General features: G+C 38.5%; 1 protein-coding gene across 1 annotated transcript; it reads left to right on the forward strand.

Moving 5' to 3' along the window:
- Positions 1 to 63,453: 63,453 nt before the first annotated feature.
- Positions 63,454 to 119,841, forward strand: EXOC2 (exocyst complex component 2; the record flags this gene model as incomplete). The annotated part of the gene is made up of 15 exons (XM_088537709.1): positions 63,454 to 63,586; positions 68,034 to 68,210; positions 69,544 to 69,670; positions 79,570 to 79,683; positions 83,692 to 83,816; positions 92,740 to 92,820; positions 96,368 to 96,513; positions 96,607 to 96,688; positions 97,190 to 97,292; positions 100,031 to 100,149; positions 110,480 to 110,605; positions 113,055 to 113,179; positions 116,906 to 116,974; positions 117,313 to 117,470; positions 119,672 to 119,841. Coding segments are annotated over exons 1-15 (1,840 nt in total), but the record flags the coding sequence as incomplete, so codon positions are not given.
- Between the last annotated feature and the right edge of the window lie 2,976 nt (positions 119,842 to 122,817).

A 122,817-nucleotide genomic window follows, 5' to 3' on the forward strand; every position in this document is an offset into this window, starting at 1 on the left:
AAATGCTAGAAAGCTGCCTGATACAGATGATTTGGGATATAGTTAGGTGGTTGGTATTTCCATAAGGAGTGTTCCATAGAAACAAAGAACATTAATGGAAAAACTTGGGAAGCCTGAAGTATACACTAATCTATTCTAACAATTTATAAGGGAATAAAAGAAGAGAAAGTTTGGGTCTCAACTAACAATTTTAGTTTCAAAGAATTCGCTCTTTGTAGCTTGAAATCAAGTGAATCTAACTGCTAATGACACAGGCCTTGTTTGGCCCAACTCAGTGTGTAAATATCAGTTATATTTTTTATTAATTTTATTATGTTTCAAATTTACTTTTTTTTTAATATTAATTGTTATGAATTAATTTAACATTAACGTCTTTCATAGAAAGGGCCACACATTGTAAAGGACATTAAGGATTAAAACCGGTCTAAATGTTTGCTATTACAATTTACATCTGTAGAAAATATCAATCAAAAAATGTATTTTCCTCTCAGAGAAAATCTACAGGAGAATTAATTTGTCTCCAAAATGTCTTAGAGCAATTTTTAAATGAGAAGGAAAATGACAAAGAATTTCCAGGTTTGTTTTTTCTTTCTCAGCGTGAACACTTGAGCAGGTAGAAAGAGTTTGCATGTTGCGAAAAGATCTTGCAAGGCTGTCTGATACAGCAGGCTTGTCCTGTCTTTTTACTTTTTAATCTGGTCAATGCTAAATGTCATAAATGTGGTGTGCTGGAGGAGGAAAAGAAAAAGCATGTAGGCTTTTTGGATTCAATAATGCAAAAGGTTCTTTGTTCTGTAGTGCAGTTCAAGGTAAACATTATTTTTACACTGCATTTAAGTACTGAGGTGTTCTAAACTGTCTACCACAAGCTACTACATTTCCTACAAAAAATATGGAGTGAAATAGCATTTCTATTTTGCAGAAAGACAGAGTAGCTGATCATAGGGTTGTTTTCTGACCACAAAATTTCAAAATCTTGAATGGTTTCAGCCTGACTAGTACAACTTAGACATTTGTACTCATTTCTCTAACGTGGCCTTTTTGTAAGTAAGTGGTGAATTCATGTGTAGGATAGGAGCTAGGTTAGTTTAGGGGGCCATTCTGTGATTGCAACATTTTAGTCTGCTATTATGTACTTTTACATTAAGCCCAGATGTTATGTAGGAGATGTAATATAAATAAATGTGTTTCAGCTTGTCTAGTATTGGATTCTCTAAACTCTGCAAAGATGCCGATACATAAAGAGCGAAATCTTTTTCATGGACACAATGAATGGGATTTTGAGAGCTTAACCTTAGCTTAGCCTTATCCTGCTGACTCTGAAGCCCACAAAAGGTTCTCATCAGCTTCAGGGAAAGCAGAAAGGGTTTCTGATAGGCGGGTCTCAAAGCGGGAGCAAGTGTTTGTGTGATGGGTCTTCCTTTTCTGCCTTGGGTCAGAACTGCTTGTCATACTGTGTGGAGTCTAATGGCAGATTACTTGTGGGGTATTCCATGACACTCTGAAATAAAAAGTGCCATATCAACTCCATTGCTTTGCTTCTGTATCGTTAAACAGAAGCTCTGTAGCAATGATTACTGCATATCTTCCTGGAAGTATTGCCCACTTTTACAGTTTGTTTTTAACCATGCACCCATCCATTCATCCTGGTGCCTCTGTGGGCATGTTGTGAATTTGGGTACTTCCCAAGTGTTTGAAAGTAGGAACAAAAGCAGTATTTCTTTAGGTTGTCCCCAGACAGATCCCCTTCATCAGACAGCATAGGTATACACAAAGCCGAACTGTTCAGTTGGTAATATACATACTCAAACTTTCCTCTGAATTAGAATGGATGGAAAAAGAGGTCCATGTTGGAATTCAAACATCATGAAATTGCAGTGTTAGTAACTCTCCTGAATAGCAGATTCCAATACTTGCACTCTCCCACAGTAAGCAGAGTCAGACTTCAGTGATGATTCTTTTTCTTCAAAAAGCAAAGAAAAAAATATTTAGAAAGTATGAATAAAATAGAAGATATGTCTTGAACACAATCAGAAGGAATCCCCCAAATCAGGTCTCCATCCTGCAGGGAGGGTGAAGGCATTTTTATCAGTACTGTTGATATCTGCAAAGTGGAATGTGTCAAAACTATTCCTGACTATTTATGCTGGGTGCCCTCTACTTGACTGCAGAGTGGCTCTCTTAACTCCCTGCTGAGTTGGTTTTTTGAAAGTTGCAGTCTAGCCTACTTGTACAATATGTGGCTATTTTGTGGGCCAAGTGCATCTTGCCCACAGTGTTTTCCAAGCACAGATTATGGAGGCCAAAACGTTTTTAGGTTAAAGGCAAACATACGTTCCAGAGTTTATTAGACACCATATTGTGTAGTCAGTCTATTCAGATTCTTTTATTATGTAAAAACATCAGAAGGACCATCAAGTCTAGAGACACATCTTTGAAAACTTTGGCCGCCTTTATTTTTTTTCTCCCCTCTCTCCTTTAACTTTGTAATATTTTTGATGTCTCTGAAGGGCATTCCTTCCTCTTGCCACTTAGGTTTTCCTTGAAACTTGTATGAGTCAGAAAAGTAATACTGGAAAGTCTGGAAATGTAATCAAAATCTGGAAGAATGGCTATATAAAGCATTCTGCTAGGTTAAGTAATATACTGTTATAAGGGGGGATGCATTCATGATCTCCACCCCATTCAAGTCTATATTGATGAAATATAGATGATATATGACATTTTCTAGTACAGCACTTTGCCACTTCAACAAGGGAGCCTTAGCAGAATAGGCATCTCTTCATGAAACACCAGCATTTTATCCTGAGAAACCACCCTAGAAGATATGGTGTTCTATAAAAACCTAGCAGTTCAAGAGCTGTAATAACATTTTTTTTTTTAAGGACAGCAGGTCAAAGCATATTTTCACAATTTCTATGTGTTGCTATGAAATGCAGCCACCTCAGCATCCGTTAAGGACTCTTACTTCACCATGAGCAGTGATAAAGAATGCCTAATCTCACAAAATACGAGGTACTGACTCTCTAGATGTTCATGGAAAAGAACTTAGTCATATTGTTAGCACTACTTTTCTGTACTGTAGTAAAGAAAGCTACAGCCAAGCAGTGTCTTTACTTTGTACTTGTGACTCTCTAAAATGATGTTTAATGCTTATGCCTCATCTCATTTCAGTTCTTACAAAACAATTTTAACTAAGCAGGCCATTTCAATTAATGCAAACTGTTCTGAGTGCAATTAAAATAAAATCCTGACTTTTTTTCCACTCTGACTTTTTTTATTATTATATACAATCCTATTTGTTAAAGTAAATGCCAAATTAAACTGTTACAGGAAGAAATAATTCTACTCAGTTTTTGTTCTGGAGAGCTCCTTGCAGTGCCAGTGGCAGGTTCTGCTTTCCCATTTTCCCAGGGGATGACCAGGCATTGGCTTCACACAGTTTAAAATGAACTTGACTTGAGACTCTTGTTTCCCTCCTGCCACTTCATCTTTCCCCCACAAATGTGTGGTTGCTCCTTGTCACCTCACCATAGTTTGCAGGTAGATATGTATTTATATATTCTGTCGATATGAACTGTTGAACTCTGTGTCATAATTTCCCAGCTGTATGAGGGGAGTTGACATGCCAACACACCAGAGTTCACTCCTGTTGCTGGTAATAAACTTTTTCAGCTATTTAGCACAGTTGCAGATGCCTATTGAAAGTGCAAAGAGGGCTTTCTGCTAAATTTTGTCTGGGTTTATTTGGCTCTTTGTAACTTTTGGGTGGGAGAAAAAAAAAGTCTTTTTGCAAGTTCAGTGGTCTTTGCAAAGCCAGTCAGCAATCTAGGCTGGAAATCCAGACCGTGGCCACTCAGGAGAATCTTGGAGTTCAACTTAGGCTTTCATCATCAAAGCACTCTTACATGTACTTGGCATTAGGTTCATCCAATTCCCAGCATATGTTGAAGCACATGGGTGAACAGGGAAAAATTATTAACATTTCAGATGTGGTTAAAGATTTTGTTCAATAAGATTGTTGATTTTTCTCTTCCCTTTTTAAGGAGGATCATGTAGGTGCCGCCTACTTTCCTTAGCTTGAGACCAAGAGCCTTTAAGAACTACTCCTTTTTGCAGGTAGGTTAAGTAAGAACAGCAAATACAAATCACTTTCAAAAATCAGACGTTTTCCAGTCAACAGCCAAAAAAAAAAAAAAGAGAGTTGGCATTTCTGAAAGCTTCTGACTTTAATGTAAAAAACAGAAATTGGAAGAAAGTAAATCTGACAAACTCCACTCCTAATGCACTAACACAGTATCTCTGATTTTAGCCAGGTACACATAAGGACAGGAGGATACAAATTTCCTTGAGGTTCACTGAGGTTATTTGGGATAACAAATGATTTATCACCATCTTCAAATAAAATGGATCAGAATGAGTTTCCATCAGCCCACTCATCATTAGGTCTTGACTCGGGGCCTGCTTAGCTCAGAGGAAGTCTTACCATCCATTGCCAGGTCAGGTTCTCCTCCTATTAACGGTAGTTTTGCCTGGATTTAATTGGGAGTGGGTTCAAACCCAGCCTTATCAACTATAGAAAAGCCCTCACATATATCATACTGTAAATACAATATCAATATTAGTTATTAGTTTAATTTCAGTACATATTTCCCAGCTCTCAAACAATGGTCTCATAAGAAATAGAGTTAAAAAGCTTTAATAAGAGACATGTGTTTTTGTAAATATATAAATAACACACTAAAGTTATTTTTCAGTCATGCTTTAGGACTTGCCCTTTTTAGCCTTCTGACTTTCCATGAATGTTTCCCAACTAATTGAAGAGAAGGGTGGGGTACAGCTCCAACGCCATTTGTCCAGCATATCCCGGTGCTTTCCTCCATTTCAGTGGTAATCATGGGTCCCAGATGCTGAACTCTACTGGGTATGTTTCCCCAACAACAACATCTGGCTGCCTGGCAGAACCTCCCAGACTGTTTTGCTGACAGCTGTTAAGTCCTTTGGAGTTGCTTCATGCTCCAGTAGCAGCAAAGTTTTGCTATTCTTGGTCTGAGCAGCCATGGTCACATGGATGCTCTTTGTCTTTGATCTTAATTTAGTTCTTGGTCATATTCTAGTTCTTTGCAGAAGTACAGATATCTTGTTGGGGTTGTTTGGCGGCAGCTTCAAGACAAAAATGACCCCAGCAGACACCATTTGCACATACCTTCCAGCATGTATCTTTTTTGATGGGGATGCACACCTCTACCCTGCAGCTGGGCTCTTCAGACAGTGCTGCCCCTTCACCTTTCCGAAGGCCAGGTTGCCTCACTAAAGGCCTGTTCCTTACTGCACCCATGGATAGGAAGCACTGGAGGCTCTCACAGGGGGAGATCTCTTCGTTTGGATGCCGGGAAGCACGTGTCAAATCTGGAAAGGGGAACTCCAGGAGCAAAAGAGGGGAGGCAAGTGAGTCACCAGCTTTTCTTACCAAAAAAAAAAAAAAAAAAAAAGAACACACACATGTGCCTATGTATATGTATGTATTTATATTTATACATATATATATATATGCATGTATACATGGCTATCTGGTAACTCTGCACCTTTTCTCTGCTGTCCTGGAGGTCAGCCATGTTTCAAGATGCTGTTATCTTGAGCAAAAATGGGAGACTAGAATTTGTTGAAATGTTCAGTATCTCAGATCTTGACTTAGACCTTTTTTCTTTGACCTTTTCAGAGGTACATTTAGAGCTTCTCCAGCTCTACCTCCTGATTCCAATTAGTGGTAGTGGGGGGAGAAAACTCAGGGATCAGGAGGGCTGCTGCGTTTGGAAGAAAGAGTTAATGGAGTTTGGATCTGTGAGAGAGGGTGTAAGGGCCTTGAAAGCATAGTAGCATGGAAAAGAGCCAACTGAGGTCTCTAGTGGAATATTTTTTTTTTTTGCCAGTAACGTCTGACTTCTCTTGTGCTGTATGTGGAAATATGGGAATATGGTGTGCAGTGTACAGAATGTGCTCTACCCTCATAGCATTGCTCTCACCAAGTAATTAACCTAAGAAAACAAACTCTGTTCTTAACCATTTAGCCAGCTCCCAAGCCTGTTAAAAATTCCAAGCAGAAGAGCCTTGTTGAAATCTTGCTCTGGCAAAATTTTCTAGCCTGGCTCTAGCCTTCCAAAGCAGAGACTCTGCTAGACAATTTTATTTGAAAAGTTGCTCAGGTTTGAGCAATTTCTTATGCAAACAATGATACCCAATAAGGTTCTGAAGCTTCCCATAAAACATATCCTTCTAAATACTCTAGTCATGTCCCTTGTCTTTGAAGGAAAAAAAATGTATGATTATATAAAAAGAATACATGTCTGACTAGAAATATACTTGAACCAAGCTGTATGCTTGGCTCATTAATCAGCACAACTCCACTGAACTGGCGTAGCCTTTTCTAGAATAATATGACCTAGAACATCCTTCCTGCCCATCTTAGCAGAGATTTGTAGCAGTGCTTCAGCTATGTCAGAGGAATGGAGGGAAGGGGCATTTCAAGGTTTTGCCTCGTAGGGTACAAGATGTTCGCATTTTCTGCAGTGGTCAAGAAACCTGAAGGCCACGTTCTTCTTTTGGAAATCTGAAATAAATTATTCACTGCCATAGTTTTCGCAGCATTGTAGTTCATAAATGTCATATATGCACTTATATAAACAAGTCAAATAGGGTACGGCTGTTAAAGAAGCTTAAGTTTGCAAACGTTCCAGTGGGCTAGACATAACTTTTAAAAGTGATGTCGCCTCATTTTTTCATCTTTTAGATTTCTTACTTAGTATCATTAGCTTTGAACTCAAGGCCAATTTCAGCAGGGCAATGTCTGATCCAATTAACTCCCTCTTTCCAATGACAATTCCTATATTGATGTATTATGACTCTGAATTTTCTTCAGCCTCTTCTGCATGTTGAGAAATTCCAGATATAACATGAATTGAATCAGGTTTAGATCACAGCCATGACTCTTGGGGAAGAAGCAGGAATGTTTCTGAGTTATAGGGATTTTATAAGCACTTTCGAACAAAGACAGAGCCTGATAATAAAAGATGACCTCCAGATTATCTCCAGCATCAAAGTAAATAGTTCTAAAACAATTACAAGGCTGTTTGCCTACTTGAGACAGAATAAAAGCTGTAACTGTGATTTAGATAGATATGATATTGCTTCACCCCATTTATACAAGCTGTATAGTGAAAAATATTATAATCAGAGGTAGGTAGTTACTCTAACTGAAAGCAGGGAAGAAGGCTGAGTGCAGAAATGTTCCGTATGTTGCAGATGTCCCATAATATTTACTATCCTGCAGTATTTACTAAAAAGAACTGTCTATGTCAGAGCAGGAGGGAATATATAATATTCTAAATTATGGTGAAACTTATATATAAAATGTTTTTCCAAGCTCAAGCTGTTCTAGGTCTGATCAGAAAATTAACTGTATTATTTTATCTTCTGATTAAAAGAAAAAAGAAAGAAATGAATCCTTCCTCAAAAATTATTCATTTAATATATTTAAATATGTATGTGCATATATACTTTCTTCATACGAAAAAGAAAGCCAACAGAATATTAATTAAAGTATTAAGATTATTAACATGCTCTAATTATTACCACAAACACTGGCCATGATTCAGGAAAGTGCTTAACAACGTGTGGGTTTATATTTTTCAGGCTCAGGGACTTTCCTGGGTTCTAGCATGTGCACATAAGCATTCTTCCCAATTTCGGATCCTCTCCTTGAAATAGCCCTAGAAAAATCTTGTCTCCACATGCTAAAAAAAAACAAGATTCAGAAGGCAGGTCCTGCTACAGCACCCAACTTCTGTGCTTGGATTCTGCAGCTCTTCACTTGGAGGGTATAAGACCAATGTATTTTCATACTATGCAAAGCCGCACGTTTAACTCGCTGTTGTTTTAACCCCCCTGGAAGCTCGTGGCTGCAGCCTGTTTCCTTGCTGCTGCAGAGGCTTTGCTTTTCCATTGTGTGAGCGTCCTGCGTTGTTATTGCAGGGCTGGGATCTTGGGCTGTTTGGCTAGCTGTGTTTCTTTTTTATTTTTAAGCTCCCTGAAGCATTTGATCTGAAACAAAACAAGCTAGCTATGAACTGAAGGAAAAGCTAGCTAAAATTTGTAGTTTGATAACAAGCATTGTCTGATACATTTTATCTGTAATTTTGGTTTAATTTTTGGACGTAGAAACACTTTCCCCAAACAATAAAATTAGTAGCCAGTGGGTTGTTTTTCCCTCACTCAAATAGCCCAAGTCTCTGGCTAGAGCTTGAGGGAAGAAATCACCTGAAACGTATCACTTGGGGCAGTTTGAAGGGAAAAAAAGAAAAGTAAAATTTGCATAGCTGTCTGGATCAGGTTGTAATTACTTGGAGCACAAACTGAAACCCTTGTCCAGACTTGGATGCACTCAGTTCATTAAGCACTGCGTAAACGGGGGAAGGACTAAAAAGGAGCCGTGCCTGCTCCATTACGGTGTGTCTGTGTACACAAGCGTCTGAGGAATACGTGTGGGAAACACTAGGGAAAATTTTGGAAAATTGTTGGAAGGGGGCTGACCAAAACGCCTTCAGCCAGAGCAGGCCCCGCGCCCGATCTCGCCACCAAGCAGGGAGAGATCCCGGACCTGCGGCTCGGCTCCTGCCGGAGGTCTCCCGTGACCCCTGCTGGCTGCGCGGCCGCGGGCCCTGGGTGACGGCGCCCGCGCGCCCGCGCTGCTCCGGCTGCTCCCCGCGCTCCCAGCCGCTGCTTTTCGTGTCGCGATGCGCAGTCTCCCCCCATTACCTTAAACGCTACAAAACCTCAAGCTCGCAGCTCATGAGAGAGCAGTTTGGATCCTTGGGCAGCTATTTCTTCCTTTATTCCGACGAAATAAAAAATATTAATTCAATACTCAAAAAGAAGATTTCTACAAAGTTTTTCTATTTTAAAGGCTACTTTAAATGCATACAGAATTTTTAACATCACAACGGAATTCGTGTCTCTACGCTGTGTTGTAGATAAGGTAGTAACGTAACCTGCATCTTCTTCTTAGTAATTCCATTTACACAAATTCTATTGGTGACATTTTCCAGGTTTTCTTTGTAAACAAAACAAATCTCAACTTCAGCACACCTAACCTTTTCACCTGTCCAAAGCCAATATTTTTATGTTTTTCAAGTTTTCAACTCTTTTTTTTATATACATAAAATCTAAGGAAACTTTGTTAGTAGAAGTTACTGAAGACAAAAAAAGGGATTTTTTGAGAAGTTCAAATCACTGCAAGTTACTTGGGTCAAGCAGAAGTTTCACGCACAGGGAAGGAAGAGGCAGAGAGACATTCAGAGCAATGAAGAAGAAATAAGTAATTTATACTGAGATTTGCTCTATAGATATGTTCTGAGTCTTTCTAAAGAAAGGGTATTTTATGATCTGATTCTGTCTTTTCTTGCCTGTGCAAATCAGGTATGAATGGAATTAACCTGTACTATATATGCTGCTTCTATTATAAACGTACTTGCAGATCTAGCATTGTTTTGGTACCCAAGACCAGAATACATCTCAGGCACATAAGGCTTGGATTTATTGTAGCATACACTAACTTCAGTGAATTTGCCATTTACTTATGTGATGCCTGTATAACTGAAAGGGGAATTAGGTCTTTAGTATTGTTTTTAATAGAGAAAATCTGGAGGACATAACTGAAACCAGTGGAATAATAGCAGAATTGCATTGGTGAATGCAACAGCAGCATATGGTACATGCTGTGAAGAGCATTTCCCCTTTCCTTTTTTGTTTTCCATTCCTGATTGCCAGGACACATACAATACGTGTTAAGAACCCTCGCACATCCGAATTAACAACATCAAATTTGTAGTATCAGCATCTTCTTTTACTTTTGAAGGGTCTTGCTGCAAAGGATGTCCCACAACCCTGTCACAGATATTATGATAAGTAACATTCCTACTGGGTACATGATCAAAGAGCTCAGTGCAGTTACATTCCCACATTCTTATTTCTCCTTTCAATGTATTCCAAGCTCTTTCTTTTTTTCCCCTTTAATCTGGAAGTGTTGTATGTTTTTTCTGGGACCTTTCTGACCAATTCCCACTAAATCAGGAGGGTGAAGTGAACATATTTGGCTATGTTACAGTCTCATCCTCATGGGCCTTTTGCAAAATCTTTGCATCTTTCATAAAAGACTTCTGACCGTGTTGGTATCAGCCCATTGAAGTTATCCAACTTCCACGCCAACTTTGTATGCTGCCATAGTTGCAAGTCTTCCCATCTTCTCCCTGATTAATCTGCGTAGGCCTTTCTTCAGCCTGAGTTAAATCAGTGGTGTTATTGAGATGTAATTCAGAATTTTGCCTAAATTAATCCACTTAAATGGTTAAATTAGGAAAGTTTGTTTATTGGGAACTGTACCTGTTAGTTCTTGTTTGCTCATGGGATGAGGCAGGTCCTTAGCTCTTATAAGTTATGGAGTGCTCGGTAAGGATGAAACCGAGACCCTTTGGTTTCCCCTCTTTCCCCCATCCCAGCTGGCGGGTCCCAGCTCATGGATCGCTGTAGTGTGGGTAGTCTCTTATCTCAGCCAAGATTTATGGGAAGTTGCATTCACATTGCACAGCTATAAATGATAGTGCTGGGCACCCTGGGCAAATCTAGAGCTGCGTCAGCAGAGAATTTGAGGAGCAGAGGATGTGACTGCATGTAAGGAGGATTAACTTCAGCTTTTGTTAGGTTTTGCCCAAAATCATGCCTGCTAAAGCTCTGCATTGAGGAAAGTGGAGCGAAGGACAGAACCAGAAATGACCAAATTCTTTTTCTTACTCTTTTTCAGTTCTTCAAAGCATTTTTCTTGCTCATAACTAACAAAAGTGTTTTGAAGCTTTTTTTAAATGAGATATTATTAGCAAAGGAACTATGCCATACAGTATGACAGTATGAAGAAGGTTAGACTAGACTGAATAAGGTGAATCCCTCCTGGCCTTAAAAAGTGTGAAAGGTGAGTGCTCATAGCAATCCCTAATGCTGATGGTGAATAAAGTTAATAAAATTTTTAATAAAAGATACAACCACTGGAGCTGAACCCACCCCTGTTTTAAAAACATGAAATAGATATTTAGCTTATGAAGTCAGAAAATGTTTAGTTGGTAGTCATGGCAATTTACAGGTGTTAAATTAGTCACAATGGGATTGTCTAGTTCCCTGATGCAACAGAAATATTTTGAGACCGACAATGAAAAAAAAAAAATTAATAAAGCCCTGCAATATAAAGACTATAAAGTTCAAACAAGAATAGGCAGTGCAAACTTAGATCTGTATTTGTATGAAATTTCATAACATGGGTTTTATACTGCGTAATACAACCTGCTGCTTCGACTGAAATAAAGGATTTGGTTTGATATTTTCATTAAATGCAAAGTATTTGTGGATACTGGTGGCAATTAAGTACTGCAAATGCAGTCATCATTTTGAAACTGAGCATATAAAAAGGTATTTTAATAAAGGATATAGTCACCTTGGTACCTGAATCGACCCTGCCTGTATCGTATGGCAGACACTCTACCCATTAGACTTCAGTCACAGGTTAACAAGAGGGGGAATTTCAAGGGATAGAATTAGCTATAGGAAAGCTCTCTCTGTTGAACGATTGCAATAAAGACATAGCAAAATTTACAAGGAAAAATTTAATAAAATATTGACTATAAAGGCTACAGCATTCTACGTCTGTTCCACAGTTTATATCCAAATCTGTGCACGTTCAAAAGCCCATGCAAATTGGACTTAATTTACTTTGCTTTTTCCTTCTTCAAGAATATAAAGTGAGATCAAAATTTTCCCTTTATTTTATCTATAAATGGTTTCCTAAGTGGGAGCTTATTAAAAAGGAGGCAGGGTTAGGCCGTACAGGATGTTAGCGTGATTATGTCTTGGCAGAACCAAAACAGATGGAGTCCAAGGGCCTGAATGTTTGTTAATGTCTAGCCAACACCCTGGATTCCTAATCAGCTTAAGAATCATATGGACAGTGACAAGCAGACTCGTTTCCTGCTTTATTTTTGCTACTGCTGCAGCTGACAGTTTTTAGGAGGTTACTTATATTTGGCCATGCCAAGATAAGAGGGATATTGGAACTGCCACATCAAACTATGCCAGGGCCCCCCAAATCCCTCTGTCACATTTCTACATAAAAAGACTTACTTCCACTGCAAACGTTTCTGTTGTAGAACATGAAGGGGAAAAAAATTCTAAGGGAGACTATACATCCTGTCCATTTTTCTCAGGAGGAGCTTGTAGAGCCAGGGCACAAAATGGCCCTCTGCAGAGTTTTTAAGAACATAAGAATACAGTCCCCAGACACAAAAAGGAAACCAGTTTCTTGCTTTCTCTCAGGCCTATAATAAATTACACAGCTCTAGCTTTTCTAATCTCATGATTATTTATCAGCCATGATTTGGAGTGGAGCTGGTTTCGGAGAAGGGAATTTGTTAGTTCTTACCTGTGCGCATGTGTTAAGCAGCTGTAGTGGCGTCTTCTCCTCCCTAACAATTTTAGGAAAGGATATAATCATACAATAAGGCATAGATTACTACAGACACTCAAATCACAACTCCTTACAAAGAGCAATGTCATATGAATGTCGGGGAGAATAAGTGTGAAGTTGCAGATCCACCCAAATTGTCCCAGAACTATCACTCACCTTCTCAATGAAAATACAGCTGTTCCAGAGGCTCTGTCCAAGAGCACAGCAGCACAGGAAGCCCTGTGGGGTGACCTGCTTCGAGGCTGTGCAAGACAAGTCTATCCCTTTGGACTTGCAAGCTGCTCATGCTGGCATTGGATGGGATTAATCTTTCGCAAAGGGCTAGCTAGCAGGGCTCTTTGGTAAGGCTTTAAAATAAATTTGATGGGGGAGCGGGGTATCATCAGAAAAGCTGGTGATAAGGTAGGGGATGGCCTACTCTAGAGACAGCAAATGATGGCCAAAGCCTGGAGAGGGAAAACGGCAAAACAGGAGAGTTACTGAAGGCCCACATAGTCAAATTACAGCTGTACCAGCTAGAGAGAGAGGCACATTGGGAGCCCAACTCAAATGACTCTGTGTAGACACGTGCACCATGGGGAATAAACACAGCGAATTGGAGATGCGTGTGTGCTTGCAGGACCATGATCTCATTGCAATTACTGAGAAGTCGAGGGACAGCTCACATGACTGGAACATGACCATGGGTGGGATTAGGCTTTTCAGGAAGGACAGACCAGGAAGGTGAGGTGGCGGCGTTGCTCTTAATGTGAGAGCAACTGAAATGCATAGAGCTCAGCAGAGGGGAGGACAAAGTACAAGTTGAGAGCCTGTGCACTAGCATTAAAGGGCAACACTGTTGTGGGAGTTTACTACAGGGAGAGGGACCAGGGAGAGGAAGTGGGTGGGGCCTTCTACAGGCAGCTGCAAGTAGCCTCATGATCCCAGGCCTTGATCCTTATGGGGGACTTCAACCACCCTGATGTCTGCTGGGATAATCACACAGCTAGGAGCAGACAGTCCAGGAGGTTCCTGCAGAACATTGTAGATAACTTCTTGATGCAGGTGGTTGATGAAACCAATAAGGGGAGGGGCGCTGCTAGACCTGATACTAACAAACAGAGATGGTCTAGTGGGAAATGTGAAGGTTGGGGGCAGTCTTGGCTGCAGTGACCATGAGATGGTGGAATGCACGATCCTCTGAGGAGGAAGCTGGACAAGAAGTCGGATTGCAACCCTGGACTTCAAGAGAGCTAACTTTGACTTCTTCAGGGAGCTCTTTGGAGGAATCCCCTGGGCCAAGATCCTAGAAGGAAAAGGGGTACGGAAGAGTTGACTAACAAGCAAGCAGCACTTTCTCCAAACTCAGGATTGGTGCATTCCTACAAGAAAGAAGTCAAGCCCATGGATGGGCAAGTACCTCTTGGGAAAATGTAAAGAGAAAAAGAGAGCATACATAACGTGGAAGAAGGGCCTGAGCACATGGAAACATTGTCAGAGAATGCAGGGATGCAGCAAGGAACGCCAAGGCTCGTTTCAAATTAAAGTTAGCAAGAGATGTCAGGGGCAACTGGAAGGGCTTCTACAAATACATCAGCAGCAAGAGGAAGGCTAGGAAAAACATGGGTCTGCTGCTGAATGGGGAGGGTGCCTTGTTGATAGAGGATGCAGAGAAGGCAGAGGCACTGAATCTCTTCTTTGCTTCTGTCTTTACTGTTAAGGCCAGTCCCCATGTACTGAGCCTGGAAACAAGAGAGAGAGCCAGAAGAGAGGAAGACTTTCCGCTGGCCGAGGAGGGTTGGGTTAGGGATTATTTAGGCCAACTGGACACTCATAAATGTATGGGCCCAGATGAGATGGACCCAAGAGTGCTGAGGGAACTGGCAGGGGTTATTGCTCAGCCGCTCTCCATCATCTCTGAGAGGTTATGGAGAGCAGGGGTGGTGCCGGAGGACTGGAAGAAACCAGCGTCACTCCAGTCTTCAAAAAGGACAAGAGGGAGGACTCAGGAAACTACAGGCTGATCAGCTTCCCCTCTGTTCCTGGAAAGGTAATGGAGCAGCTCATCCTAGAGACCACCTCTAGGCATGTCAAGGAAAAGAAGGTGATCAGGAGTAGTCAGCTTGGATTCACCGAAGGGAAGTCGTGTTTGACCAAGCTGATAGCCTTCTACGATGGGGTGATGAGCTGGATGGGTGAGGGAAGACCGGTGGATGTTGTCTGCCTTGATTTTAGCAAGGCTTTCAACACAGTCTCACATAACAACCTCATGGAGAAGCTCAGGAAGTGTGGTTTAGATGAGTGGACAGTGAGGTGGTTAGAGAACTGGCCAGATGGCAGAACCTAGAGGGCTGTGATAAATGGGGCCGAGTCTAGTTGGAGGCCCATGACCACTGGTGTCCTGCAGGGGTCAGTATTGGGCCCAGTGCTGTTCAACTTCTTCGTCAGTGACCTGGACATTCATCATCATTCATCAATGACTTGGACAATGAGGAAACAGAGTGCACCCTCAGCAAGTTTGCAGACGATACCAAACTGGGAGGAGTGGCCGACACTTCAGAGGGCTGTGCTGCCATTCAGAGGGATCTAGACAGATTGGAGAGTTGGGCAGAGAGGAACCTCATGAGGTTCAACAAGGACAAGTACAGGGTCCTGCACCTGGGGAGGAATAACCCCAGGCACCAGTACAGATTAGAGGTTGACCTGCTGGAAAGCAGCTCTTCAGAGTTCTGGGAGTCCTGGTTGACAACAAGTTAACCATAAGGCAGCAATGTGCCCTCATGGCCAAGAAGGCCAATGGGATCCTGGCCTGCATCAGGGGGAGCATTGCCAGCAGGTTGAGGGAGGGGATCCTGCCCCTCTACTCAGCTCTGATGGGGGTGCACCTGGAGTACTGGGTGCAGTTCTGGGCTTCCCAGGAAAAGAGAGATGTGGAGCTTCTAAAGAGAGTCCAGTGTAGAGTGACAAAGATGATTAAGGGACTGGAGCATCTGTCATATGAGGAAAGACTAAGTGAGCTGGGCCTGTTTAGCCTGGGGAACAGAAGATTGAAAAGGGATCGTATCAATATGTACAAATACCTGAGGGGAGAATGTAGGGAGGATGAGGCCAGACTCTTTCTTGGTGGTGGCCAGTGACAGGACAAGGAGTATAAGTTGAAACACAGGCAGTTCCATCTCCATGTGAGAAAGAACTACATTCCTGTGAGGGTGACAGAGCACTGGAACAGGCTGCCCAGAGAGGTTGTGGAGCCTCCTTCTCTGGAGATCTTCCAAACCCGCCTGGATGCCACCCTGTGCCATGTGCTCTAGGTGTCCCTGCTGGAGCAGGAGGTTTGGACTAGATGATCTCTAGAGGTCCCTTCTAACCTCAACCATTCTGTGATTCTGTGCATACACCTTATGGCTTTGAAGATCATAGTTACTTCCACAAGCCCTTCATTAGAAGTGTCCTATGATCACATTGTTTTCTGGAGGCCTTTGATATCAGGGACCTGCACCTAGTTCATTCCAGCATAGACAGAAATATCCTTACTCAGTAGGAAGGGTATGTGTCACGAGTAGCAGCTGTATGGGCCCACACTTTAAACTCTTTTTCCAGCAAAACCCTAATGGAAGCCAAGAGGAAGTTCTGGTCCAGGGGAGGAACTCAGTATGAAGTGGTTTTGTTGATTATATTTCTACGGTAGTTTACAGATGAATGGGGAGAATCGGAATGATGACAGGGGAAGGCGTACCACCTTATCTTCTTTTTCCTTGCTTCCTTGTTATCATGTAACGCGTGGTGGTCCACATGGGGTTTGCCTATATCCTCAGCCACTAGACAAAGTGACTTCTGTTTACTTTAAAACCTGTAGTGTTGGTGTGCCAGCATTGTCAATGACTTAGGCAGTGATTAAACACAGAAGTATTTTTCCCTGCATTTATGAAACATAAAGATATTTGTTTTGATTTCTTCACCGTCACCTCATTAGGCACCAGGAAAGTTAGGTTATACATTGAATCAGTTTTGCACTTGGTTTTGTTTACTTTTCATAAATTAACATGGTAATTCACTGTAATAAAATTCTTGGTTTACACAAAGATATCAAAAGGCATCGTCCATTATTCTCCTTAATGTTACAGCTTTAGAATGTGCAGCAAAAAACTCTGTTTATATTGCAGCTGGATGGAGCACTTACCGCAGAGCGTCACATCCCAGATAGACTCCGCTTTAAGAAGCAGTGGGGAAATGCCAAAAATGAAAAAGACCAAAACAAAAACCTCACCTCCTCCATTAAAATGTCTCCTGTGTTACAGAGTTATTTATCCTAAACTCTATCTCTTTCCATTTTCTCGGCGCAGCAAGTAGCAATGAAGCACGCTCCTGTAGGCAAGAGCAGACCGAGTCCCGCTAACTGCAGTGCAGAGAGGCCCCTTCACAACTGTGAGAGCAGGAGGGATCTCAAGTGAAGGCAGCAGAGAGTCTGGAACAGCTGTGCACTTTTAGATTTGCAAGTAAGAGATCCTTTCCTGTGGCAAGGCGTGAAAAGCCCATCGATCCCATCACAGCTTAGCAGGCTTCAGATTCTGGGTGCCGTTCCCTACTGATCCAATTTACTTGAGTCCCACGGGAGATAAATGCTCATTTCTCTCCTTTCTGATCATGAATTCCTCTCATTTCTGGTACTGTTTGACATTTCTCATTATGCTGTTTCGTTCTGCTGTGTACTTGGTGCTGGACTTGGCAGGTTGTAGAAGAAATTAGCGCCCTTACCCACTCGCCACACATGGAAATAGCAGCTTAAAAAATTCAGCTTAAGTTTCTGCTTTTTTTCCCCCCATCTCCATCTTTCCTCTTTTAAGGCTGTTTAATGTTTGCATAAACCACGGGGGAATGGAAGTGTAATAGCTGATCTAGCAAGGCACAAAACCCTCACAAATATCTACATCCTTCACTTGCACCTCCTCTCTACTTTCTTTTGAAAAGAAGCAGGCAGAAAAAGTGATGTGTCAAAATGTCACTGCAGCAATTTACACCAGATAACATTCTGCCAGTACTTACATCAATCTCAGATAATTATAATGAACAGAGAACGCAGAGAGGCAGAGAATCTGGCCTTGCTTTGCCATAGGGTACAATAGGGAAAATACGCACAAAGGTATCCTCTTTTGTGCGCTGAGCCTGTGATGATTTTTAATCAAATATTCCTCTCTGGTCATTGAAAAGAGATTTCAACACTGATGCTTTAACAAGCTGGAAGCACATTTTTTTTGTATAGTTTGGAACATTTTGCAGATTTTTTTAGGCATGTGTGGAATACATTCGATTAGGAATATGTCAAAAAATCTTGCATGTTTAACTTTTAGGATTAAAGGCTAAACATTATCACATTTAAAATAGGCTAATAATTAAACCTCTCATCTAAGGAGGACAAAAATCTTGTAATTTCAATGTCATGCAATGATGGATGACATGTCAACGAACAGAAAATATTATTAACATTAAGATTATCATCCATTCAAGACAAGTGGCAAAAAAATAGCTATGTTCTGTGGAAATCAACAAATTGCGGAAAGATTTATCACAGAGTTTCCAACATGTGGTTTGTGGAGAAGTGGTTGTACATTAATCATTTGCTAGTGGTCTTCAAGAAATGTGCAGGCTTACAGTGGCTGCAATGCTAATTCCAGTTTCAAAATATGGGGCTGACCTAACGCCTCATGTAGACCATCGCTGTACCTGCCGCCTCCCTGCCTACAGTGACGGTACCTAATCAAGTGCCTAAGGGGAGGTGGTCACTACAAAGCAGATTTGAGATCATTGACCAAACTGGGTAAAATACAAAGGAGTACCAGGTATTAAGGAAGAACCATACACCAAAAAAAGTTTTCATCACAGAAGCAGGTTTTGGTAACCTCCACAGTGATGCTGCTCATGGTGGGAATCCCCGTACTGAAGGCAAGGCTCAGGCAGAGGCAAGTTAGTGGACAGCTGGGGCTCTCCTCCTCTGCCCACATGGTCCCTTGCTGTACTCTCCATTCTAGAGAGATTCCTCCATGCTTCTCATTGGATTTCATCCCAAATCCATGGAGTTTATGGCAAGATTCCTACCAAGGTCAATGTTTTGGGTCTCAGTTACTGCACAGAGGCGCTTGTGGATTTCAGGAGTCCAGAGCTGGACCCTTTGCCTATGTCAACTGTGGTGGGGGACAGAGACAGAAATGGCTATACCTTTGAACAGCCACAGTCGCTTGAACTTATTTTCCACCTACACTCCCTCCCGCCTTTTAGGGATTTTTATGGAAAACACGTTTGTAATGTATTTGATTGCATCTACGCAGGGGAGAACTAGATTGGCATAAAGGTAAACAACTGGCAAATTATTCAGAACTCAAACTCTGCCCGATGTTTTCTTGTTCCAAAACTTCAGAAATTAGAGACTGCTCACCAGATGTTATAAAAGAAATTACTAATTTAACTGCTAAACTGCTAAAAGGCTCACTCTGGTAATATTTTCCTGAAGAAAATGTCTGTGTCTTGTTAAATGTTTATTGAATACTGTAATTATATTACATTTGCTGTTAAATGATATTGACATTTTTGAATAAAAAGGGTTTTTTTCTTTTTTTTTTTTTGACCTAGGCAGGATCTATAATGTGAACATCTGGTTGTAAACTTATGTGTGGCATTGAAACAAGAAAAAAAAATCTCCCCACCCTCAAAGAAAAAAGCCTTCTGCCAGTGTTTTTCTCTGTGTATTATTTTTTCAAAGTAGCTTGGGCTTTTGTAAAGCTAGCTATGATTAAGTATCAGGACTTTCTCACTATCAGCAAATGTCTAAAGGCAAGTAACCAGCAAAGCTTCAGCAAACTGATGACCGGTGAAATAAGGGTATATTTAGCAATGAAACAGCTGTTTCTTGAGCAATAAACCAGCTGTTTGGCTTGGAGGATACCTGTTAGAGTTATTAATCATATTAAAAAGCAGAGAAAAAAACTGACCTTGGAAGGCATGAAACACTTTTTTTTTTTTTTAATATAAAGGTGGCTTTGTCACTATAAGTAGTTAAAGAAAGGAATAAGGTTTTGGGGAAACCTTTTAATAGTATAAAGGTATTTCAATAGATCCACTTACTATGGTTGCCAGCTACTGATCAAGTTTCCTTTCTTCCTTCAGTGGATGTTGCTATTGTAGAACACTTGCAAAATGCTTTTTATCATAGTGTTTTCCATATCCATCCTTCCCCCTAAATCTTCCTGCTGAATTACTATAAGGGGTTCAGATGTGATGTTGGCTAACTGCACCACTTAGCATACTTTTTTTTTTTTCCCAATTTCACATTGAGTAATAGAAGACAGAAATTTGGCTCTGTTTGGCATTGGGAACTATCCATAACTCAAAGAATGTGATTTCTACTGGAGGCTGGAATAAGGAATACATATAAAATTCTGGAGTTTTTAAAGCAGCCTCTCTTTTATAGGCTTTCCCTGTCACGCAGTAGATTTAACCAACAGAACCTGTCAGTTACCGTGTTTTTGCACTGTACAGACTTGAGACAGAGCTCAAATGTTTATACCGTGTTGATAAAGGTGTTGCTGGCTGAGAACATCTTTGAAAGCAAAAGTCTCCTTGTATGTAAATAGGAGCAACCCGGACAGTCCTATGTGTCCAAAGTCATTAGAGTGGCTCCATTGTTATTGCAGGTGCCCCTGTCTTCCACAGCTAGAGTATCTACGAGGAAGGCAAAGCTTATGGTCTTTGGACAATATATTAATTCCCTAAAAAGTGGACAGACCCATTTCATCTGGCTAGGTTTTGGGAGTTTTCTGAGTGAGGGTGCTTGGTTTTCTTTTGCTTTAAGTCCCTTTAAAGAGTAGGAAAATAGAAAATAGAATAAAGCTCAGATATTTTAAATATCTTGGACCTGAGCTATTTTCTCAGCTGAACATTCTGGTGTTTTTTCATCAGAATGTAATATTTTGACTTGCCAAAATGAAATGTTTCATTTAGGAGGCTACGAATCAGAAAATAAAGACAGTCTAGGTAAATCATACTTTTTCATGAATATCATCATTTTTCATAAACCTATGTATGTGAACAGAAATGTATCTGTGAGCAATGGAGAAGATCACACTCCCATGAAAGAATAATTCCATGCATTGAAGACTGCATGGAATATCATAGCTAAAATCTGCTCTCTTTTAGAATGGATTACATGAGCACTTTATATATCAATGGAATCATTCTTAGCTTTTCAAAAAGTGCTAATTTTCCTCCATAACAACGTCATTACATAGATTGCATTTCTTTTTTATTTTTGATTTTTTTTTCTTCAATTCAAATGCAAGGCAAAGCTTTCATTGCAGACAATGGAGAGGCACATGAATTCACGTGCATGTGGGTGGAGGTTAAACCTCATCCTTAAATTCAGGATGTTAAGCAGCCACTCTTTAATCTGTAATGGCTTATACACAGTTGCATAACATAAAGCTAACCTAAGTCCTCTGTGGAAAAGGGAGCTATAGGAAAAGAAATAGGGAGGACCAGACCTTGTCTCCATCACACACTGTTGGCCCCATCCCGTGTGAGAGAGATCTGGTTTCATCTGCTGTCGCAGGCTCCCCTTGCGAGAGGGATGAGCTTTCATGGAAGACACCAGACCCTTGCCTGGCTCTGACAGCAAGGCCAGTAAGCTGTGAGTCTCCTCCTGGCTTCTGGAAAGGGCTTCTGCTCCAGGAATAGCAAAAAATTGGTCTCAAGATACCACCAATAACAACAAAGCTGACATGCTGTCTATTTGCAAGTTTTTTCTCTCTTACTGAAAGATTAAATGCTGGATATAATTCAACACCATATACTGTGGCTTTGGTGCTTTAGACAGATTATGGGAATGTAAGTGGCTTGGAAAGATGCCATTCACTTCTCCACAGGTAGGTGTCTGTCAGCACTGATGTTACAAAATGTTTTTCCTGGGTCGATACCGGAATTTAAAATGTGGTTTGCAAACTGAAATTTGTCATGCTGAGTGCTAACCAGAGAGATTTTGACAGCCACCTAGAAACGAATGGTCTTAACAATAAAAGTAACATCTAAAATGTACTAAAGCTTCACAGATTGCAGAGCAGCACATTGAATTCTGAAGTTCCTATTTGTGTGCTGTCTCCAACAGGGCAAGCATGAGGATGTTGTGGCGGGTCTGAAGTAAAGCCCTGCCAACTGCCTGGTTGGCAGTGGTGTGCCAGCTGATGGCTGTGAAGTGTCACACTGCTGATGTGACACTTCTGTCCTCTGCATGCTCTGTTTTCATTAAACTAGCAAAAATTTTGAGATTTTGAATTGAGTTGAAATTGTTCTGGATGTTACTGATATGTGAGAAAGACTGAAATCATACCAGAGAGCTCATCCCATAAACTTCACTACCCTGGGATTCCATACTAAAAAATACTGCTCTGAATTCAGTGGGACATATTATGTATGTGCATACACCTGCCATAAGGCATGAGCCCAAGTATAACTTAGTTTCAAAATTGGTTGGTGCATTTGTACATGTATTGGGAAAGATCATATGTAATATACACATAAAATATTTTCATATATACATATAGATACATACAGCACACTAAATATATATACTATATAGATATTTTGCAGAAAAAAATAGAAAAATCTTGCTAATATCTTCTACCTAAAAATGTACCCCACCCCAAAAAATTTCCCAAAGTATATCCTTAACAAAAATAGTTGCTTGTATTTTCTGAGCCTCTTTCGCCAGGCCAGAGCAAGTGTAGATATCCATTACTTTGTGGAGACAATACTGAGTGTAGAAAACTAGTTCTCAAAAACTTAATTAAGCAGCAGAATCTTTACTGAGGAGCCATCCAAAGAACCAAAGGAAAATTCAGATCCTTTGCCAGTAAGTCAGCAAATCTGAGGAATTTCTAGACAGAGTTTCCAAAGAACCCTTTCCCAAATGTCCTCCAGTCTTCCTCTGCCATGCTCCTTGGAACTCATCTATCATACAGTCGAAGTGCAAGGACAGACTGTCAAGCAGCTGTGGCTCTTTAGCTGTGGCTAAACTCTACAAGTGAGAGAGGAGTGATTGTTCTCGTCGCTCAACCTGCAGCTGGATATTCTGTAATAATCTGCTTATGTACTAATCTAAAACAACATCCATAGTAAAAAATGCTAAAAGTTGCTGTTCTAACATACTTATTTTTATTTTTAAGAAGTTCATCTTTTCTGAATTTTGCATTCCAGCAAATTAGCAATATAGCAATCCTTGAGAAAAATATGAGTGATTTTAACCTTCTTTTTTTTGTCCAAATATTTCCAGGCTAATTATGGTTGGAATGTTTTTTATAAAACCTTATACTTGCTCACTGATTTCAATTACATAACATACATAACATAACTGATTTCAAATACATCACAAACCCTTTTGCTAGGTGTTGCTGGCCAATGAAATGCAGTGCATCTGTTGCCTTGCCGTATCAGGGTGCAAGAATTCCTGGTAGAATACCTGCGAACACATCTCTAAGCACTATAGTCTCTTAATTGCATTAGAATGGAAGCAGAATAGTCTCCAAACTGTGTGAGTTTATTTTTAAATGCCTCTATTTTAGTAGCATTTATTAGATCTCTGCCCCTCATCTAAATTCTAACAACATTTCATTAGTGCTTTTATTTATTTATTTACTTTTACAGAGCAAGGATACATAGTTAGGCTTCAGCGCCCAAAGCTTTATTTTAGGTAAGGTTCCTAAAGGCAGCTGAATCCAAGGAAAAATATACTAGTAAGTAGAAGGCGCCAACTGTTACAAGTTTTTTGCTTGGATGTTTTTTGTTATGTTTTTCTTTTCATGCAGAATTCCAATAAGCTTGTTTGATCAATGCCATCTGCAGGCTTTCCAAAGACAGTGATTTTGTTCTTTTGGGTCTTGATTCTTCCTAAATCCGTTTTCTATTTTACACATTGAGTTTGATTGCATTGACTTTTATAGGAGTATCTGCCAGTCAAAGTTTACTCATGAGTATTCTAGAATGATGCCTCACCATTTAAAATGTGTTATCAAATATAAATATTCTGAACAACCAGCTAAAACTGTTCGTAGATATGCAAACTGTTTCTCAGAATAAGGCAAATAATAGAATCCTGCAGTCGGATTTGTTCAAAAAATAGCTATTTGCCATATAAAGCTCCAGCACCTAAAGCAGAATGCTAGGTGAATATATATTCAATAGCAGGAATGGGGTGGCAGTGAAAAAAAAAGGTCTCTATTTGCTACCATTTCCTAAAAAATGCATTAGGAAGATACAATTTGCTGTACAACTATGTACTGACCAACAAGAAGTCTGCCTGTTTCATATCTCTCATCTGCTGATGAAAGATATTTGACATTAAAATTATTATTAAATTATTTAAAAAGTTATTAAAATTAATAAAAATAATGTCAAAAGCAGCTTGCTGCACACAAAACTAGGGAAAGAAAAAACCAATCCTGTCCTATGTGAATGATATATATCTCTGGGGTAACAAATCCCAAATTTCTTCAAAACATAAATGGGAGCTTCTCTTGTGTGGTACAGATGCCAGACAAATTTCTTGCCTCTTTCTTCCAGTAAACCTGTGCAATGGGACTAGTGGTTGCAAATTCGAGATGCAGTGCAACTCTTCCCACATTTTAGCTCTATGCAAATATGGACATTCTATTCATTTTACCTGAGAAGGGATTGTGTGCTCTAAACCTTGTCTATTTTTTCAACTCTTTTAGTTAGTCTAATAAAACATAGTACCTCTCTCTACAAACCAGGCCTTTCTTATATCTTTAGACCATCATAGCTACAAGAACTCTACTTATAAAACATAATGCATCTAAAAAAAATAACATGTCCATTAGAGGACAGGCATAATTTTCTTATAAAGCTGAAGTGAAATGTCAACATTTTTATAATGCATGAGCAAAAGCAGGAGGTAGAAATGCTGGTGGTCTGATCCCTAATTGTTTTAAAAGGCAATAAAGACAGATTGTTTCTTTTAAGATGTTGCAGTGGCTTTTTTTTTTGTAACTCACAGAGGTAATCTCTCATAGCACTGCTCATAGTTCTATATGGGTCTGATTCCTTGAAAGGGTCCTTATAAGGCTTTGTACCTCCAGAACAGCCTTGTCTTGGTAACTATTTCTTCTTGGAAGAATCTCTTTCATCATATCACGCAAAATAAAAGGTTAAAGCAAATACCTCTTTTCTTCTTAACACTCTCAGCCAGTATGTCTGTGAGCTAGGAAGACCAAGGCACATATAAAGTAAGTATTAGTAGTGTTAAAAATTACGAATACTCTCTCCATAATATTAAATGCATTAATATTATGAATTTATATTAATTAATTAATAATTATATATTAAATATATATTTGTTGCATAGCGTTATTTGCATTAATATTGCAGTGTTAGAAGAAACATCAGATACACAGCAAGGAGAGTTAGATGCATAACCCTTGAAGTCAGTAGAAGGACCACTGGGAGGTAAAGAAAGAAAGCCAAGTTGTTTAGCCATTCACGGCTGTTATGTAGGCTCTGTGACAGTGGAAATTCAGAAGAGAACTTATAGCAAGTTTGGATCTGAAATGAAATGAAGCTTATGGAATAAACATATGCCCAACATGACACAGAAAATTACGATTGGAAGCAATTCTTTCTGCTAACAAGCTATTTCTGGGAGAATGACCTACTAAAAGGTCACCCTTAAGTTCCTTTAAAATAGCAGTTTCTTTGTTTAACATAGCATTTGTGGGGAAGGCAAAAGCAATTCAGTGTTTCTGGTCAGTGATGAAAGTATTAGGATGTAGATGGAGGATGTTTCTTTGAGAAACAGAATTCCATGAAAACAGGAAGAACAGAGATAGACTGAAAGTATTGGGAACAGGTCAGAAGAGACACTGGTCTCTGAAACGCTTTCTGGTTTGGAGGCAGGGGAACTAAACCAGCTTGTTGGAGATGTCATATCCAGAGTGTCTGGGTCTGCACTGAGATTAACCTGAGGGTAGAACGTTAAAAAAAATCTGGTCTGAGTTGGTCAATGAACATCAGGTGTGAACATTAAATCTAGTCTATCGTTAGCTGCCTTTGAGCAGGGGTTTGGGTCAAACCACCTGCAAAGGTCCCTTCCAACCTAAACCATTCTTAATATGATTCTTAGTATGATCTCCTTATGCTATAGTGCCTTCCGCCATGCCAATGAGCTAAAAATTTCCGAGTTACATACATTCTACATCGTGAGGGATTGCTTTGCTTCTACAGCCTATAGGATCCTGGCTTGAGCACTAGCTTCATCAAACCCTGTTTTGCTATTTCATTGTACATGCTCTCTGTTACAGAGTGGTTTTTAAGTTTAGCAACTCAAACATTTTTTTCTGCTGCTTCTCATCTCCACTTTTCTCTTATTACATTTACTGCAGATTGTATATATGTATAAAAAAAATGAGCACCACTTGCAGTTCTTCACTACTAACATCCTTTACACATAGACATACATTTGCCAGTTACATCCTTTCTCTTTAAAAGCATAATTGTAGTCTTCAAAAAGCTAATATTAAGCTTCATTTCCTTCTTTCAGGACTTGGAAAGACTTATAAATCATCATAATGACAGCTAGTAAAGACTAAATAAAACCAGTATCAACCTGATGTAAATATTTCTTTGCTAGATCCATCAACCCGCAAACCATTATGCTCCCTGCTAATCCTCTAGCCTTGTAAAGCTGTGTTGTCTAGAATATATGGCAAGATGTAGAAGTGCCTTTCACCTGATATTCTGAAATCTTGAGGCTTTTGTTCAGAAGAGCGGTCTTGTAGTTATAACACAGGGCAAGAAGACAGAAGAGCTGCCTTAATTTCCAGTCGTGATCCAGATTTCCTGCAGGACTTTGAACAAGTCATCAGAGCTGGTGGGACTGGACAGAAAGTGGAGGGAGGCGCCCAGAAGCCAGTGTACAGCGGTAAGGAATTAGGGAGGCAAGTTTCTGTGCCTAAGGCAGCTACAGTCCTTGCCTTAAAGTGATGTGCTTCACCGCTTCAAGGTGGTATTTAACTATCTCATATTCTCTAGGTGATCGTGCATGGGTTCCTTTCTATGGACTTCTGTAGACAGTTGTTTGTGCTTTTTCCTTGTTTTCCCTCATTCTCCATCTTCCTCCCCTTCCCTTCCCACCTCCCACTTTTTTCAGGTTATCTAGGAAGCTCTCAAGAATCTTTAGACCTATGTTTTGGACCTAAACAATGTGTTTTATTTTTTGACACCAGAGAAACAAAATGGCTGAATCCATCCAGGTGGCATTGAACCACTGACAAAATTAATTGTGCTGGTGTCAGAGATTCACATGCCTCATTCAGTGCTAAATCTCTCATATATACATATCTTTTTGTCAGTGCTTTTATAAACCTCCAAATGAGGCTGATACCTTTCCCTGAGATATAATTGTTGCTGTATATTCTTCATGGGAATGATAAAAGTCAGTTGGCATTACTGATGAGTGGACTAGAGCAATCCAGGATTACGGTGAATGTGAGCAGTGAATCATCAATGACTGTTTCAAGTAATACATTATTGAACTCGAAGTGCCTACAGTTACCAGGACGTGACGCTTCAGCTGAATATTTTCATGTCAAACATGGGACACATATGATATTCATCTTTATGTTTTGAAAGCTTTTGAGAGAGAAATTAATTAATCACAAAATGGTGTGTGATTCTTACACAGCAAGTTCATTCACCCATTATTTTTTTCAGTAGAACAGTGCTCATTCACATGATGGCTGAATTTGGCAAGTGGGAACAAAAACATTGTGAAATGTTCCTACCAGGCTTCGTTTGACTTTGGTCCCATGAGGTTCCATTGTCTTACAAAGTACTGACCTTGTTGCTAATCAAGAAATAACTCTCTATAAATTCTCATGCCTTAAATTCTCATGCCTGTTAATGACCCACACTCATAATACCTTAGGAAATACTACTCTGTGTTCAGTTTGCTGCCTAGAAATAACTTATTTGTCCACGTGATTATAATCAATACCTTACTTTCAGATTTTTTTTTGTCTGATAGAAGCTATGGCTCACTTCCTATAGCTGTTTACATCAGGATATGTCTGATAGCAAACAGAAACCTTGCATGTGTTTGCAGAGTTGATGGTGATACTTGAAATGATGAGACCTATATACAGGAAATCATGGAAATAAAGTAACCTTGCTTTTCTAGTAGAACACATTTCTAGTGAAATCTAAGAGTTTCTGAGGCATAACGCAAAACTGAAGGTGAGCAGACTCCCATATTCCCACAGTAATAGAACATCCCTCCCGGAGAGGAAACCAAGCTGGTCAAAGCAATTGACTTTAAAGAAAAGAGATGGAAAAGTAGACCGAATATTGTTTTTGAAGCATCAGGAGCGCAGATCTTTACCTTCTGCACAAAGCAGCCTAATCAGAGTAGCAGTGGCACAGAGTGGACCTCAGGTTCACGTCAGCCCTCATTTCCTGAGGTTCTTTTAATGCCACTAAAGTGTATTAAAGACAATCTTCTCTGACAGAATTTCAAGAGAAAAGGGATATTATAAATGCAGCAAGAGTGGAGAAAAACAAACGATCATCAGTAGTGCCCCTTTAACATTTTGTGTGCGGAGAAGAGTATGTGTGCACACATGTAAGTAATATGGATCTGGGCTGATTTTACATTAAAAGCTGTCAGATGTACTAAATGAAGGAAAAAAAATTAAAAAAAAAGATTCTCTAAAGATCCTCTTCTGTCATATCCACCCTTTAGTAATTTTGAGTGTTACTGGTAACAACTGCAGATAAAGACAGATATTTTATACTATTGCTGCTCCTTCAGGAAAGGTAACACAACATGTAGACTGTTGTGGGGTTTAATATAAGGTTCATTACATCTATTTCCCTTTGTATCGTTAAAGAAAAACAGAACAGGGCCAGCACACTGTATATGTTAGCAGGTTAACATACTGGGCTATACTTGCACTTTATTGTAAATGTTTTTGGTACTTCTTCTAAGTCAGTGTTTACCTTGGGTATTTTCTTAGTTCACACATGTGAAATAACAGCTGGAACTTGCCAAAATATAGCAGTCAATGCTGTGCATGTAGTAGCTTTAAAACTAACACAGGTGTCCTAGACCCCTCACGCAGAGTAAACAGAAGCACACGATCAAGAGTGTGTCTAAGTCCTCTCTTCTGGAAATGACTTGTCTTGAATTGCTTGATCTAACAATTTCTGCAGTCTCTGAAGAAAGACAGATTCATGATATGGGTAAAATACTCTCAATTTCTACAAGCAAATGCACCATCTACCTTTTTTTTTAATAGAAATGTAATATCATAACCTGATTCTACCACCTTCCACCCTTTTCCTTTTTTTCAAAGGAAAGGCAAGCTCAGTTGCTGCCCGGGTCATGCCTGGAGAGGAAGGACAAGGCCGTTGTCACTGGAAAGACCACCCAGTCGGCTCGCCCTGGCCGAAGGGTGAGGCAAGAAGGATTTGGGCAGCCCCAAAGGGTCCCCTCCAGAGCCCAAGCCACAAGTATCAGCTGCCTTCCTGGCAGAAGCCCAGGGGTCTCAGCCATGCAAAAAGAGCCCGTTTCTTTTCTGTGTGAGTACACCTCATTTCCTCTGTGTTGGCAGGGCTGTAGGTAAACAAGAAAATACAAATACAATGAGCTGTTTGTTTTTTATAGTGGCTTCTTATTTTGAGGGGAGTATTTCTTCCTATGATTTTACATTGTTCTGCTGTTTCTATATCTGAAAGAGACATACAATAGGAAATAGTACAGTAATGACAGCTAATACACATGGAGAAGGAACTTTTCATGGGTTTGCACAGCTGTGGCCAACCGGGATTGAGTAAACATTCAAGAATCCCACTGATAATGCACAGAAGGAATGGGAATTTGGGACCTTGTTCTCAGAGCAGTTTTGGCTCCACAAAAATAACATACATTAAAATGATATCATGCCCTTGGGAACACCTGTGTGATGGCCTCTGCAACTGACTGGAAGCAGATAAACAAGCCTAGAGATGTACCAGAAAGAAGAGTAGCTGGTTCGTTTTTTCCAAGACAGTATTTCTTTGTAAGAATAATAGCTAGAGTGGCATCAAAGTGTATATGGAGTACAGTCGCTTTGCAAGTTGCCTCAATAGAAAAATGCAGTTTGCATAGTAATTTCATGCATCTGCACTTTTCAGTGAAAATTTTTACTTCACATATTTACGTGTAAAGGTAGAACTAAAGCTATCAGAAATGAAAACTGTCAGTTTTCAGGAATCAATATGCTCAGTTAAAGAATTTGTTAGAATGGACAAAGGTTTCTGGTATTAAAAGTACAGCTAATTTTGAAAAATGCATTTGCATTATTATTTCTAGCAGATGAGATCTAGGGAAGTATTTTTGTTGTCATCACAAAAATAAAACCTGGGAACATTTTTCTAATTATACCGTGAAAATGCATTCTGTAAAGACTAAATAAGAAAGAGCTAATTAGATAAATCTTAGAAAGAGCTAATTAAAGTGCACTGCCAAAAGACTTGTTTTCACTGCAAGACTATTCTGTATTAATATTCCAGTGTTGCCCATTGCTGCACTGAGTCAATGCACATAAAAGCTGCTCTGCTTTTTCCAGCTGTATCAGTCGATCTGATAAAAGATAATACATCTCCATAGAGTTTACCTTGTTGTTTCTGTAGATATCCCAGTTATGTAAATCTTATTGAGTGTTTTGTGTTGACCTTTCTGTAGAAGTAAAAGTGTCTTGGATTTAGACCTAGATTCCTGAATACTTTTTTTGTAGATAATGTGGCACACAGTTTTCCACACTATGTCAGCCAGGACAGGATTAATAAGGCATTAATCCATTGCATGAGGATCAAGGAAGTGGATTAGAGTTGCTTCACAGTTGAGAAGGTTGCTGATCCTGAAGGTAAACTCCCTACTTGGGGGTATGAGATAAAGAAAGCAAGATTTAATTAAGTGCCTTGAGAAAAGGGTAAAATAAGTCTATGTCTTGGTTCTCCAGTATATTCCAGTTATCTCTTGGGATAATTATGTTTTAATACAATGTCAGCTTTCTTTTTAATATGATCCTTGAAATTTCTTTTGGGCCGCCTAAAAAGTCATGGCTTTTTCCTCCATCAATCAAAACATATATTTTTTTTAACTACAGGATGTTTGTTCAGTAGAGCTTGCTGTTTTTCTTTCATTGATTTTCTTTTTAACACACGGTTGTTGAAATCTTAATTTTGAGTTTAGTCAGCTTTGTTCAAGATGCATTGCTGTTCTGAGTAGATTTTGTGGTATGTTTTTTACTGTCCAATGTAAGGAACGTACAGCATGATGGATGATGTTTGGAATGAAAAGCTGAATGAATACAGGCATTACCAAAGCTGCTCTCTTGATCTGTAAAAAGTGTCTTTCTTTGTTATTTCTTGATAGGAAACCTATAGCTGCATATTGTTGGAAAAAATACCTCTGAAAAATAAATGCTGCTTTAGACTTAGCAGTAAGATGCTTCAAGGAGTCGGGCTTTTGTACAAATAGGAATATATTTGTGAATTTGTGAAAAACATCTTAAAACGTGGATTTTTTTTTATTTTGACTTTATGGTTGCTTGACTTTCTTTGCTTGTGCAAAATGAGCACTTTCTTTCTATAGAAAGTTTTGCTCCTATTTATATTTAGTGTTGTCCACCTAATGTTAGTAGCAAGTATTGGTTATCGCTACTTCTCTTAGTCCTCATAGTCTAGGAGAACACATAGAGTCCTATACTGCATGGTTCATTTGTTTCCTTAGAAAAAGGAATATAGTGATCCAAATGAAGAGTAAAATATTTTCAGCAAGGCAAAACTATGACATTACTATCAAGTAATCTTCTGAAATTCAGCAATTTTAGAGTGTTCTCTTACTTTCAGATGTCAAAAGGATGACCATTTTTTCCTACATGGGTCTGGGGGGAATGTGGTCTGTGAGTAGAAGGGCTCTGTGTTGTGACAAAAAGAGACTCTAGATGATAAGAGGCTTTCGTGGGAATATTGTTCCACTAATTCATCCTCTCTGTCTTATTTGGCTGCTGCATTCTTTTTCCTTTGGGGATAATTTAGACCAGGGAATACAGCTGATTTTCAGAGCACTTTCCTTTAGCAGTGACAGAAGAACATAAACTCCGAAAGACCACCGAAGTGTCTTACATTTGAGGGCTGTTTTCTATATTTGTGCTGTCGGAAAATAAGTCATCACTACCTAAACACCATTTCAGTTTGGGTGGGCTTTAAAAAAGAGGAGCTGCGTGGCCCAAACCACCTCTCATACCAGCGAAAGAGAGCAAAGTAAAACAAAATTTTAAAACAGCTTTGCGTTCTCTGGATACTGTTAGCAACTGGCATGCTTTGGAGAAGGTATAGATCATACTCTTAAACTGCTTGATATTTGGTTGGATGGTTAGATAACTAACATAGCTAGGCTGGTGTCAGTAGAGCTAATGCCACCCTGTCAGAGCCAGAGTATCCAAAGATGCACCGGTAGTGGAAAGGCCTGCAACCCACTGATTGACAATGGAAAAAAAAAAATCTAATGCTTGGAAACAAACAGTATTAATGAGGAGGAATCATTCCACACCACATTGATTTGCATGCTCAAGTGCTGCAGCTGTCTGCCCAGCAACTTAACCAGTGTGGCCTGCAGTTAGCATGAATGGCTGCAAGTCACTGCCCTAAAACAAACAAGCAAGCAAACCACATAACTCGTAAGTACATTGTGTGTGCAGCTTTGTCCTCAGCTACCACTAATCTGTATAGCCACAACTTCCTAGATGTTGTTTTACACCACCTGAGAATCTGGCCCTAAGAACTTTCTGCTTCTTGCCCTAATACATGGTGCTGCTTTGTAGAGAAGTGGTAAGAACCTCAAATACTGGCCAACTTTTAGCCCATAAGGTCTTGGAGTTCCTGGAGCAGAAAATGTAGCCTTGCAAGCAGTCTCAAGGAAGTGGGTGGAGAAGTCAAAGCATGCTGTTCCAACTACAAAATCACTGAAATATGGTGAAAATCAGGAGATATAATTAATAATTTCATTTTACATTACAAGTTAGGTTACACGTGTGCAGATTTGACCCGTAGAATAAGCTGTTAGCCCATGTGATTATCTTGCCAATAACGCAGAAATCTCCCGGAGGACACGCAGGGCCCGAATCAGCCTTCGCCAGCATGATGGAGAGCACGCGGACGTGGCCGTGTGCTCCTGACTCGATGTCAAGGGACACGAGAACGTGCTGTTCTCCAGAGACATTTTTGTCAGCAGATGCACAAGCTGATGCCCACTGTTAGAAAGCAGCCTTTAGACAGGCTCAGTCATACCCCCCGAAGAGGAAAAAGGAAGTTTTGAAAGGTGGGATCTGAGGCAAGGAAGTGACTCACGGGCTCAAAGAGACATGGGCCGAAGGAGGCGGCCGCAGGGATCCCCAACTGTGCGGAGTCGTGGGAATGGGGGTGAGGAGAGTCCAAGGCTGGAGGAGCTCTGCTTTGGAGACAGCCTCAGCCCCGTGTTCGCCTCCGAGATGGTGGATGTTCAGTACATCCCCATAGCCCATCCCCAGACTTTCTGATGTGCGCAGCAGGGTCCCCACCAGCCCCCAATGGTGCTGTTTTTTCCTCCCTCATCTTCTGCACCTAGACACTTGCAAACCAGGAACATAATCTGTGTAGTCTCCGGCAGGATAAGTTTTCTCTTCTAATGAGGAAGTCCTAGTGCTCAGGACTTCGAGAAAACTAAACGAGGAATTTCCTGGCTTTCAAACAATTTCCCCCCCTAATTATGATGTTCTAATAATATCATTTTTTTTAATTAACTGATCTCTATTTGATCCTTCATGTGCCAAGTACTCTAATAATAAACCAGCTGCAATTCTGTACTGTCTCCTAGAAAGGAAGTGAGACAGAAATAACATGATGCTACCTTTTGTTCTTTTGTTCCCTTTTTATTTTATTTCTTTAGTGAGTTGTCCCATTGACTAAATAAACTAGATCGGATGGGAGTGATGCTGCCTTAGACACTTTTCTGCTGAGATCAGTAGTGTTGCAGGATTAATTCACCACTATATCTAGGATTTGCACTGCCATAATATTACCATTTATTACTACAGATTTCTGCTTTGTGGCATTTACTAAGCTATTTGTAATGTGTGTTGCTGTGTATACACAGGTTCATATATTAATTAAGCACTTCAGGTGTTGCTTAAAGCATCTTCTTACCCAAAGCACTACAGAACTGGTAAAGAACCATTTCCTCCATTGCTGAAGTCGTAGTGGTGGATTTAAAACAAATGATAAGAGATTGCTGCAAAAGCTGCAGGCAATTACTTTCACTGTCCACCTCCCAAACCAAAGTGTCCCCAAGACATGCAGCTTCTTACAGACAGCTGTAGCCAGTTGCAAGTTGAAGCTTGATTTGAATAATGTTGCAGTTAACACCTGTGACTATTCAGCAAGGGGAAGATACTTGCAGGTCTTTTCACCTGTTGTCAGAAAAAGTAGTGTTGTAGAGCCTTCCCAAGAGCTAATAAAAGTCAAGATTCCGTGCTTACCTATAGCAACCTGAAGCACATCTAATCTTGAATAATTTTACTTGATTATTTAAAAAAGGAAAAAAAAAAATCTGTGTTTTAATGTGCCAGGGTTCTGCTATCTAATCTTGCCTCTTGTTTGTCTTCCTTTTAGGCTTTTCTTTACTTTAAGTGTTTCAGTTTTACCCAGATCCATAGAGCTAAGGCTCGCATCCTAAAGATATTGACCTAAGTGAGAGCAAACAAAATATATGTAGTGTGCTGTATCATCGTGACAAACTTCTTGGGCTTTTCCTACAATCTGCTTTTGTTCAGTATAAAGGGAGCCAAGGTGTTATTGAACTTCTGCAAGAGTCTTTATGCTAGGTAACTATGGTAAGCAATCATGTCTTATGCTTGGTGTTTTTAGCCTTTTCTGGGGAAAATGCCTAATCATTTGGCCTGGAGTAAATTCATCTGGACCATCTGCACAGTTCCTTATTTATCTTGCATTCTTTTTGATATAGTAGTAAATTAATTCATGGTGTCATTTAGTTAGATTAATCAATGACTAACTGAAAGGCAAACTGGTAGCAAGCCATGCAGTTCATGCTTTTGCACAGGTGCAGTAGTGGGGCTCCAAAATATGTTCCTGAATGATTATGTATCATAATGGCATATGGCTGCATATGTCCTTTCATCCTCACCTCTGAAGTTTCTCTTCTTACATTCCAGAAATAATATTAGCTGTATTGAAGCTGATATTAGCTTCAATAACAAAATTTCAAAGGTTGTCCTATAATAGTTCTATGTGTTAATGTAAAATATCCAAAGTAATTCCCATAAATTTGTTTTCCTATTTGCTTGAATATAATTTCCTAGTTCAACCACAATATGCCTAGAATTTTTAAAGGTGCCCAAAATGCAGGAAAACTTCTACATAGCACAAAAGTTTGTATCTCTTTTCTCATTGTTTTAGCTAGAAAATGCAAACCAAGTGTCACTGTTCTTTTGAAACCCTTAACCCAGCTTATTCTGTCTCCATTTTTTTTTTCACTGTCACCCTCAACATGCCTTTACTTACATTTATGAGAGGTTATGGGCTCCCTCTGGTGTTTTTTTTTTAAAAAAAACACAAAACTAGTAGAGGTGGAAAATGTGTTTGTGTAGTCACATATATGTACCATAAATTCTAAAAAGCCAGTAGTTTCAATTATGATTATTACTGAGTATTGATATTTATTATCACAGACCAATGAAGTTGCTAATTCCACTATGGGGCTGTGATTTCTTTAACAGTTTCACCAATAAAATCTGTACTTTTGTACTGCTTTTTATCTCCTTCTGGGACTTCTTGATCTCCTTAGTAATAACGCATCAGATCTGAAATCTGTCGCTATCTGCTTTATAAAAATATCATTAATTTTTTTTTGTAGTAGTAACTATTAAAATTAATGATAACATAAATGGAGTCAGGCTCCTCTCTTAAATAGTTATTTTTCTCACTGTAGCATTTATGTGTGGAGACTGAAGGAAACAGAAAAAGAAAACCCTGATGTCAACAACGAGTTTCTCTTTTTCCACAGAATGAAGCATTCCTTTTGCTCAATATGCCACAATATGCCTTTTGCTGATAAAATTAGAACTTGTTTAGGAAAGTTCCACATTAATTCCCAGCTAAATACAAACAGACAGAACAGGCAAGGTGAAAATTGCTCTAATCATGTTCTGCTTCAGCAGAAGTCAAGGCTAACTTGCAGACAGACTGGCAGCTGGCTAAAATTGCAGTGGAGGGGAATGTGCAGGGGGCCGAAGCTGAAATTTTGCCGGCTGTGACATCCAGCTGCTGGTGCATGTTTTCTCTGCGATGCTGCTGGAGTGCTTGGGCAAACAGGTGAGGAGCCGAGCCCAGAAATGTCAGTAGAGCCCTTTAGTGTGATCACATCCCTTTTTTTTTTTTCTTTTATTTTTTTTCTTTTTTTTTTCCCCCAGAAGAGTTGCATGCCAGACCGGACAGCGAAATACAGAGCTGCCTTTTATCTGCAGGAGGCCGGAGACATTGTGATTAACCTTCCTATAGATTTTCTTTCTTTCCAAAATAGAAAACCTTTGTTTCTGTTTTGTATGGGATAAAAGTATTTGTAGAGAGGATGGGAAGGAGATTTAGAACTGAAAAAAAGTTTTACCTGTGCAGAGACATTGTAGGGTTGGGCTCAAAATACATCTGAATTACTGTAATTTTGTGCCTAATTAATTTGATCCTTCAGTCTCATTTGATTAAAATTCAGGAAACACATCAGTTGCATTAAAATAACATGACTTCCACCTTTACTATTTTGATTGTGTTAAGCAGATATTACTGGATAATTTGGTTGCTGCCCATAGGAAATTGCCATTTAATTTAATATTAGAGTCGAATTTGAAAGTAGAGGAAGCCTGTAGATCAGACTATGTTCAGCAGTAATAGATAAGCCAAATGCTGGTCCCAGTCCTGCCACAAATATGGCAATACTTCAGTTTTGCTATACAGGACCACAATTTATACCCTAATGACTCCACCAAAGTTCTGTTGCTCAATTTTACATGCACAATTTCATTTCTAAAATCTAAGGTCGGCTCTTTCAGATGTCCCATGTCCGTGGATGTTATTTAGAGAGTACAATTGTGGAATGCATGTTCTTTTATTTTTTCCCAAATAATAACTTTTACCGCACATAAGAAATTTGCTCAGCGTTTAAAGTCTGTAGCCTCTGAGTGCCAGCAAAGGGCTCAGTCCTGCACGGAGCTGAGCATTCTGGCTTCTGTCCAGCAAAGTACGTGGGCATGTCCTTAATCTTAGACATGGGCTTTGATGAATAGAGGCTAAAGCACTCGGCGTCCTGCAGATGAGACCCCCAAACCTCTTCTTTGCTGGTCCTCTCTGAGCTTCCATAGTTTTGTTATAGTAATATGGTAAGAATTAAGCCAATGGCATTTAAGGTATTGTTTTAAAAATATTGCACAAAGATAACACATACTGTATTGTACAGTAGATCAGTTTTCAGACTGGGAAAATGCACTTTTCTGCAAGCTTCAGCTCCTTTGTTTTAGTGTACAATAGGGAACACTCCTGTAGCATCTTATGTGGTTTTGATTATAGTATTTGTGATTCTTCAAATATTTATTCTTCAGCAGTTAAGAAACTTGGTGAGGGGGAACTTTATAAACATTTAGCATGGATCAAGTGTTCACGTGGAAAGGAAATGAGGATTTCTGTTCCTATGGGGAAGAAGTATCTTTTCATAAAAGCTGTAGCCTCAGTTCAGCAGAGCATCTTGTTCCAGGACAACACTTGAGCATGTACCCCCTTTTACACACGGCCAGGTTCTGTAAAAGTTAGTCAGACTCATCTAAATACTTAAACATTGCCCTAAATTGGTGCCTGTTCCACTTTGCTGCCCGTGGATCACTTCAGCAATACAAGATGCACCATCCCGACTTCACAGCTTGCAGTTCCCCCGAAGGCAGATGAGTTAATCCATCCCTTCCCCATCTGAAGGATTTGTTTGCTTTGCAGTGATTGACAGTGGTGTCATGTGAAATACCACCAGGCAAATTCCACTTGATTAAATAATTATCACATATGACCAAAAATTGTATCATTATGTGTGAAAACAAATTAAAACTCGCCAAATTCCCTCCACTTCCTTCCTTGTTCTATTAATTGCTCTTTCATAGGCAGGGAGACAGTTATTGACCTTAAACTTAAAAGGTTCTGGGGTAGGCAGGATCCTTGGAATTAGAGCTGATTAAAGTTTCTATTAAGCTTATTTAAAACAGCTTCCCCTCAAAGTGAGGGAAAGTGCATCACTCAACAGCCTGAGCGTTTTGGAAGCAAAGTCATTTTCCGTATCCTCAGTCCTGTCAGACTCTTCCCAGGGGATGGGCTGGAACTGGAAGGAGATTGTTTCTGACTCCTAATGAATATAATGAGGTCTCTTTTTGTGGCCCAGTTTTTCCAGGTCCTATCTGGGCAGAACTCCCATTGACTTTAGTACAATTAGAACTGTTGGAAAGACTTTCAGCAGAGCTTCCAATTATCTGAAGGACAAAAGATGATGAAAAAGTTATAAACCTCATAAAGTAAATATGATTAATCAGGGACAGGCACAGCTCTACTTTATGCGGGAGGCTGGGGGCCAGGCAGCACAGCCAGACACCACTGGTCACCTACCGCGACATGGGATCGTGTTGGCACTCACAACTGCTTGGCACCAGCCACGAGTAAAAACATTTTTACCACCACCAGTTAATATTAACATGGTTACAACAGAGTGAAATCTTGGCCTCAGAGCGGCTGGTGAAAACCTCTTCGTCTCTTCCCTGCCTTCCCTGGTGCTTGGACTTGTTTTTCTTTTCCTCCTTGGGTGCCCCTCTGGCATGTCAGCAGAGGCAGCCCGCAGGGCAGGAGCCTCCCGTGATGCTGCAGTGCCACCCTGAGCTGACAGACGCAAAGTCAGTCGGATAGCACAAAGCAGAGAAAGAGACGCTGGATTCTCCAGCCAGCCAGGTCTTTCTCTCCCTTTAGCCTCCATTCCTTTTTCATTTTGTTCGGCTAGTTTTAGCCACTGCCTTTGAGAATTGAAGTCTGATCCTGCTCTTTTTGTGGGCAACAAAACGGCAAGTCCCTTTGACTTGCAAAAAGAAAAAAAGTCTTCTTACGTGCTTTTTCAGTTCACAATTTTTCAACTGCAGCTTTGCAATTTCTGGACTACTTTGTCCAACTCAGCCCTTTGACATCTTAAAAAAACCTGAGCACGCAGCCTTGCCTCAGGCTGTGTGGAAAGCGAAGCGTTTCAGTCCTGGTTCTGTGCTGGCTGCGAGGCTGCTGCTGGATTCAGCGCAGGTTTCCTCCTGAACCGGCACACCTCCATCTCGGTCAGTACCTGCCGCTGCGGAGGGGGCTACGCCAGGCAAGCCCGACCTGTGGAGATGTAACGTTTCCCAGAGTAGTTTCCCAAACGAGTGAGACCGTTGCTATTTCAGGTGGCTTAAAAATATGTGCACAGTTTGTACTTTGTATGTTTAATAAGCTTAAAACATGAAATATATAATGCGACTTGAATTTTCTCATGTTATTTCATCACCGAAAAAGCAAAGTCTTGAGGCTCAGCAATTGCCTTTGTCAGAATGTAAATTCCAGCATGTAATACCCCGGCTGTATGTTTCAGGAAATCAGTATTAACCTATTAGCATGCAGTTTTCCTTGGAGAAGAGCCATCTTCACACTGAGCCTGTATTCCTGCTTCAAACCTTCCTGTCACTGTTCCGTATCCACGACCCAGCCTAAGGCTGCCTTTGACGGTTCTCTAGCCATTTCCTGCATACTGCACTAGCACTAATTGAAAATTTGGGTGGCCTTGCTTATTTATTTTCATGGAATGTAGTGGGTTATATTTTCATGGCACTTTCTCAGCAGTGCAACGTTTCAATTTCAAAACCACTGCAATATGAGGAAAAGTACCCCCCAAAATTAAAAAAATAACAATAAAAGCCAGCATACCTTTGATTAATTTTTACAGTAGCTCTTTTGTAAAATCTATAATGGAAAAAAGAATTTAGTGTTGCTTTTGTCTCTCAAGATCAGAGGCGGGAGCAGTAATTTAAATGTATGTACAAGACGATCACATGCAGACACAACGAGGCATAAAAGTTTAAATGTACAGATGCTGTGGAAAGGGAAAGATAATATAACGTGTATTCTTTGCAAGCCATGCAGAGTTCAAGAGCTTCATAACGTGTGTGAAGGGAAGAGAGGAGAAGCCCTCCCCGTGCGCCCGTCTCTCCGTGCCAGGCGCCGCTGGGCCTTGTCGGGGCCTGGTCGGCCGCGCATGGCGCCTCGGCCCTGCCTTCACACACGTGTGCGTGGGTCTCTGCGAGGCTGAACGCTTGCTCAGATAATTTCCCCGGTGTCTCCCCAGAATTTTAGATCTGCGTTTGTTGTTCTTGTTGTTGCTGTTGTTTTGTTTTATTGCGTGTTTAACTTTTAAGTAAAAATTCAAGGTGGTTCAAGCAAGGTAATGGTAGCTAATCGTGTCTTGTTTGCTTTTTTCCTAATACACTAAATCGAAATATTGAGCTGTTTTGGGAATCATGATTTCTTTCCTGCGATATAGGCACAAACAAATGTTAATTAACACATATGCCATTAAACTGCTGGTTTATATAATAGAAATTATTTGGAGAAAAAAATGAAGATTGAATCTGTTCTTTCATATAAGCACACCTTAAAGATTACTCAAATATTTGAAATTCTAGATGTGATGTTTCTGAATGGATACAAAGCTGGAGACCAAAAAGAAAAGCAATTTTGAGAAAGGAAGTGTCTGTTCCTGGCTTCCTGAATTTATGAGATACCATTTTGGAGTTTCATCTCCAACTCTGAAATCTGGGATTTTTTTCGGTCAACCTTCAAGCATTATTTTACTTTAACACTAGTAAGAAAAAATAGATATTTGTACTTTGTATGTTTAATAAGCTTAAAACATGAAATATATAATGCGGCTTGAATTTTCTCGTGTTATTTCATCACCGAAAAAGCAAAGTCTTGAGGCTCAGCAATTGCCTTTGTCAGAATGTAAATTCCAGCATGTAATACCCCGGCTGTATGTTTCAGGAAATCAGTATTAACCTATTAGCATGCACTGTGCCACGTGCTTTAGGTGTCCCTGCGTATGCAGGGGGGTTGGACTAGATGATCTCTAGAGGTCCCTTCCAACCCTAAGCATTCTATGATTCTATGATTCTATGATATTTTTTTTTAATGGAGACAGTCTTGAGCCAAACCTACTCTTGTATTTCCAACCCCAACACCCACACACACTTCAGTCTCCTTCTTTGAAAAGTCTAGATCTCCATACTGAAGAAATTTGGATTCAGAGCTCACTTCCCCCAGGCTATCCCAAGTGCTATTTCTGTACTGCCTTGCTATCCAGTTCACGGACAGCTGGTTGACTTTGGCACTTAAACATGCCCCAAGCTGGGGATAGTGAAGGAACCCATCAAAGTGCTTCTTGCTTTACGTTCCTGTACCTCACACATGCATATGGCTTCTAGATGCCATTAACAGTGACTTCTGGTTTGGTTGGATGTTAGAGATTTCCTTACGTATAACAGAAGTGAGAAAATGAATACTTCCCTTTGCATCTATGACTGGCTAATTTTGCCTTGTGTGAGCAGTAATGAATTAGGGAAAAAAAAAAAAGAGTTAAAATAGAAGATCAGCGTTTCTGCCAGGCCCCTCTCTCCTCCTTGCAGGTTTTTCTCCCATCATGGAGCATGTGGCCACAGTGTCATGTTGGCATCTGGCACCGCGTTGGATGGCAGGGAATGTGTGGCACAGGGCTGACTTTTAAAAGTGTGTTTGCTGCCCATGGAGAAAATCTGTGTCATATAATCACCAGCGAAGAATTTGCTTTAGGAAATCTTTCATCTAGCCTTGTTGTTTAGCCCGGTGAAGGCAACACCTAGGGGTGCTGGGTTTTGGTTGTTATGCTCTGGAGACAGCAGAAATCCCAGTTGCAGGCTGAACTTCTTAAAATCCCAAATGGTAACTAGCTATCAGTTATCGCCTTCAAGAATTATCATCAGGGTACTTATAATTTCATATTCTTCTGTAAATGTGTCTTTAAAGAAAACACCAGGACTTCTGTTCAATTGTGATTGATGTTTCCTGCAACTTCAGCTGATAGCTTTGGGAAAGTATTCTAACAGAAATGCTTCTAGCCACTGTCTGCGTAACATCTTTGTGCTGTTGTTAAGAACGCTCACACAAAATAAAAATACTTTTTCTTGTGATTCGTCCAATCCTGCCGTTTGTTTGTAACTGAATCACGACACCGTTCCCGAGAGACCAAGTGAAAAAGAAGGTATCACAGGAGAGAGGAGGCAGTAAGCAGCAAAAATCTGATACAAGTCTCACTGAAATTAATAGTTGCAAAGGGATACAAGGCACGTTATGAACCACCTAGCACATCCTGCCTGTTGAAAGGAGGATTAACTGAAACATCATTCCCAGTCCGTGTTTACCTAGACACTTCTTAGAGGCTTTTCATGAAGAATGTTCAGTCTGGTTCCTAAGCAGTCCATGCCAGCACCTTGCAGTGCTTAGTGTTATAGTTCTTCCTAATGCCTGGCCTGAACGCCCTTTGCTGATGTGCAAGACTGTTACTTATTGCCCTGTCTCCCTATAGATGGAGAGCTGACTCTTACCCTCTGCAGTGGGACTTTTATCTGGCCTTCAGAAGTGGACAAATACTGTCCAAAAACTGGACTTGGATTTGCAAAACACAATAAAAAAAAGAATAGCAAATAGAGTATTTTTTAAAAAATATATGGATCAGAATGTGTGTTTTAAAAGGTGTATCTCAAATTAGGTTCTGAAAGTGCATATGACAAACACTTGCCCCTTTTGAAAAAAACAGTCCCCAAGTCTGTGATGTTTGAATAATCTTACTGATGTGAATAATCTCACTAATATAACAGGACAAACTGTGTGAATAAAGTGAGTCAGGGTCTTAACTGCTGGCAGAACGGGAACGGGGGGTTAGACAAGGCCTCAATCCAGCAGATCACAGAAGTGCATGCTTAATTCTAAGTATCTGAGTTCATTTCTTCTGGTAAAGTGAATAATAGAACTAAATGTGTTTTAAAGTTAATGGGAATGTGTAAGTGCTTTCCTGGATCACAGCCAGAGCGTTCAGCACATTGCAGGGCTAAATACAGATTTAACAGGCTAAATTTGGGCCCTGAAGTTTTAAAACACTGACCAACATTCTTTTCACAAATTTCTGAGAAAATTGCTATAGACCTGAAGTCAAGGCCAAACACTTCTCTCACATAAACGTACTTCTCTTGATAATCTTCTATTTCTGAGAATAAATGGCAATAAGAAACAATAAAGACCTGAGCAGTATTTCATTAAAATCAAACGTTGCCATGTATTTAAAGGACTTACTTTGGAATAAGCTGTCCAATCTAGTACCTTTGATTATGCATTTAAGACATAGATCAAAATCCACATCTTAATGTTAATTGCTTGTCCGGTATTTTAAAATAATTTTTGTCTCCAAAAGAAACAAAATTATATCTAGCTAATGTAAAAAGTAACCTCCTGCTAACAGTGTATAGTTGTAATATCAATTTGAATCTAAATGATCTAAAAAGTTAATTTTTGAAAGAATAATTGTACTTGGCCAAGACTGCATGCTTTAGCTAACCACTTTTTGCCATTTTGTTTCCTTTTTTTCCAGCTCCAGTTTTTTACATTCTTCCTCCCTTTTTCACTGTGGGAGAACTGGAGGTCAGGAGGGTGGGAGAAAGGAGAGAGGAAACAAGGAGGAGAGAGACAGGGAAACTTAGGAGCTAAAAAAAAAAGAGAGAGGTTTAGGCATAGATGGAATGTGTTTGTTTATCCTATTAAGAAAAAAAACCCACTCATATCATTTCCTGTAAAATAAATGTGGTTTTGCAAGTATGTGTGTATGTAATATACCTACTGTAATTTGATCAGCCTTGGTTATTTATTGTTATACATCAGTTGTCAAGAAAACTATCCCTATTGTACTTCATGATATTACACAATTGTAACAGCAAAATGCATTGGGCCCCGAAGTGCCTGAAAAATACATGTATGTTCCTGCAAGGAATTGCATGTGCTCATGGTGTCGCAGAATGATCAACTCTCCAGCAAGCAAGCACTTGTAGTGGCACAGCTTTTGCCAGCCGTGGACTGTTTGTCACCTCCTCTCTCCACAGAAACGCTGCCACTTCACATGTGTCCACAGAACCTTCAAATGAGAAAAGCGAGGGAGACGAGCACTTCCCAGCTTGGTTCCATCAAAATATAGAGACACATGAATTTTTTTTTGTTAAATATAGAGACACACATTTTTTTCTTCCTTTGGGAGAGAAATGTGCCTTGATTTTAAGCAGTTTTAGGTTTCAACATTTTAACTTTGCATCTACTATTTTAAAATGCATGCTGTTGATGAAGGTTGGCTCCAAGAAGTACTTAAACTGATGAAACTTACTACTGACACCTTTGACAGAGCTGTAGTATACAGCATTCAGTATTTTTAGCTGCACAAAGTAAATTAATAATTTGTTTCTTTGGTGCTGTTTAGAGAAACACTGCCTCTGGGTCAGTAGTGCACAGATTCCTTGGATAGGTCTTGAAAGGGAAGAATTAGGGTGGTGTTAGCCAAGAAAGTAAAACAGTGAGAGAATGTTGTGTACTGTTAGAGATGGTTTAAAATGCAAAAGACTGTATTTTTTGTTTGATGTGGAAAATCTGACTGTACGTGTTCTGGAAGAAAACTCAAGATGTTTTGTGCATTAATTTATATTTTGTTTCTGTTAAAGCATACCAGAAATCATCTGGGGGAAAACACTGATCAGTAAGTTGCTTCTCTCTCTCATCTTCTAGCTAAAATAAATATATTTCACTTCATAATGAGGATTTCTGGCTTAAAAACCTAGATAATGGTCAAAATGCTACCAAGGTTAAAACGCCAAAAATAAATTATTTCTGGATCTATTTATTTTTTTAAAAAAGTGATAAAAGTGTAAAATTTACATGGAACACTTTCTGGATGTTGGTTTCAGAACATACATCCAGGTGATTTTCAATTAGGAGGAAGCAGAGAACATCTGGTCTTGGGTACAAAATACAACATAGGAAATATGCCTGGACTCTGAAATAAACTGTATGAATTTTCCGTCAGATATATGTCAACTGCTAACTAAAGATACATGCCATCTGCAAGAAAGTTGCATCTATGGATCAAGAAAAAAAAAAAGGCAAAGCTGAATCAGTGAAGTGTCAAATCTTGTGCAATGATTATAGAGTTGTTAGAGGAGGCAAGGAAGGATTGGGCTTCCTGGCTCTGCTCCTGGTCATCCTCCTATTGGTTTAGCAACTTACTGATCTCTGATTCAGAAGACACCTCTCACAGACATAAGCCCTGTTGATTTCAATCAGGTTTAAAGTTAAGTACACGTAGAAAATAAGCTAGAGAATTAGGAATCGGATAGCCTCAGTTTGTGGAAATGATCAAGCAAACAATCTGTAAGCATTAGAAGGAAATGAGACAAGTTACAAGGATCATGGATTTGTCAACAACAATCCCTCTCAAACCAATGTGATTTCCTTTTACAATAAGATATAGTACATATGGGAGAAGTAGGAAAATGTTATGTATCTTTATTTTAGTAAGGCATTTGTGAATGTTTCCCAAGAGTACAAAAAGATGGTATGTTCTGGATTGAAAATCCTCTATAGCTGGAGAAAGAATGGTTGGGGAAGAGTTAGCAAAACGGTGCACTATCAAAATGGAAAGATGTTTTGAAAGAGGCCTTTGCAGGATCTATCCTAAATCTGATACTGCTCAGTACTTATTAAACATCTGAATAATGAAGGAGAGAGCACTTAATGGTGTGTTAGAGAACAGAACTAGAATTAAGAATGATTTTGGCAAACCAGAGATTTCTTCAGTGCACAGAGGACTGTACTGAATAGGTATAAGTGTAATATACAGCACACAGACTCCTCCGTTTCCCAGACACAGGAAAGGGAAAAGTAAACAAGTCACAGTTGCACAGAAAATGATGTAGAGTGAAACACAGGCTAAACATAAGTCAACACTCTTACACTGTTTTAAAAAGTCTGTACAAGGGCGGAGGAGCAGGAAGACGGCCTGCAAAACGTGCAGAGCAGCTGCTTTACTGTGCTGACCAACGGTGAGACTTCAGCTGGAGCTAATTCTCTTCTAAATGTTTTTAGAAGACATGGACCATGCTTGGTTTGAAGCATTGCACTTACCTACAGAATGGCATTGAATGACAGGAGAAAGGTACAGCAGAGACCAAGACCGATTACCCATTGAGAAAACGTGAAACATGAGGAGATGGGACTAATGGGACTGTTTAGCATGAAGAGGAGAAGAGCATATTGGGGATAGAGCCTTTAAACACATAAAAGGCAGGTTCAAGGAGGAAGCAAAATTGCAGTAAGGAATATTCAGATTACACATTAGGAAAATGACCTTTAATGATAAGAGTAGTAAAGCACTGGAACGTATTCCCTGAGGAGAGGGTAAAAGCACTAGACTGAGAAGTCTCTAAGAACAAGATTTAAAAGTACGTTTATGCTGTAACAAAGGAAAAGTTGATCCTATCCTGTGGTAAAGAAAAGGACTAGAAAAGATGATTTCTGAAGATCATTTTCATTAGTCTTAATCTTTTTCTATTCCTTAGATTTTACTAGTTATAAATATTAAACTCCCAAATTAAGGTAGGAGAGTTCTGGTTTTGATGCTCCCACATCAAGAAGAGAAGAGTGCAGCTGTAAATTTGAAAGTATTTGGGAAGGAAAACAACAATTTGAGAATGGCTGTTACACAATAAGGAATCAAAGCTTAAGCCATACAATTTGCCAAGAAAAGGTGAAGCCGTGAATCTACTGTATTTAACAAATATCTTCAAAAGCAAAATATTTCCATTAACAAGAAGCAAGCTGGAAGTGGAAAAAAACGCAACAAATCAGATACTAAAGACAAATTTAGTTTTCAAAAAATATGTATACTTGTGTCAGTTACTTTTTACATGTAAGAGTAGCTAATTGCTGTCAAATCTTAGGAAATGAAGGGATTTATTCCTCATTTCTCCCACTCTGTAAAATCAAATGTAGATGTCTTTCTAAGAAACAACCATACAAAGAGCTCATCATGGGAACGGCTGGAGGAATGTCTACAGCTTTCGATATTCAGGTTAGACAAGTTGATCATAATAATCCCTCTTGGCTCTCAAATCTGTTTATCCAACTTTGTAAAGAGATGTGGTATTTACAGATCACTGTCAAATCTGCATAAGTGGATTAGAAAAAGGCACAGATGAACAATTACTCTTGTGACCTCTCTGTGGTATAATACTGTTTACCAGGACATTATATTACAACTCATAATTTCTTTTCTCAATTTTAACATCATAGATTAATCTCTTTAATGTGCCTGGAGTTCCATGGAGTAATATACTTACATTAGCGGCATTATATATGACAGCATACATATAATACATGCTATGATCTAATATATATATATGAGAGATATATGTATATGGATGGATAGTTAGAATCACAGCACTAACTTTCTTCCATTTTTCCTGAGGACATATGAGGCAGGGTTTTTTCCTCCAGTGGATCCAGTCTATAGTCAGTTATCGTCCATTTTTTCTGGAGGCATTGAAGGGGTAGGTGATGGTAACCACATGGTCACCATATACCAGCTGGAAGAAAATACGCACTGTAGATTTAGCAAAGTGCTGCACATAGGAAGCTCCTCATTGACAACCTTATCCAGGGAGATCATAAAAGTCCTGGATGCCTCTCTTGGCAAAAGAATTTGTCTGCGTGCATGCCTGTGATGAACTTACATACATACTGTATGTAAGGCTTCTGTTGCTGAATTTAGCCTGGTTGTGCTGTTCTGACAGGTTTACTAGGACCAAGATCTAAATAAAAGCATGGCTAAGCAGCAGTTTAGAAACAGCTTATGTAAACCTCTAAAAATGAAGGGAAGAGCACTACTAAATTCTGGGTTGTTTATTGCAAAATCTTCCGTGCAGACAGCTCCTTTATGGACTCCCACTAAAGTCAACATGCTTTCTTGGGCACAGGGAGCATTTGGCAGGGCTGGGACCCAAGTATGCAGAGCACGAGGTGGAGCCTTCTGCATTAACCAAACCTTTCGGTTTAGTGGTTTTATTTGGCGCATCTGCTGACAAGCTTTTAATGAGATAACACTAGCAGACTGACATGAAAGAAAAGCATCATTTTTAAATAGGTAGCAAATAGTTACTTTTTTTTTTTCCTAATGTCATCCCAATCTTACTTCTGTGGCCATTTTTTTCCTAATCTCAAATTAGCAAAAAAAATGCTGAGTCATGCAAAATAACTCTGGAAATGATTAAAAAGAGGTTCCAAACTCTTAACATTGTTCCCTAGACAGACGCTGTTGCCGACTTAAGCGGGCTGGAAGAGTTAGAAAAGCACTGTTTGTTCATGTGTTATGATATTACAGCCTACTAATGTGGGCAATTCTCACCTATGGAAAAAAAAGTCAGGGATATGATTTTTATTGGCCAAAATGCTTCTTATGGAGCTTATGTTCTTTGAGGTTTTATGAAGGTTAATTTATTTTCCCACAAAGTATACAAGTTAGGTCAAGTTTGGTGAAATGGAGCAATTGATTTTTCCTTCTGTGTTTCCTTTCTCTTTTTCCTCTCCCTTTCCACTTAGATTCCGTCTGAACTGTTTTTTTTTTTCTGCAGCTGAATTCCAAACAAACCCAGCAAAAATGGAAAAAGCGGAATTCTTGCCAAAAAGGGAAAGAGCCTCCATTCAGAGGAAGACAGCAGGTTGGGTACAGAGCATCCTAACTTTTTTTTCATTGAAAAGCGAAGATTCCTTTGCGATCTTAGCTCTGTGTGGCCGCACTGCCTGCCCGCTCGCTTGGCTTCCCCGGCCCCGCAGCCGCTGGATCCCGTTCGTGTCCAGCGCTGCGGAGAGAGCGGTCGCTCCAGAAAGCCGCTACCTGGGGGGTGCAGCCTATTAAGGGAATGACCTCAGAACAGAACAAAACAAACAAACAAACAAACTGCTGTAAGTCTCCCAAAGCAGAATTTCACAAATTCCCCCTTTCTGTTCTGAGGGCTTTTTCTTTCTTTTTCTCTCTCTCATTTTTCATTTTTGGCAGACTGCAGGAAAAACCTTGCTGTTGCTGCCCGCCCTCTAAGTAACATTGAAGGGGAGGGGAATTCCATCTCGTTTCCCAGCTCGGGCCATTTAGCCTGCACTTCAGTTTTAGAGGCTGCGCAGCTCGGAAGCAGCCCACGACGGGCTGGCACTGACGACATCACGGGCAGACACGTAGCTGTCCTCGGCTGTACTCAAAGCCCCCGCGCTGTGAGCCTAGCTCTGCCTGTTGCAAGGCAAATGGGGCAAGAGTCGGACACAGCAAGCTTAGGTCAGAAATACCCACTTTAGGTCTAGCCGTGCAACCCCGTTTTCTTCCCCCATATGCTTAGAAGTGTTTTTCAGAAGCAGAATATTTGCAAGGCAATAAATCGCCTTGGCCCTGGGCTCATCCCTGGCAGCGGTTCACGCTCGCGCTTGTCCCCGGCCCCATGCGGTCCCCAGCACTGCAGTTGCCAGACGGCTGGTGTGGGGTGTGAATGGGCAAAGGGGACAGGGGTGGGAGGCTCCGGGAAAGGCGCGTTTTGTGCGTTTTGGTCAAGCGGCTGTGAGGGTTCACTGCCATGTGAGCGGCCCCATGTGCGTTAACGGTCACGGAAGCAACGGTGCAAATGGAGCACTGCCAGCCGGGGAGACAGGGCTAGCCCCGGACACGCGGTGCGGCTGGGAGCGACGCGCTCGGGGCGCACGTGGACACGGGGCGTCCTGCGCCTTTAAGGGGGCGGGGCGAGCGCGCCGGAGCCGCCGCGGGGAGCGGCCGCCTGCCCTCGATTGCTCCGCGCGCCATCGATGGTGCCGGGCAGCGACTGCGGCTGCCTGCGCGCGCCGGGCGGGGCGGGGCGCGGCGGCGCGGCCGGGAGCGGCGGCGGCGGCGGCGGCGGCGACGGCAGCGGCGGCGGCCGGTGAGTGACGGTCCCGCCCCCGCCCCCGCCCCGCGGGCCGCCCGGCGGCCTCCCCTCCCCCCGCCTCACTTCCGCCGGGGCGGGGACGGGGGGGCTCGGGCGCCGAGCGCGGTTGTTCCGGCTCCGCCCCCGCCGCGGTTGCCGTTAACGGCCGCTGTGGCAGGTGGGGGCCTTGGCGGCGGTTCGCGTCCCGCGCCGCCGTGTGGGAGCGCTGGAAGGGGCCACTGGGCCGCGCGGCGAGGCTGGTGCAGGGGCAGCCGGCGGGGGAGCCGGGGAAGCGGCCGGCGGGGCAGGGCAGGGCGAGCGCCTGGTGTCCCCACTCCCGCCGAGGCCGGCAGGAAGTTTTCAGGAATGGCCCAAATAAACGAGCACGTGGGCAGGTGCTGTACGAAGAGAGCAAAAAGGCTTGGAATAAACCGGATGCCATGCAGTAATCAAGACATGTTTACTGCCGTTGATAACTGACTGGTAGTGACACGGTTCCCCCAGGGCTTCGTTTATCCGTTTGTCCTTTCTGCCCAGGTGTCAGCATGACTGCGTTGCAGTCTGCCAGGGCCCCGAGCTGGTGACCAAGCGTCTTCCCTCGTTGTCTCCAGTCCTTCTGCTATTATTAGGAAGCTGAAAAGGGTATCTCTTCAAAGGGAGTAGTGGATGCCTGAGCATGGCAGCACTTGCTATTCTGCCCAGCTTCCATGCTTTTCAAAGCAGTGGTCCTTCCAGGCTTTCAGCTTTTCTCCCTCACTTATTTTTTTTTCTTTTTTTTCCCCATCATTTTCCCATTTCCTGCTGCTTGCTTGCTCTTTGTTAGATTAACAGCTTTTAGCTGTATACGGGAAAGCTTTGAATTGAGAGCCAGTGAGGTATTAAGCAGTCTTAGTCCTGACAGAGCATCTGTTTAAGTCTAAACTATGAATCTCCACACTTCAAAAATTAGTTCAAAATAGTAATCTCACTTTGACTTCCCTGGATTTCTGATCATTCTTAAAATAAGTAAAGCTTTCTTTTCCCCCTTCCTTTAATGATTTATGTGTGTTTCAGTAGTGTAAACTTCTCAGTTTAGATTTGCTTTTGATCAAAATAGTTAAAGGGCTTTTTTTCTTTTCCTGTAAAGTGCAGATAAACAAAATTGTGACTTAGAAAAAGTATTTTCTCATGCTGTTTGATTCTTGGTATCTGTCACAACTTGCACTGAGCTAGCAGTAGCAGCAAAAACATGCCCTGTTGCTGCTTTCTTTCCCATGGATGACTTAGTTTATAGCTTTTGTGATTTACGCCCACCCTCAGACAATGATGTTTTTACTCGCATAGGATTTTTGTTGTCTTAAAATTCATTTAGTACAGGATGTGATGACTTTCTTTATGGTAGTGTGACTTATCTTGAAGAAAATACCATCAATCTACATCGTAACGTCAAGAGCTTTTTTTTTCTTTTTTTCTTTTTTTTCCATTCGTGTGGGAAATTTACATTTTTTTTAGAATGTGGCAGAAGTGAAACTAATTGAAGCATGTTACCAATCAAACTTGCACAGTCTTTTGGGGGGTATAAATAATGTAGAGTTGTCTTGTGTTTTCATGGTCTTGGTTCAGTAAACTACACTTTTTCAGAGATTTGGTAATTCTTTTAACTTTACAAATGCTTTATCAGAAATTAGTGGTAAATAGCAACTTAAGCTAATGGGCATTTTTAGAAATCATTAGAAGACTGCTTTTAAGTTCCAAGTCACTATCTTAACCCACCAGAAATATCTTTAATGACATATTCATCGCTTTGTCTTTTGAGCAGTGCTTTTTTTTGTATGGAGAATCTGGTTTATTTTCACTACAAGAGGTAACAGTCACAGAATATTTTTGAATCTGTAACACTGTAACACGTACTACGTTATATTAGAAGGGATTTGTGTCCATTGATAATTAATGCAGTTCGTTCTTATGCTACTCCTCCCAGTGGAGTAAAGTAATTAAGTGAGTAGACTAGAAAGACAGGGCATGGCCTCGTTTAGTGAGGAAAACTTTTGAGAAATGTTATGTGAAGTCTTACTCAATTTATTTCAATGCATTTATTCATTTAATTGTATAAGTCTTAAGTACTACACTTGGAATTAAACATAAATTTTGAGTACTTTAATTCTGTTCCTTCTGGCCTTTCTCCTTCAATATAATACATAAAAAATAAAAAAATACAGGTTGCTTTAGGATGGGTGCAGAAAGCTGGATGTCAAAGTTATTCTTAAAAACATGGATGCTGGCACCTGTTGCAAGAATATATGAAACATATGAATATATTGAGATTTGTATTTTAGCACAGAATCGGCCTAGGAAACTCGAGGGGCTATTACCTGCACGTATCTTGAAGGGGTGTGTGCCACTAGTTTTGCAAACACAGGTACATTTAAAAAAAAACCAACTCCACAGAAGAAATAAGTGGTACTTAAATGAAGGAGTTAAAAATAGTCTTAAGAAGAGTGCATGTGCATCAGAGATTTTATTTCTGTGAGAGCTTTTCAATAAGAGTGGAACATGCTGCTGTACTTAAAAATAAGCTGAAGATTCAAAATCTTCAGAAAGAACAGCTAAAAGTAAGCTGCCTGAAGATTCAAAATCTTCTGAAGGAACAGCTAAATAAATACATTTTAGTAGAAGTAAGACACTAGCTTTCTAGCTTTTCTTTAACCTGTCTTAGACTACCTACCTTGTGTAAATCTGTGGTGTTCAGCTTTGTGCTCCAGATTGCTTTTCCCAGGGAGAGGGAACGGTGTGCTTGGCAGCGGGGGAGATGATGTTTGCAAAGGTGCCAGTGGGACCAGCGATGATTAGATAGGGCGAGCATAGGGCAGTCCCTTCATATAGATGTTTCATCTTCCTTTTGCAATGTACACAAAGGCAAAGATCTGTGTTGACAGCTCCCAGAGTATCAGTTCAGAGATGAAGCTGATCTAAAATTGTGCCTTAGTCTGAGAATTATTTCCACTTGCTTATGTGTCTGTATTTCAGCTCAAAAGCAGTTGGTTTGCACCTTGTTCCCCCAATGTCAAAACTCTGTGGAAGGGGAGGAATGAGTAGGAAGGAGAGTCTCATTTTTGTAACATTCTGAGAAAGAGGAACCTGATGTGTTTTTTTTTTTAATTGAATAATTATATGAACACCTGAAAATAAGGATTAATTGTGGTTGTGTGTGATTAGTATGTTGTAATATCGAATAGGAAAATAGGTAAAATTTTAAGCAAAACTATATTAAAGGTCTATCTCTGCTGTATTTTAGGTATATGGAGAAAATATTTTTATGTATACTTTTAATATTATTTAGAAACTACTTAGTGCTTTTTCTTCAAAAAGAAGTTGATCTACCTAGTCTCTTTTTTTTTTTTTTTTAACAAAAAGTGTCGCTGGTCAGTGCAGACCGTATGTTGTGCATTTTCTTTAGAAAATGCTCTGATTACATTCAGAGATGCACGTGAAATCCTCCGTTTTCTTTCTAGTTTTGTTTGTTTTGTTTTTAAGGAAAACAAAAGTTCTGAGACAACAGCTCCTTATTGGGTCTGTTTTTCTGCTGACCTTAAGGGAACTACAGATTTTTCAGTTTAGTTCTTAAAGGCAGACCTTAGGCTATATAACACAGAAGCCTGTGGAGGAGTTTCTGTCAATGGAAACGTCTCTGTAAATCAGATAATAATATGAATTTTGGTATGTTTGGACTTGCATTTTGTGCTTTTTTTTTTCCCTTTTGCTTCATGCATAAGCCTAACAAAATGTATCCTGGACTTGAAAGTTAACACATTGAAAAGTCTATAGCAGTTATAAATTCAGTGTTGTATTAAGCTAAAGCTACATGTAAAATACACTTGTGTGTCAAGGACAAACAGAAATTTTAAAGATAATACCCCAAATTCTCAGTTAAAAAAGCAATAGCTTTAATTCTGTGAGTCTTGTAATGCTTTGAATCTTCCTGTGTTTTCCACACAGACACCTTGCTTCTTGTTGGAAAAAGGTAAAGAAGTTTTTTGGCAAAAATCTAAGCAGCTGCATAGAAAGATGATGTATTTGTGTCATGTCTCCTTTTCACTGCCTATGAAAGGCAATGGAATTTCCATTCCTCACAAGACAGCTTCAGTACACTGGAAACATGGTAATGCCATAAAGGAGATGGGATTTTAGGTGGAGGACTGCAAATGAAGATTGATTCTAGCTTGTATACTCTCAATCTGAAATATTTTTAGAAAAATACCTATGCACTCAGCCTAGCAGACAGTGAAATAATCATACAAGTGTTTGATAAAGTGAATAGGGAATAGGGAAAGATGCTGTGTTGTAAGGCTGGAATTCTTTCCTGAGCTGAGAAGAGTATTTGAGATAAAACATGAAAAATACGAGTCTCGGCAGCACACGTGCATGTCTCCTTCTCCTAAATGTTGAAGCAAAAGAAGCTGCCGGGAAAGTCACACAGTACAGCTTAAATTTAGTGTTGCAGTCCTACCTGCAAGTATAAAAGTTCAAACTTCAACCATGAAGTTGAGGGTTTCTTTTCTTGATGAAAACCAATGTGTTTTCATCAATAATTATTTGTATAGTTGTAGTGCTTAGGAAAAATCTGTTATGTTTTGTATTGTTTCTTTTCTGTGGAGAAACATAAATGCCACCCTTATGTGTGTGTGTGTGTTTTCTTTTTTTAAAAAAAAAAACCCTTCTGGATCTTTCTGAATATATTTGCTGGAAACATCTCTCTCCTTTCTACTTGTGCATAAGAATAAGATAAAGAGTCGGAATAGTGAGGGTATCAAAGTTCTTAACCATTGTCCTAATAACTTAAAAGTATATACCTCAAGTTCTAAGTTAGAGGCTCAGAAGTTAAGAGGTGAATGGTTTAAGTGGATCATAGTAAAGGGAATGGCTTGTAGGTGAAGCAAGCTTTTAGTGAATGTCAGATGTAGAAGTGGGTGTAGGAAAGCATTAACATTGTGAAAAATTGGGGACGATACAGCGATCTGTAAAAAATATGTTTTTGTGTAGAGCTGAGGTTTTATTAATACATATATATTTATTTGTTTAAATTTTTTCTTCAAAATTCTGTTAATTATAGTGATTTGTCAGCTAGTAAATGTAGAAGTTCTTAATCAAGTAGGTGACAATTTCTGGAGAGTTACAGTGCAATTTAGAATCAAAATACAATCAAAATACAGGAAACCTTTGGAAGGAACATCTGTGTTCAGACTTTCTGTGTTTACATTTTCTTTTAAGTGATTGTTCTTCTCTACCCAACTCAGTGTGACCGAAACAGAAAAAGCTTAATTGGTTTGACTTCAGAATTGGTAACCAAGAAGGTGCTGTAACATTGAATATGTTATTTAAATTTTTCTAATGTATAAACTGATATAAAATGGCATCTAGATTTAGTTAACCAATTTGAGAAATAATTTATTTTCAGTGTAAAGTTATGGAACTCTTACACTAATTTTTTGAAAATGTTGTCTTTCATGAGATGAGAGATTTTGGGGAGTTTTCTTTTCCCTTCAGGTTTTCTGCAACAAAAATATCCTCATCCAAATTTATAGAGCTAGTATTGACACTTGGGTTAAGTGTGGTGGTTTTGTGTAATAATTATCTAATTGTTACTTAGACAAATACATTTTGAGACATGGTGAAACCATGAGCGGCTCGGGACTCTTCGCCTCTGCATGGGTATTAGGTTAAATAGGTGTGTGTTGGTGGGTTTTGTGGAGGTGCATGTGTTGATGGTGGCAGAGTGGAGGGAAGGGGATGCTTACTAAAGTAGATTACACATAAAATAGATTTTATTAAGTCTTACTTAAACTTTTATTTAACTTTTACTGGTTACTCCGGCTTTTTTTCTGTTTGAGCAGGTGATACAATCAGGAGATGAAGTGATCTTTTGAATGAAAAGCAACAAAGAAATCGCTACAAACATAACCCTTCAAAATACTCCATTAATCTACACAATAGATTAATCTTTTTAATTAATTCTAATTTAATTGATCTCCTTTTTAGTCTGTTTTCAGAGCTTGCCATATTTAGTTCTTGCTGGTGAGTCCCAAACTCAGCATTAAACATAGCCTCATTCATTTCATTGAACTTTTGCATGGTGTAAGCCAAAGAACAAAACTTCACAATAGAAACCTTTTTTGGAAGAAAAAGCATTTGAATGTCATCTCACCTGTAGTTAATTGTCGCTTGTGGGAATCTTTACCCTTCCCCAAATAAATAGTGTATCAAGTTTTCTGAATTAAAAACGTCAATATCCATGTTGGTGGCGTGCATTGTATCTGGTATTATACTGTCATTTAATGTGTGCGGTGCAATGGGTTTGTGCGAGTGTCTTTATTTTTGACGGGCGATAGCTAGAAGGTTAATTGATGTTAAACAGGCTTTGCTAGCCCTTCATCAACTACTACACTAGCAGAGGAGGAGTGTGAATCATTACTGCAAAAGGCCAAGAGCCGTATGTTTTCTTAGTGAGCTTTATAGGCTTTTTTTGTTGTCCCTCCCTTCTTTTTCCCCATCCCAAGCACATGAAGCAGGCGACTGTAAGGATGGGAGGAGAGAGCAAGCAGCTTTCTGCAGGCGATCGCGCGTACACACACACGGACACACATACACACGCGTGTGTGAGCGCACGTGTCCCCCCTCGCCTCCCTTTTCCTCTCCATCCCTCTGCAGAGTGACAGCTCCTAGATGTTGCGTGCGAGTGAGTTCAGCTGGTGCTGTGTGGTCTGGGTGTGTGGTCTCCAGCTCAACCGAGAGGCTGCTAACAGGGTGGATGAGAGAGAGCAACACTGTTTACTTTAATTTATTTCGGATGCCGGAACTGTGCCCAGAGTTTCTCCTGAGCTTGATTCCACAGTTAGTGGTGTCAATCCCTCACAGCTGCAGTGCAGCCTGAAATATGCGCTGAGCTCCTCTGCTGAGGGCTTGCACAGCATCTGCTTTGGGGCCAGCCTTCTAATCCCTTGTGACAGAGAAATGTTAATGGTATTGCTGAGTGCCGTGATTATTTTGCTTTCGCTATGTCAAGATATATGGCTATGAAGATATACCTTGCAGTATTAAGTAAAGCAAGACACCTAAGATAGTGAGGAAATATGCAAGGACAGTCTGTGTGAAACCAAATCTCCAGTGTAGACTTCGAGGCCAATTAGAATATTCAGTGGCCCTTTTAAATAGAGATCATGTCATTTAATAGTCAGTATTTTTTTTTCCTTCCCCTAGTTTGCCCCCTTCATTTCCAAACTTGTGCACCTTCCTAATTTGAAATTGATGTTGGTGCGTAACATTTTTCTGTATGGTAACATGTTTGTCAGTGTTAATATTGGCTTGAATCAACGTGCCGGATATGACAGACCAAGACAAATGAGGCTTTGTTTTTTCTGTGCAACACTGAAATTACCGCCTTTTTTTGTGTTTGTTCATCTTTTCATTATAAGTAGCTTAGTGATGTTTTGAAGAGTTCCCTCCCCCCGCAGTGTAAGATTCATGGCCATTTCTTGTTTAAATTGACAAGTCTTCTTTTATTATTTAAATAAACATGCATAGATTCTTAATATCACTTGGAATTTCAGCATTGTTTAGCTTATTCACTTCCCAGTCTTTTCTGGCAGGCTTGCAGGAATGGACTTTGTATTATTAATGCAGTGTTGAAGGCTGTGGAAATTCTAGGGCACTGAAGATCTCCAGAGGGGTTAATAAATGTCAGTTATTTTCACAGTGCTGCCTTTTGGATACTTCTAAATCTTAGTTTATGTAGATTGTCTGTCTGAATTTATATTGTTGGGAAGATGAAGCACAGAAAAGGTTTCGATAGTGTTTTTTGTCATTTTTGTAATGGTTTTGAATACAAACATGTAGGAAATTTCTTGCGTTGTCATCTTTCTCAGGGTCATTTGCCATGTTGCTTCATTGACTCTGTTCTGGTGTCTTGTACTCAGGGGACTCTTTGGGTTTTCTAGTAAAAACAAATTATTAGATTTATTTAGCAGAAGCACAAGTTTGTGTAGTTTAAGGTGAAAAGGCCATCACCTAGGCTCTGGAATCCGAGTGTTTACTGTTTGTTTAATAAAGGGTGTTTCATAAATCTGTTCATTCGGAGAGCATTTAGTGTTCTGATGTTGTGTGGTAAGGATGTCTAACGTACCAGTTTCCAGTTTCTTTGCTTTCTAAAGGAAGCAACAACATCAGAGGCATTTGGCAGTTTGAACACGCAAGATGCTTTGGCCATTTCAATTATATCTGCATCAAAATTTTGTAAATCGCGTGTTCTGTCATATACGTCATATATGACTGATGATGGTACCTGAAGGCTTTTGTTCTGTGTGTATGTTGGTTTTAGATTGCTTATAGCTCAGATTTTCTTCAAGATGACAAGAGGCTTTTTCTTCACTTCCATCTTCACCGCTTACAGTCCCCTCTGGCAGATGACTGGCGGTGCTTATGTAGGCCTTGGTTCTCTCTTCTCCAAGTAAATCTTCTAAGATCAGTGTCTTATGACAAAGTACCACTGAAAACTCACTTAACTAATCTGTCAGTCCCTGCAACCAATGTATTTTTCTCTTTTAGATGTTAGGAACTCATTTTTAAAGCATCTCACTTGCTATTTTTTTTTATTGATGAAACTTGTGAGATGCTGCTTATTAATTCTCTTCCAAAGTTCATAATCTTTTAGTTCTACTAAGTTCATAATCTTTTAGTTCTACTATGTGATATGAAATTACTGGCCAGTGTAGTATCTATCTCCAAATCCTGAACTAATGTTCTTATTTCATTTTGCTATTTCTTTCAAGGTAGTTAGCAGTACTTGTAGGGTGAAGAGTGAAGAAATGGCCTCTTTTACAACCTTGTAACCCTGAGAACTGTCAGTGTGACTTTTTTGGAACCAAACCCTTGTGATAGGACAGTTTATTTGAGAGGTTCATGTAAAGGCAAGGATTATGTTTATTAAAGACATTTTTCAAGATGCCTTTGTCGTAGGTGGTCTTCACAGAGGCTTTCTAACTCCTTGCACTTCATAACAAGAAAGTGTGACAGAGTAATAGAATAATATGAGCAAGATCATGGGAGCAGTCAAACAGATGTCATCCATGTTAAACTATTGCAGAGACACTGTGAGGAAATGAAATTTATTAAAAAAAAAAAGTAGAAGGGAGAGTGAAGAAAGAGGCCTCTGTTAGTGTAAAGAAAGGTTGTCTATTGCGACAGAGTGGGCTTCAGAGCACCTCCTCATAAGCGTGGCTCTTCAGAAATTATGTCTTGTGAGGAAAAGACTGTCTTTATGAGACTTCCCCTACACAGTATTAAAAGTAGTCTTCAGTAGGAAGAATTTAAGAAAAAAACAATATGTGTGTATAATAACTGATGCTAGCAGGAAACCTCCCTGAACACTTACATGTTCTCCAGAATATGAACCCATTCATGTTCTCCAGGGCATTGTATTTTCAGCATTTTAGAATTTGGAGTGCTTGCAGAGAGAGAAAAAAAAATTGAGGCTCTGAAGACAACATAGGCAGAAGATATTTTTCCCTGTATAGTTTTGGGAATATTTAGTGACAAGGCTGTGTTTTTCTTCTTTCAATTTGCATTTATAAAGCTGATGAATAATGAACTATGTGAAATTATTGTGTGTGTTAAAGTTTAGGGCAGCATATAAAATTATAGAATTGCAAATAGATACCATAATTGGACTAGTTGGTATATTTTTCTTCATCTAAATAATTGTTTTGTTTTTTATCTAAATGTTTTGGGTTTTTTTATTTGTTATTAACTTGATTTTGGGTCCTAGTACTATGCTTCTTTATCTTCTTCTCTCTGCAGTACTTAAAGCTATCAGCAAAATAAAATTGGTTAACAAATATTTGTGTATTTGTTAATTGTGGACCATCGTGGATGGTCTCAGTGTAACTTGCTGTGGAGGTATTTTCCACATAAGAAATTCAAACCGCACTCAGAAATCTTCACGTATAGGATCTGCCTCCAAATAGACATTTCAGTCATCATGACTATTGACATGTATGTCAAAGAGAAGGAGCTGAAATACAATAGATGACTGAAAGACTGAAAGAAACTGATTGCTATTAAAAAAATAAAAAAGGTAGCAAAGCATCTCAGTGCCATAATGCTTTTGTAATGTGCTGAGATTTAATGTGGTCTCCTCATCCCAGTGAGGTATTTTAAAGCAATTCTGCAATAAGTATGGAAATATTTCAGAAGAAATATTAGACTTGAGGAGGCTCAACGTTTTTATTGAGTTTATTCATCTCATCATGAAAAGCGATCCAGTGCCCATTTCTCAAATCCAGAAAAATATGTTGTAATATTACTTCTGAGTTTTGCTATTAATTCAACCCACTTACCTGTATGCTTAGGTTTTTTTAAAGAAACAATAGTTGCGATGGAGGTGAATCATAGCTTTTGTGGGAGATAAGGTGGGGGGAGGAAGACAACCGAATAACACCAAAATAGTTTCTATTTTGCCATTTTTCCTCAAGGTTTCTTCCCTCCATATTACTGATGAGTTCCTAAAGCTTGCTTTTTCTTTTTCTTTTTTTTTTCTTTCTCCATTGGTGTTATTGATTAATATTCTATATAAATGTCTGTTCAAGTAGTGCTCGAAAGTAAAAGTAGTGTCCAGTCTTAGCTTCCCGATGGAACATTAGCTCCTTCCTGCAGAGAGTGGCCGTGTGTGGCACAGGACGTAACCTCACGTTACAGCTCTTTATGGCTGTTGCACATCTTCAAACTCTGCCAAGGATATGTGAGGGAAGCTGCAAAGACTACGCAGTTAAACATGTGAGGGATCCATGTACCCTCTTCTCCTAAGCAAATTATGCAACTGATGGTTCTGTTCTACTGATCTCTTTTGCACATAAAATACTTTCTCCAAGTTTCTAATTGCTCCAGCAGCATTACGTTTAGAAAGGTAGTTGAGAAGTTTGTATGGAACTGCCATTGTTTTTGTCAGGCGGGATAACACAGAGAAGGAAGCCACGTAAATCCAGTATAGGGCAGAGGAGCCTTGCGGTTCCTTGCCTCGGAAGAGTTTCCCTTCCTTTTCTTCCAGTTCCCGTTTTTAGGAACTAACTCTTCCTAGAGAGAGCAACCAAAGCAACAGGAGTTCAGGTTGTTTGTCTGAACAAGAAGACTGGAGGTAAGAAATAGGAGATAAGGAAAAGGAATTATCAAGGTGCCGGGAATAGAAGGGAGAATATTAGGGAACAAAATAAGCCCTGTCGACCTTATGGATAAGAAGCCAGAAGTCAGCAGAGTAGAGGCAGGATATCGCTCATCTGTAAAACTAGGACTTGGTCTCAGATTTGAAATGAGGCAGGGGAAGGCTGCCTCTGTGCAAGGAGGAAAACGATGCTGGGAAAGAAATAGGAGTAGGGAGAAGGAAGCAGGGACTAGGGCACTGCCTGCCAGAGCACAACCTTCTTTGCTGTGTTTGGATCGCTCATGTCTTCATAGTCTGCTGGTTTGTCCCTCTCTCTTTTAGTGGTGCTCTGCCATATTATTGTTATTGCATCCGTCAATTGCTCCTCCAGCCCTGTGTTAGATGTGAAAAGGTCCAACATTTTATGTACTGACTTGAAAGATGTATGATACTATATTGCAGAATATGATTTTTTTTAGCAATTTCTTATTTGTGAAAACCTAGGAAATTAATGTTCTACAAAGACATGATATCCTTTATAATGACGTGAAGTCTATTAATACTCTGCATTGATGCATTTATATCTTTTGAGGTGGTATAGTAGCATTCCCATTTTAAACAGAGGAAACTGAAAAACAGGCTGTTAGGACTGACCACATTTAGAGATTTGAGATCATAATTTAGGACCACAGTGTTTTAGAGCATTGTATAGCACTTCCCATGTTCAGAGTGTGTTTCTCATTGACTTCAGCTGTGGCTCTGGAGGTCTCAGCTCCTGTGATTTGAAATTGGACACTCAGAAGCTGTCAAGAAAAAAAAAGTTACTGGAGAGTTTTGTCCGAAGTGACCTGCTATATACATCTGGGGTATAGAGAGAGATGCAGTCTTGTTTGGGAACAATCCTGTTCTGGGAGCAGGGGAGATCTTCCTTCTTATTCCTGCCTTTCCTGTTTCCATCTTCATTTTCGTTGTGCCTTCCGAGAATCAGTCAAGTGTCATGTCAGTAAGGGCCTCTTTCATCTTCATGGCAGGTCTATGTACACCAGCAAAGGTGAAGAGGTTCTCTGCAAGCCGTGTCTGATTCTGCAGCTGCTGAGCTCGAGATATGCCAAAGAGACTGAGACAAGGATAACTTACTCAATTTCCTAATGCAAGTGGTTGGAAGCTTCAATTTTACGCTAGCATTTTGGTAGGGGTACCTTACAGAGTTTCATGGGCTTGGTTATTTCAAAGCGGAAATAAAAAGTATGGCTTGATCCACAAGTAAACGATGAAAATCTTACAGATACCTATGGTGCTTGGCATATATGCCACATGTTTTGGACCAACGTTTAAAATCATATGCACTAAATTGTTGTATTTATGCATCTTTGTTTTTTGAGTACAGAATTCTTTCATCGTACTTTTTTCAGGGTTAAGAAACCTTTTTTTTCCCCGTAGATTATATTTGATTATTACCTTTCCATGGCAGATAAATTCCTATTAGAAACTGTTCGTACATCACTTGGCATGTTTCTGAATGAGATTTTTGCTTAAAAATATCAAAGATGCTGTCATGTCTCAGTAGAAGAATTCAGCTCTCATTGGAATGGAATGGAACAGAATTACCATGGAAGTCCTTGAAAGAAATGTTATTTTGTGCCTGTCTTACAACTTTTGTAGTATCTATGTCCCTAGGGGCAGGCTGTAAGTACCAAAAGGTTTATGAACGTGGAGAAGCTGGTGGGAGCTAATACCCTTCGGGTTGTGCTCTCCTGCTTCGTTTGCTTGCAGAGCTGCACAGAGGAGGGTGCTGAGGTGCAGCAGGAATCCGTCATCTGTTGCACAGAGACCTGAACGTAGGGCCGCGGGCACGAGTACCATATGGGTGTTTCTTTTGTAGAGATAAATGGGTTTGAATGGCCTTCTAGCTTTATACACAGAATGAAACTCAGTAGAATCAATTCTTCAATATTTTTGTGTACGTTTATGTTGATCTGTTGGGATATTATTTCTTTTATTAATATACTTTGTTAGTGTAGTGTCTGTTGTTTTGCTTTTTCAGCTTGTATAAACACTGATGCTTTATACAATCTATATGGGGATTCCCACCATTGGGAACGTATGTGCCAGTCAGACGCCTTTCGATGTGGTGTTAGTCCAGATGTATAATCACAGTCCCTTACCTAGCTTAGCAATTCTAAATTTTCTAAACAACACCACAGTAAATTTCTAGTAGAGGACTGAGCAACAGGCCCATTTGAGTTCTGATATCAGTGATTTGGAATATGTATATTGTTTCATTAAGCGTTGTGAAAGAAATTTTACAGGACATTTTTCCTTTTACAGAAAGATATAGGTATTACATTGTTTGGTCAATATGTAGGGATAAAGCTTTGAGAGTACTGTTTCCTATCTACAGTCATATTTTTGCTTTATCATTTTATAAAAACTTTTTTAAAATAATTTTTACACAATGTAATTTTTGGTTTCAAATGATTGTTTCTTTCCAAACAGGTGAATAACAACTGAAGAAAGACATCATGTCTCGAGCACGGCAGCCCCCACTTGTTACTGGCATCTCTCCCAATGAGGGCATCTCATGGACAAAAGTGACAATCAGAGGAGAAAACTTGGGAACTGGGCCTGCAGACCTCATAGGTAAGTTGGAGAGAGGAGGGAAATAAAAGTGTCAGCTTTTTTTAAGATTGTAGAACGCAGCCTTTGGGATGTGCTAACACTTGTATTCTTAGCAATTAACGTTGTAAAATCTGTCGTATGGTTTGAGAAATGCCATTTTTCACAAACATGCCCTTGTGTCCATAATTCGAGAATGGCCATTCTTTGCTAAATGGGCTAGTCTGACTCAACCCCCTGTACTGAACACCAGGCAGGAACAAATGCCTATGTGAGCATCCAAGGAAGGCTTGGGCTTGTGATTCACTCCTTCTTTACAACACATGTGGAGAATTTTCAGCTTGAAAACTTCCCAGTCAAAAGTGTTTTCACTATGCTGAGAGAGTCTCTGAGCATTGCTATTACTTGTATTAGTGCAAAATTCAGTTAGTGTGTCTTCAGCAGTCTAGGACAAGAAGAACAAAATTTAGCTACATATTGTGTGACCAGTGGTCTCCTGTGTAATTTTTAAATGGGTATCTTAATTTGAATCATCATGGTTCTTGCATTGGAAGAGGGAATGAGCAGGTCTCCGCTATTGATTATCTCAATGATTCTCATGACTTTATAGATCTTGATCATCACTGCTCTCAGTTGCCAATTTTCGAGGCTGAAGAATCTCAGTTTATCTCTTTTTTCTCTTCATTCACCTTAATTTCTAATTACTTATAAATATATTGAATGTCAGAACTTCCCTGAGGAAAATGATTCAGAAAAAAGGGAGAAAACATTTACTCTACCTCTGTTTGCTATTTTTTAAACAGTTATTTGTCTATCATATCCACTAGCTGCTTAACTTTCTTAAGCCATTCAAGAAAGACTTTGTAAAACCTTTTGAAATCTAAGTTAACTATAAGAACTGCAATTTCCCATATTCATTTTTTAAGCTAAGCATATGTGTATTCATGTTAGAGACAATTTGTCTGGTCTCTTGTGCATGACTCCTCTGGAGAGTCTACTGGAATTCTGTTTGGCTTTGCTAGAAACAACATTTCACCTCATGACTGTAAACGAGAATTCCCGAATTCCATTCTTAGCCACCACAACGAACTTTGTGGCTGAGGACAACCCAGTGCAATTTTTTCCTTCGTTTCAGTTTGCTGCATGTAAAAAGAGGAAATAGTATTTACCTCCTTTACCAGACAAGGCTGCTGTAGGCCTGTATTTAGAAATATATGAAAATCTGATTATGTTACAGGTAGATATATTTCTAAGTATATAAATGTTTGCTGTTTGCTTCATATCTTCAGTACCTCATAGATACAGTCCTTCTAGAAACGGTCTTAGGTTCTGTTTAGGAAAAAATCTCGGAACTATGTCCCGATACTGCTACTGGACTACTAATATTTTTTTTTTTTTAGAGTAAATCTTACACTCTTACACACATGACTGCTAATAATCAGGTATTTTGAGGTAAACATAAATAAATACAAATACAAATGTACAGTCTTCTTTTTTCTTGAGCTCACTTTTTGAGCTTTTCTTGAGCTTGACTTTTTCTACTAAATGAAGAAGACCTCAGAAATGTAAAGATTTCTTTTTGTGGTTAAATTAGTCATGTAAATAGTCCCTGTGCCTTGAATGGAAATAATTGCAAATGTAATTCTTTGAAGGCATGAGACATGAGTGAGTTGCAGTAAGGATTCTGTAGAGTTTATAATCTGTTGTTGAGACTCATGAGAGTAAAATGGAATGCAAAAATCAATTTCTTGTATAAATAGAATATCATATAGCATACTTTTCATTTCATCTTGTTAAGGGAGAGTCTTATAGTCTGTGTGTGCCTTTGAAACTAAATAAGTTACTTTTATTTGCAACTTGTTCAAAAAGACAAATTCGGGATATATGTGCATATCTATGCTGTCAAGGTTTGCTTTGTCTTATGAGGTATCACATCTTTATCTTTTAGATGTCGTAAAATTGTCAATATATAAGGTTGACAAAAATAATGAAATTTCGTGAAAATGTCTTGTGCTTTTGGAGGCCTAAATCCTCCAAAATACCCTTTAAAAACTAGACCTACAGTATGGAATTTTAAAAGATCAATGCCGATAAAAGTAAATCTTTATTTAAAGTATGTTTTTCTTATTTTGTGACGAAAATAATATGGTAATGCCAGAGGATCTTTTCCAACATGCCATTACTTGTTTCAGAAATTGGCCTGTGCCATTATCATAGGTAATGAGATTTGTAAAATGTTCGTAGAGACTTTGTTTCTCTTGCATTTTTAAGATACAGAGGAAGGTGGTTTTGCTTAAGAAGTATTGAATCTTAGGAACTCATTCTCTTGAGAGCTTTAGGAACCTTCTAATAAAGAACAAATAATCAATGCAAGGTTCTTTAAAATGGTTGCTCGGTAACCTCTTACCTACCATGTTCAAATCTTGATTTTAAAATGTAACTTGATTTAAGCATGAATTCAGACTTCTCTAATTCTAGAGTGAAAGTCTGTTTCTATGAGTGGTTCAGACAATTCCTTGCAGTTAGTTTTTGCTTCAGAGAACTTGGTAGCAGAAAACCAGAAGTGACTTGATGCTGAAGTCTAAGGTTAAAACCTATGCATCATAAATGTTCTTCCCCCACACCCTGATAAATAAACTAAATAATAAGTCTCGCTGTGGTTAAAGTGTTGCAAAGAAACAACTGCAACAGCTAAAATGACAACCAAGCTATTCTTGATATATTACACTTTTTTTCTTGTGTCTTCTTTTTCTTTAGGTGTCCCTTAAGAAACCTACCTACTGTCCTTGCTCACATAAAATTTCTTTCAAATATAATAAGATTCATGGGTGTTCTTTTTTACCGTCGTTTTCGTTTTCAAAATAGGTTTTGGCAGGGAATGAGGCAATCAGATGTCTGACAAAACCATGAAAAACTGCCAAATTTGTCTGCTGTGTAATGTCAGAGATTTAAATTGTGAGAAAAAGTAACTGTGAAGCTCTGGTACTGTGCCATATATGCTGACCCTTTTCGGTCTCGAAGTGTTTGTTAAATTGGTCAGAGCTTTCTAGAAATTGAAAACAAAAGCCAAGCCAATAGAGAAAGAAACCTGCTGGATTTAAATTCTAGCACAGCTAACACATTAGTACAGCCTTGCCATTTTGGATAGTGTGCCTTATGTTTCTAGGTAAGGGTAAAAATACCTAATTTAAAGTAAATGAGCAACCTAAGGAAGTTCTACAAATATTGTCTGTGACTGACCATTCTCTATTCCTAGTATAGAAATTAGAATCTTGCTAATTCTTTGAGACAACAGAATTCAAATTAGAAATGTGAGAACTGCCCCTTTAGATCTGCTCATCTATTCTGTCATCCTGAATCCTGATCTAACCACAATTGGATGAGTAAAGATGAGAAGATGAGGCCTCAAAAGCCTCAGACCTCATATTAAGATGTAGCTTGACTCTAAGTGTGAATAGATGTTCTTAAGTTTAATATGCCATAGTCTTATTCTGTAAGAGTGCTTCATGACTAAAATGTATGTTTTATTTCATACTATGTTATTTGTTCTTCTGCTGTGTGAAAGTTTAGTGGAAGACACAAGTAAACATTACATTGCTGTTCTTTGCTGAAGGAAGGGGAGTTTATTCAGCAGAATCATTCTTGCATAATGAATTTTAATATGGAAAAAGGGGACAGAATATTTGTGAAGGGGTGGTACTTTGGCCAAAAGTCTCTTCTGTATCACTGAAAAGTGGCATTAAGCAATTAAGCTTGAACAAACATAGTTTCTTGTGAAAGTTTTGCAGGTTTTTCTAGTTTTTGCTATGAAAAATCACGTGATAAACTTACCAAAGATTTTGCTTGCAGTTTTGGTGGAAGTTTTTTGTAAGTATTTCTTACAGAGGACATTTTGTACAACGTGAATTAAAATAGGCCAAAAAGGTCAGTGGTTTCCTGGGATGCATTAGTAAGAGTGTTGCCAGCATTTCGAGGGAGGTGAGCCTTTCCCCTCTCCTCTCAGCCCTGGTGAGGCCGCATCTGGAGAACCGTGCGCAGGTCTGGGCTTCCCAGTACAAGAGGGACATGGAGCTACAAGAGAGAGAGTATGAGGAAAAACTTGTTGACTGTGAAGGTAATAGAGCACTTGTTCATTTTGTCCAGAGAGGTGGTGGAATCTCCAGAGGTCCTTTCAAATCTTGTCAACCATTCTGTGGTTTTGTGAAAAGTTACAGTAGCTGCATAAATGATAGTAGAGATTGAAATATATGCAGTGTTGCTTGAAGCTTGTCTCATGAAATGGCAATAGGACTTTAGACCTGAAGTCAGCTAGGGATTATCTGAAAAACCCGTATCTGTGACACTTTGACTCCATCTTGGCTGTTAGGGACTGGAGAAGTCGTATATTCATGTGAAGTGTGTGAAACAACATAAGCGTTACTTGCCTTACATCACTTCAAAAATATTCATTCATGGTTATTCTTTCTTTCAGGTTTAACAATCTGTGGGCATAACTGTCTGCTAACTGCTGAATGGATGTCTGCAAGCAAAATTGTGTGTCGAGTGGGACAAGCTAAAAATGATAAAGGGGACATTATTGTGACTACAAAGTCTGGTGGCAAAGGAACTTCAACTGTTTCCTTCAAACTGCTGAAGCCTGAAAAAATAGGTATTTTGTTCAAACCCATATCTGTTCTTTTCTTTTGCTAAACAAGTATATGACTGAGTGTCTCTTTAAATAAAATGTATATTTAAAATGAGTCTACCTGGAGACAATCTTTAGTTGTCTAAAAAAGTAGACTAGGTCAATAAAATATATATAAATTCGTACTACGTTTGAATTAAATTCTTCTTTCTCAATATTCTGATAAACTCTCAATGAGTAATGAAAAGTGGGCCCTTTTATTGTTAGGCAGAAGTATTAACATTTTCAAAAAATTGATGACAGATCCAGTAATGGTTCATCTTACTTTTAAGTGTACTAGATATATACAAAATATAAAAAAGCTCGTGAGCTTTATACCTAAATCTGGAGCTGACAGCTCATATATTTTAAAATGCTGAGTCCTGAGTGCCATTTCTTATTTATAGTTCAAACTGTCCTGTCAGACGTAAAGTCTGAAGTATTTTTCATGTGATGCTTAATCATTTAAGTGATGTTGCCAAGCAGTCTAGGATCTCTGCTTAATCTAGAATCTAATCTAAATACCCTCTGGATTTAAAATGCCTCTGTTGGAATAACTCATTGATACAGTTGAACAGGAAGCTTTCTTTAACATGAGGATTCTCACAGAAAGAAATATTTTAGGCTTTTGTTCTCTCTCTGATCAGTGACAGTTAAATAACACATATTTTTTCCCAAGTTATATTAAGAGCTTCTGCCTAATTTCTCTGAAGGTATCAAACTGGGGATGTTCAAGTATCTGGCTATGATTCTCTCTTGAGGCCTCAGAACCACTGTGCTTCACCTTTGCACATCGTTTGTGCTAAGGCTTTGGAGACAAAGCCAGTCCTGTGTTCTCCAAGAGCTTGAAGGCATCATCCGTTTGGCACGTGGCCAAGGTTGACTGACCTTGTGCTTACTAAGAGCCATAGAGAAAAGGATCTTTCTTAAAATATGCCCATAGGGAGACCTCCAACTAACTGATGGTTTCAGAAATAATGGATGACAATGTGGTGGACAGATATCAAAATACTCGAGGGAATGAAAAATATTGTTATATTGTGTTTAAAAGCAAGAGGACAGTGCTCTTAATTTTCATGGAATAGTGTGCTATTTAAGAGGCAATGTGTGTTGCCCAGGCATTAATACCTTTTCAGCAGCTGTAATCAAATAATTTAGCATAATTGTATCCAGGTTGTTTTGCCATGTGTCTTCCAAAATATTACCTAGGCATGCATTTTCTATTTATTGGGATTTTTCAAATTAATTCAGTATGTTAGGAGCTGATAGTGCTGGCCAGCCCTTGTTGTTTTAAGGATATGTCCTTTGTTTTCTCTAGGTATCTTGGATCAGTCTGCTGTCTGGGTGGATGAAATGAACTATTACGACATGCGCACTGATAGGAACAAAGGGATTCCCCCCTTGTCCCTACGTCCAGCTAATCCACTTGGTATTGAGATAGACAAGTGAGTACCAAATGCCTCTAATCCGCATTTTTAGTAGTTTTCTCTATATATGCCTCTGTGAATTCCAGAAAAGTTTAACAGTTTATAGGACGGGAAGGGATTTGAAAATACATACATATATTAAGCTGATGGTATAAAATTTGAGGCTTAAAAGAGCATGTTGGTATATGCTCTGTCCTGCTTAGTAATCCTTATTTTTGGAGCATCAATTAGGACTGTAGATAATTTAAAAGCTTGATATACTGAACCCTGTGATGTTTAGATTTTGAGGAAGGCTTTGGATTTATACTTCGTAGCTATGGAATACTTAATGTTGCATTTGAGTTTCATGGGGCTTTTAAGGTTGTTTAGATAGCTATCAGTTGCTAAAATTGCACTGTAAAGCATGATTTATTATACCACAGCAACTAGTTTATTTTACTGAAATGTAAATACTCTTTTCCAATCCACTGTGTCCCTTACTTTTGTTCATAAATAGGTAGACTTTTTTAGATGGTTTCTGAAATAGGAACTCAATAATAGGTAGGCAATAAACAGAATTAGAGGGCTATAGAAGAGATACTGTTAGGGCTCCAAGCCCGACCAACTCCTAGAAACAGTGTCAGAAACAATTTTTGCCTTGATCAAGATATTAGTTCTGTTTGAAGTTAGACAGTTTCACTAGTGGTCCCTGAATACTTGGTTTATTTGTGGGCAAGAGTACATACAGTTTCATCTATGTTTTTTGTTTGTTGTTTTTTCTTAAAAAGGAGGCTGTGAATGATTTCCGTATTATTCCTTTTTCATAAGGGTGGATAATATGATTGTGCATTTCTGTAATAAGAAACTTTTTGGTCTAATTTTTCGTGTCTGAAATTTGCCAATGTCTCTGATGTTTGGGAAATAGTTTAATCATTATCTCTTATTACTTAGCACAATAGACAAAATCTTCTATTTTTTTTTTTTAATTTGGTCTTAATTATGTCCAGTTTCCTGTATTTCCTGAATTATCATCCTTTTTGAAACCCTGACAACGAACTGCTTGGAGTTTGATTCCTTATGACAAAACATGATAGACTCCAAGAAGTTCTTAAAAACGTGGAGTTCTTGCTTTTCGTTCATCTCTTCATTCGTGCCAAGTGGCAAAAGTCATGTGAAAGGATTGTTGAACTGAAGGCCAGAAGGAGTTGTTAGAATATTTGGTCTAAAGTCTTGTCAACTCAGGCTGTTAATTATTATTTTTAGAAAAATAGCTATTTCTACATTTAATATAGTGATTTATGATTATCCTTAGTATGTGCTTTCCCAGAAGATATCCAGTCTTGGTTTGCGGGAATTACACTGTAGAAAATCCAGTGTCGATTGTTAGTTTGTTCTGATGGGCAAATGCACATTTCCCAAAATCTATGTGGTTTCCAGTAGATTTGGCCTCTGTTTCCAGCCTCTGGTGATGCATTTCTTTCCTAGTTTGAGTATATACGTCTGTCTTTCGAAAGGAATTGCCCTTTTTTTTTTGTAATAACTTGAGATTTTTGACTGATCTGTATCTCTTCTTCTAAGTATTCTTCTCCATCCCATGAAATAACTTCTGATATTTTTTCATCATCTCCGGTTTTCCAACCCTGTTAAAATGTGGATTCTAGATCTATGGTCAGTATCCCAAGGTCAGACCAGAAGACTGACGGTCTCTGCCCTTCCCTGTTTGCATGTTAAAAAAAAAAATATATATGATAATCCTTTCTATGCCAGCATTGTATGCCAGTGAACACTGAGTCACTTGTTAGCTGCTTCCCATCAGTTGCTACTTCTGCTTCTGATGTGGTCTCCTATCGCTCTGCAGGGATGACCTGGTTTCCTTCAGCGTTTTGTGTCATTTTGCATTTGGCACTGTTCAGCTGGATCTTGTTTGCTTGACAAGCTGGTCTTCTCTGCCTAGCTTGCAGACTCTGTCTTATTTACTTCAAATTTTCTCCAACTATTTATAAAACTGATTGATGATAAAATAAGATGATTTAATTACTGACTAAGTAGTATTGTGGTCTTTAGTAAAACCTTGCCTAGGATAATCTCAGATTTGATTTCCTACCGATTGTTTTCTTTTCTTTTTGCAGTTAGTCAGCTGTGTGATTTATACTATTGGCACTGCATAGCACCAAGTTTTTAATTGGTCTCGTTTACCAAGTTTCCAGTAAAATGACAATATATTAAACTTGTTGGATTACTTTTTTCAGTCAAGCACTTAATCTCAAAGCCAGTATAATATGTTTGCAAACATTTTAAGAAACTGTTAGGAATGACATGAATATTGTTTTTTTCCTACTTTAATTGAACCCTGAAAAAGCTTTTCCGTTATTTTCTCCAGAATTTAAATCAGAATAACCACTTAAATTGTATCAGACATCTGTGTTTCTTGCAAGACTTTTTTCGGTAAATACGCTGGCTATGGCACAGTTACTTTTAAATTGGTCTTATTTTAATAGAACTTTTAATGTAAGATCTCAGTGTCAAAACTAATAGTTCTTACAGTAGAGGCAGTTTGCATTCAATAGATTAAGCATTACAGATTATTTTAATCTGACGGCACCTGTTTGGATGTTTTGTTAAATAGGAAACCAGCAAGGTTATCTTTTAAAAGCTTTACCTTTAAGTGAGCAAGTAGCCTGTTAATGAATTCAGACTTTGTGTGCAAAAGACTTAGAAAGGAAGTCAGAAATATTTAGAACTCCTTAATGAAGAAAAATGGCATTTATAAATTAAGAAGGGGAGCATACAAGCAAGTATTAACCGTTACTAAATACTGTAATAACTTCTCAGTCGAAGTGATAAAAATTGCTGAAATTCAGGGATCTTTTAAACTAATAGAAAACATCGTGCAATAAAGAATAGTTATGTGATGGGACGTATTTTGCTTCTGAAGCTATAGAAATGAGTATCAGTCTGTGGCACCAATCTGCCCTGGTGGGATTTCCAATGTCTACAGCCTGCCTTGCAGCAGTCTTGCGGCTGCTGAGCAAAAAACAACTTTCCCTGGAGCACAGGCTAACAGTGGGACACTAAAGAGGGATAGTGTGGAAAGGACTGGGATGAAAATCAGAGAGAAATATAGATTTGGGAAAATAGGAGTCAGGATGAGGAAAAGCTAGAGGGGAGCACACTGTGGAGAAAACAGGAAATGGGTAGACAAAGGAGAGGAAAAAGTCATCCTTCTAGAAAGCGGTTGTTGGACATCAATGGATGATACCAAAAATACAGTCTGGAGCATGGGAAAGGGTTAAGTTCACCTCTCCTTTGTGGTATGTTTTTCTTTTTAATACAGGTTATTCTTAGTTCTAAAAAGTTGCATTTGTTGGGTATCTAATTGCATATGGTATTTTGTCCACTTAAAACACACTTAAAAATTAATCACAGATTGTGAATCAATCAGGTGCAAGATGTTGCAAGTGGGACATTTAAACCAAACCCTTTCCATAATGAATTGAAATACGTTAGTAAAATATTTCATTAAACCACTGGCATTCATTCAGAATAAATTTTATTTATCCTGACTCAGTAGATGCAAGATTGGAGTTTATTTAGGAATAACTGTGTCAAGTGAATGAAGCCTTTGGGCTGTGAATTAAGGTAAATAAATAATAGTGAGTTTGATGCATTGGAATTATTGAATACCATATGTAGTTTTGGCTTATTATAGTAGCAACTGTAGTTAAAACTACTACAGTTATAGTAGTATATGTACTCAAAATATGCATATAGAATTTTATTTTCGTATTCAGATGTTGCAAGGGTGTAAAAATATGGACTTCAGATAGCCACTGCTCCTCCTGATATGCTCGTTATTGAGTCAAGACTAGTTAAGTGTTACAGATGTAGATAGTGTGCAAGCCATCGCTTTTCACCCTGGTTGTTTAACAAGTAATATCTATTTGTAACTGCTGCCTGATAAGTTTTTCATAATTTTCAAGGCTTAATTGCCATTTTTGTATTTTGTTTTGCACATCTTTTGTTTTGAGTGTCCCAATTGAAAAAAAAATAAAAGAATCAATCATTCTGTATTGATCTTAGAACCTTTTAGCTAAGAATCATTATTAAAGCATTATAAGGTCACATATGTTAGTAAAAGAATGTTTAAAAATGTTGGTTTTCTGTCCTGCTTGTGGTTGTGTTCATAGTTCAAAACAGAACTGCTTCCCATTAGATCAAAATTTTACACTGTTAAAACTTAGTGCATCTTGTCTGTGTACTGTGAAATATTTCCTTTAAACAAAACAAAAAAAAGAAATTATGTGATCTTTTTGAGTTTATTTTCAGGATAGAATACAGACAGTTTTAATTTTCTTGTGTCATCCTTACAACGGCCTGAAGTGCACAGGAAAGTCCAGTGTCCAGTGTCATCCCCTCTTCAACTAGGATGAAGGGGGAAAAAAAAGCAATGTTCCTGACTGGGGTATTATAGAGATATTGTCAGAAACCACTGCAGGAGGCTTATATAGCTTGCAGGGGGAAAAGGATTTCCAAATGGCCACCAAATAGGAATGTTGTGAAACTCTTGTTTATTTTGACATTTTTTAGAATTGCTACAGGAACAGGTTGGCGGGTGATGCAGTGACTGGAGTTTTGAAAAGTCCAGGAGAGAAAAATGTTGTTCTGTGAGAGCACTGGCCAAAATCTATTCCTGAAAGTTTAGATCCTCCTAAAACTTGTGAATCAATTACTTGATCAGATGTTCCACATGCACTTTGTGCCTCCCACACAAGTCAGCATTTACATCGAGTCTGCGCTGCCTCCCCTCTGTACTGTGTCACGCGGGGAAAATCTGTTCTGTGCAGAGCAGTGACAGTGGCCGACCCAGTGGTGGCGAGAAGGCTGCGGCCGGCGCTTGCCGCTTTGCGGGAGGCAGGGCTCGCTGCGGCGGTCGGCCTCGCGCACGCTGCTGCCATGCGAGGCGCGTTCCGCGCGCTTCCACATCCACCCACTCAGCACAGATGCTGCCCCCTTCCCACGCCAGCGCCCGGACGGCTGCACGCGCTGGTCTCGCACTGCCACCTAACGGTGTCCGGCCCTTGCTGCCCTGAGGGAGGGCTCGCAGGGCCCCGGGAGCTTTGTGTTTCTTCATGGAAACTTGTATCGTAGGGATACCACAGAAAAAATGGTGAAACCTGCAATAGAGAGATCCAGCATCTGTGCCCCAGTATTAGAATTAAAATATATTAATGCTTCTGCTTAAAAATATGTTGGCACTCACTGCTTGTAAGGCTAATGCATCAGTTCAGCCCCCTACTTAGAATCATAGAATCGTTATGGTTGGAAAAGACCTTCAAGATCATCGAATCCAACCATAAGCCCCTCAAAACCAGCCCTGCTAAACCATGTCCCTAAGTGCCTCATCTGCATTTTTTTGAACACTGCCGGGGACAGTGACTCCACCACCTCTCTGGGCAGCCTATTCCAGTGCTTCACCACTCTTTCTGTGTAGAAATTCATCCATCCTAATGTCTAACCTGAACCTCCCCTGGTACAACTTGAGGCCGTTTCCTCTCGTCCTGTCTGTAGTTGTTCTGGGAAGAGATCAACCCCTATCTCACTACAACCTCTGTTTCTATTTCTACTTATATTTTTCCTATCACATTTTCCCATTTATCAATGATGGTTAATCATTTTACTGACATGTTTCTTATTCACCCAGTGCTACTTTCCAGCGTGCATCCTCGTCACTGCTGTTGCAGAGAGCTGTGTTAATGCCTTCTGGTTTGCCTTGTTTAGTCTATTCCAATGTCCTTTCTGCTGGGCTGCTTGCATGCCCGATTAACAAAGTACAGCTGGTACAAAGGCTGCTTCTGAGCCTGACTGGTACCAGACAGAGGCAGAGTGTGCAGCAACTCCAGTTCTCGCTTGTTTATGCTGCTTGCCAGTCAGAATCCGTGTTTATTTAAAGCTGCTCCTTTTGACCTGTAAACTCCTGTGGAATTGAGGTTCAAGTTACCTTTTGGTAGCTGTATCCAGTTTTGAGACCTGAGTTTGATCTGTAAATACTGTCACGTATGCTGGAAATCATACTCTAGGATTCTGAAATTTAAGGGGAATAATCCTAAGTTGCTTTCATAGCCAAGCTCTGTTCAGTAGAATCCACTCTATTCTGTTACTGTAGACTTTTTTTTTACTCACAGAGATCATAGGCTAATTTTAGACCCCTGGCAGATGTAAATACTCTGTGTATACACAAGGTCTTATAGTTGAATTTGTAATCGTTGATGTATGTTGTAATGTTAAGTTAAAATTGTTGAGTGCTAGGTTATATTGACTTTAAAGTAGGGGATGCTAGAATGGTGCAAGAAGGACTTGGCCCAGCTAAGTTTGGATCAGCTTGGGTCACATGTGGCCCAGTGAATGATCCATTAGAACTAAATGGATCTAAAGTGGATGTGCATGCCCTTTATGTGAGTACCGTTGTGACAGCATTGTAATACTGCACGATTATATTAGATATACTGGTATAAGATGCTTAGCTTGTCTCTTTCTCTGAGGTTTTCCGAATTGCATTTCTGGTTCCCAGTTTCCTTTACAGTGATGATTTTTAATCAAAGACAGGATTTGAAGAGTTACTTCTAGTGGTACGTGACTACTCTTACATAACTAGCAAAGCGACAGAAGGGTGGTGGTCAACAACTTCATTGTGTGCGAGTGTGATCTCTGCTGCTACTGCTAGTGCATCCTCAGCCTAGAATATTCAAATGAAGAAAACAGAAATGCTTTCCAAAATCACATATGTGCCTGCTTATGAGTAAACTGTAAATCAGTTTTCTCTGTAAGACCTTCGAAGGACTTATTTATCTAACTGATAAAAGATACTAAAATTCTGACAAATAGGAATCAATTCTGTTACTTGTTTTTTAATTAATTAATGTATTTATTGTGGCACATGAGTTTAATATAAATATTTCTGGGCACTCACTCATGGTATGTATCATACATGAGATACTGTCTAGTAAATCCTTTATGCATACTTGACGTTTTAGAATACTTGTAAAGAACAAGATATTACTTTAAAATCTCTTTAAAGAGAGAGAAAATTAGTCTGCATGTATGCTCTTATAGTTGTCAGCATTTTCTGCTCACTAGCCAGCATTCATAAAATTCAAGGTCACTAGAACCTTTGTGACTTACTGATGTTTATAAATTTTCGTGTTGTGTTATCACTCTTTTTTTCATCAAGCATAGAGAAATACTGCGACCTTCATTGCTAACTGTTACATTTGTTTTTTGCACTATTTTCCTTGTTTCTCTCCTTCTCATATCTGTTATCACTTCCCCTTGCATCACATTTGATTCGTTGCGGATTTTTTTTCTGTTTTTTAAAAAGTATTGCTATATACCCCTGTTGTAATCCAGTGCTACTGCTGAGAGGCTTCTGTACCGTGTCATTAGGTCCTTTGTACCTGCTTGTCCTAATGGTCCTTTGAATATGAACAGAATTTTATGGAGGGAAACTTTTGTTTTTGTATAAGTGCTTCTTTCTTTTTTTTAAAAAAAATGCCTGCCTTAAGCTTTTTTCATTTAATCTGCTCTTGGCTTTTCAACTTGTAATTGAAAAATGTAGAATAGAAACAGCTACCTTGAATCATTTTTAGATTTAAAAAAAAAGCCGAAAATTATGACTTTTAAGTCTCTTCAAATGACTTTTTATACATATTAAATATGATTTTAAATATATTTATGGAATAAATATTGACTCAGTTGTTTCTGGGTTGTCTTTTATTGTCCCTTTTTCTTTTTTTTTTTCCCCCTCCAGTTTGATCTTAAATGCTAAGTACTGCGTATTTGTGTCTCTATAATGTATTTTGTGTAGCAGCATAGTTTGTAAGCATCAGAGAGAGCATTTTAGTTCTTAGTCTGACTTTGTGGTCCAAAAATAAAAAAATAATAATCTATTTCTTAAATTCATCGAGATTAGTTTCTGAAAATGGGATTCAGCTGGGGCTGGAGACCTGAGTGGTGACTGCACCTGGCCGTGCACAGGAGAAGGTGGCAGAATGAATATGGCCAAGTGTGAAGTGCTTGTCTGCACTGAGGGAAGAGCGCTGTCATGTCTTCTTTAAAAAGAGGATTAACTGTTTTTCGTCCATTGACTTGAAATAAATGGAATAATTTTTTTTTTTTGTACGGGGATGTTAGAAAATACTTTTTAGTTTTAAAGAATGCTGTTGCATAGAATCTGCGTGCCCAAGCAAATCCCTCACATACTGCCTTTATGCAGTGACAGATTGAATAAAAATAAGCAGAACCTGCTGGTTCTCACTTGGGATATGCCCACTTTTCCCTTGTGTTTCACTGTTGGCAGACAGGTCAGTGTATCCTGTTTTGCAGGAAAATGGTTTTTAACTTGGGATTTCCATAATGGAAGTGTGGTCTGTGTGTCCTCCTGCATGTGCCTGCAGGACTTCTGCTACAGGGGAAGCAATAAAGTGACAGTGGAACAAGGTCACCTAAAATTGTCACCCTGATGATGTCCTGTGTTCTTAAAGTTGGACTGATGCCGAATCAAGGATTAGAAAGTATTCTCACTTACTTGGCTTGATGTGCTGATTTCCTTTTTAAAGGGTAAAGATTGAGCGTATTCAGTGTTAGTGCCCCTGAATTTTGAATATAAATGTTATCGTAATGATTTTGCTTAGTCCCATTTTCTGAAGACAGCACAAGTTCATAAAGTCCCAAATAATCAAAGGCCATCAAGCAAAGAAGTATCAAAACAAATCATTTAGACTTGTTTTGGCCTGTTTTGTAATGTATTTATATTTTTTTAGTCCTCCATGTTATTTCTTTGGAATAGAGTATTCCAAGCACATCTGCTGTGCTGATGAAATGAGCAGGTGCTTTAAGTGAAATGGCACTGGGGCGCACTGGGGATCTGTCACACCCACAGGGAGCTCTGAAGCTCTTGTCGATTCCAAGCGTAAGAGATTCTGAGGGCTGTTCGGGCTTAAAAGTAGAAGTCATGGCACTTCCTTTTTGTAAAGATATAAAGATCAGTTCTTAACATTTTGATTTTAAATAAGAATTTTCAGTACTGCTGGGGAAGTAAGATAGAATTTCTGTTTTAAAATAGCAGTGTGCAGTTTTTTTTTTAAATCTTCTTTATGCATGAGAAATGTTGTAGCAAGAGGTAGCTTATGTAGCATGTACTTGTAGTTACCTGAGCTCTGTGTAAGTACATAGAATGCAGAAGAGCTATAGGGCAGTATTTCCCTAGTTACCACTGTGAATAGGAGCAGACCCTGTGAGAGCTCCTAGCAGCATGAAGCTAAATGAGGGATGTAGCAACAAAGGCTTAAAGCAGGAGCAGTTTGTTCTCGTTCGTATGGGATCAGCTGTAGGAACTTTACAACTCATGTCTTGTGAGCAACGGAAATAAGAAACTGAGTGTTTTTGCAAGCCAGTCTCTTAGTTGTTCAGTTAATGCATTAATCACTAGTAAAATTTAAGTGTCTTGGTTTTTTAAGGCTGTGTATTTAATAATGAAATATTTCAAAGAAAGAGCTATCTGTATATGTCTTGTGATGGAGTATTATTAAGCTGAAGTTTTACACTTCAAACTATGTAAAAATTATTGAGAGAGAAGTTAACTTTTATGGAAATATTCACAGTGATATTGTTAACTGAAAATTAGTGCTAGCATGTTTTATCATTTTATTATTTACTTCACTGTGTAATAATTTATTATGTAATTAAAATGATAAATTTATTTTTATTTATATTAGATTTCTTTTCCAGTTACACAAGGTGTGTCTGTAATACCAGATTTAGTTTCATAACAAGTTTATATCCACAATTTGTTGGAACATGAGCTGTTGTGCTATGTAAAACTTTCAGTTGTAACCTGTTTACTAGAATGTGCTCCACTGAAGAAATGAATGTTTGTTTTTCAGAAGCAGATTTCCTCAGAAAGATTTAGAGGCACTGTTTCCTGGGATGAGTGCTGATTTCACTAGCGAAAACTTTTCTGCTGCTTGGTACCTGATTGAGAATCATTCAACAACCAGGTTTGTTACTATTATAACATATAAGTAGTTTTAATAACATCAAATATATGTGAATTTTCATTATATGAGGTGTCGGTGATGCTTGACATTGTAGTAATCTGTTTTTCTGTGTGAGGAGACACTTGTGTCACTTTAGGCTTAAGTTCTGCGTAGTCTAAGGGGTTAGGCAGCATGGCCTTGAGTAGGCGCTCCAGTTGTTAACCCAAGTCATGGCTGTAGCCCCAGGAAACGGACTGAACAGACCAAGAGTGAAACTGTTAATGGGTGACAGTTGGCTGTTAATTGTGTAACTGAGCACGCTCAGTTCCGAAACTTGTACATGTTTGTGATAGATAGTACTTGACATCATTTTAGAGGAGAGAATAAGCCTTCTTTTGGCTTCTTTTGGCTGGAGATTCTGATAAGAATTTGATGAGAAATACTCTTTTGCCAGTTTATTTTTTTTTCAATTATCTAATAGTAGAAATAGCCCTTTTTAAAGAAAGAGAACTCCAGAACCTAACTCTTAATCTGGGAAATACTTTGTTTTACTGCCAAAGTGGTGGTGGATTGAGGAACAAGAACAACAGCAAATGAATGTTATTGCCTAATACAAACATACTGACAACATCTGCTGAAATAAAGAAACTGGAAGAGAAGTGTTTAAAAATTATTCTTTATATAAGCTGAAAACTACTTTGGAATCAATAGGTTTTTTGAAAGTCTAAAAGATGATAAAGTGAGAAAGGCCACTTTCTGTTTTTAAGAAGTTTGTTCTAAGTTGGCCTCTTGGACCGTTATCTGTTTGTTACTCTTGCGTGTAGGGGTGGCCACTGATAGGACAAAAGGGTGAAAGACAGGAAGTTCTGCCTGAATTTGAGGAGAAAATTCTTGACTGTGATGGTGGCAGAGCCCTGGCACCAGAGAGGTTGTGGAGTCTCCTTCTCTGGAGATCGACCAAACCTACCTGGATGCCGCCTTGTGTCACTTGCTGTAGGTGTCCCTGCTGGAGCAGGGGAGTTGGGCTAGATGATCTCCAAAGATCCCTTCCAGCCTCAATCACTGTGTGTTTTGTGAGGGCAGCAGTGACACTGCCAAGAGACATGTAGAATAAGTCAAGAAAACAGCAGAGCCCAGAGCACTATGTATATGATGCTGCAATGGGATGAAGAGAGCCCTTAGGAAAAAAAAAAATGAAACAGTCAAAAGTGGGCCCACCTCATGCACTTGTGCACTCAGGCACGCAGCCTGCATGGTAAGGGCAGTATATAGGAAATCCACTCTGCATGTGGAATTAGAATAAATAGGGAAGTGGTAGGTGTGCTGGAATTCAGCGATGAACAGGATCTTGGGAAGGACAAGCAGGGAGAAGAGAGGGAGGAGCAGCTGTGAAGCTGGAGCTGTCTTATGGAATGGGTAGCAGGATGGTTGGGAGCTCGTGAGTCAGAATCAGAAGAGGCCCAAAAGGATGACATTGCAGTGAGAAGAGAAAGTGGATGTAGTCTTCTTCAAACAGCTTTGGGAACCCAGGTCTGCTTCTCAAAACTAAGATCAGGGATGTGATGATCAGTGGCAGCCATGGCACTGACTGCAGTGTCACAAGGGGAGTGGGGAAGGCAAGTATCAGAATATACACCCTGGATTAGGCAACAGTAGTACAGAGGAGGATCAGGTTTGTGACATGCCATAAATTTCAGTTGGCAGTCTAGTGCAAATCATCTTCTAGGGTGTATCACTGGGACTGTGTTATGTAGATAGGGGGATAATTATTTTGCTTGATGTTGTTAAAGCTGCAGTTGAAGTGTTCTGCCCTGTTCTGGCTGCCCTGCTTGAGGAAAGGTTCTGGAAGTCATGGCGGCTCTTGAGACAGGTATCCAGATGACTTGGATATGTTTGACAGTGCCTTGGATCTAAAAGCAAGTTAAATAACTTCTTAAAACTGACAACTCTGGTTTATCCAAATTACAGTGGAATATGAACAACAATGATTTATTCTTAAATAAAACAAGGTAGCAGTAAAAACACTGGTCATCAGTGCTACTGTGGAATTGACAGTCTAAGTACCTGTATTAGCTTGTATGGACCCATTTAAACATATACTATGCCAGTACTGTGACATTAGATCAGTGTCTGAAAGTCAATTCTTAGGTGCATTTGAAGCTTCCTATTAAGAGGATACACATGTAATGTTTTTCTTCTAGTATCAGCTCTCACTCTTTCTGTTCCTGGAAAAGTTCCATTAGTTTATGTCTCTGCACATCAGCAGATTGCAGTCATGGTCCCCTCAGTTCAGTGGAATAAGAAAAGCTGATTTCTGTATTTTGAATGGAAAATTTCTGCATGTTCATATTGGTTTAGAAAATCATAAACCGGAAAGCACTGAAGGTTCAAAAGTGTGTAAAACTATCAAAGACAAGAATGGCTCAAAGAATAGGATGAATCTGATAATGTTGAGATCCGATTAAAAATAGTTTTGAAAAAAGAAAAGATTCTTTTTTTCTACTTGGAAATGTTTAGTTTTAGAAATATTCTAGAATTGCTATTAACTGTCCATTATCTTGGCCATATCATTTGAGTTCTTTTTCCGGAAACATAACAACTATTCAGTTCTTGTCCTCTGTGTAACCTCAGGTATTAGGAGTGCTAAATATGTGGTGCACTGGTGTTTTGCTTAGCTTATGTATGTTTTTTCCTTGAAGGAAATTCTTTTTAAGCAATCAAAATAATGTCTTTTTTTTTTGTCCTGACATAAGCATGACAAGTATAAATAAACTATTTAGGCATACTATTAGTTCATCAGATAAAATGAAACCACTTAAATGGAGAACAGTGCAGATTTTTGTTAGTTTGAAAGTGCTGCTGGTAAGTCTTTCTTGTACATGCAAGTAGGCCAATCCAGCCAGTAAATAATGTGATTCTTGACCAACAGATCAAGACAGGAAATAAAATAAAAATTTGTGGCATCGTATCTGTAAGAAGAAAGCTGTCTCTAAGGGCACCTCTATTCCTGTCTCCCAGCAGGTGGTGATAGCCATCTTGCGTCCTGATCTTTAAAAAAAAAAAAAAAAACTTTTTTAATTTGATTTTTTCTCCACTACGGGGAGGGAGGGTGGCCTGCAGGTAGGAAAAGGGACTTTCCTAAGGATAAAAATCATGTGTTATATTTCTGAGCTGCTTTACAATGATGATTTTACAGTGGAGCCAGTAACACAGCTAATTAATCACTGTCAAAAAAAAAAAAAAAGCTATGCAAGTAAAGAGTCAGTCATTAATGCAGTTATCAAATCACTTTTAAAATAATTGCAGCTGATTGCCAAAATAAAAGATATGAGATCAAATATAAGTTGTCAGTGATCTAGAAAACTAGTTAGGAAACTAACATAGAAAGAAACCTTCCGTAGACATAACAATGGTAAGTTGGGCATGAATATTCAAAAGTAAAAAAATCCAATGAATTGCATATGAAAAGACAGACTTTCATAAAGTAGGAATCTGTTCAGCTTCTCTTTGTTTTGCTGTAATACTCTGTTTAATTCTGAAACTTGGGCCAAATTAATGTAGAAATAGTGAAGGAATTCAGAAACCGAAAGTGAAAAAGGATTGTGAACTAAACTGAAGAGTTAAATATTAGAATAGTAGAGATCTCTCTAATACTGACATTTGTTTAATCTAGTATACTAAATGTAGTGATTTAGCATTGTCTATTTAATGTAGTACAAATAGTTACTATGTATGTAGAAGGAATTTCTTATTTGATTTTAAACTTTGACAAAGTGTTTTCCAACAAAAGTCATGGAAACTCGCTGTGTAGGACTAAAAAGAAACCCCCAAAACTAGTTGTCTAGACATGTAGTACTAAGAGAAAATCGTCATTATTAGGGAGCAAACTAGATAACAATCTCTCTCACTTTAGTAGTTTCCGTGACGGTAATAGGCACTATTTTGGAAGTACTGGGTTCTGTTTATTCATTATTTGACCCTATTCATTGTAAGAATGTCAGTGATTTTTTTTTTGTTGTTTATTTTCAGTTTTGATCAGCTCAAAATGGCAGTTGTGAATTTGAAGAAACAAGCCAATAAGAAAAATGAGGGGAGTCTAGCTTATGTGAAAGGAGGGCTCAGCACATTTTTTGAAGCACAAGATGCCTTGTCAGGTAAAGTGAACATCTTAAATACAGTATAAAAGAATAAATGTTATCTGCGTGTGTGGTTGACTGCAATATTTAAAATATCCTATTGTTCATTATAATGTTTTCTGGAAGAAATCCATATTAGGTTGGTCACAAGCTGAATCTGGCTAGCTGATTGTTGTGATATGGCAGGAGATCGCACCAAAAATATGTGACGGGAATGGAATGAAATTATATCATCCACAAATCCAGAAAGGGGAGGAAATGTGGAATTGGAGATGATATCAAGATGATTTACAAACCATAGTGACACAAAAATTTCTGTGTCCTGTAATCAGTCTGTAATATTCATATGTATATTCACTACTCTCTTAACGTAGAAAATCGGACGGATTCTTGTGTCCTGCTGGCCGAAGGGAACATGCAAACACAGTCTGTAGCGAGATCATAGTTTGTCTGCACCATTTATAAATATACTCAAAACATAAAATGTTCCTCAGGTAAAAGCTCATCATGGGCCAGCAGGGTTTAGAGACTGTGCTAGATAAGGAAGTGACTGTTCTGGGCCATTCCCAGAATTTCCAGACCGTTCTGGGCTTTGACCTGTACTTCGGTGCTGTACTCCATAACTGTGCTGTGTTGTAGGATAACCGCTCCTCATCACTGATTGTGTTATGGGGGCCACAGAGTAAAATAATGTATCTGCTTACAGCCTCAGCCAGGTGGCACCAAGGGCTGCTCCTGGGTGACTCAAAGGACAGTTGGCTGTAGAGCCATTTACAGGCCAGTCACTAAGCATTGCTAGTCCTTTCCATGGCGCAGGGAGAAGAGAAAGCAGTGTTGTCTCACGTGCTGCTTCAGGCAGATTAGCCTGAGACCTGCTCTCTACAGCATTTGCAAGTGATTTTACCTGCCTACCTCACTGATTTTTAGTTTAGAGAATTTATTTTCCATAAAAATGTGAAGTTCATCCCAGAAAGTAACTGGATTTTGAGCTTAATTTCTTCACCCAAAATTGACCTCATGCTGATCAATTTTCAAAACCTTCATGTAAATCTGAATAGGACTTCAATACCAAAAGAAAAGGATTGAAAGACTTAGTGGAAATATTGAAGAAAATGCTTTTGGTCATATGAAAAGATGCTTTGAAGAATCATTATCTGATATTCTTTGACTTTTTTAACTGAGTTTTTATTGCATTCCAAGAATGCAGAATGAGAGGCTATTTTTCCTTAAAAATCTTAAATGTCCTCAAAATCTTGAAATCCTCAATCCTTCTGAACAAATATTGAAAATGTGACTTCTTTATCACATCCAAATCTGTTTTGCAGGTAGAACAATTAAGTAGTCACAAAGTTTCATAGTTCTATTCCCCCGTTGTTACTGTTATAGATAAAAAGTATTGCTGGTGGACATGTGTCGTCTTGTAAGGTTATTTTTTGAGTTAATAAAGGTTTAGTAGGACTTACAGTAAATTAATTCAAAACATAAATGCTGTGGCTTTTTAGAAAGATTAAAGACTTTTGACATTGTCTGCCAAAGCATCCTTACAGGTACGCTTAGGAAGTGTGGCTAAATGTGTAGACTGAGATTTTATTCATACTTGCATAAAATTTATGGATTGAGGACTGAATTGTAGAGCTCAGAGTTGTGATCAGTGGTGCAAAGTCTAGTTGGTGGAGGATGTTTTCTTTTTCTTTGTATTTCATTTTTTCTTTGTAGTTCATTTTAAGTATGATCCATTACCATGTACTTCATAGCTATTTCTTTAACTTGTATGTGTACCTGCTTTTTAACTCATATTTAATTTTTTTTTTCATTTTTTTTTCCCAGATGAACTCGATCTGGGAAACCCTTAATTGCTCATTTTGGTATAGATTTTCTCATTAGCTGGGATCAGTAAGATCAGTCTTATTTTGTGTCTGCTATCGAACTGTATCACCCATTTAAATTAGTTACCATCTTTTCACAAGTAAGCGACTAAAACCATAAAAAGCAATACCAAGATGCTTATTGTATTATGTGATTTAGAAAGTGTTTACTAAGAAAATAAAAGGTCAGATAGGCCAGAACCCTTGCTGCTTGGTTTAATTTCCTGGAAAATAGAATTGCCTTATCAGATCCTCATGTCTCTGTGTCTGTTAGCTCGGCTGACAGTTTTGGCGGTGACTTTGCCGAGGATATGTTCAACAGGAAGTTTGTTTCGTCAGCCAAAGGGAGCTGTAAGCTGAGCCCGGGGGAACGGGGCTCACCTCAACTTGACCCACTTGTCAACATCAGGCACTTCAGCTGATTCATTTCCCATAGTTCTAGTGGCAACCTAGAAAGTGGCATTCCTCAAAGGGCGGCTGTTTATGTGATGGCAGAGATGTAATGTTTTACTGTCATGAGCAAATGATGGCCCACCCAGGTGTCTTTGGAGAGCTAGGAAATGAATTTATTTTGAGAATACTTATACTATTTCTTTTGCAGTACTTTTGCTGCACACTTTGTGAATCTAGTTGTTTTTGAAGTGTTAGGCTGCAGAGTTTCCTTTTAATTAAGTAAAATGAAAAATAGGGAAATGGCCACTTCACTTGTCCAATTATGTGGAAACACGCTGGTCTTTGAGAATCGTGTTGGACAGGAAAGAAGAGACTGCATTGTTTTTCGAAATGATATTTTGAACAAATTTGAGGTTTATATTTGATGCTCTGGTTTATCATGTCAACAGTTCTTCTGGTGCAGTGTAATTAGTGCCTTTTAAATGATTTTCAGATAGGAAATAGAACTGCTAGCTGTGTCACAGCTCTGTTCTTCTTCTTATTTCCACTTGGAAGGCCGTATGGCCTGGGTGATAGCCAGTCTGGTGGAGAACTTTGACCATACTTGGCCTTTTCTTCTCTACCTTGCCTAAGGTGGGATGATGCTCAACAGAGTGGAGTGATCCTCTGTCTGCCAGTGGATGTGGCCTCTTCCTGCAGAGTATTTCTGCATGCCATCCCCTAAGGCCGCTTCTGGGGTGAGCATGTCCCTGATCCAGCGTCTGGGTCAGTGTGCGTAAACAGCCTGTGCTGTCTTCATGTCTGTTTAATGCATTTTCTGTGAAACTAAAACAGAAGAAACTGCTGCATCTTTGTTCAATTCTGAGTCACGTTGGGAATTTGGGAAACTAAAAGCTGATGTTGGCCTGTCATATAAATGTTCCTTTGCTTCTGTTTCTTAAGTGTACTTTAAAAACAGTTATTGGTTAGACTTAATGTTTTTTTGAACTCCGGACTACAGAGAGGAATAATAAGTTATGTTTGAATTGAAAGCCAATGCACCTAATTAATTTTTAGTTGGTGATTCCATTTGCAAATAAATTATCAGGTGGCAAATAACTAATTTTAAAGTCTTTTTTTTTTTTTTTTTTTGGCATTATTACGCTTCTCTCAGGTCACTGTCTCTTATCTTTTGCCTGCTTGTCCAATGAAATGCTAATCCATGACCACTTTTGCAGGGTACCAAGGTGTCAGACTGTTACGGCAGCTTTTCTTCTTGTCATGGTTTTGGTTTTTAATATATGCAATTTACATTTTATTGCTCATTTCATTTTTCCCTTACTCTACAGTCTCAAATATGTTTTCCCAAATAGTATGAGTTTTCATTGAGCATATGGATTTGAGTAAATCAAATTCTGGTATATGATTACTACTTACATGTTATGCAGTTGACTTGAAATAACTGGCGTAGTTCTTTGTTGAGTGTTCTCAGTGGTGTGAGTCCATTACTGTTGTCTTTCTCATCCCGCTTCAAGCAGCAGAAAATAGTTGTCTTGAGGTAAAAAACAGTGCACTCTTATTACTAGAAATTTTCATTATGGTAATTCAGAGAGGTCAGATGCAAAGGGGCATGGGAACAAGTTGCTCCAAGATATCAGGATACAGCATGTACCTGACATTTGTTTTACAGCATGTTAGCCACCTGAAGGTAACCGTTGGTATGCAGGCATGTGCCCCAGAGCAGAAGCAAGGCACCTTACCTCACTTTGTGAATTAAGCAGTCATGTTGGAATATGCTCTGTGCTCACTGTCCAGCTTTCCAAGTGGATGCTCATGTCTTGAAGGCTCAAGATATCTTTGTGCTGTATTATAGAGAGAGGCTAAGGGACACAAAGGGGCGAAAGACTAGCCATGCCGATTCTAGTTTGCCGCTTAAAACTTAGCTTCTGGTATTGTGCTACTAGATGACAAGGAGAAAAGAGTTTGCTCTGCGCAATATGTGCTGAAAGAGAGGTGGTGTGATATGGAAGTAACATGCCAGTGAAGGATGTAGCTTGGTGCTAGGTAGGACGCGCTCAAGGAGAGGCTTCCTCTTCGTGCAGTGCCCGTGATCAGGTCCCATGGGAGACCATTCGTTACTCTAGTGCAACTGTGAATAAGTAAAACTTAGCTTGCCCTGATTGACAAAAGGCTCAAAGTTTTGTTTGTTGGTTTCTTTGTTTGTTTGTTTTCTCCATAGTCCAAACATGGAATTTTTAGTGGAGCTGTAAGGAGACCCACTGTCTTTATTACCTGTTGCTGAAATGTTTCCCTAGAAATGGTATACATTTCCCTAGAAATGTCTCATGAAGCATTCAGTGCTTTATGAGAGCAAAGTTTTTTAAGACCTCACAATTTTGTTAGACTATGATGTTTGGCCTCCTATTTCCATATTTCCATAAAACCTTCCCCTCACAGCATTGTGCTTTCTCAAATTCAGGAAAGTTCTCTTCAAATTAGAGGAAAAAAATATGGTCATATATATATATATATATATGTAGATATATATATGAATGCAAATGCCTTTGTTTTCCTTGTGAATATATATATATATATGTAGATATATATATATATTCACAAGGAAAACAAAGGCATTTGCATTCATGCATTTCCTGCTATCCTGAAAGCAAGATAAGATGTGTGATATGTATGTGTATATATAGATATATATATATACACACACACACGTATACACAAATATATAACATGTCCTTCCTTCCATTACTATGCTTGAGTGCCAAGTTCTTTATGGTTACCATATTAACAGCTTCAGACCTACTTTGCTGAATCAGTCTTTCCTTTTTGTCGTTTTTTTCTCTTGTTTTCTGCATCTGATTAAAAAGGTTTGATATATTTTGGTTACTTTTTCTCTTCAATAATATTTCTGTGCATATGGATAAGATTTACAGATATGCTAAACTGCATGTCTGTCCCTCTTCTCATTAGAAAATAGTTGAATACTTGCATGTATTTTGCTTTGAGTTTGTTTTGCTTTGAGTTAGGCATAGGAAGTTTTGAGAATACCACTCCTTGGTGCTTATCTCAAAATACATCTACATAAAAATCTAATGAGTAAATAAAAAATTAAATTTGCAAGTCAAAAATTGCATAACCCTGACAAGCGTGGTTTAATTTGTTACAGATTTACAGCTGCCAAGTAGCAAACCCTATCCTTCCTTAGAAGAAATCAAATTGTTTTCTACACAAACAGCAATCAATTTAATTGCAGTTTATTTTACTATGGGCCTATATTTTGGTTTATTTGCCAGATTAAACTACTGCTTTTGTTTTGACAAAACGGAAGTATTGGGTCACAGTTTAGAGCTTGTGAGCTCTGTGCTTAGTCTCTTCCTATTAAAAGTTACTGCTTCACTGAAGCTGTGAAGTTTGCAAGCCTCAAATACTCTGACTTAGCTGGGAAACTGGAACCTCTATTGGCAAGGGTAGTACAAAAGGCTGGTCTGTTTCTGCACGTGGTCTAAGTGGGCAGCCCCAGAATATCCTCACCTTATTTACTGTGTGCTTCTTACTATAAAACTTCTTGTAATTATAAATGAGCACTGCTGGATTTGGAAATGCTGAGAAGCGACCTCAGCTGCTGTTCCAACTTGCATAGTTCGTATTGAGTAAATCCAGGTGACTCACAGTTCAAACATAAAATACTGCCCATGCCCCTCTTTTTGAGGCCTTCAGGGGGAACCCTAAAACTTGTTCCTTGCTGCTCTTACCCTCAACTCGTTGCTGGCTGCAGTATGAAGCTGCAGTTGGAGTTAATCTAACTACTGGCTGCATACAGAGGTGCGGGCTTGCTTTCCACCTGGCCTCTCCATGTGCTCCCTCCTCTTCCCTTGCATTGCAGTGGTGCAGCTCTGGCTTGCTTTAGGCAGGCTCACTGATGGGTCAAAACCCTTTTCTTTTGCTGAATTAGTTTTCCACCTCATCAGCTCACAGCTCTGCCCTGCGTTGCTGTGATTGCTAGATCCAGCAAAAGGAAGCGTGCCGGTGGGAAATAGTGATAAAAAGGGGAATCATCCCAAACTACAACCGTCCACCATTACATGATATTGGTCCAAGATGAAAGAATAACACGAGTATCTCTAAATTCCTTCCCACCAGATATTAGGTCAACAGATATTTTTCTTGACTGCCTACAGTTTTGCTTGTTTAAACTTGTAAGTCAGAGGGTTCCCCATGGAAGGAACATTCACTTATCTTTCTAAAAATTACTTAACACAAACAAAGTTTAGACTTTCTAGTAAAGCATTTTTCATAGTATTTTTCACTCTGCAAACTTTCTTTTGTAGCACAACTGTGGCATACATATGGAGGCCTTCTTGCTATATCTGAATTTAATGGGTGGAAACATCCTCCGTACACGAAGAAAGCCAGCGGCATGTTAAATACGTAGTAAGGAATTCAACAAGTGCCCTCGTGTACCGAGAGTAATTAGGATAGGTCTACACTTCTTTACTATGTCCTAAGAGAGCTCAACTAAGACAATGGTTGAATAAATCCCTTCTGCTTTACCTGTTACATATGTTTAAGATGCCTTTATTTATACCACACAATGCTTTCCTTCCTCCTAGAATTATTAATACTTAGTTAATACTTAATACTTTGTTGGGGGGGAAAAAAAAAAGATGAAATATTTTTCTCCTTGTTGACATCCTGTTCTCCGCTGGAATACCTGTGCACTGGCTTAATGTGATAACTTTTCCTGGGTTTCCCCAGAAGAAATTCAGGTCGTCTGATCATGATACAATTTCTGACTAAGCTGTTTTCAAAATAAAGGAATTACTGTCCGTGGCTTATTGTTAGTTAAATTGGTAACATGTTAAGTCACAGGTTTTCAGAACTTACTGTTCTGTTCATTAAAGGGAATTTTGATCATATTTTTTATGTATCTTACAATAAAAACTCTTTCTGATGGAGGTTTAGATGTTATAGTTAAATTGTGGAAATTTGGAGTCATGTCCCTTTCATCAGTAATATTTAAATTATTTGGTCATCAATTAATGCTGCGTAATTAACACTTTCCAAGTATTGCATTTTAAAAATCTTTGAGACAATAAATATCTTATTTTTTATCCACAGCCAAGCAGAAAGTATTTTTTTGGAAAATACACTTAAGAACATGATTTGAATATGTTTTGATTCAATTGATTACCATCTGGCAGTGTTTCTGCATAGCATCTAGGTAGCACGGGCAAGTAGGAGTAGTTTTGTAGGGGAAGACGGCTGGTGCTGAGAACCTGACGTGCACATTATTGGGCCCCCAGAGTGCTTTTTCAGACTAGCTTGAGTATCACCCTGTGGACAGAATGCCAGGTATCTGTGGGAGCACCTTGACTAGGCTCGTGGGTGCACTTTAAGTTGGTTTCATCTTAAAAGAATCCGGCTCAAGCACCCCCGGACTGCTCTGTTGTGCAAACGGAAGCAAGGTAGTTGGGAGGCTCATTTAAAGAAGGCTCAGAGTGTTCCAAACTAAAAGGTATTGTTATTCACTTGTTTAAAAGCACAGAGCACCAGCGTCTTTGTGGGTAGCTTAATTCTTCTGAGAACTGGTGGGAAGGAGTAGTAATTTTATAGAAGACTTCTCAGCTGAAGTCTTTTTTTTTTTTTTTTTTAATCGGGAGGAGCCTATGACTACTTGATAGAGAAAATTGTTAATAAGTTAAAAATTTTAAAGGAAAATCATATGATTTTAAAAATAATTATATATGTAGGGTGCATGTGTGCAAGATTACTAATAATTGTTATAAAGCTCAACGGAGAGGAAGAGGAAGAGGAGACTGAATAAGAGACAGGAAGTAGAAGAAAGCAATATTTACACTCCATTTGCTACCCATATTTCCAGAGTGGTATAGAGGAGTCAGTGTCTGCTGGTAAACCTGTCCCTTCCTTTCAAAGAAATTATGATGAAAACAACAAATTAATGCTGGTACTATTTTTTTCCAAACCTGTTAGTAGTACGCTGTGGAAACTAACTTTTGGGGCTCTGGGCATTTTAGGACAGGAAAAAATAGCATCTTCTCAAAACAAAGCACCCCCATCATTTTCATGTGGTTTTCAGCGAAAGCACCACAGTGCTCTTGTGTAGTGGTTAGTGCCGGCTGTTGCTGCAAGGTACGCTGAAATTACGTTAAGTGCTGTGTGATTGCTTTCTTACGGATGTAAACAACTTATTTGGGGAGCTTTCTGACACTTGATTTTGAGGTCATTTGGATCCGCTATGACTCTCTCTCTCTATCCTTTAATTATTAACAATATTTTTTTCTGTGAGATCAATAGGAAAGGCCGGTTTTGCCCTGCAAAGCAAAAATATTTTGTATTTGAATGATGCTTAGTTTTCAAAACACTAAATAGAAAGAATACTCATACTGCAAGATAGCTAGTCAGGATTATTCCTACCAGCTTTAATTTTTTTTTAGGGTTGTATGTAGAGGAAATCTGTGTTAAAGTAATGGTTAAAATTCTGCAGTGCTTGGCTCTCAGCCCTGTACTGCTCTAGACTGTGCTGCCATGAAACATGTTTGTATTTTTTATGTCTAACAAGAAAAATAACACTTTAATTTTGAAAAAATAATGTTTAAAAATGTCACTTTGTTGTAATGTATTCCCGCCTATTAAAATGTTCTGCATTTTAACTAGACTCTTTATTCCAGCAATCCATCAAAAACTGGAAGCGGATGGAACGGAAAAAGTAGAAGGATCCATGACGCAAAAACTGGAGAATGTCCTGAACAGTAAGTTTTGTCTGTCTACCAGCAACTATTTATGGATTTTGGGCTTTATAACAAGTTTTAATATATTGCTTGGAATATGGTAGAAAGCAGAAAACAGGGCACTCTCTTTTGCCATTTCCCTTTTGATGGTAGTGGTTTTAGGGTGTGAAACTACAACTTCTGAGGAAGTGGCAACTTTTGCCCTGAATTTCAGTGGACAAAGGATGGAGTTTGTGATTACAAAGAATAAAAAACAAAGTAAAGGAAACCTCCAGACTTTAATTTAAATGAATTTTGGAGACATCTCAATTTTAAGTGTACAAAGGAAACAAAAGACATAAATAGACATTGCTGTGGAAGCTATATCTAAATTAAAAATTTAAATCAAAGCTAAATACCAAGATTGAAAATACTTTTAGCAAAGGAGGAAAATACAAAGCCTTGGAATAACAAGGTCTACTGTGGGATATTTTTCATGTTTTTTGATGTGCTGTCATTCAGACTATTTGGAATTAATATTCTTTTAGAAATTTCAAAAAGTTCTCGATACACAGAAAAGAAGGTATTAGTTGTAGGGTTTTGCTGAGAAAGATCACTGGAACTTACTGCAGCTTGGTATGTGTTTCTTCAGATCAAAAAGTTACTTTTTTAATTCTGGGAATTTTGCCAAGATAATTTTACTTTGTTTCATTGTGATTTTTTTCACAGAGGAAGGGATGTTTCCCTTAGTGCTGTATCAATAAGCAGGACTGACATCCAGATCGCCGACTCTGTGTTGGAAAGTCTGAGTGTGTTTTATGAAAAAGGGAAGGTGGCATGGGAGCGTGCTGGTTTTGTTCTCCTGCGTGAATAAAGCAGTGACTGTGCACGTGTGGAACAGAAGGAAAACAGGGTCTTTTTTTTTGTTTGTTTGTTTGTTTTGTGCACAGCTTTAGTTTTGCTCATAATAATACGTTAATGTTAACAGCAAAGGGGTAATTTTGAACATCCTGTGTAGCCTGGGATGCAAAACTTGACATAGGTATATTTACTATTTGAGTGGCTTGTGTGCCAAAATCTGCTTGATACAAATAAGGTAGGGAAAAAAAGGCATCAATGGCTTCTGTAGATGCAGTCCCCAGGGCTCTGTATCAGTGCCACACCGTGCACCAAGCACAGATCCTTTGGAGAGCACTTTCCCTTTGACAAAAATATGCAAAGGATTTTAGCATAAATGAGGAAAATGGTCAAATCTTGCAGGGTCATGACTTTCTCTTTTACAGGTAAGTATGAGACAGACCTACCTGTAAATGCTGGCTGAAATCTACGTGCAAACAATTGGGATCGTCCTTTGCAAGCTGGCCCTTTAGAGGAACCTGTGCCAGCCACTTCAAGTGGTATTAGGTTTAGCTCGGCTGCAAAAAGAATTGGCTCCTTTTCCTCCTGGTACTTTGCAAGTCATGACTGGTGGGAGGCAGAGGGTAGGAATACAGGGATTTAAAAAGAGTAAACAATATTATGCAAAGTAGTTTAGGATGAAAGCCTTGTTTCTTTTCTGGCCATTCAAAAGTGGCCTTAGTTACTGTTCTATGAAGAACTGACTTTCAAGTGCTTCTGTAATATATGAGTCAAAGGACCTGTTTTTAAAAACTCCCCAATCCTTAATCAATCTCGAGTTTTATTTAGGTGCAAATTTTGGGAGACGTATTTTGTGAGCCTGATCAGGGAGTCTGAATGTATTAAGATAGTTTGCCAAATTGTTGGGATGAAGCTGCACAGGACAGTAGATGCAGAATTTGATCATGTAGGTGTAATTATAAGTGTTTGGATGTGCAATTCAATGTCTTAAATAAGATATTAAGCAGATATATATATATATATAATGTACGTATTTATGCCTTAGTATAATTAATTTCACAAAGGACTGTGTCTTAGAAGAGGTCAATCTAATTCTCTGCCTTATCAGGCATTTCTGTCAGGCTCTATGAAGACAACTGTTGGATAATTAGGATTTTATTATGAAATAAAAAGAAAATTCGTACAGAGCAGACAAATCCAGAGCAAATTGTCTTAAGAAAATGAAGACATGTTTTGCTTAAACTAAAGATGGATAGCACTGTGCAGTTTCTGCAGTTCTCAATTGCACTTTGAAAAGCATTGTTTTGTAATGAGTAAAGAAAAATGCTTTGTGAATATAACTGTAATTGCCAAAACTAGCACAATGCTTGTTATTTGGCTGTTATAAGAATGGACAAGAAACATCTTAATTCAAACAAAACAAATTTTGTTTACTAGAAGGATTTATGAAGCAAGCATCTATTATAACCTCAAGAAAAAGAAAATCTAACTTTATCTATGTTCTGCATTTGAATGTCCAGCTAGCTGTTTCATTGTGTATTTCTCCTTAACAGATTAAAGTATTTTACGCTAAATAGTATGTAGTAGGAACAGCAATCCTCACAAAGCATTTTTTACATCAGGGCCTCAAAATTTCAACGAAGTTTAAACATTATTTAGATATAACAATTATTTCACAAAGACTACTTTTAACATGAGCAGGCCACCCACAGTGTTGACTAGAGAAAATGGCATGCACGCCACCCAGTGAGACTGATGTAATTTTTTTCATCTTTGCTTAAAGTATAGTCACTAGACCAGATAATGTAGGAGCTTTTACAGGCAGTGATCAAAAAGCCTAAAACAGTTCTACTTTTTTATTTCTTTGACTAATAAAAAATAAGGCACAAGTTGAAAAATGCAAATATTCACATGCAGTGTAAATCTTTTCTACTATAAATGAATTGCTGTTATTCTGTAGGGAAATTATGGGGGATCTTTAGTACAATACAGTGTATTTTGTAGTCTGAATAAAAAAGTTTTTAAGAATGTATTTATTGAAGACTGTTCTAGTATCATGTAGAAACTTTGTTGCCTGAAGTTGTTGACCAAGGGCTTGATTGTGTATGCAGTGAAGCCAGCAAGAGATTTAAAGTTATGTGAAGACAATTTATGTTTATTTTGTTGCAATGACCAGCTACTTATAGTCTCAGTAATGTTATCATCTCTGATTTAATCATTGCTCCTTTCAATAATGACTCATTTAAGTATCAAATAGTATTAATCGTTCTGTAGATTTAATGTAAAAACAACAAAAAAAGTTTACAAAATCCACAACGATAACTTTTGGAGCTATGACATTAATTAACATAATGAAATTATACTGTTCTAAAAGGAAAACTTTGTATGACTTTTCTGTATCCTGAGATGCATAATTTAGCTGTAAAATGTAGATCAGGAGCCAAAGTAAACTATAAAATATCTGAAACTAAGTTAAGCATTTGAAATAGGGGAGTGTGATTGTTTTTAATTGCTCAGGGAACTTACCACATTAAAATGCTAAGTGGTTCACTTTGAAACAGTATTTCATAAATTGTAAAACGTTAGCACAAAAAAGAATAAAACATTAGCAGTATTTTTTCACTTGCTCTGAAAAAATATGAATAAATATGTCAGTCATTAAAATGAGGAAAATGTGCATCTAATTCATACTGATTGCCTACTTTTCTTATTTTCATCCTTTTTAAAATAGGAGCCAGCAACACAGCAGATACCTTATTCCAAGAAGTGCTGGGTCGCAAGGACAAGGCTGATTCAACGAGAAATGCACTTAATGTCCTCCAGCGTTTTAAATTTCTTTTCAACCTTCCCTTAAATATCGAAAGGAATATCCAAAAGGTATGATCCTTTAAAAATATTTTTCTCCTTCCTGAAATTAGTCTATATTATCATTTTTATGATAAATACTAATTTTGTTTGCTTACTTTTAAGGGTGATTATGACGTGGTTATTAATGACTACGAAAAAGCCAAGTCACTCTTTGGAAAGACAGAGGTTCAAGTATTCAAAAAATGTAAGATTGAAGATCTATTATTTATTTTCAGTGTTTTAACTGCAAGGCTAAAAACACATAATAGTCTGGGGAGCTTTATGGGGTCTCAGCTTTTGTTTGTATGGAGTTCTCTTTAGATTCTGAACAATTACTCTAAACAATATTTCTGGCAGGTTTCCGACTGAGATATGTACTAGAAAATAATAAGCGTAATAGGAGATTGCAGCCAGTTTTATTTATTTATTATTGAGGCTTTGCTTTACCGGATATGTAGCAGGTTTCAGTAACTAAAGGATATGACTTAGTCTGTCCCTCATTGGCATATTTTTTAAAGACTTCAAATTTTCTGTTTTGTAAGGCTGTTGCACTCAAACTTTTCAGATATAACTTGCTGTAAAATGAGTTATAGCAATTACTTCATTGAGTTCAGAAAGTTCCAGTGCGCTAGAAAAATAACTTAATTTTCAGTTCCCTCTGCTGTGGACGGCACACATTGGACTTATTTCCTCTCTCTGCTCCTAGATTACGCTGAAGTTGAAACCAGAATCGAAGCTTTAAGAGAACTTCTGCTGGATAAGCTGCTTGAAACTCCATCAACATTGCATGATCAGAAACGTTATATAAGGTAATCAAGCCTAAATATGTTTCCTAATGGTGTGGTGAATAGTAACCACAAATACTTTATAACTGCAACATTTTAAGATTTTATGAGTGTATAAATAACGCCAATAGGCAGTTGATGGTTTATTGAATAATAAAGAACATCTCCCAAATGGGAGCAATTAAATGAAAGATAATTGGGATTTAATTCTTTTTTTTTAAGTCTAAAACTCATGTTTTGATTCTGATGCTTCCTATAAACCATCATATTGCAAGTCTAGTCTGAAATGATTACTCGCAAGTTGCAAATCTCAAAATAGATTATTTATGTGTGTTCTATTTTATCTTGTCTTGGTTGAAATAGAGACATTGGAAAGCTTTTAGTACAGACCTTCATTCAAATTTGAGTTTGGCTCTTTTACTACTCATTCTAAGTAATATATTTCTGGAGCATGATCTATTTCCCCATTTTCATTGAAATTCCCAGCTTTTTTGATATCTTTAAGGATGTCAAAGTTTATTTCAGATATACTAATATGTGTCAGTTGGATCTCCTTATTCCTGTGTATGTAATACCTTGTAATTTGGAATTAAGTCAGGTGTATTTATTTATTTATTTATTTATTTTTAATTATCTTAAAAATTTAGACTAAATGTAGTACTGTGTGAGGCATTCCTAAAGCTCACTGATACCTGCTCAAAGTCTTTGGTGTTTTGTGTGGAGTCCAATCCACACAGGACAAACTGCAGTGTTGGAGACTCAGATCCCATTATTTTTGAGGCTGGACGAAAACCAACATACACACACATGGAATGTCTCCTGTTCTTTGGGGTGCTATAGCAATATCACATAATTATTATAACTGTGTTTTGAGATGTGTTCTTAAGCATTTTGCACCTTTGAAGGATGTGTTACTGTTCTGTTTTTGTTTTCTGTGTCAGTCTTGAAAACCTTAAAGAAGGTAACCCAGGACTTAACAAGCTGTTACAAAAATTCTCTGAAATTGGAGCTGTATCTCCTTAGGATTCTGAGTCTTTTGGTTTTTCCCCAGCTCCATACCTGGAGAAGCATTGAATCTTTAAGCCTCCAGCCTTCATTAAAGCAGTTTTTGTTAATATAATTCCATAGTTTATTCCACATCTGTAACACTGTAACAAAACCGAGCAGAGTGCACACAAATCTTTAATAATTTGATGCTAACGAATTAACATAAATCCTGCACACAAAGTGTATACAGATGTAGCTTTGCTAATGGGGATTATACTCCTACACATTCCTGGCAGCAAGGTGTGAAAAAAACTTTCTTCAGATCACTTTAGTTAAAAATAAATTAACTATATCCTCCTAATAAAATAACTTCCATAAAAGGATATATAACCTCTATATTTGCAAGTTTTTTTTTTCTTCTTTGGTATGTTTGTTTTGAATGTCTATGCATATTATATTTATGGTTAGGCGTCAATCCGTATTATTCCCTTACTTTGTTACACTATTTACATTGGTAATTATATTAAACTGTTTAAAAATCAATTTACCATATCAATTAGCAGCTGAGGGGATGCATTTTTTTTCCAAAGACACCAGTTATATGTGTGCCTTTAAAAAAAAAAAACCTCTGTGTCTAAACAAAAAATAAAGTCCTCCTGAACACTGATGAAGGACTTGAGCTCATAATTTATAAATATCACTCTTTCAAAATGGTTGCTTGTGTAATCTCCTCATCCATCCAGCTGATTGTACTTTGACAAACAGTTTATTTTGCATGTTCAAGTACTGTAGACAGTTCTCAAGAAAGTCGGAATTTTGCAATACAGTCCTAATTAACATTAGTCAGCCTTGTAGTAATACAGCTTTTTTGGAGGGGCTGTACACTCCTTGCAGGGCTTAAGATCATCAATCAGGGTACCTCACCCTGGTCATCTTGCACTTTTGAATGTCTTGTGTCTAATTACCGCAGAATGTAGCGGGACACATTAAGTAGCAGAGCAGCTACTGCTTTTTAAGCATTATTTTGAAAGTACCCTTGCAAGTCACGTAGTCTTGAATCCTACACTGGCCTATACTACTCCTGTGTTCTTAGCAGTCGCAGCGGCCGACTTCTGAACACGCTCTGAACTCTCCCCAAAGACAGAGGGAGTTTTTCTTCCACTTGTTAGAAATTCCACAAAAAAGAAAAGTCCCAATCTCTTGCCTTATCCTGTGTGTATATTCACACTATGTGTGTACATCCTAATGCAACAAAAATAATCAGGAGCTTCATTTATATTCATTTTTGCATGTGTGTGCTGAAGTAAATGATCATCCAAAAAATAATTCCTTCTGTACTTGCCTGCTACAGTTACATGATGCTACAATCAGAGCATATAAAGTAGAAAGAAAAATACCATATTTTACATGCTTGAGGTGTTAGCAGTGATTCCAAATGAAATGTGAAGTGCTGAGCTGTGACCTTGGCGGATAAAGAACTTGGTTTCTCAAGTACTTACCTAGAGACATACTTAATATCATGTTAATATGTATTTTCAGTTATATTTGTATATTTCTGCAAGGTGGAGACTTGGAGATGGAACTTTGCTTCACTAAATTAGGAAGGGAGAATGCAAAGCTTGCATTTGCATTGAATATGAATATGTCTTAGCAAGGCTTCTTGAATGTTTAAAATGGTGTTAAAAGGAGATATTTCTCTGTACATCTTTGGTCTGTTTTAAAGAGGCCTTCAGTGTGTCGAGTCAGAGCTGTGATTTTTGGACTGGCTTTTACAGATATCTTTCTGATCTTCATGCGCCTGGGGACCCTGCTTGGCAGTGCATTGGTGCTCAACATCAGTGGATTCTGCAGCTCATGCACAACTGTAAGGAGAGCTATGTTAAAGAACAAAAAGGCAAGGATATGTTTTTGTTATATATATATTTGACACTTAGGAATTTGGCATTGCCTTTTATTTGACAAGCTTTAGTGTACAAATGATATTTGTTTTTTTTCCGTCTCGATTTTGATGGCTTTTCACAAAGTTGAATACTGATTTGTATTTTTCCTTTTTTCCCACTACATTATGAAAACAAAACAGTGGTTAGAGCTTTCTTTTTGTTTAACATATATCTTTTAAGCTCTTTACATGGGAAAACATTACATTTCAGTCCTTCATCCAAAGTTTACTCTCCTCTAGAAACATTTCAGTAGGGTCGCTTTAAATTCAGATTGTTGTCTGAATCCACCAGTTAGGTTTCTTTGTCAGAGGATATGCCAGTAGTACAAAGATATGAAGGACACTGGGGCGTTGTGAAAAAATGTGTTTGTCTCCTGTTATGCAGTGAATGATAATGGGTCTTTTCTTCTTTGTTCATGTGCAGTTCCAACACTCAGATTATGCTGTTAGACACAAACCTATGAGGATGTCTAAATATCCCATTTGACAAGTTAAAAATTTAGAGCTGTATGACTACAGAGTTGTGCTCCATGTTTGTTGTTCTCAGTGTGGCTCCTGGAAGAAATGCCCTCATGGTACTACTCTTAGGTATCCTAACAATCTAGCAATCAGCCAAGGAAGTCAGCCACATCAATGTATTTTCAAAAAGGAATGGGTGGGAAGGTAACTGTCCTGGCATTCCTCTTAGTAAAATCTGAAAACTCAATTCTTGAATTAGGCAATTAGTGCCTTGTTTCTCAAGGAGTCTTCCTGAATTTGGTGATATTTCCAAAATGTACAGAAATATTGGAATCTGGCTTCTCTTGGCTTGTAAATAACTTCCAAGTTTAGCGTTACTGCATGTATATCCCAAACCAAATAAGATGATTTCTTTCTACAAACCACAGAAATTGTACTGAACTGGAACGGCTGTAGAAATGTGCTAAAAAATCTAGCCGGATGCTTAGACTTTTTTCTTTAGCAAAGGTTATGACATCAGGTATAGAGTTTACTGCGTGCTTAAAATATGACAATGATGTCAATCTCTCATTTCTAAGTTGTAGCCTTTATAAAGGCCGCACAAAATGTTTGTTTTACAAAATGTTGTTGAGTACTGTGGGACCAGCTGGAACAGCAGGTTGGATTCTTAGAGGCTTGGTCAAAATTCAGAACCCTCCCATCTCCTTCTTCAAAAAACCCTAAATCTCTCTTTCCTCTAACACCAAATAACTGTCGTAGAGCAGAACTCACTTGTAAAGATGGACATATTCTAAACTTTTATTTTTCCTCCTTCAACTTGCAAAAGGGTGTATAGACATTTCACATCTTAGCAAGAATAATAAAAGCATGAAGATACTAAGTGCTCAAGCCTTGGTTTGGGGTTTTTTGTTTGGTTGGTTGGTTTTTGTTTTGCCTTTGATAAGCATGTTCCAGCAAAATTACAGATGTGTGCCTTAATTCTTTAGCTTTTCTTGAGCCTCTCAACCTGTTTGGTGTTTTTCTTGCAAAAAAGAATCTTTCTGATTACCTTAGGCTTTATAGTAAAATATGTTACTGTTTCAGCAACTTTGTTTAGCTCATAGTGAGAGCCAGCATAACTGTACATCTTAACGTAACTTTGCTATCTAGTATAATTGTCAATATAGTACAGAGTTTATCTCTTTCATTTAAATAACCTTTTTTTTTTTTTTGTGATGCTAACCGATGCAGTTTTCCTGCAGATAGAAAAATACTCAAAAATTTATTCTGATAGATGGAATTTATCCCTTAATATCCAGTGGAGCAAAGTAAGGTTGCTAAACTCAGTATCCCCTTTCCAAAGAACCTCAATTTTGACACATTGCATATGGGAGAAGTAGAAAAGTTGGAAGAAGTGGTATTAACTGCCAAGAAGTGATCAGAGATAGGGAATGTATTTTAATCTATTTTAGTAGATGTATACTTTTCAAACAGGATTTATTTTTTCCACTTATAGATACTGAATTGTTTTTGCACGGCTTAGAGAAATCTAACCAACCTGAAGAAATTAGAAATGAGGTTTATCTATTTGTAAATTGGTAGGGTCTTTTTAAAGTGAAGATAGGAACAAATTTTCAAACTCTAAGCTCCTCCATTTAAAACCTGTTTCTAAAAAAGATTCTTTTATGTATCAAGCCTTTGACAGCAAAGATGGGTCATAAGATTGGTACTTTCTTGAATAGCGTAATTTTTTTTCTGGGATTCCCTTTTGAGTAGGAATAATATACATCATATCTAGCAGTAGTTTTCATACTGAAAATGATGGAATATGCACGTGAAGATTACTGTTCTACCTTGGACATCCCCAAAATTTCTGGTTGTTCTTAACTCTTCTGCTAATTGTGAGTCTGTAGGTTCAAACTGACAGATTGAAAACTCTTCAGAAGAATAAAACTCTATAGCAGAATGCACACACAAATTTTATTTTTCAACTTGCAGTTGAGTTTGTACCAGACTCATTTTGCTTTCAATTTATCAATTTCAAAGCAGACAAGTGCTCTGTGTTGTTACACCTGGTGAACTTTAATACCTTAAAATCCTATCAAATGGATTCAGAATTAGACCAAAAAAATGATTTTCTTACCTACCTTAAAAGTCTTCTGTTAGTTCTCTGTTGAGAAGCCTAGACAGGATTTTGAACTGACTGTCAGACAACAAACATCCTCAAATAATTTATTCGCAGCTTGTGATGCAGGTGAGATGCAGGTCAGTGTTTACTAAACAATATAAAAAACATAATGGAAAAACTGAATTCAAGTAAGTTCTTCCAAATTCAGTCACTGGCAACAAGTCAATAGTGTATTCTCAAGTGGTGCCTGCACCACTAGAAGGCTGTCTCATTCATCAATACTACTTTATTTTTCTTATACATAAATACAGTCTTTCCTTCTGCTTTAAAAGATTCAGTGGTGTATCATGTCTTCCAGGACACTATTGACAAAAAGTAAATCTACTTTTCTGCATCCTTCATAGGATCTTTTTATTTGCCCAGAGGCAGTAGTGCCCTCTTGTCTATTCAAAGCTTTGTTAAGCATAGCTGAAAAAGGGAGGGAGCTGCTGTATGTTCTGAGGTAAATGGAAGTCCTGTACAAAAATCACAAATTTATATATATATAATAAATTATAAATTATATGTGAATCCTTCATAGCCTATCGTAGAACTGTGAAGCATCGTAGCAGGTTGTGATCTCTGCAGCTCAAAAGAACAACACCGGGCAAGGTTACAGTGCTGTAATGGTCTTGGAGTTGACTCCTGGAATTTGCTTTGGGGGCTAGCAGAAGCCCTATGTGCTTCAAATACTGTTTTTTTTTTTCCCCCCTCCCCCTTGGTTTGCTCAGCTAGTGTTAGTATTACTTCCAAAATTTGAAAGGTACAGCGACCAGTGCTGAACTGTGTCAAATAATGTGGCAGCCTGAAATAAAGACTTGCAGCTACAACACCAAATTCCTCCAACAAAAGTTTCTTTTGATTTTAATGGATCTTAATCAGAAAAGATACTGTAATCTGATAGATAAATAGCAATTTGTGTTTATTGTCAAATGACGCGAGTAGCATGGGGATTTTTCTGTAATCTTGTACAACAGTGTTCACGTTTTGTAATTTATTTCCATGAAAGGAAGAATCAAGGATATAATTAATCTGAACTACTGTTACAGACTTTCATGTTTGTCAGGGGATTACTGTGGTAGAGAGTGTAGAGGATGGGGAGGCAGATGGCAGGATGCTTTCTAGCCGGGGCTCCGCTGCTGCCTGTGTGTTACACTGTTAGAAATCGGAACAAGAGACTGTCTTAAAGCGTCTTTGAGCAATACTTTGGTTTGTTGATCTGACTTGAGTTATATAGCATAACACTTCATTAACAAACTCGGATGCAGTTACTCGGTGATCACTGCTTTTAGCCTGTCTGTCTCAATCTGTACTGCCTTGACAGACCTTCTGATTCCTGAGGTAAAAACTGCAGGCAGAGCATTTTAACATTATGAAATAATCCAAACCCATGCATTGCAAGGAATGAGTGAGTATCTGTGTGTGGCAGTGATTTAAGTTTTTTCCTGCCCTATGCACTCCGAAGTGTGGGCAGCTGGGGCTCAGAGACCAAACAGCAGAGTCAGAGATGTCATGGAAGCGTTAGACAGTACAAGGAATGCCCAGTTCACAGAAATCCTGTGTTCGTGCCCTTACATTAAGCTCTCCTCCCCTGCTTGAATATTAACATGTTCTTCTACTAAAGATGCAGCAAGGGATATGGGACCTAGGTGCAACTGTCTGGAGCTCTAGTCCTACGGATGTAGTGATGCTTGGAAATACATGGATTTATTAACTTTTAAATATTTTCTCTATTTTACCTACCTTGCAAATGGGATAGGTATTTATGTTCTTTCATTGTTTTTGAAACCTTCTTTTTACTCCTGAGTTAGTTGCTTGAAATATTGATAGATTCATTTTATAAATCTAATTATGTGATGCTATTTCTATTTCATATCACTCACAGAAGAACTCAAGGAAGTTAGAGCCACTTTGTTCCTGTTATTTCAAATGTAGATGTTGTTAGGGAGAGGAAGATGCATGAGACTGAATATTCAGGAGAAAGAACATTTTTGATGGCTGTGAATATAAAGCTTAGCATTTGGAAAAGCACTGGTCTCACCCAGAAAGGTATCTCCTAAATCTCCATCAGTAGGGAGCTGATATCAATAGATTGTGCTAATATTTCATACTTTGGATTGTTTATGCTCTGAGCTACTTCTGAGCATTTGATTTGAAGAAAGTCTTGGAGCTTTCAAACCTGGTGTCTGGATAATAAAGTGTTCCGTTCTATTAAAAAAAATCACAAATTTGTGATTTTTAACTTTACTTGGCAATTTCCTAGTACATGGGCATCCCTTTAGTTTTTGACTATGGTCTTGGTTTCTGAGACTTGTTGGAGTACAGGAAACATGGGGGATATAGTGACGTAAAATGGCATGAAAATAAATGTAAATAAATGAGGTTTACTTTAAAATTTGCCTGGAGCACTGGGCAGAGAGCCAAAATGAATTAAGCAATGGGATTCTTAGCATGAATTGAGGGAAAGAAGTTTCAGAGATTAAGACCATTTTCTGTGTGGCCAGTGGTTATTGCTTAGGTTTAATTTTAGCAGTGTAGGTTTCATAAGCCTGTGAGCTAAAAAGGAGCGGGCCACTAATCCAGTTGTCTTTGAAGTGCCTGAAAAATATCTTCGTTTATTAACACATCTTTTTGAAATGTTATGTAATTTTAGGGTAAGTAAGCAATCTAGTAAGACTCTTCAGAAACTAAAAGTGTAAACAGAAACAATAACAAAGCTGTAGTGTGATCTTCCTGCTGCCCTTTGGGCTACAAAGTATGTAATACACAGCCTATGAGCGTACCTGGCGCTGAAACGCTTCTGGAAGCAGGGGAGTATTCGTTTGGTCAGGGATATTTTTGTTGTAATTCTAATTGCTGAAAAAAAAAGGTCCCTGTTTTCTAGCATTCAGGCCGTGATGCACATCCCTGCAGTGACACAGGGGGTGCGTGTTCCTGCGGTGCCAGCGTTAAGAGCAGCGGCGCAGAGCGTGAGGGAAGGGCATGGGCGCCGGGACCGCCGCGCTGCTCCTTCTGCACCACGCTGAGGGCCCGTTCACCTTGCGGCGAGTGAGCCGTCTTTGTTGGATCAGACAGGCCAGCAAGGCCTGTGTCAAAAAGGGCCTTTTCCATTTTGTTGTCCCAGCAGCTGGTTCTCTTCCATTGCTTTTGCTTACTGTACATCTGCAAGAAGACTTCCTGCAGCTGGGAGCCATTTCATGTCTAACCCACATCCCTCGTCCCTAGCAGAAATACTCTTTTGGCAGCAAACGTCAAGCAAACCCTTAATGGGTTATTAATTAGGAAAATTAAAATATGAATTAGTAGAGAATTTGACACTGGATTTTTTTCACTTTTATCTCCTGTACCTGTTATTTGCTGTTTATATTTTTAGTAGAATCTGACATCTTGGAAAATGCAAGGACCTTTGTTTTTTGTGTAAAGAAGATCTTTTGTTTAAAAGATAAGAACATATCCCACGGACAGTAAATATTAGTGATTAAAAGGGGAAGCTCAGGTAGCTTTAAGTCAACATTGAAAAGCTGATACCACTGAAGATAATGTAAAACTCTCTTATATGACCATAATTTTACCCTGGCATCTACTATAGTCCTTTAAATCATTTTCTGAGTGATTCAGCAGAAGTTGGTTTTCAAAGCTGCTAAAAATGTTAGTGTCCACTGAAGCTAGTGCCAGTAAAATGAGGTCGTTTTTATTTACAAGCTGAACTTGAAGTATTTGGCTTTTGCTTCAGTATGCTTGGCCTGCAGGACTGACAGTCAGGTTTATCCTAGTTGTGAAGTAGTTAGAATACCAGTAGAAATAGTAATAGCCTTAATTGTCATTTTTATATTAAATGGAAAAACAATACTTTCATTCTAGATACATTGGGCATGAGGAAAACTAGCTTAAAGCTAAAAAGGCCTTTTGTTTGTAAGTGTATTCCAAAAATGTATTTTCCCTAAATGCAGCAATTTTAATTTTCTGCGCTCATCTTTTTTGCTAAAAGTATAAGCCATTTTCTTACTGAGTGCAGCAATTTTAATCTTCTGCGCTCATCTTTTGCTAAAAATATAACCCATTTTCTTAGTGATTGTTTCAGGATGTCAGTTTGAAAATAATTGTGTGTATAAAGTTAGCAAGAAAGAGTAGTCAAGAAAAAGAATAAAAAGCAGCCATTCATCTGGTGAGCAGGTTAATTCTGAGGTAATTTATTCTACTCCCTTAATTTCTTGCCTAGACAAATTGAAATTCTCTATGCGGTGTCCTTGAAAGGAATCTTATCCCGGTTGTGTCAGTGCAGGCTCCAGGCACTGTGTGTTTGGTCAACAAGCAACAGTGGGTGGTCAGGCTGGAGCACAGGACAAGGGCCCGCTGTGCACAGGAAAAAATGTTCAAAGGTGTTTAAGGGTGGTAAGGAAGTCTGCCGCCCTTCAGAGAGCCTGGGGGCCGTAGATCAGTGTTCCCTCACTATTGTAGCCTGTGAGAAAATCCCCTGTAAGATGCAGAACGGATGAAAGAATACAGTAACTGCATTCACCTGGTTGCACATCTGTACAGTCGTCTTCTTTTCTGACCCTTGCTCATGCACGAGCTGCGTTTATACAGCTAGTCGGTGTAATGACTAATGCTTGTCTTGCCATGGAAAATTGGATTGGAAAGTTACCCAAAATGAAGTTTGTCGCTTGTCATTAAGATGCTTTGTTTTGTTTTTCTGTCGTTCCAAACATACTGGTCCTATACTATCCCCTGGTAAGTCAGTAGCTTCTTCAAAAGTCTTTTCAAGAGCTTTAGCTGAATGTTATATAAATGACGTGACAGGCTTAGGGAAGGGAGGTGAGAGGCCTGACTCCCAAAAGAAGCCTCATTCTCCTAGACTGCAAGGAAGTAAAGAAATAAGCAGAGTGGAGAGTTATGGAACGATGGACAGGGCAGAACAATTTCTACGCACGGTTTCAGAATAGTTTTGCAATATGAAAGCATATGCAATTAGAAGCCAACACAGGTGACTAAAATTATATAGAAGTAAGTGAACACCCAGACAGAGATAATGACCTCAAAACCCACTGCTAGGGGAAGGGAGAGCTTATTCTGGTGAGATCTTACTGAATTGAAACAGCAGACGTGAACAAAACCGTTGCACTATTTCACATGGTGCCAGGAGGCTTTTATTTCATTTTACACACCTTTAACATATTTGTGCGCAAAAGAAGTTGAAACCCGGGAAAATCCTTAATTCTTTTTTGAAAACAATGTTAAAGCTGCTACTAATTTGATCTTTTCATGGTTTTACAGTTGTAAATGTAATAAGGATTTAATTATATTTCTGGTTTGTTATCGTTGTTTGATAGAAGGTGATAATGTAGTGCATTTATTTTTCCTGTGTGTCTTTGGTTAAATACACCTCAGACCTTAGGGTCACTGAAAGATATACTCCCTGTAGATGCTGCATCTGGGTAAAAAGCATTTCTGTAGCATCAAAGATGCCATAATGTAATGTTCATTCTGCTTATACAACATCGTAGAACCTGTAAGCACAGATTATTGATATCCTATACTCAGATTAAAAGTGTAAAAATGGTATGCAAATCAAATTATGAATAATCAGTAAATTATTGCTTGCTGTAGTTTATCTAGCTTTCTAAATATTAGTCTGGGCTGTAGACAATAATATTAATTCATTATATTACATTATGTTGCTACGTTTAAGCTCTTGGCTCCCGAGAAGGAATGAGCTGGGGACAGGAAAGAAGTTGCCTGTGAGTTAGCTCTGCCCTGGGCCCTCCCCTCAGGCCTCGGGCCTTGGTGCGCAGTCCTCAAGCGCTATCTTCTGGTCGGCCCAGAGCAGATCAGCTCTGCTAATGCACTCCAGATGTTTATGAGTCCTGAGGGTATATGTGCTGTTGTAGTTCCCTGCTGCTGTGTTATACTTGCTTGTAATGCTAGACAACCAATTAAGAAATTAGTTCATGTTAAACTTTCTTTTCCTGGTACGGCTGCAAACTGATGATGGGGTTTTTCTGGTGGAACAAGAGCGTATTCTTTACATGCTTTCTGTTACTGGGGAATATATAAACCGTTTGGGCAGCGGGGGGTGAGCGTATCGTCAGCAATGCAGAATTTTCAGCTACCTCAGGCAAATGGTTTTCATTGAACTAATTGACATTAAGATGTTTTTGTAAGTACGTCTGTTGTGCTTAATTCTGAGGTTTAATGGGTACTGTCATTTTTAGAGACCATCTGTTTACAAGAAATTCCTCATACTAACAAGGTGTTTGAAGGGTGAGGGCGTAGGTTCCATATGTAGACATCAAAGAGGAAAGTTTCGATGTATCACAGGATTCTTCTAAATGTAGTTTATGTGAAAATAGCACTGTTATTCTTTAATATATGTTTAAAGCAGCATTTCTTACATTTCCTACAAACGCTTTACATCTCTTTCAAATTCTGGTGTCTGTCTTTTTTTTTTCCTTTTTTTTCCCCAAACAAATAAAATGCAGATATGTTGAATCTCAGAAGTAGTTAAATTGTTATGGAAACCACAGAACTGTGTCATGAACTTAAAATTTCACAGGGTCTTCTGTACAGTCTTTTTTATATACTGGCTATAATCATTTTTAATGCATGCTCTTTCGTGGACCTTTTTTTTTTTTTAATCCTGAGAGAGAAAAAAATGTTTTGTTTCGCTTCACTTTGCAAGATTTCTGGAATGTTTTTACAGATGTCAATTACTGCAAATTTGCAGCATTTAAGATGTGTCTTAGAAGGTACGGACATTTAATTTGTAAATGCAGTAGATGCATGACCTTACATAGATCTGAGTGGGCAGTTGCATAGTACTTGGTCATAAGTAACTATCTGCATTTGGAATATATATGCCTACTTTAAAGCTTTTGATAGTTTATTTTTTTTTCTTCTGCACTATTCTGTATTTGTTCAGTTCATTCAAAAGGCAAGATCTTTCCCCAAATTCCTGTTCAAACCTATTGCAGAGCTTGCCCATGATGATGGTGGGTAATAGCAAAATCACTGCAGTGCTTTTGATATTGCTGAAAGCTCTTCAGTTTAAAAGGTGTCATGTGTTAGGTTTAGTAAGTGACATAGGGATAAAATAATCAGCAGTTAACAGACAATATTCAATGTAGTGTTTTGTCACCACTGTTAACTATGTACCAACTGGATCTATTTACATCAGTGTTTTATAGGGTTAACAGTAATATGATGTATGTAGGAACTAGCAATGGCTCTGTAATGGCAGTATCTCAGTGAGGCCATAGTGAAAGGCCACAGGATTTTTTTTTAATTAAAAAAAGGATTATGGGAGGAGGGACTTCTTTGGAAAAGAACTGGACTCCCACACTGTCGCCTTTTGGAAGTGTGCACCTATTACTTGCACTTGTAGAGCATTAAGAAAAAAGTGAAGACGGAGACAGACCAAGGAATGATATTTTCCATATGGCACTCGTGGCTTTGCCTTTGCGACAGGAGTCAGTAGCAGAGTTATTGAACTGCATTGATGTAGATGGACAAATAATCCAATTAACTAGGATTAAGAATGTTTTTGCCAGATAACTTGAAACACTTCTGAGTTTAAATAGAATTCCCTAGCAATATGCAATTCCTTATCACTTTATATTGCAATATGCAATATCCTTATCAATTTATATGCAATATCTTTATCTTTTTTTTTCTTACCCCTAGGCAACTCATTGCTCCACAGCCCAATGCTAGACTTGGACGGTGATGTGCGTCCATCTCCAATTGGCCATCTCAGTCAAACTGCTTCACTGAAAAGGGGCAGCAGCTTTCAGTCGGGCCGAGATGATGGTAGGCACTTGTTTTATTTGCAAAAACTAAATATGCAGTTACTTATGTCCAGTCTGTGGTTGCAGTCCAAAACAAACAAGAACAACAAGAAGAAGACAGAGAACACACAGAGCCCAGAGTCTCTTTTTGTTCGTTCTGTTGGGGTGTTGGTAGACAGTAAGTCTCCAGTCAGCAGTTGGCCAATATTACTCATTGCTGTAGATTGTCTTAGTCCTCTGTAAAGGCGAATTCTGAAACTTCACTCAGATCTCTTGATAGGATCTTAAAATTCTTATTTTTTCTCACATAGTATCATTACTTACCAATAGGATCCTCTGCTTTTTGGCAGTAAAGAACTCTTCGTAAGTGAAATTTGCCTCTCAAAACACAGTCTAGGTAATAGTATTCCCCCTTCCTACACCCAGAAAAAAAATTAAAACTTTTTTTTTCTCATATATGTAAGCGGCTATTTTTTCTTTGCTGTTTCTTATCATTTGTGCTTACTTGAGAGACACTGCTGTTGTCTTGCTTTGCAGGTTCTGGAGCCAGCAGTTAGAACCAAGTTTCAAAGGAAAGCTATAGAATCACAGCACCGTAATCCCTTAGGAGCCTAATCCACTAGCTCCTTTAGAAGTCGCAAAGATCCTAGACTCAGAATGAGTTGCCTCTGCCTTCAGTTCATTTGCCCTATGGTGCCTATTCCCACCTAATGCCTAGGAAGAGTGAGGGCTCCACCATCTTCACTTTCTGTGGATGGAGAACCGAAATAAAACCACGTCTCACAGTGCTTCTGTAGAAGCTGCAGTTCCAAATATGTGTGGTGTCCTCCCTTTTCAGGCTGCTTGTGCACTGGTGCCTTTTGCAGCTAATTTGAGAAGTGAAATCTATTTTCCTGCCACCCCCCACCATGATTCACTATGATTGTCCAAGAGATCGTTTGAGCAAATTATTTTGAATTCCAAATTGTAGCATTCAAATAACATTCAAATAACACCAGCTCTGGCTGGTGACAGAAATGTGAACAGTAACTGGCTGCTGACTGGCTGGTTCAACACAGGGAAACACCATGGTGATTATTATTTTACACCCTTGGTTTACAAATCAGTGGTCATTTTACCCTGGCGGCTGTTAGTTCCTGAAGCAGAACGAGGATTTGTAGATCATTAGATATAAAATAAAGGAAGCTCTGTGCTGACTACCACAACCAGGGATCAGAGCAGCTTGAAAGCCTGTTGCCTTTTGCTTTTCCAGCTGTCAGGTTTCTCAACAGCTTTAATATAGATTGGAGTTTCCTGTAGCTGCACAGTCAAAATATCTTGAAAGTATGTCCAGAATGTCCTTTCGATTTGATGTGTAGCTGCCTACCCCACCATATACCTGCTATCTGCCAACTCAGGAGTGAGGCAGTTCCTGAAACCATAAAAGACCTGGAAAAAAAAAAAAACCCTAATCCTCTTTACAGGTTTTATTCAAAAGTCTGTGATTTCCCTTTTCTCTAATTTGACATGAAAGCTAACAGTCTTAGATGGAACTATTTATATATCCTGTTTTGCTAAACATCATAATTAGGAAAGATTTATTTGGCAAAGTCAGATTATAGAGCAGTATTTCCCAAAGTTGCCTTTACTCTACATATTCATCAGCACCTTTGCCCTGCCTCTTTTCAGCTTTCATTTTAAGTTTTCTCCCAACCTCACTTTTACCCTCGATAAGAAGCTGATAGAAGTTACTTTTTGCCAAAGTGTAAACCAAAATGTTTTGGTAACCAGTGTACAAGGCTGTGTAAGCAGGTTGGTAAATGGGGGGGATGCACTTTTGTATGCTAATCCTGCTCATGTTCTTTGTGTAAAAATCACATATTTTGTATATTTTGTTATGAGTTAATTGTGTTTTACAGTACTGCAGTCTGCCCTGTTTCTTCAAGAAAAGAATATCAAACAAATGGAGATGAAGATGAGATGGGCAGCTTGCCCCAGGCTACAGTGGAAATTTCTCTATGAGCTGGAAATAAAGCAAATCTTCCAGTTTCCAGTGTTGCCTTAATCACAAACCTATCGTACTAGACCTGCTTCTTCAGCACCACCACCTCATCATCTGAACCTTTTAATGTCTTAATTACTTTCATGTTACCTTTCCAGTTGGAGTGTTTAGAAAACAGAAAATCAGCTGAGTGGATTGTTAGGTGGTTTGCATTAGATACCCCTGCAGAGGGGGTATCTAATGCAGAGGGGGCACTTCTGCTGCCCCTTTGTGAGCATATGAGAAAAGATGAAAGAACTTGTGTGTCTACTAATTGTGTATGTGTACATGGGCCAGCCAGTTCAGTTTTTCCACTCTTACTTGAAAAGCTTTCTGTGTTTACAATGTTGTTGCTGATATGCTACAAAGTGGCACCAAGCCAGTTGTAGATCTTTTATTATTAATTCAAAAAGTTATTTACCTCTGCTCTTCCCTCTGCCTCTCCTTTTAGATTGGCGATATAAAGCTCCTCAGCAAGTTGTATTTGTTGACAAGTTGACAAAACTTGTTGTAAGCCAGCTGCCCAACTTCTGGAAACTCTGGATTTCATACGTGAATGGAAGCTTGTTCAGTGAGGTATGGGTTCTTGCATATAAATCACTTCTAAATAACAAAACTCCATAATAATTATCTGTTTGAAGTATTGTACTTCACTGGAAGATTTGCTGGACTCATTTTGGTCGAGGAGGTTTGTGAAACAGTTTGTAGACACTTGGGCATTCTGAGCTACTAACTCCAGGCCCCAGAGTTGCAAAATACCCAAAACCCAGAGTGGTGCATGCAGACACACTCTAGACAAGTGAGTCTGAAAGTAAAATAGATAGTCAGCAGTCCCTGTCCTTCTTATTCAGATGACTCAATTTTTATACATTCTGTAAATATAATGCCAGTACTCACAGAAGCAGAAAGTATACTTAAAAAAAAAAAAGATCCATGCCATCATGCGTCATTTTCATATGTATGGTACTAACAGATTTTAAATGGGCATATTTCATAATTAACTCAATATAGTTAGTATACAGCCTACTACCGTAATCATTATCAGATGGATAAAATTGCTTTTGTTTTTGTATTACTGTATAATTTGGTCACAAAAATACAGTATCTTTTGTAGAGAGTTTGCTTCCAGTACTCAAGCCACTTTACAGTTCTTCTGGAGAAGAAATAGCTCTGAGATATTTCCAAGGAGTCTTACTAGGAAAAATACATGATTTAAATGTGGGAAGGGATAGCTATCCATTACATCAGCTGATTTAAAGGCATAGGTAATACGTAATCTGCACAGCTATCACTGAACATTCGTGTCGACTGACGGTTGATGTCATTGTACATCCTATAAAATGGTGAAGACAGGTCTGTAAGGAGAAGTAATGTCAACTGGGGTAACAGGAAACACAGAACACAAGCAAGCTTTTGGATAAATGTGCTCTGCAGATTGGCTTCTGTTTTGAACCTAAAAGTCTATACATATAAAGCCTCTCTGTTTCACTGTGGCTGTGTCACTTGGTCTGTTAAGATAGTCTTTAATTTGCCATCCTTACTTTATCCAGCTGTACCTAGATCCTTAAAAATGACAGCTACACTGTCATACCAAAAAGTTACCCTTAAACCAATGCTAAAGCCCCAACTAACTGGAAGTCTTTGCAGCTTCAGTAAAAATTAAAATATCATTGGAGAAGGAAATTAAGAAGATTATTTTGTCATTTTCCATGCTCTCTGACAAATCAACAAATTAACTTTTTAAGCTATCATTTTATTTATCCCTGCTACCTGAAAAGCAGTAAAATGTTTTCATTTAACGATACTGCTAATTACTTTAGCCCTGTGTATGCTGAGTAGAATATACAGATTCTTATAGTCCCAGTGAATAGATTCTGTGCATTATCCTCATGTATTACAAATGATAAAATCAAAAGGTACAAGATTTATGGATAGCATTCAGTGAAGCAAGGAGAATCACAAATAAAACTTAGTATCGTTGATTTTCCCAACCATCATTCATTTCATAAGGGAAATGACAGCCTTTGTTTGGTAACAGTACTACTGGAAATAAAACCTGTAAGTTATGCTGAGTTTTTTCTCTACAAGTACAATGAAAAAGAATGCAATTTCTAGAGGAACTAGAAAAGCATTTTGAAATGTAAACAAAGTTGGAGTGATCTTATGAAATCCCTGATCAAAACATTGCTTCTGTGTAAGAAAGGAAGAAGTGATATTTGTGTTGGTGCACTCTACTGCTGTTGGGCTAAATTCTGAACTTTGAAGAATTTCACTCCCAGCTGCTTGATTTCTTCTGTTGCTTTTGTCCTTTTGGAAGACCTAGGCAAAATCTTGGGAAAGGAAGGAAGGGCTGTGCCCTCAGGTCCTTCCAAGTGCTCTGCATTCCACAAATCAACTGAGAAAGTGTGGGAGGAGGGGACAGCATAAGCTAGAAAACCTCTTAAAAAGCAGCTAAGACTTTCTGTCAGAGGACCTTATTCATGACACAAGGTTTATATATATTTCAATACAGATTTTAACTGTCCCCGAGGAAATTCCTTTAAAATTTTTTCTTGCTACTTGTTGCCCTTCTGGAAGCAAAACAATTGCTACTGTTTTGTGGGAAAAGTCCTGTGAAAAATGGCTTACAGGGTCATTTCAGTTAACTTCAAATGTCTTGAGGACTTGAATCAAAAACAAAGCACAAAAAATCCCCAGTTATAAATAATAAGCTGTATTTATTTTGTCTTGTTCACGTTGTAGAGTTTATTGTTTTCTGGGGGTTTTCTTTTTGCTTCTGAAAGGTTAGCTATCTGCCTTGATATATTGTCAGTTAAAGATATACGTGATATTTCCAACAGTTTAAGAAGTTTAGTTCTTTGAATCATTCTAGGTGAAGTAGCATATGTGAATAGTAACCGTTGGTCTTACCACAAAATAGTTTTGGTCTGTCTGTGCAGGAAAGGTTTAAGACTGGTCTTCAACGAAACCACCCAAAAAAAAAAAAAAAAAAAAAGTCTTATCAAAGATATCTGTAATTTTTGTTGTTCTTTAATCCAACTATAAAACAGTGTGAATTTTAAGATCCTACCTTAACATGATTCCTTTAAGATTTAAAGGAATGCAAGCTTTTTATTATGCTGTTGAAGAGAGAAGTGAGTATTAGACTCAGCAGTAATTCTCGAGAATTGTTTTCCTTGCCTGAAACCGTGCTATGCAGAGCTTTAAAGTACAACAGACAGTTTCATTGCTATGTAATTTCCAAAACTGTCATGCAGCTGTAGTTTTATTTTTTTTCCTCTAATTTATACTGACTAGAAGTGATTAATTTTACCTTAAAAAAAAGAAAATGTTTTAGCTACATAGGTAATTGGAAAGCTACAGCATTTAGTTAATGACTTGAAAATATACTGGTTTTTTTTTGAGGAAAATTAATTTAACTACAGTTATGCTATTACCCCTTTTGTCCAGTAGATGTTGCTGTACATACATAAAATTAGGAGATCCTCTCATTGTAACATTTTACATTTACGCATGACCCAGTATTTTAAATAACTTTTTCGTTATAATTTGCTTTGTGTTCTCAGTAGACTCCACTGAAGGTTAGAACTACAAACAGGAAGAATATTAGTCAAACCATGTTTTTCATCAACTGTAACTGTCTTATGCAAAGTTTACTCACGTTCCTCAGTTTTCAAAAATGAGAACTGTCCATCAAGATGCTGATTAGTTTGCACTCTCTTTTGCAGTTAATTGAATTATTGAAAGAGAATTTTCAGCAAAATGCTGTTCCTTAAAAAGACAAGCAGCTCCCCCACCTACATGCTGTAGCTTCAAATTGCCCTCATTCCAAGGCACATTCTTTCATTTTACATCAGTGCCCTTCTCCAGGTAGCTTCCATGCTGACAACATAATAGTTTCTTCATATGAACTTGATGCGCAGTTGAACTGCACAGTTTAGATCTCATTAACATTCTAGTGAGAATACTTTGACCGTGCTAACTTCCTAATATTTGCCAATGCACTGCTATTCCAAATATACTGCCGTTATGCTATGCTTTATCCTAAAGGGCTGTTTTTCCAAGGATTAAAGATTAGCAGACCGACCTGCTATATGTGAAGTTTGTTGCTGCATATGGACTTTGCTTGTTGAAGTGTCATAGTTTGACGGGGTGGGGAGGATTGTCAATTTTTTTTTTTTTAAGTACATCATTAACTGAGTGATCAGTTTTCACTTCTTCACTTTGAAACCCCTTTTTCAGAATTATTTTCAACAGTGGTTATGAGATACTTACACTTTTCAATTTTCTCATTTTCACAAGACTGCTGAAAAGTCTGGCCAAATGGAAAGATCGAAGAAAAACGCTAGGCAAAGACAAAATGATTTCAAGGTAAGCCCTGGGGTAAAAAACTTGCTTTCTTCAGTAGTCCTACACAGAAAGATTCCCAATTTGAAGATCGGATTTCTTTAATAGTCTGTTCCATGCCGGATACCCCAAGTTATGGGACTTTTCTCAGAAATATTTTTCAGCTCTGCCAGGAAAAAGCCACAGTCTTCTCTAAATGGTAACTCTCTTGCACAGAGCAGTGTCTGCCCTTAAATCCATCTCCCCTACTCTTTCTCTCCTACTGTGTCCCATCTTTTGTGTATGGCAAGTACGCAGTCAATCGAACATATTCGGAGAGCTTTTACTTTTCCTTATTTTGTTCCTCCATTGTTCTGTTGCAGAAAATGATCCAGGAAGTGATGCACTCGTTGGTAAAACTTATCCGTGGAGCTTTGCTTCCATTTAGTCTCAGAGAAGGAGAATCAAGACAGTACGGTGGCTGGGAGCTGAAATCTGAGCTTTCTGGCCAGTGGTTAACACATGTTATCCAGACTGTAAGGTAAATGGAGCTTTTTATCTACAGTGTGGTGCTACTCCTGGAATGTGTATGCTTAAAGTCAAATTGTCTTTATTGCATTTTAAAACCTATTGCATCTCTGCGATAGGTCTTTCTTGAATTGTAGTTTAGCTTAAAGTTGTCTCATTTAAGGTGATACTCCTTATAATGTCATTTTACTTAGGCAATTTTGTTCGTTAACATAGTAATACGTGCATCATTAATTGCAAAATATTTTAGTAAATTTATAGAATTGGCTTCCATTTGTCTATTGAGGCCATAAATACTGTCAATATATTTCAAAAATTATATAGTAACAGTAATACCTGTATATGGTACAGCACTTTTTATCTGCGGATTTGAAAGCAGACAATAAATAAAGCACAGAGTGCAAAGAGAAAGGAATCAAGTCATGCGCAGAGAGTGTCTATGGCAAATGGAGCTGGCAGTGGCACCTGTTAAGTCTGCTTAACATTTTCCTGAAGACTGTTGTCAGTTGTATGAACTGTATGTTAACCATTCAGAAAAACAAACTGCACATTGCAGTTTTTTCTTTAGCTGAATTTTATGAAAATTCCAGTTTAGGAAGGGGTGGATTTGTTATTTGATGAAAAGCTGTCAGGGGCAAAAGGAAAATGGTTTGACATCAGTATTGCCCTTTTATGAAAAGCAATCCAATTCCGTTCAGCTTACAAAATTCTAAAATGTTGTATTCTAAACTTTAAATTACACAAGAGTGGTGTTGGCTTGCAAGTTTAACAGATTCTTTGAGTGTTAGTTCTGTTCTAGAATCCTGCCATCCAAAGTATGAGCCAATTTTAGGTAATAGGATCTTTATGTCTAAAGACTCTTTTCTAGGAGTATCCCACTTGTCTTATGGCCACTGCTCTGGTGATAAATACCAGAACTAGGGGCTGGGGAATTTCTCTTTTCCTTTCACTCTTTTCCCACCTCATGTTGTTACTGAAGCCTGTGCTGGCCCTTTACAGGAATGAGCTATAAATGCAAAGTACTCAAAAGTAGAGAAGAACAGGGACAATGGAAAGGACGCCCTGAACACCTTGTTTGGGTATGGAACAGTGAGGACAAGGTGTGCAGGTAGCAGAGCTCACCTTTTCAAGCCCTAGCATTTTTTGACAAGCTGATAAATTCCTGGGACTCCCACTGTCAAAGACTGTTCTCGTGAATCATCTACATATTGGATAAAAATATATATTTTTTGCAAAGATGTGTAGTAGCTTTGGTCTTATTGTTATAACTTCCAACATATAGTCATTATGAAGGACATGGTAAGATTTTACTGTTTTATCTCACAAATTGATTAGTATATTCTGCTTATATTCAAGAATGCTAAATTAGGGCTATGCAATATTAATTTCTTTGCTTATATATATATGTGTGTATCACACAGCTTTACATGGGGTTGCATTTAAACTTATACCCCGTTGTCACTGTACAATAGGGGTAGGTACTAGAGGATAAACATTATTTGCAAGACCTTTGCTTCATTGTGGGGATAAAAAGACGATATATTTTGTAGGGCAAGTGATATTAGAAAATAAAGATCTGACGGTTGTGACAGCTAATGCTCCCTTGGGAAAGAAATCAACTCTTAAATATAGAACTTTTATACAGTCTAAAGTCACTTAAGCTACTCACAGGTGGCTGCTACTTATATCCCATGTTTCTTAGCTGACTGAGATAACGCAGATTTATATGGTCTATTAATTCATTAGTAGTGCTTAGTAGTTGGGATCCAAATAGCATTTTTTTTGAGTTATGACATTGCTGACTTGGAATGCAATTAGGTGTTTTATTTGATGGTTTACGCCCAACACCCAGCGTAAAGAACCAGAACCTGCAGGGAGATGATTAGAAACATTCCCTTTGTTCTTTGGCTATTTCTAGGGCATGTACATTGCTTGTGCAGCAGCAGAAGAAAGAGCAAAAGCTGCATTTGAGTAATCCTTGCTTAAATATTCAAGTGTTAATAAAAGCAGTAAGCTTCATTTTGTGTCTGTACTAGTGAGCTGAGTGCAGCTGCCGCCTTTTAGTTAAATGCTCAAATATTATTCCTTGTAAGCAATGACTGTGTTACGAGTCCTGCATGAAAGAGTAGAAGAGTATTTCCATTCTGCCATACCATAGCCAAAAAAAGTTGGCATGCAGATTTACACTTTAACTTCATTTTATTTCTTTTTCAGGCTTAGCTCTGAGTCTCTTACTGCCCTTGAGATACCCAATGATATGCTTCAGATCATCCAGGATCTTATTTTGGACCTTCGTGTGCGTTGCATTATAGTGACCTTACAACATACTGCTGAAGGTAATAAAAGGATGCAAGTCTCTTATGTTTACTATTCTGATGGCACTTGTATTTTGCATCTTCCCTTAATCTGATGGATAGGCTAGTTAGATCTGTCTCCTCTGGGTTGGTAACAGTTTTAAAATACAGCTGATTTATCTCCTGATGCAGCTTTTTCATATTGGAAACATTTTCTTTTTTGGAGTCGTTCTATAAAAGGGGGAGAAAAAATACCAAAAGTTCCTCTAATATTTTAGTTGTGGTTTTCCCAGGAGCTTTTGCTAATGGTTTGGTCTCTCTATTGTTACACAGCTTTTGCCATAAATACTTAGATTTTCAAGGCCAATAACACATTCACTACATCTAATGCAATCTGGTATGCAATAGAGGCCGTACTTCCTTTTTAGTATATATTGTTCTCCCCCAAAACTTGAATTTTAATGAGATAAGAAATAAACACATCTCTAAAATCAGGGCAGAGTTGTTCACTAATTTACCTGGTAGTCTTTGGGTTCTCTCCCCAAAAGCTAATAACCCTGACCATTCAAATATTATGTCTTTTTTAATATTTATGTGTCTACAAATTAAATTTCCAGCTATGCACTTTTTTTACTGGAGCTAGTACTTTCACTAGCCAGTGTTTTATTATATACCACAGTCAGGTGTTACTTTGCGCTTCCCTTTGACACATCCAAGGGATGTATCAAAACTTCAGCTGTTAACCAAGTATTGAATAATGTCAGGCCATTCTAATCCCTGTAGAACCTGCCTATAAACTCACATGTTTCTTGTTTATTCTATATGACCAATTCCTTTGGGGGATCACCCGCTGTAGTTTCAATATAAATTTTAATCACAAGATCACAGAATGGTTGGGGTGGAAAGGGACCTCTAGAGATCATCTAGTCCAATCCCTGTTGCATATGATTTATACTTATATTGAAGTTTGACATATCAAGCTAAGTGTCAATAATAACAGCCCTCCTTAAGTGCTGCTTCCCTCTCCAGTTCTATGTAATGGCCATAGCATCAATCAAGAGAAAGGAGAAGATGCAGGCCTATATGGTGTTTCTTGCTCCTTATTGCTGCATTGTGTGTATTTATCTGCAAGTCTCATTTGTTCTTCACCTACTGAAGCTAAATTACCTAAGTTGAATGTGTTTAGATTTTTTTTCTGGGCAGTATCAACTGGGTCCTTGGAGAAACTGTTACTTTTAGGGAACTAGTAAAAGAACACTTAATGGATATTTTCATGGAACTACCTATATGGTTTGCAGATATGATAACCTGTTGTATATTGGTCAAAAAAAGGTTCCTTCTGGACTTGACTCTCCCTTTATAACCTCTCTGAAAAATGAGTTGCACAGAGTACTGATAAAAAGTTCAGCCTCATCTCTTACAGTGCATTATGGGCTGGTAGAGGCATTCAGATCAATCACAATTTTTCATAGAGCGCTCACCGCTAGCTGCTTAAATAGGACACATCTGCCCACGCATTGGGTTTTCTTGTTTTATGATAAACAGTATATGCTCATGCTGCCTCTGAGAAGCTATCGATGTTCTTTCCCTCGCACGTACGATCGCTGGTCATAAAGGTCATGAAAGCCAAATTATGTGAACGCTAGATTAGGCAGTGGGTTTACGTGACTTTACTTGCCTGGAATTTGGTGAACACTGGTGTATGAGAAAGAAATGTAGTATTTTGTGTCTGTGCTAATTCAGAGAATTAAGAAGAATGGTAACAAAAGCATTTAAAGGCTGACCAGTGTAATCCGAAGCCTCATAAAAATTATCAGTTGGATAGGAAATGTACTAAATAGGAAGCTGAGCACAGTAGTTGTTCCACACAACCTCTTTAATGCCTTTTTTCCTCAGTAAGACCATACTTACATGGAATAGAAAACTGCAGGATTTTGCACCTTATCCAAACTACTCTTAATTTAGCTCCTTAAAGTATCAAGTAAAAATACCTTTCAGTATGCATCTTTTCCCGAGCTTGGGGGGAGCAATGATAATTCACCTGAATTATCCTGTTTGAAAGGGAATATCAAGAACACCCGGTACATACATTTCAAGTGCATACAGTTCTGATAAGAATTTTGTTTATGATAAACTGTATGTCAAGCCCCTGGGAACTATGCACAATTCATCACAGTTCTGTTTAGAAGTTGCTTAAGCCAAAACAAGTGACATTGCAAAATAAGTGTGTCCACAGAGGAGCTTTGTTAAAGAGCATGAGCTTCGAATTCACATCCTGCCTCAGCTCCAGCTTCCTTAAGTGTTAGGTAAGCCTAGGGAGTTGGGGCTTCTTGGGAACTTGGGAAGAGCAGAGGAGTGCTTTCGACATATACTCTTATACCACAACAGTAGCTTTTAAAATATAAATAAATAAATTAAGTTTCCAGTGCAGAATGACGAAGTTCAAGTGTAAATGAGGATATTCTGGAATATAATTAGATACAGTGTTTCTATCTTCCATCCTATCCTTTTCTTTCATTTTCTATTTTAAGATTTCAGGAAAAGGTAGCACATGCAGTGTCCCTTCATGTTTTTATGAGGACGGTCTAGCACCATGGACCCTGGGCTCTGAGCGCACCCTCTCAGCCTCTGTAGAGATATTAAATATTAGTTATATGTGGCACTTCTTTGTTGTTGTTTTTACTTGGTAAAAAGGTAGGCATTGGTATTTCTGGGTTTCATTAAGAGCTGCACCGACTAGTGACTTCACTAGAATAGACAATATTCCTTCACCCTCAAGCTTTCCAGCAGAGATGAGCTGCGTGCAGATCCGGCTCTGCAGCGCTGCGCTGAGAGACGCCACTTGCCTGACACGCAGCTGTTTTGCTCTTAGTCATTTAAGAAGGCTGAAAACTTAGAAGCTTTTTGTGCCATTTCCTTGCATGCCCCGTCATTGCTGTCCCAGGCTCTGCGGTTAATCTTTTCAAGTTCAAGGAGTTTTTAATATTGAAAATGAACTTCTCTCTTTTCTCTCTCTCTCTCTTCTCTCTCTCTCTCTCTTCTCTCTCTCTCTCTCTTTTCTCTCTC

This window comes from Tinamus guttatus, unplaced genomic scaffold, assembly GCF_059628265.1.
Source record: "Tinamus guttatus ecotype Peru unplaced genomic scaffold, ASM5962826v1 Tinamus_guttatus_pri_ptg000852l, whole genome shotgun sequence".
Classification (NCBI taxonomy): domain Eukaryota; kingdom Metazoa; phylum Chordata; class Aves; order Tinamiformes; family Tinamidae; genus Tinamus; species Tinamus guttatus.